Source organism: Centroberyx gerrardi, chromosome 18 (assembly GCF_048128805.1).
Source record: "Centroberyx gerrardi isolate f3 chromosome 18, fCenGer3.hap1.cur.20231027, whole genome shotgun sequence".
NCBI classification, from domain to species: Eukaryota; Metazoa; Chordata; class Actinopteri; order Beryciformes; family Berycidae; genus Centroberyx; species Centroberyx gerrardi.
In genome coordinates this window covers 1,509,391-1,653,569 of record NC_136014.1, presented here as the reverse complement: position 1 = coordinate 1,653,569, position 144,179 = coordinate 1,509,391, and the positions used below count along the sequence as shown (strand labels likewise).

Sequence of the window (144,179 nt, the reverse complement as noted above, 5' to 3'; positions counted from 1 at the left end):
ATTTACACCATATACATTTCACAAAAACACAGAAAAAGCAACCACTGAAAATGACGATTTATTGGCCTTTTTACCGCGTCATCGCCATTCTGATAAGCAGTGCAACGCAGACGGTGGGACTGTTTTGAAGGGAGCACCTGCTGGGGAAGCAGAACGGAGAAGGCCACTGAAGCATGCCCGATCGATTGCCGAAAGTTGCGGCAAGTCACCGGTAAGTCAGTAGGCCAAGGTTACCTTGTTTGTACAGCTACCTTATCAACTTTATTCGTTTAAAAATCCGTTAATTTAGTTGCTGGGTGCGCTAGCCAAACTCCTACCACTAAAAGGCTAGCTTAACAGTAGCGCCAGCCAAGCTTATGCAGAACTAACCCCAACTTGCTTGTCCATATACAGTATATTTTTTTAATGATTTAATGATTTGTTTAAATGATTTAAGTCGACCAGGGAGCTTTTTATGTGCAATAATGCATTGATAGCGGCGTCTGTCAATTTATCGGTAATATCAATCAATATCAAGCAACTAAAGCAGATTAATTAATTAGTTGATAGAATGTTATTTACTACAAATCTTTCGGGTCGAGTTGTGAATAATCAGATTTATGTATGGGTAACAACGACAAAGGAAGCCGTTTCAATGGAGTTCAGCGTAACGTTTTTGATGGCATTATTTAAACAGATAAAGCTTATTTAAAAAGGGAAAGCTAAGATCTGTTTCGACCTCACTCTGACCGTCACTACGGTCTAAATAGAATGATAGCCTTCGTTCCGCCTACTCTCGAGACCTTATGTAAACAAAGTCATGCCCATGAACCCCGGAGGCAGAACTTCCCGCACTATAAAAGCGGGGACAACTTCCGTCTCGCCCTCTTTGCCTTTCTCGCCTCAGAGACCAGGTACAGGTAGAACACTGATTACTCTTGTTAATCCATCGTTCGATTCATCACCCATGCGGTGCAGGTGCCTTGTGTCCCTGTGAATTGTGGTGGTTTGTTGCCTATATTGCTTTTGCTACATGGTAGTGATAAGCTAAGTTACATTGTTTTCTTTGTTAGCCAGAAGCTAGCTAGCATGCTAGCTTTGGCTCCACTGTGTTTGTGGTAATTCTGTTTCTTTCAGGTTATCCACCAGTGAAGGTGGAATATACTTTTCATTGCAAAGTTTGGTGAGTATTGTAGCCCTATTGTGCCCTATATCACTGTTCGCAGTTGGTGGGGTTTAGTGTGGGACCTGCTAGGTACGTGCGCGTACTGGTGCGGGCCATTTTCTTGTGTGGGCTTGATTTACCCTTTACTGCTGTTCGCAGTCAGTGGGGTTATGTTGTGGCCTTATCCTGCTTTGTCGGGGGCATCATGACTTCGCAGTGCTGTCGGTTTTGTCAGTCAACAATGGACCCCCGTGATGGGCACCGGGAATGCCCCTCATGCTTGGGGATGGCTCATCTGAGGGAGGATGTGGATAATCCCTGCAGTGCAGCTTGTGACCTGTCTAGGGAGGAGCGACTCCGCCGCGTTACCAGGGTTCGCAACTCTGTGCCTGAGCGTGGTAGGGAGAAGGAACGCTGTCCAGACAGGCCTTGTCATAAGCGCTCTCGCAAGTGCTCGCGTGACCGTTGTCATGATTCCCTTCACAGATCAAGCCGTGAGGAGGTGCTTGAAACTGCTAAACGCCCGACCCCTGCTCCAGCAGCGGAGGGTGGCAGCTCAGACATACAACTTCAGGTTCTGACTGCTATTCAGAGTTTATCTCAGAGGATGGACAGATTTGAGGCTCGTCATTCCTCCTCCTCATCGTCCCTAACCCCCGGCCAGGACTGTGTTCCTCTGCCTGGGCCTCAGTGCCATGCTGGGGAGGCCGCCACGGATGATGCTGATGTGCTGTCTCTTTTTGCTCCCCACTCTCTGTTTGATAGTGTACATCACTCAGAAGGGAGAAGCCACTGGGGGGATCCCCATTCAGATACTGCGGAGGTGGATGAGGAATCAGCGGTGGTGGGGGAGTCTTCCACAAATACTCTTATCGATAGAGTACTTAGTGCAGCAAAAATTGTCGGTCTGCAGCCCCCCATGCCTGACCCAGTTCCTGTGGTGTCTGGGAGGGCATATCTCAGACAAATTCCCCACCTTGCATTCCAGTGGCAGATGATTATGCTTCAATGCTGAGGACGGCATGGAGAAAACCATCTCAAAAGCCTCAATTCAACGCGGGCTGTAGACGGTTGGCTAATGCCCATTACCCAGTGGAAACTGGACTAGGCGACATGCCACCTGTAGAACAAGCAATAGCATCATGGACAGCGCTAGGGCCAGCCCGTGCTTCTGCTAATCCTCGCTGCCCCAGGAAAGAGTGTGCTAAAACCGACTGCCTGATTTCACGCTCGTTTAATGCTGCTGTACGTGCGGCTCGTATGGGTAACGCCTTGGCTCTCCTCCTGGCGGCCTTGCGAAAAACAATGAGCGTAGAGGATCAGGATTCCAAGGCTCTTATTGATTCCGCTTTGTCGGCTCACTCGCAACTGACACGTGACGTGGGGGAGGCTATGTCATCAGCTGTCTTAGGTCGTAGGCAAGTATGGCTGGCACAGACTTCTTTGCCAGATGCCATAAAAACTGAACTGATGAATCTGCCAGTCATGCCTGGTCAAGTTTTTCATCCAGGTTCTCAGGATGTGCTGGATAGGGCTGAGCGCTCTATTACTATGAGGGAAACTGTCCAACGGGCTTGCCGCAAGCCAGCCCCGGTCTTCAAACAGGGGTTTAGAGCACCTCACAAGCTACAGCAGTCTGTCTGGCCTAGACATGTTGGTGGGGGCCCCGCTGGGGTTCAGGAGCAGAGCTTTCGTGCCCACGGTCAAAATCCTGCCACAAACCCCCAGAGGAGGCCTCAGTTCCGAGGGGGTGTTCAACAGAGGAGCTCAGGCAGGGGTGCAGGCCGCAACGGCGGTCCTGCATAGGGGTCAAAGGCCGGCCGTCAAGTGTCCCTCCCAACTTTCTCAGAAGAAAACCAGTTGGGAGAGAGTTGTGTCGGACCCATGGGTTTTATCAACAGTAGCTCACGGGTACCGGCTGCAGTTTCGGCGGTGGCCCCCCCCCTTTCAGGGGTCCGTCCGACTATCGTCAAGGACCCACTACTAGAGCCCGTATTGGTGGAGGAAGTGCAGGGTCTACTGCAAAAAGGAGCCGTTTCAAAGGTGCCTCCCAGCGCACAGCGGACTGGGTTTTACTCCACCTATTTCATAGTTCCAAAAAAAGATGGTGGTCATCAGCCCGTTCTCGACCTCAGGCGCCTCAACCGATATCTAAAGGTTCTCCCATTCAAAATGATTCATACAAAAATAGTAATGCAGTCCATCAGTGCAGGGGAGTGCTTTACATCCCTCGATTTAAAGGATGCAAAAGGATCCACGTTCCGATTTGCTCAGAACACAGACCCTTTCTCCGCTTTGCTTTCCAGGGCCAAGTTTTCCAGTTTCAGGTTCTGCCATTCGGCCTGTCACTGGCACCGAGAATCTTTACTCGGGTGGTCTCGGCTGCCTTAGCCCCCCTTCAGTTACAGGGTCTCAAAATCCTGCCATATCTGGACGACTGGTTGATCTGTGCCCCCTCTCTAGATCAAGTAATCCGGGACATGGAGATGTTGCTGGCTCATGTTCAGTCCCTGGGGTTCACAGTGAACTGGAAGAAGAGCAATCTGCAGCCTCGGCAACAGGTAAACTTTCTTGGTCTCCGCTTCGATTCTGTGACAATGAATGTGTGTCTAACTCCTCAGAGGGTAGAAAGTTTGGCGAAAGCGTTACGTCACTTCTAACTAGGGAAGCTTGTGACTGCTCACAGGGTTCAGAAATTGCTGGGATTGATGGCAGCAGCATCGGTGGTGATTCCCTTGGGCCTGCTGAGGGCGCGTACCGTACAGCAATGGTTCAACTCCTTTCATCTCCATCCAAAAGAGGATAGGAGGATGAGGCTGCTCGTGACACGGTCCTGCATGCGGGCCCTGCTCCCCTGGAGGGACAGGGACTTCCTTCTCAGAGGAACCCCACTGGGGAACCTGCCTCACAGAAGGTCAATAATCACAACAGATTCGTCACTGACGGGCTGGGGAGCCGTCTGGGAGGGCAGGACAGTAAGGGGCATGTGGGAGCCCCCTTGGTCGTAAGAACATATAAATGTGCTCGAACTAAGGGCCGTTCATCTTTACTCTCAGGGTTTTTTTGCCATCCATACGTCACAAGCATGTGCTGGTGAGAACGGACAGCACCTCTGCAGTGTACCATATAAATCACCAGGGGGGAACAAAGTCACTACGCTGTCTCCAGGTGGCAAGGGAGCTACTGATATGGGCGTGGCCTCGACTGACTTCTCTGAGGGCAGTCCACATCCCGAGTGTAGCGAACAGGGCGGCCGACATTCTATCCAGGACAGGGCCTCTCCCGGGAGAGTGGCGGTTACACCCGGATGTAGTGACCCAAATCTGGGCTCGGTACGGGGTAGTCCAGGTCTATCTTTTTGCAACCAGGGAAACGACCCATTGCCTGGAATGGTACTCCCTCACGGGTCAGGGGGGCAGTTTGGGCCTAGATGCTCTGTCACAAGAATGGCCGACAGGCTTGTTATACGCTTTTCCCCCTCTCCCTCTGATTCCTCAAGTCCTCCGAAGGGTCAGGGAGGGTCATTACAGAGTTCTGCTGGTTGCTCCACGCTGGCCAGGGAGGCCGTGGTTTTCGGACCTGATTCAGCTGATACAGGGTCACCCGGGGAAACTGCCATCCCGAGCGGACCTTCTGTCGCAGGTAGACGGGCAGATTTGGCACCCAAACCCAACTGCCCTGTGCTTGTGGGTCTGGCCTCTGCAGAGTCCGTCTCTCAACAGTTAGACGAGACTGTCCGCAAGACATTGTGCAATGCTAGAGCTCCATCCACTCGAGCTAGTTACTCCCTAAGGTGGAGGATCTTTTCAGACTGGTATTTGGGCATGAATGTTGACCCAGTAGCCTGTTCTGTGCTGCTTGTCCTTCGCTTCCTGCAGTTTCAGTTGGACCAAGGCAAGGCAGCCAGTACAACTAGGGTTTATGCCTCAGCTATTTCAGCGTTTCATGGGGGGACCGATGGCCTGCCATTGGGTCGGCATCCTTTAGTGTGTCAGTTTCTGAAGGGTGCCCGTCGTTTGTGTCCAAGCCGTACCTTGCGGGCACCAAGCTGGGACTTGCCTCTTGTGTTAAAATCTCTCACCAAGGCCCCATATGAGCCTCTTGCTGACGCAGACTTGAAAGCTCTGTCTCTCAAGACAGCCTTTCTTTTGGCTCTCTGCTCTGCTAAACGGGTTGGAGAGCTGTGTTCTCTCTCTGTTAGTGATGATTGTTTACGGTGGAGGGCAGACGGCACAGGGGTGTCACTTTGGCCTAATCCTGCCTTCTTGCCAAAAGTACTTAAACCTCAGTCTACAAATCAGGTACTGGAGGTGGGTCAGTTTCAACCCTCTTCCTCCTCGCAGGCAGAGCGGGACGAGTTGCTCACCCTGTGTCCAGTTAGGACATTGCGTGCCTATGTGGCTCGTACTCAGCCTCTAAGGAGGTCTCATTCTCAGCTATTTGTCTGCTATGGAAAGGCAAAACTGGGGTTGCCGCTTTCTAAGCAGCGTTTGTCACATTGGTTGGTTGATGTCATTTCCCATGCTTACGCGGAACAGGGGTTTCTAGTTCCTACAGGGATACGAGCCCACTCAACCAGAAGTGTAGCTACTTCATGGGCTGCACTGAAGGGAGTTCCTTTGGGAGACATTTGTGCTGTAGCATCATGGTCTACACCATGTACGTTTGCAAGATTTTACAGAGTTGATGTGACCTGTTCAACACCAGTAAGCACTGCTGTTCTGATGTCTGTTGCCCAGCGAGGTTCGGACAATTAGATTCTTCTGTTCCTCGCGACCCTTTTGGTATGAGTCATCCTATTTAGACCGTAGTGACGGTCAGAGTGAGGTCGAAACAGATCGTAAGTTATGAATGTAACTATGGATCTGTGAGACCGAAGGATGACCGTCACTATCCTTGTCGCTCGGAACACTCTGAGGCGTTCAAGGTAAGCCGGAAGTTGTCCCCGCTTTTATAGTGCGGGAAGTTCCGCCTCCGGGGGTCATGGGCATGACTTTGTTTACATAAGGTCTCAAGAGTAGGCGGAACGAAGGCTATCATTCTATTTAGACCATAGTGACGGTCAGGTTCAGGTTCAGGTTCAGGTTACTTTATTTGTACCCGTAGGTAGATTTGGTTTGCAGTAGAGAGTCATCCATCTTGACACACATTTTAGAAACAACACAAACAGTAGACAAAAGTAGGCTCAAAGTTCCAATAATCACTAAATCACTAAAACTAAAAGATTAAATAAATAAATAAATAAATAAACATTGCCTCTATATCATCTGTGCAATGTTGCTACGACTTGTTAATCTGAGTGACGGCTGCTGGAACAAAGCTATTATACCGCTTTGTTCTGCACCTTCGGTCTCACAGATCCATAGTTACATTCATAACTTACGGTATGTTTTGCATCGGCCATCTACAGCTACTCTGGTATGTAAAACGTGACACTAACAATTGTAAAACACGGACGGCGTTTATGGAATATGATTTGGCCATATTATAGTGATTTGACCGTGGACCGTTAGAGAGAGAGAGAGAAGGTAGAGACTGCTATTGTAACCTCATGGCTATGATTTGACCACTGGACACATGGCCTCAAGTGTAAATTTGTTTTTGTCCAACAGTGTATAGAATAGCTATGACTTATGATTTTATAATTTAATCATATCTTGAATGTTACAGGACATGGTGAGGCGCCTCCATAATTCAGAGGAAAATCAAAGGCGTTTTAATCCATCCGAGAGGTATGAAATATTATAGGAAATCAAGAAGCTGGTTCTTGTACATTTTTATTGTACATGAGGGGCATCCCCAGATAATTTATTTCCATGCCAATGTCCTTTTCAGCTTCAGATCCCCACACAATGTGGCAGTTACAGCATCATTGGAGAAGTCAAAAAGAGCCTGGATGTTCCTGAGGTGCTCATGAAATGTAAGCTGGGTTCATAATTTGGGAATAGAAGTACATTTTGATGTTATTATAATTGTCCACTCTGGATGATAATGCACTACTTAAATTTAGAGAAAGCAGATGGAGTTGTAAGGTTTGGAGTGGTGAATCAATAGGCGTTATGCCCAACTTACTTCCGCATTCTGTTAAAACAGATTTACTAGTTTCCGGTTCAGTTTTACTGAAAGCTTGTTGTTGTAGCAGCTACATGTGGATATGGCGTTGTTTTATTCACGGCGTCTTCGGGAGCTGCCAAAGATGAGCATTTCCGATGTACATCATATATGATGTACATCATATGATATGATATGATATTTAACCTCCAAGACTCCAAAACTGGATAAAGAGTTTAAGCTTGTGAATTGGCCATACATTTTCTACAGTAATCCATTCTACAGTAATCCATTCCAGCAGGGCTGAGTGGGCTTTAGTTCCCCTTGTAGGGTAATGATATTGTAGTGAACCTGGTCAGACCAACTGTAGTGAAAATATCCAAATTTGTAGGCCATGCCTCTGGCTCACAAATCATATTCTCCAGACAGAAGAATGACAGAATGTTTGTTGGTACAGACCCAAGCACATCAGCATGATTTTTTTCAGTGAAATGAAAAGTATGATCCAAAAATTATTTCCACTAAAATCTTCTGTAATCGCATTATGATTCTTTTTTTTACCATATTGTTCAGCCCTACACATCATGGACCTTTAAGTCTTTTCTCAATTTTGTAACGTGATTACATGATAACAAAGTGCATTAAAATGTCTTTCACTAAATGGTAGTAAATGTAAAAATGTAATAATACATGGATTACTTTCGTTTGATTGAATGTAAAATATTGTGTTTGTGTGTTCCAGTAACAGAAATCACAAGGAAATACATGTGTAATTCTTTTTTCCCCTCTTTGCAGAGCTCCCAAAAATAAAACAAATGCTGCAGAGCTTGGAAGGAGGAAATGCCAGTGCTGCGGTTCTACCAAACAGCCCCTCATCTGTGCAATCTGTGAGCTTATTTTATTTATTAGACCACTGACTAGGGTAGAACACTTGACAAGAAATGACTGTTTTACTGTGGCTCCTTCTCACCTGAAGGTGGTGCTGTTTTTTTTTTTTTGCTGCTTATCACCTCATGTCTTAGAGAAACCTACGGAGCCCCTCTGGGGTCACATGGTAGAAAAAAAAACTCGATGTGTAAATCCGTGCAAACAAATTTGTAAACTGTGCGCATGGATTTCTAAACCGTGCCCTCGGATTCACAATCCGTGCTAACGGATTTGTAAACTGTGCGAACGGATTTAGTTCCGTTTGCACAGTTTACCTATATAACTAAGCAGCAGCACATTGAGCTAGCAGCACAGTGATTTTGGAACAGGCATGGTAGCCTACAGGTGTGTTCAATTGTGACATCATGTTTAGATTTACAGTTTTTGTCGATTTAGTAAGTTTATTCCATTTCTGTTTATTTAGTAGTTATTATTTTTCCCCGTTACAATAGGCTGTTTTCGAGTGTTTCAATGTTTATGTAGCCTAACATTATTAAACAGGCTAAATATTCCTGCGAATTTTGAATAGCCTCGCCATAGCCTACATGACAGCTAGACTGAAAAGGGAATAATTGAATGAGCCTGTCCCTTTTTAATACAAACCAAGTTTCATGAGAATGAGTGCCTTGGAGGTTATTTTGTTAGGGAGTCTCCGTCCATTCACTTGCAGTGGTTCAGACATGGAACTTGTCAGTTCCAAAATGCATGTCTGTGTGGATTTAACACATTTATGCTGTCATAACACCACACCATATAAACCTGGTCGTGAATTTGGTGTGTGTGCATACTATTTTTCATGGTTTTGTGATGCTGCAGTGTTATGAGAATGTTTAAAACTGTTATGAACAATAATTTCTCTTTCAAGAAATAAATACTGGTTTAGAGATTCATTGATAGGTGTTCAGTTAGTTGACGCAAGAGATGAAACAGATTGCATAGTTATACTTGTGCAGAGCTGTCAATGCTGCATTGCAGTTTGTGTTAACACAGTAAAAATGAAATGTTGCATTTACCAGTAGTTCATTTTCTTTTATTTTACAGAAATCTGGCCGAGAAGACTCAAAATCAACGGGCAGTTCTATTCTATACTTCTATTAATGAGTCACCCATGCCACAGACATCCACTCCTGTGAAAGGATGTCCTGCAAAGTACACAACCCCTGAAAAGGTTGTGAAGTTATCCTTCCTAGAATATGTATTGCACACCGACACCGAACTTGAGCAAGTCTGAAAACAATACTTTGAGTTGGCGAAGAAAGGTGAAGAGCGCAACTGCCAAATGTCGAAGGACCTCAGATGCCGGCTCATCCGAAACACCATGACCAGTATGATCGCAATCCTGAGGGCAACGGGGGATGGAGAATCGCACAGATACCCGTCAAAACCAGAAATCACAGCTAAGGCAAAGAGAATAGTACTGTACTACCCCATGCTGCAGGACCGAGGCATGAACAACAAGAATACATGGGTAAGTGAAATGCATCCAGTTGATGACCAAAGTGTTTCATGTTTGGCATTTTTAGTAGAGATTTGAAAGATTTACTTAAATTTGTCTTGTGCAGTTCACTGTGTACGCACAGCTATACAAAAGATTGCAAAATGTGAGATTCCCCCAAAAGACCATTCAAGATGGGAGACATTCAAAGAGGTAGGGCTGCAACTAACAATTATTTTCATTATCGATTAATCTGCCGATCATTTTCTCGATTAATCGATTAGTTGTTTGGTCCATAAAATGTCAGAAAAATGTTGATAACTGTTTCCCAAAGCCCAAGGTGACATCCTCAAATGTCTTTCTTTTTGTCCACAACCCAAAGATATTCAGTTTACTGTCATAGAGGACTAAAGAAACCAGAAAATATTCACATTGGAGAAGCTGAAATCATAGAATTTGGACATTTTTTCTTAAAAAATGACTCAAAACGATTAATCGAGTATCAAAATAGTTGGTGATTAATTTAATAGTTGACAACTAATTGATTATTCGACTAATCGTTGCAGCTCTACAAAGAGGCGCCGTCTTGAGCAGCCAAGTGACACAGATGAAATTGATTCAAGTGACATTCTAGATCAATCATTCTAGATCGCTCTTCAGAAGGGAGTAGCACCCCAGACTCGGGCAGTAATGAAAAAGGTGAGTTCCAACTTTGCATTTACAAATTTACCCTTGTGTGGTGTTCATATTTCTGTTACACTTGTGATGTTCACGAGTCTAATAAACCCACATTATTGGGTATTTAAACAGTTCTTGATATTTCACATTTTAAACATTTTGGTTTCCTTGCACTCATAAAATAAGATGTACCAAGTGTCAGTCAATGTGATATTGGCATATGTGCCTGGGGCGTCAAAACAGAATGAAGCTGAACCTGAAGCACTCAAAATCTAGTTTGCGGCAACCTTTTCTACTTCCTATAATCACTCATTCTTATCAAATAATGTCATGTATTTAACCCTTGTGCCTCACTAGGGACATTTTTGGCTTCTTATAATTTAAATTTTTCGATCATTTTGGCTGTGTTAATGCATACAGCATAAATTAAGAGTGTGATTTTTTTTTTCAGAATTTTGGAAGTTCAACCTCAGCTCCTATAATAAGTCTATAATAAACTGTGTAGCCAAAATACAGACACTCGGATCCTTACGGACAAAAATGTCCCCATTGAAACCCATTAAAACCGTAATTTTTGATCCCACGGCCATTACAACATAAAATCATGCATTCTATTATATCAGGCAGTCAATCTAAAGCCCTGGCTTCAAAATTGTAGTTTTTACTATTTTCCACCAGATCGAGCCATTTTCTCATGTTTGGCCTATGGGGCAAATACATGTTATTTTCCTGGTTTCTACAATTACAGTATAGGCTATTGAGCTTTGAAAGATGTGTGTGTGTTTGCTTTGGAAGGTTATATTTGATTGTAAACAACCTTCTAAAATGGCTTAGGTTCCAAAATACAGGAATGATCCTTGAAACAAAAGTGCATTATCCTGATAGAAGCAGACCTGCCAACCTGTACGCATTTTGCATAGCAGGTACGCATTTTGACATCAAAGTACGCTGGTACGATTTGTCACTCTAAATTACGCAAAAAGCTGGTGACGCCTGTGAGTGCAATTGTGCACGTGCAGTACTCAAGTCTAACAGCAAGAGGCAGCAGCGTCTAGCCTGCCGAAAAGCAAAAGAAGAAGAAGAGTTCGACCAATCATAGCGCCGGATTCATTCCCCCTGCCTTCACCCAAATATCAAGCGGAGATGATCATGATTGACAAATGCGTAATGTCTTTTCAAGAGATTGCAAATCGACAGCAACACAACATCGATTTTATCCGTTCCCCCTCCTCACTCCGGCTGGCTGGTTCCTCAAGTGAGGACAGTTTTTTTTTAACTCCTTTGCAAAGGTAAACGGACTGGGGGGGGGGGATGTGGAGAATTGAAATTGAGGAACTCTCAGTTGGCCAGGACACCCAAACCTTTATCCAAAGCCAGGGTAACCTAGAGCTGAAGCCATTCTTCAGAGATGTGAGGAAGTTCTTTTCATCTGCAGCTGACTACATGGTTTCCAAATTTCCATTTGGGGATGAGCTGCTTATGCATTCTGTTGTGGCAGACATAGCTAAGAGGCAATCTGTGAAATTCCGTTCTCTCCGGTTCTTTATCAGCCGCTTTCCTTCTATTCTGCCTGTAGAGGTCACTGTGGATCAAGTGGAAGATGAGTTCCGGATGTATCAAACCACCAGCTTTGAGGACAGCATCCTCAGCAAGCGCACTGATGAGGCCTGGCGAGACATTGGCATGTTGAAGAGGGGAGGCAAGGAGGTCTTCTCCAACCTTTCAGCAGTCATGCTTGGGATATTGGTTGTCTTCCATAGCAATGCTGATTGCGAGAGGGTTTTCAGTCTCGTTACCAAAAACAAGACCCAATACAGAGCCAGCCTGAGCATTGACATGAGCCTTGGTGACAAGAAAGGTGAGCATGGCTGCAAAGGGGACTGTCTGTCACATGGAAGGCTTCAGTGATGCTCTGCTCAGAAAGGCCAAGTCAGCAAGCTATGAGGCAATGCAGTCAAGAGCAAGTGCCACTGCAAGTAGAGGTGATGAATGATGCAAAATGGCATCTCAACTGTAGTTAAAAGAGGGGAGAGCTTCAAGGTCAAGGTGAACAGAACACAACGAAAATACACACAGAACTACATTTACAAAAAAAGACAGTTTAGCCAAAACCTGGGAAAAATATATAATAGTTAACTTGCTTGGTTATTCATTTATATAACACTTTTACATGTTCAAAAAATGTCTCAGCTCTGTATGTTCTGTTGAACGGCTTTCACTGGTACAGTCAAATACATGTAGCCTGGTAAGACCATCCTGATCACGTGACCTCACATTCTGTTTCGCTCCACAGATCAGTCTGGACTTCTAGCTGCCCACATCGATTTCCTGAAATTACAATGTAACCGGGCCAATCAGGGACTGTGTCGTAGTTGATGACGTAACCGGGCCAATCAGGGACTGCGTCGTAGTTGATGACGTGAAATACAGGCCGCCGCTGGCAAAACAGTAATGCCGTCTCCCGAAGCAACGAGAGTAAACAGCCATAAGTGCAGTTATTGCAGAAATAGACTCAATAACAACAATTAAACAAGAACAAGAGTATGCACTAGCGGAGTTTCTCGGCGTTTTCGCCGTTCTTCTGACTGGATTTGAATTTGGATTCGTTGATTGGCTGAAGGAGTTTGTCTGTCAAGGCAAGTACTCCCGCCCACTGAAATCGATGTGGGCGGCTAGAAGTCCAGACTGATCCGTGGAGCGAAACAGAATGTGAGGTCACGTGATCAGGATGGTCTTACCAGGCTAAAATACATGTGCTTAAAAGGGACATAACATGCCTTTTGTGATTTTCTGTTATTTATATACAGTTATGATGTTGGATGTCTATGTTAAAACATGGTCAAAGTTCCAAAACTTGAGGTGAACATATGTAAAAATGCTCCCTGCAAGTCATTCCAAAATGTAAATATCTGTCTTTTCATTAAAGGAATTCTTCTCAAGAATATATAATTGTATTGTTTTCTTCATAGCCGATTTATATGTTGAATAACTTGATGATATGGCGGTGAGTGGGGAAATGACCGTGTGCAAAGCGAAGTGGTGCGAAAGCATGTGAACTAAGCGTTACACTATTGTGGTACTCAAAATATTTTCCCAAGGTTGGCAGGTCTGTAGAAGGATGTCTGTGTTATGTGTTGAAGGAAAAAGAAGACCCCAAAGCCTACTTGAAGAAGCGCCCTCTCTCCTGTCCAGTCCTGATTGTGAGTTCGTCCAACTGCCTCCTGGCTGTGTGTGTGTGTGTGTGTGTGTGTGTGTGTGTGTGTGGTGGGGGTGTGTGCATCTTTGTAGGGGTATACTTGTGTGCCTACATGCAAGTGTATGTGATTGCATGACCATATGAGCCGAGAGCAAGTGGTTCTCATGGCATTAAAAAGAAAAAAAATCCCCCTAGCATTTAGTATACAGAAAATAATTCCATTTTTGTGTTTTGTTTTGTTTTTTTCATAAAAAACAACAGTGGCATTATGTAAACAAACTGGCATTTAAAGGGTTAAAATTCTGAAAAATGAATGATTATTTGGTAGTTATAATCAGGGCTGAAGTTGGTTAAAAGATTTAACTCAGTGAAAGTGGAAAATAATATTAATATATAATATTTTTATGGCAGTTTTTTGACACAGACATTTTTGTCCTTTAAGGAACTTTTTTAAAGTGAGGCACAAGGGTTTAATTATGTATGTTTGTGTCTACAGCTAACAAGCCTGCAGACATCGACAGTCCAGACACCGACAGTCCAGCAACCATGGCCAAGCACTACAGGACCCTACAGGCTTTGTATAAAAAAAAAAATCCAAACCACGAGTCTGTCTCTCAGCTCCTGGATTTGGAATTTGCAGCCAGAAGAGCATTCATTGATTCCGATTCCGTTTGCGAGGAGGACAGACATGAGAAAATTCTAGAGGCATATCCTTGTTTCAAGGACATTGGACATGTAAGTCATTATTGACTGGGCATAATTCAAAACATGGTACCACACAGAACAATGTTTTATATACCAATTTCCTCCTCCTAAGTGATGCATTCAAATGTCTGTATTGGTATACTGGATATTTCATAGGTGATGGGGGAGCTTCGACGCATTTTGGACAAGGATAACAGCCACTACATTGATGAACTGAAGGGAAGATGGCACGACTTCTGCCAGAAGGTGCAGTTTTTTGGTGTATGGAAAAAGATGCTCAAATCCCCAATGGGAATGGACAAAGGTAAGCAATGATGTTTTGATGTTATTAGTGATCAGGGTCAGGGTGGACATTAGGGCATGTTAATTGTCAAGTTCATGTGCTAGTGTCTTTTCTTGTCTTTCTTCTTTTTCATCTATGATGGCTATCTCATCGTTTGTTGAATGTTTCTGTTTTTAAAGCATTATATCTGTTGTATACCGTTGATCAGATTTGATCTCGTGCATTTTATATAAGTGTAAAAGTAATGAATCTTTTCCTCAACAGTTGAACAGGCTGTCGGGATCCTACGTGTGCTGCCATCACTGTTCCCCTTTACATCTGCTCCTCCGAAGAGGCGACGAGATGCGAGTGAGGCTCTGGTGCATGTCCTCGAGGTGAGCTGTGTAAAACGTTACAGGATAATTTCGACTGCAGTATTGGAAAAGTTATAGCTGAAGGTGCTGCTTCTAACTGCTCCCAATGTATTTCCTATTCACATACTGTATGTTCTAAGCCTTCAAAGACACCCAAAACATTTGTTTTTGGAAACAGGATTTTCACTGGTAAGATGTGTGTAGCTCTCAAAGTTACAGTATGTACAAAAAATGGACGCATTACATGGTTAGTAGCAGGTTTTATAGACCTAATGAAGACCTAGCAAGACTAGCCTAGCCTTGGCTAGCCCAACAAATCTAAATACATTCCTATAAATTCAAATACAGCGTGTTTAGCAACACAATTTTGTACAGCAGAGACACATTTTGCTATTCTTTAAGCCTATTGATTTCGAAAACATACGTTTTCAGTGTTTTGGAAGGCTTACAACGTATGTGAACAGGAAATGCATTGGGGACACTTACAAGCAGCAACTTCAGCTGTAACTTTCTCAGTACTGCACCTTTCGTCAGAATTTTGCTTTGGAAAGTTATATTTGATTGTAAACAACCTTCTAAAATGGCTTAGGTTCCAAAATACCGAAATGATCCTTGAAACAAAAGTGCATTATCCTGATAGAAGGATGTCTGTGTTATGTGTTTAAGGAAAAAGAAGACCCCAATGCCTACTTGAAGAAGCGCCCTCTCTCCTGTCCAGTCTTCCTTGTGAGTTCGTCCAACTGCCTCCTGGCTGTAGGAGATGTGCTGATAACTACGTTCCCAAAAGACAAGGTTACCGAGGGTGCTTTATACCTTATGGCCTACTATTATGCCCTACACCTTACGTACCCCAAGTGTGTAGCCACTCTGCTTTCAGTCATACAAATGTAGGTCCTCTTGGACACAATCCATGAGCGAGATCTCACACCATCTTACAAGAAGAGCATGGCCGATTGGAAAGCTTTTGTTGGCCAATAAAGCCAATGGTCAGATGTGGACTATAGGATAGATCTCTCTCTCTCGCTCTCTCTCTCTCTCTCACTCTCTCGCTCTCTCTCTCTCTCTCTCTCTCTCGCTCTCTCTCTCTCTCTCTCTGAGATTCTATTCTAGGCTACTAGACAATCCACGGTCATTGCCATTGATTCTTGGTTGGAATTTAGCCAAGTTAGCCCAACGTTAATGTTAGCCCAAAACCCTTAATTTGAATGTTACAATAATGAGCAATTTGTAGGTGTATTGAGGGACACATTGGTTAGATGTTCGGGTCCAACCTTAACCCACACACATATTTGGCATGTTCTGCTATGTTTTCATTATTTTATTACAGTTCCATACACACTGTGAGCCAAAACATATTGAAAAAAACTAATGCCAGTGCAAAATTGTATTCATTCTATGCAAATGTTGTGCATAACTTAAAAACAGACCTCTGTCCATGGGACTCTTGTTGTGTGGCGAGAGAGGATGGTTGGAGGGAGGGAGAGAGGGAGGGGTGAATGGTGCTCCAGTCATACACTGCTGTGAAGAAGTCTCCATGTAATGCACTGGTTTGTCAGAACTGTATGTTTACTCCTGCATTCCACAGAGCTAAAAAGTTAAAGGCATGGTTCCTTTTATGGAGAGAAAATAAAGCATTTGTTGGTTTAATGCAAGACTAGTTTTCATTTTTTCAATCTAGAACAGTATCACTATTGTAGAGCTTACAATAAGTTAAATACACTTGAATTGAAATGAAGAGGATGCCAGGCTGGAGAATTATGGCTTATTATGACACAAAAAGCACTTCCTAATACTAGTAACAAATGCTCAATATGAGTATTTCCAGCTAACTTCAAGACATATTTTATCTTAATCTTTATCTTAAATATCACTTTCTAATCTTATTTCAAGTAGGTGATGGTCTTAAATCTAGAACAGTGTCACTATTATAGAACTTAAAATAAGTTAAATACACTTGAAATGAAGAGGATGACATGAACGGTAAAAAAAACAAAAAGCTACTTTTGAGGGAAAAAATACTACTTCTGAGCATTACAGGCTTATTATGAGACACAACACTTCCTAATACTAGTAAAATATAGCTAAAAATGAGTTTTCCCAGCTAATTTCAAGATCTCTTTTATCTTGAAAGGCCTAAATATCAAATCTTATTTCAAGAAATCTTAACAAGTGAATTTTCACTTGTTCCATTGGCAGATTTTTTTACTTATTACAAGCAAAAAACATTTTTTTTTACTTATTTTTGAAGTGGCCTTTTTTCCAGTGTAATTCTGCACAGTCAGACTTTGTTGTCATCGATCTTATATTTATTACACCCTATCATGGTTGTATCGAAACATGAACCCAATATTATGTATTGCATCATATTGTGAGATAGGCAGATCGTCCCATCCCTAATTTCTTTTCCTTTTTTGTTCTTTTGGGAATATTGCGACCAAATTGCTAGATTTTGTGGCAGGTTTTCTCAATAATTCTGATTCAATTTGTAGTGTTTTATGTGTTTTGTGAAGTACAATTGTGGGGCAAAATCTCAATGGTCAAAATCAAACTGGTTTGATTTTGTCGGCACTCATGGGGCGGGCTCTCGTGACCACAACAGTCAACAGCCAATGAGATCTCAAGCGGAAGTACAATACACAAAGCAGGAAGTCTATAGCTCTTTTCTACAAACAGTGGAGAAGAATGACAGCCGTCACGGCTGTCATTCTTCTCCACAAACTTAACTGTGAAACTTTAACTTTAACTGCAAAAAGGAGAAAAATATTGAAAAATATTGAAGCAATCAAGCGAACATTTTTCAAGTGACTGAAACCATATTCATATGGATTTATGGCTCCACCTGTGTTCAGACAGTAAAAGTGAGTTGCTCAGACTTTCTAGATTAACACTGGTCTAGGTCAGAGCTCTGTTTGCTTTTAATCCCGGCTCTGTGTGCTGTCTACTCCCTGTCCATCTCTAAGATAATGGTTTGTTCCGCTGTCCCCTTTTTTCCAAAAGTCAACCTCATGATTCTTGTCTCCTCTTGTGTCTCGTCTAGACATGGGACGATATGAAAATTTCATGTCACGATTATCCTGGCCAAAATAATTGCGATTCATGATATTATCCTGATAATCATCAAAATATGCTTAAAATTCTTAAAATGGCACTAAAACATACTGGAATCACTTTACCTTACATTTTGTTAAGAAACAAATATTTTTATTGCATCATAGGACACGTCTGTTTTTTTGTGAACATCCTTTTTAGTGAAAAACAAACAAGGACAGATTCAGACTCTCGCCAACACCCAGCAGGTAATCACAATGAGAGAAAAAAATCCATTAATAAAAATAATCTACCTATCAACCTGATATCCAAACATTCACATGGTTCAATTAGTTATGTGTTGTAAATGCACAGTAAATGAATAACTTGTTTTGTTTTCAGATCACACAGACAGAGGTACAGCAAGGACAGCAGAATGAATGCAAAAAAACAAACAATCAAACAATCTTAAATAAGGTAATCATAAATTATAAGGTCCCCCTGCATAAATAAAGGATAAATAAATAAATAAAAAATAGCAACATTGTGTGAGTCTGTTCTTTAAATAAAATAAAATCAATAGGACTGTACGTTAGTGAGCTAGACAGCTTTTTCAAGTCACTCATGAGGATATTCACGCTCGTGACGATATTCACGATTATCCCGATAATGGAAATTCAGTGTTTTTAAATGATAAATAAATGATAAAATCTTATATCCTCCCATCCCTAGTCTCGTCACTCTTCCACAATGTGAACATGCTGAGGGGTGTGTGTGTGTGTGTGTGTGTGTGTGTGTGTGTGTGTGTGTGTGTGTGTGTGTGGGGGGGGGGGGGGGGGGGGGGGGGGTGATTGTCTCTGCCTCTCTTCCACTATGGGAACATTTTCAGAGTCCTGTTTTATTCAACAAAGAGTAAAAAAAAAAAAGGACTGTTTAGGCTTTCCAGGCAACCAGTGGGGTCAACATCCTCCAATCTCTTTCATCTTGCTGAACCTGTCTGGGTTGCTATTGTTGGACCAACACACATGCACACACACACACACACACACACACACACACAATGTACCCACTCCTTCCTGTGCAGTTTCCTTGCTGTCCCTCTCTCTTCTCCTGCCTTTCTTGGTGTGTTGCGCTTCCATTTTATTCTGCTCTCCATTCAGCTTTATGTTGTCTGTCCCTAAGGTCAGAACTGAATTAGGTTAAAGATGTTCTTGAATCCGATAACCATATTCGGCAAAGCATCGGACATGAATATTTTTTCATTCTGAATTTCTTCAACATTATTTGAATGTTTTAATAGTATGCCTGTAGTCATAGAAAAAACATATTCAACTGAAAATAACTTGACTGGCTTTTCTCATTGAACTCAGAAGAGAAGGGGGCGGGGTTTGTTTGTGTTCCTGTTTCCTGTGTCTGCTGGCGTCATACACACAGAGCCATAGAGACAGAGAGAGAGTTGCTTCTTTGTACACTTTTTGTTCGCTCTGGGAATAGTCGAATTATTTTGATTACTAATTTCACATTAGTGAGGCCAGTTTTTCTCTGTTTCTTGGAAGGGGTTGGGGGGGGGGGGGGTCATCCTGTTCCATAGAGTAGTTCAGTTTTTATGTAGGCCTACCGGTACACAATGAAGTCACCACTAAAGATTTGGCCTAAATTGTTCAATATGTGTATGGTATGATAGTTTGAATGAGCTAAAAAGGCCAAAAAGTCATTTTTGCCACAGACATTCTATTTAGAACGATTTAAATCTTGTTAGAGTTATAGTTATCTTTATAGTTATCGTTCTAGATGTGAATGGGCCTTTAAAATTGTACAAAGTGCCACTTATATAATAATAATAATGATAATAATAATACATTTATTTGTATAGCACTTTTCATACAGACTATGCAGCTCAAAGTGCTTTGACAGTTCAGCACAACCATATCACAAAAATGAATAGTTCGGCACAACCATATCACAACCATATCACAACCATATCACAATAATGAGTAATGAGTAAAAACAATACAATGAGTAAAAACAATAAAATGAGTAAAAACATTAAAAACAATAAAAACAATAGAAAAAAATAAATAAAAAAATAAAAACAATAAAATAATACAAAAGTTAAAAAAAAGAGTAGGAAAGAAGTATTAGTGATTGTATGCCAGGTTAAAAAGATATGTTTTCAGCTGTCGTTTAAAAGTGTCTACTGAGTCCATCTCTCTAACACCTTTAGGCAGGGAGTTCCACAATTTTGGCGCGTAGTGGATGAAGGAAGCTTCCCCAATTTTCTTTTGGGGAACCTTCGGTACTTTTAAAAGACCTGCCTCAGAGGACCTGAGGGCTCATGAGGGGACATAGGACACCAAGGACTCTAATATGTATGGGGGTGCTAAGCCATTAAGAGCCTTAAAAACAAGTAGAATAATTTTAAAATCAACTCTGAAAGACACAGGGAGCCAATGCAGTGCAGCCAGAACAGGGGTTATATGCTCTCTCTTCCTTGTTTTCATCAATAGTCTAGCTGCAGAGTTCTGAACCAGCTGTAGTTTCTCAATTGTCTCTTTGGGAAGGGCAGTAAAAAGAGCGTTACAGTAATCAAGTCTGCTTGATATAAAAGCATGAATTAGCCTCTCAGCATCCTGCTGGGTTAAAAAAAATCGTACCTTGGCTATATTTCTCAGGTGAAAAAACGCTGTCTTTGTCACCCTATTTATGTGGTGTTCAAAACTCATTGTATTATATCACTACAATGTAGAGGGCAGTACAGAACACGTATTATAATAAGGTGCGAAAGCAAAGAGGAGGCGAAACACTGCACTAGGTCAACCTAGTCTTGTTCATTTCAGTGTGACTAACATTTCAGACTAAACCACACCCATTTGCATGTCAAGTCCCACCTACTTCCGAAGTTTTCCGAATACAAATACAAAATGTAGCTGCCAAGCCTATGGGGCAAATGATTTGACAGTGAGAATATAAGCTTGATTTATTGTTTTGGAAAAACAAAGATAGAACATTTCTGTGACAGTCTTGCAACTGCAGGTGAAATGTTGCCTGACCATTTGAAAATCTGAAAATTTGTCCAGATGTTGGTGCTACTCAGCATGACCTAATGTGGTCTGACGCACTTTGGGGCCCCTTGCAAACGTGGATGTGAACTCTGGTTGCTCTAGCATTAAGTATTTAGGACGTCCTGTTTTCAAAATTCTGTGTCATAGCCATAAAATAGGACATTCACATATGCTGTGTACAAAATTTTGCAGAGATTGGATCAACTTTGCAAGAGAAGTAGCAAAAAAAAACAAAAAAAAAACGGTTTCCATAAAATTCAGAATGGAAAACTGTCAAGACTGAAATGAAAACTAATATGTGCAATTGATTTGTGTTGAGCCACAGAATCTGAGGGGGAAAAATGATTCTGGGCCTTACAGTTATTGGCCAAGATGTATAGTTAGTGGCATGCTGAACGTCTAGCTAGCATGTTCAGAGTTCACAGTCCAAAGGGAACACAAACATACATGTCCTCAAGGGTTTTAAATGGGCTATTAGCTGGGTTTACATTCCTGGTGTGATTGCACAGAGGCTTGTGAATGGCACCTTGTCATGGTGGCTTGGAGCTGCATGAGGAGAATCTGACTGGGAGAGAAGGAGAGTGGGGAAGGAGGGATGGAGAGCTTGTGGAAGAGGGTGGGAGGTGGATGGGTTGGAGGCGTAGAAGGTAGTTGTACGGAAGAGATGGAAAGGGAGGGATGGAAGAAGAGTCAGAGGGATGAATCAGTTACTTGGAAGTGAAGCAAAGTTGCAGTAGCAGTTGGAAGAGCAGGAGGGAGTGAGGGGCGGATGGATAACTTATTAGAAAGTAAGCTTTGGCTGTTGTTGTGGAAGTTAATGCAAATCCAGCTTTAGCTCAAGCACTGCGCTCAGGGTCAAATGTTGCTGATCATCAATAACAGCACAATGGCAAACACAAGCTTGTTTGTTTTGAGAGCAATTCTACTGTTCTATTGATCATGAGTCACAGTTTCCAGAGGTTTCACCATTTCCACTCCCAGTACAAACACATTGGCTGTGTTGGTGGGACATTCCAGCTTAAGTGCCCACATTTGAAGTCATTGCTCAGATGCTGGCTTCATGCTGCTTTAAGTATGTTTTCATTGTTTCTATCATCTTAAATGTAGATGGCTGCATTGCTCTGTGTTGTTATGTTTTAATTTTTAGTTTGCTACCCTTGGATCTGCTCACTTGAAAATAATGATGATGTTGCCACAAAAAACACATGGGCTACAGTGAGAAAATAAGCATTCACGTGGCAGATATTAGTTTTTGTCCAACAACATTATGGCTATGGTTAAATAAAGGTTAAATAAAATCAGTACATTTGCAAAAATACATTTTATGGGTCAAAAACTACTTATACTGTTTTATAGGTCAATATGCGTGTCGGTCAAATGTGAACGCTATAATCCAAGATTGTTTTAGAGATTAGGTGGTCCCTACCACATACTGCATACTTCTACATGCAGTGCTACATACAAGATATAGAAATTTAGCTCAGAGGAAGTATGTAGGGTTAAAAATATTTTAACAGTTACTTTCTTTTGATCCAAGAAGAGCGACTTTTGTCCTGACCTTGTGAATCATAGCCACTTGTTGTTTGTGTTGCTGTTAGTGGAATTTGTCTGGGTGGTAGACACATAGGGCCCAATTCAGACATTGTCTTAAGCTCTACACAGTGTGTTTCATTGGGTTTTTACACTCCGCCCCATCGATTCCAACCCTGGATTTACTGTGAGGATATGTGGCCTCCTGCAAGACAAGACCTGACTTGAGTTCATTGATAGGCTAATTTTCTCATGCACCCAAAACTCTGTAATATGTCTAGTACTCCCATCAGGTTCCTGATGTAAACCAAGAACTCCGCAAATGAATTGTGCTGTCATCAAAACTCTCTACGTCTATGAGAAACAAGAAAGCACATGCTCACGACATGATGGGATAGGTGGCAACGTGAACCAGGCGTGCGATGCAATGAGAAAAGTTTAAAAAGTTTAATATTTTTAAAATGAGGCACGAGAACCATTCACAAAAACATCATCAGACCTAATGTGCCTGGTCCATTCAGCATGCTTCAGCATGTGTAGTATCTTTGCTAATAAAAAGCTTGCTACCTCCCATATTGCCTCTGTTCATGATCTTGTCATTGTTTCAGGCATTCATCGATTCACAAAGATAATAATCCATGGACAGTGACGTCCCTAATTAGCACCAGGAGACCAGAGGTTTTTGGCACTGACACGCCCAAGCGCACTTGATCAGCCCAGTAACAAACTTCATATTGAACTTTGTTGAGCTACGTCCAATCAAGGAATGGAATGTCCACTGACTGCACAAAAACAGCTTTTTCGAATGGATAGAACGGTCTTTCCCATTCAAATTAACACTCCTGGATGGTCGGAGCGGCAGCCATTTTTATGTGTACCGTTCGATAATATAAAACCTCCTTGGTTCCCTTGGGCTAGCTTCCATATAAACCGACTTACGGCAAGTCGCAGAGGTGAGAGGTTTTTCAACAAGGACCAAGCAGTGGAAAACTTTCATCTTGCGCTATCTCCATCGCTTTACTGGTCAAAACTCTCACCATACTGCCCTGACTGCTGGTTTAGCTTATCCACTAACTTGGTAGCCACTGATGTAAGGTATATGTTGAGGCTACCAGCCACATCTTTCTTTCTTTCTTTCTTTCTTCACCTCTTTCTTTCTTTACCTCATACCTTATTCCCAGTGTCTAGGGTGATGTTACCGGTTTTAGTTTTCAACCTGTTACTGTAACCAAGCTGTTTGAGGGATTTCCATAGCTTACTTGAATCAACCTATATTCAGTTATTTTATCATTGTAATTGGTCTTTTTAGCTATGTTGATTAATCTTCCCACTTCATTTATCACCTTTGTAGTCACCCCAGCTCTGAGTGTCCCTGCTGATCCTAAACGTACTATATTGTTCATTCCTCTTCCTAATAGACTGAAGAATCACATCATTTATCCAGGGTTCTGTCCTCTGCTGTACTCTTACTGCTTTTACAGGGCCCAGTTTGTTTACAGCACCTAAAAACATGTGTTTAAAGATATTCCATTCTTGGTTGACATCATTACATTGCAACACAGTGTCCCACTTCAATTTACTGAGATAATAAAAGCTTCCTTGCTGCAATGTTTCATAGCCCTGATTTTAACCAAGTTACAACAGTTGAGCACATACAGTATTTCTTAATCTTCCTTGTACAGAAAACAATTGAATGATCACTCAACTCATAATTAATGACACCACAATCTGCAATCTTCTGCCTATCTAACCCTAAATCCAGGTCAATAGTAGTGTGTGAGGAGGAGGAAATACACGTAGGTTAGGGATAGTGGCAAAAATTAATTAAAGCCTTACAAACAGAAAGTTTAGGTTTCCAAACGTCCATATTAAAATCACCAGTAATAATCACTTCAGATTTCACAATGTCAATATACATGTACAAACTTATTCTAAAAGTTCATACAATTTCCTCTGATCTGGGGTTCTACTGGAGGTTCCAACAAGGACAGGCTTACTCTTTGGTAAAAAAATATATCTATCCAAACAGCTTAAATCTTTTTGAATTTAGATTTTTTAGTTAATTTTAATATTGATTTTTGCTAACAACATGGTAATCATTGGGAAAGCAGAATAGCCCTGCTGCATTGCTTTGACACAGAGGTCATGAGCGACTCCCTCTACCTCTTCTCCTCGTCTCATCCTGACTGTTGTACATTCTGATTTTTACGATTCTCAAAGCATTCCATTGAATAGTTATTATAGTTGTTATTGTTCATATATAGTTATAGTTGCCTTGTTCACGTTACTTTTTAGTTAGTTCCAACTGCTGAGTTTTCCCCCTGTTGCTAGCTACAGGCTAATAACTGTTGTAGTCCCCTTTCCCAAACAATTAGCATTTCGCTAGCAACAATCGATATAAAAACTAACTAAAGGACGAAAATTCACAAAGGTGATATTAGTGGATGTACTATATTTCATGAAACAAAATGTAGTGTAGCTAGTAAGCCTCTGTGTAGCACAGACTTTATTTTTGGTGTTTCTTTTTAACTCTGCTCATGCTCGACAATTAGGCAGAACAGGAATCACACACTGAATCATATAACTGAGATTATCCTGCTGACTAACCTCACAGGAACTCACACAATCCAATGTGAACTAATATGTATTAATATGGAACGTGCACTAATATGCACATCCCTCCATGTTACTCCGGGTAACATGTTACTCCAGCCCACATCTCTCCAGCCCACATCCCTCCATGTTACTCCATGTAACTCCATGTAACCTGTTACTCCAGCCCACATCCCTCCATGTAACTACAGGCAACATGTGACATGTTAATCTAGCCCACATCCCCCCATGTTACTCCCGGTAATATATTACTCCAGCCCACACCTCTCCATGTTACTCCAGGTAATATATCCCTCCAGCCCACATCTCTCCATGTTACTCCAGGTAATGTATCCCTCCAGCCCACATCTCTCTATGTTACTCAAGGTAACATGTTACTCTAGCCCGCATCCCTCTATGTTATTCTAGGTAATATTTTACTCCAGACCTAGGCCTTCCATGTTACTCCAGGTAACATGTTACTTCCATAAGATAAGATAAGATAAGATAAGATAAGATAAGATAAGATAAGATAAGATAAGATAGCACTTTATTGATCTCCTTGGGGAAATTCAGGTGCCACAGCAGCAATTGGCAGAACAATGCCAAGGAAGTCAAGTATGTGTCAAGTACAGGAAGGTAATAAGGGGCCAAGTTATTGTGCAGGTTGGATGGGGGGTACATCCTTTCATCCTGGTAACAGGTGAAACTGTTTGTACACAAACCAGGGTTTCCCGGTTTATTTGTGGCGCCCCGCCCCGTATTTTAGCCATATAAATGTGTATAAATGCCAAGATTTTGTTTACTATTTTTATTTATCACCATGTCAGTAAACAAAATAGAGGATACATACTGTAAATCAGTGTAGCTTAAATAAATATTGGAGATGAGGCTATCTATGGAGCTGCTGAGAAGCTTCTATTTGGCAACAGTACGCCTACACTATACACTACCTATTAGTACCCTATATGGTGCATTAATATTCCTCACGGTACAACTTGAGTTGACACTGCTGTTTCCTGCCAGTGTACTATCCAGTACACCACCACTCAGAATTGGCTGTTCGAGTTCCAGAGGGTTTCTTGTTACGCTGATGGTTTCATTGAAGCTTGGAAAGGCCAACTCCAACACTAATAGCAATTAAAAGCGAATGTTTTACCACAAAAAAGTTATTACATAGAATTTTAAACCATCATACATAGGATGGAAGGCAGGGAGACACCATGGACAGGTCATCAGTCCATCACAGGGTGAACACAGATAGACAGACAGACACTCACATTCATATGTATGGCCAATTAAGAGTTTCCAATCCACCAGGAAACCCGGGGGAACATGCAAACTCCACACAGAAAGGACTGGGAATCAAACCCACAAACTTGTGGCTATGAGGCCACATTGCTCACCACTATGACGCCCTGACATGCAACATATCTAAATAAAAGATGTACTGTATCTACTACTGCATTTTAGCAAAATGAACCTCTAGTCTGATGTTGTGACTTTTATAGAACATCACCTTACTTGTTTTGCCTCTGGCAAAAAGAGAGTGGGCAAAAATATTTGATAGGTGAAAATTCAAAGTATTTGAAATAAGGGGTAAACGCTTGCTTTTACTTCCCAGACAATTGAATAGCCTCAAAAGTGGAAACATCCTGTTTAGATTAGATTAGATAATATTAGATTAAATTTTAATGATCCTCATGGGCAAATTGTTTCATTGCAGCAGCAAATAGTAATAGGATAGAACAAAGAAGAAGAAGAAGAGTGCAAATGGTGGTTATATAAACTACACAACCGACAATTCCAACATTCAGACTTGTGAAATAGAAATGTGTGAATGAAAATGTGTGAAAAAGTCTGGATCTCAGCATTAACAGGAAGTGCAAAATAGTACATCAGTATAGCAGTACTATCAGTTTATTGAGGCAGAAAGACTATATGAAATTTGTGCTTCGTGGAAATTTAGATGGAGACTTATGGAAATTATACGATATCATATACTGTATATTAGGGCTGAACAATTAATCAAAATTTTATCGAAATCGCAATATGGCCTACTGCAATTTTCAAATCGCAGGAGGCGCAATATAATATAAGGCGAAATGTGTGTCAAAATACCATTTTAAATTAAATATTGTCGTGCTGCAGAGATGTCCTGGCCTACACATCATATTCTACAGACTACAGAAAACATCTTTGTTTGGTACAGATCCCCGCAAAAATCACACCATAATCATTTTAATGTTTTTCAGTGAAAATGAGAATAATGATGTAAAAATTATCATTCGCAAATCATATCGTAATTGCAATATCAGTCAAAATAATCGCAATTAGATATTTTTTCAAAATCGTTCAGCCCTACTATATATATAATATAACAGTGAGGGGAATATGAGAACCAAGCTTGTCTCAATTTTGAGACGAGCTAAATTCAACTAGACTTTTGCCCAGGTCAAACCTGAAGCAAGCAAGTAACAGCTTGTACTGACCTCTTTGACATCAGGGATGTGCAGTGCTTTGCCAAAAGTGTCTATTCAGTAAGCCAGTGAATCAGGTATGCAAAAAATATTTTACTTGACTGTTCTAAGAATACTCCTGCTGAAGATTTTTCAGGGTTTTTGGATAATGCTGTGGAAAACTGAGGTCGGGCAGAGCTAAAATTAGAGCAACTATTACTCTGCCCACGTAGAGAGCTGCGTAGTGCAGCTATACAGTGGTGCTAGACTGCACACACAGATATATATTTGGAAAAATATAGCAAATACAAGTGTGTGTGTGTGTGTGTTTTCCCATCGTCATGCCCAGACCATTGAGCTGTTGATTTTGGCTGCAGGAGTGTTACATGCTTTTCATCCTGTCAGGTCTATGGCGACCAGAGTTGCAGCTCAAATCTTTTCAAAATAAAATGCCTTCCAGCCATAGGGGTTAAAAATAAAGCCACGTGGTTGCAGTAATTACATGGATGGCACAATAATGGGTGAGAAGTGAGAATTTATTTATTTATTTATTTTTTTAATCATAAGGAGAATTTGAGAAGACTTGACCTGACCAGCTACCTGTCTTTTAGTTTGGGCTTCAGTCAGGTCACTTCCTCCTGGTAATCTGACATAGAAGACATAAAGGCGTCGTCTATGTTTCTCTCTCTCTTACACTCTTTCTCAGTTTCGCTCTGTCTCTATCTGTGTTTATGCCTCTCTCTGATTGAATGTGATATGCAGTAGTGGTAGAGTGGGAACAGAAGGAATTACACACACACACACACACATACACAGGTTGTGAACCAGATGCCTTACATGTGACGTCAAAAGCCACTTTCTGTGAGGAACAGCTTTTAGCAATCAGTGGTTTGTGTGCCCTGAAATAAAGGCACATAAAATTATGAATATGTATGTACTGTATGTATGTGTGTGTGTGGCCTGTGCCACTACTTACAGTAATAGGGATGTTAGTGTGGCTGCCTGGTACTGGAAAAAACTTGGTGTGGTGAAGAAGTTAGTTATAACACAAAAGTCTGATGCAAAAAGAGGTGGTGGTTTTTATTTTAAAAAAAATTAGGATACAAAAAATAAAGAAACATAAAGATGAAGTCCAGATATAACTAACAGACTCGGAGCATAAAATACCATTTACACAGGTAAATACAGGGTAGGCTATGCGATAGGAGGTATTGTAAGTATTCATAAAATGTATGATTGGAGAATAAGATTTTAAACACTACTATTATATCTGATGACTATTCAAAAGTAAAGCACTTAACACATAGTCACCCTCCTATGTGGGCATTTTAATTGCCACATCACTGTAGGCTTCAATGAGGGTACCTCCCTTATTCGTTGCCCTGGTCTCTCCATAAATACAGGTATGGGGCCACACACATTCTCTTTCACTGTAGCCAGCGCAACAAGCTGGTGAGACACCAACATCGCTGTAAGTATTACATAATGTTAAAGTCAGGAACATAGCCATGGATATGAAAATAATAAAACTGCAATATAATTCCACTAGGCCTACTAATAAAGTTACTATGTGAATTGGGCATGAGTGTGATCATAACACGACAAACAGAAAAAGAGGGCAGAAAGGGTTTTACAGCTGATAGTACAATAAATGCAAAGGACCCAGAATAATTGTATTGCTACATTCAGTTTATCTTGTTTTATTAGTTATAAACTGGCAAACTTTTCCATTATCTTAACAGAAAAACATACTGAGTGTTTGTAAAGTGATGATTCATACAGGCAATGTGAAGAGATTTAGATGGACTATATTGCCCTCAATATGATGAATGGCTGGGACAGACAATGTGACTGAACAGAGGCTATGAGAAATAGTTGAATAGAAATAGTTGAAAATAATGTCACATCCTGACTTTTGCCGAAGAGCCAGTGTCCTCAACTCAACATTTTTATGCTATATTGGAGCCAACGACTCCTTAAGCCAGAGTGTTTCTGTAACTGTTTCTGTAACTTCATCACGATCAGCTTTGCATTAGCCAAGTTGTCTGTTAGCTACTAACTAGCCAGTTAGCTTGCAGCTTTTCTTTGAATTTGTAGATTAACGCTAACGCTAGCTCATTGGCCTTTCCTTTGCTGTGGTATTTTAAGCTAGGTCTATATGAAGTGTCCTTTAATTAGCTAGCTAGCTAGCTAGTATGAATCCAATTGTCTGTACAACATTAATGAAGTCCAAACCAGATAATTTTGTTGTCTTCACTCTATTTCTTACATTTCTTTAATGGATTTTGCTACTTTCAAGCTGCTTTCCAGTTGTTTCCTGCCTACTTTCATCTGCTGGTTGAGTTAGCTACTTGCAGGGGGAAATAGAGAGCCTAAGTCCCTCCCCTTCCGGTGGACCACCATGGGACCTTATTTCGGAAAAAATATGTACGGTAGTCAACGGCGAGAGACAAATAATTGTTTAATCCCGTTTGAATTGTGCCATGAATTACACATATGATGTTTTGTCAATTTAAAAGATAATTTTGCAAGTCAAGAAAGTCGCAGTTTGTCGTAAAACTGTTGAACTATAAGACTGTAAAAATACGTAATTAGAAAGACTACACACACAAAAGTCGCGCAAGTGACGTAACTTCCTCTCTCCACAAGATACCCAGAGCCGCTGAAGCTAAGTCCCTCTCAGATAGCAGGAGTATTATACACAACCTGGAAGGTAGACAGTAAGAACGGATTTAAACTGGTTTAGGATAGTTTTAGTACAGTGGGGGCTAACGTTAACGATGCCTGTGTGTTTCGTATGTTTCCTTCCATGTTGGTGTTGGTGACGTATATTGTGCGAGACAAGAGATGTAGTTCACTGAGCGGTTTCACACAAAACTAAACGTTACTTTACTGTTTTACGACAAACTGTGACTTTCTTGACTTGCAAAATTATCTTTTAAATTAACAAAACATCATATGTGTAATTCATGGCACAATTCAAACGGGATCAAACAATTATTTGTCTCTCGGCGTTGACTACCGTACATATTTTTTCCAAAATAAGGTCCCATGGGGGACAGCGGAAGGGGAGGGACTTAGGCTCTCTATGCCAATGCATGATGATGTAATAACTACAGAAACACTCTGATTGGCTGAGGGAGTTGTGCTCCTATGTTGAGTTGAAGCCAGCGGCGACTTGGGAAATATGAACTGGGATCAAGCCGCTGACAATATTGGCAAAATTATAAATCAATGTGGCTTCAAAATGCTGCTTAAATGGTTTATTCTTACCAAGACAAATACAACCTCATGACATATTTGTTTTACAGTCATTGTGCTTCATGGAAGTGACATGTGACTTTCATGAGTATCCTAAGTTGGAAACAAGTGAGTGATTGTGGAGGATTCTCCCCATGTTTAGAGATAAGGGGTGAAGGATGGCTTTTGATTGTGGGCCGTTAGAGGCGCATTTTGTTGCACTTGAATAGTCCACTGGTGTTCAAATGGTAACCCAGGGGTCCCTGAGGGTGTTCTAGGGGGTCACTCTAATTGAATTCACTAGAAATTATCTATTGTAATCCCAGGTTTCACTCTCACCACTAGTATCTCCCCATGTTCACTGTAGTGTGCATGTGTACATGGGGAGTTATGGCACAGTTCTAAAACTCAATATGAAATCACAACAAAAATCTTCCCATATGGGTTCCTGGGATTAAATCTAATCAAATGGGGTCTAAGGTGGGTTTGTTTTGGGGTCTGTGGCATGAAAATGTTTGAGAACCATTGGAGTAGTTCATATGATCAGCGCAGACACACACACACACACACACACACACACACACCACACACACACACACACACACACACACACACACACACACACACATACACAGGATGCCTCAGAGTCATGCGTCATCAGCACAGGCATCCTGTTGGCACTCCCAGGGCGGAGGGTCAATACCACTGTCTATGGAATTGTGTGTGTGTGTGTGTGTGTGTGTGTGTGTGTGTGTGTGTGTCTCATAGTCAGAGACATACAGCAACAGACAGAATTATTAGAAGAACCGCATGAAGAATAGAGTTCACCACCTTTTTAGGCTGACATAAACCTTTGAGGTAAATTCATATCATAGTATCAAACTGATGTAATTTATGAGGATAGAACCTATAAATGGGGAAAGCATAAATAAATGCTTTTCTGAAAATATTGTTTTTTGTTCATATTGTTGATTTTTATCAATGGGAGGTCATAGTTTATCATTTTTATTTAACACATTTGGGTGGGCGCCCTAATATCTAGTTGCCTGTCAGAAAACCCTCACAGATGGCTCTACATCTTAGCCCCATGTTCCTCCTGTTCATTAAACATGTTTGGAGCAGATTTTCCCATGTTTCATAAAATCCTCACACATGCAGGGTTGCCCTCTCTCTTTCTGGAAATAATTTTTCAAAGGAAAAAGAATTTGGAGTATGAATCCAGTCTGTAACCACAGGAGAAACTGAGACATGACTACATTTTTCATGCATCCTATTGTTTTTGCCTTTGCTCATGCTTGGGTAAACACTGGGCAACATAGAAAGGGGTTTGGGAGATGGGACTGAGTGTGATATCTGTACACACACACATGCAAACATTCACACACACATACAGCAGCTGTGGTTATATAGCGTATTCTAATGATATCAGGCCACACACACTGGTTATGTTTCCATACCAGAGTAACCTGGCTACTGGTCATACCCTGGTTAAGGTCTCATTCAGGTTAATCTGTTTCTATGAACCTTTGATCCTCTGTGATTGAGTCTCACTGTTACCATGAATAAACCAGTTAACAGAATACCCCCCTCCCCCTTTGACTGAGCAATAGCTTACTTCTAATACAGGAGAAAGAAATCCCAGTAGTAATCTGTTTGATTTTGACGCTCCTGACAAATAACCTGATGTTACAGGGAATTCACATAATTAAGGTATGATCTTACCCAGGTTATTTTAACCCAATTATGAAAACCAGGTTACTTGAGTTAAGAAGTTTAGAAGAGAATTCTCAGTGTTCTCCGAATTCTCCATAGCCATTGACTCTGTTACTCTCTCTTGCAGTGCCACACTCCTCCGACCTGGATTTTTCTACTGTTCAACTACTGTTTTTAACTTATGAAAGTCTGATCCAACTAAAATCTTTATTCAAAAAATATCCCGATAATTAAACCAAATATATCAATGAAATCAACTAAATTCAACAAGTCAACAAATCAGTTTGAAACTTGCTGAATAAGCTAAATTGAACACATGGTTTAAAAAAACAGGGATAGTTTATTAAATTGTGAGCGTATGTTAATTTATTCAAATAAAAAAAGTAATGGTACGAATGAACCAAAATGAGATAATATGTCTTGTGCACTTGAATTAAGCAAAACGAGGACATGGGCTCATTCTCAGTTTGTGTTCTTGTGCATTGTGTTCTTCCATGATGCGTTTGATGTAATATCTAATCTCATGTAGCCACACCTGTGTGTTAAACTAAGTCAAGAGGACTTCTCGTCAGAATATGTTGGATAACGAGACCTTGCGGAGCCAGAGGCAGCCATTCAATTGGCTCCATTTTTGAAAACATACACCACAGAAACAGCACCTCCGGTTTGTTTTTCTGTCCAGATAGAAACAATTTTCTGTTTTTAGTTTAGCTACGCTAACGATAAAAACGGATGAAAACTTTGACTTAAGACTTGTTTCTGTTTCTGTATGGTCTTGACATCGAGTCGATGAAGCATTGACAGCTTCTTAGCTTTAATACTCTGCTCTAAAACAGCAACAAGTTCATGCCCCCTCTCTGGGGGTTGTAAAATGGCATTCTGGGAAATACGCAATCACTAACTGAAGTAGACAAGGCAGGTTGAGTGAAAGTGGGCACACCAAAAAAGTAAATTGCAACACCTCACATCACAAAAGCCCTGACCTCAACCCCATCGAACACCTTTGGGATGAATTGGAACGCCGACTGCAAGCCAGGCCAGACGGCCAACATCAGCGCCCGACCTCACTGATGCTCTTGTGGCTGAATGGAAGCAAATCCCTGCAGCAACATTTCGACATCTAGTGGAAAGCCTTCCCAGAAGAGTGGCAGCTGTTATAGCAGCAAAGGGGTGACCAATTCCACATTAATGCCCATGATTTTGGACTGAGATGTTCTAAGAGCAGATGTCCACTTACTTTTGGCCATAGTGTATGTAGAGAACATTCAGTGAAATTATATATTTCTTTTTCTCTTTCTGATAGTGAAAGCTGTCAACAGATGTGAAAATGCCAAACTTTCAGAGCATCGTGAGCCTCAGATGGATTTACCAGCTTATTGTGTGGCATCAAAGGCATCACATGTGGCCTTCCACACTGCTGCCAGCTGGTTCTGGTTTTAACATGACGTCACAATAAAAAAGTTGGTTGAAGGGCCATTTTTAGAGTTCAGCAGACACACACACACACACACACACACACACACACACACACACACACACAAACACACACTACCTACGCATTTTTGCCAAGTAAGCCATAGCACCACCCTATCCCTGTGGTGTGTGTGTGGTTGTATGTAAGTCACACACTGAGGTCTATGGATGTCTGAGAGAAGCAAACCAGCTACAACAGCTGTAAAACTGTTGTTGCCGCTCTCAATGCTCATTTCCACACTAAAAATAAGTCCAGCCACTGCAACACACGGATACAGAAAAAGTCCAGCCCAGTGAAATAACATTGCCCCTGGAAACTCAGATAGTCTCATTTCTTTTCTTTTTTTTTTTAATTCAACAGGCAGGGAGAGGCGGGGGTGGCCATTAGGGCAACAAGGTTAACCTACACCCAGTTAACTTTCACCTATATGCCCTTTTCTCAGTAGAAATTGTGAGAAGAGTCCTTGGACAGAGTCTGAAGCCAAACCACGCCAAGCCAAGTAGAAGCAGTCTGCTACTGAGAGACTGAAGAAGGAAGCAAAGACACTCCTCTTTTATGTGGAAACTTAAAAAAGCTGTCTTAAAAAGTGCGTTAAAAAAGCTGTCTAACCCTGTCTCTGGAACCAACTCCCTCTTACAATTAGGGAAGCTAATTCTGTAGATATCTTCAAATCCAAACTCAAAACCTATTTATTCTCACTGTCATACGACCTACCATAGCACCGTCTAGCTTGGGACCGACACAGTCTGTTCTACTTTAGCTTAAAACGTGTGTACATGGTGATATGTCTACCTGAGTATGTGTGTCTGTGTATGTTTTAAGTTTTTCTTGATTTTAGTGACATCTTTGGTTTAAAGCAGTCATTACTTTGGTGTTTTGCACTCCATGTACGCACTGACATAACATACTGCAATAATAAAGACACTGTGTAGACTGTGGCTTTTTATATTTCTTCTACCTTCTTATATTTTTTCCAATCCGCTGTTGCTTCTTATGTAAACATAAAACACATAATGTCCTGTGCAGCAGATAATTTTTCCCAGGAAAGAGGTACCGACTCATAGGTGTTTAGAACAGCAAATGTAAAAGCTTTCATTAACTAGCTATGGGTTGAATCAATATTGTATGGTATCAATTGGTGATAAAGAGAAAACTGACATTTGTTTATATGAAAAGGTTGCGGATTATTACTTTAAAGGATCTTGATGATCTTAAATCTTGATGACTTTGGCGACCCTTTGGGTCTCTAAGTAGTATGCTAGTGTTTTACATCACTGTCGCAAAGACGACCATTTGTTCTCCCCCTTTGCAGAGAGAATGAATGTATACAGAAGAGAGGATGTGAAATTGTTCTCGTGAAAACTGGATAATGGAACTGGAATAAACTTGTTTAAGAGTTGTCGAGTTATTTTTCCAACGCACAGTATGTATTCATCAGGAGCCACATTCAGGTCAGTCAATCAGTCAGTCAATCAGTCAGTGAAACGGCGCTCCCTCACCTCATACTGAGTGATGCTTGCTTGCCCGATGTTAGCATCACAATGTGTGTGTTTGTAACTGTAGTGGCTTATGGGTGACCAAAAATATTGCTGCCGGTGAATATTTTAGTAACTAGATTGAGCTAGCAAAGCAATTTTGCGGAACAGATGTGGAATTCATTATGTTTGGGCAATGCTAACTAATGGCGCATTTTGGCTAACAGGCTGCTATGATACTGAAAGACAGCTAACCTACTGTAGCGTAGCAAGAGAGTATGTGGTTATCCTGATTATTCCAGGATATTCTGGCACCAGTAACTGACTATACCAACAGTTGTACCTGCATACCTAGCAAGACGGCGTGGGACTGTACAGCATCTGTACTTATATTTGATCATGTACGAACAAGTACAGCAGTTCAAAGTGAGTCTTCTTTCTGTTTTGGTTGAGGCTCTATCTTTGTACTGTAAATCAATCCTGCAAATATTGCGGGAAATCATACCCTGGGACAAATAGAATAGAGCCACACAGAATTGACCAGTTTACACCACAATGGTCTCAGTTTTCTACAGTGATTACTATGCTAACAAGATTAATTTGAGAATGATATATTATGGTAAATATTCTACACGTAGGAGCTTTAAATCACGTCCTGTTGAGCCAAATGAGACCTTCTTGATGCCCATTAAAGAAAAGGCGGAAATATGCTTAACCACCCAAGGAAATCATCAGAAAGGTGATGCTGTGGCAGTTCAGGCCTTAACATAGATGAGGCAAACTAATAGAAATATTGTTCATGTATTGAGAAAAATACAAGTTAATGCATTATGTCCCACACGAGTGGTAATACAAAAAACATGGGAAAATGAATCAGATGCAGAGAGGTGAGATGGAGTGATACAATAAAGTATACTATATAAAAAAAGAGTACTCCTAATTATCAGGCCCCCGTTAATTTCTGACCCTGCAAAGTCTCGTCTTTCTCATCCTTCTCGCAGTGGAGTGAACTCTCCTTCAACTGACAGAAACCATTTTGCGATCATCAAGTCGACTTCTCATGGCACCTTTGGCACCGTGTTTAGCTTGTGGTTTCCCTCTGGGCGGTACAACACTTTAAAGCTCTGACACAGATGAAAATCCATGTGGAAGTCTGGCCCTGTTTGGGCTGCATCCATCCTTGACTGTGAAGAACGAAACCAACTGCTAAAACATTCATTTGAGACAAGTTGATCTTGATTAGATAAACTAAACTCCTGTTCTGGTAGTTTTCACCCCCTCACCCCGGGCGTCTGCCCTGTTCACATTAATATATGGTGAAGGTACTTTTCCTCACAAAAAGGGAGGAGGGCTTTTATTCAACAGTTTTAGTGGTGGTCTGTGCATTTTTACAGCTCCCTGATAAAAACGAGTTGTTAAATAAAAAAATAAATAAAAAGATGAATTAGCTATGGATGAAAGTTAGACACCCCCCCCCCCCCCCACCCCCATCCCCACCCCCCTCTCCGTCCTTTTCTCCCTCTCTCTCTCTCTCTCTAGCTCTCTCGGCCACATGTGGTCCTCAGGCTGCAGCTCAGTTCTCTCCAGACATGTGGTTTGATTTAGCGCTGTGGAAAGGTTAAATAGGAAACTTGGAGACGCGAAAAAGAGCTGTGTCCTTTCATATTATGAAATTTCACTGCGTCTCTCGGAAGCCTTTATCAGACCCATGCTACACTTTAGACCTGCATACTTCCAGAACCCTATCTCCCTCCTATATCTTGATCATGTCATGGTTTATGTGGTGTTCATAAGGCCTTGCCAGCATGAGCTGGACAGAGTTTAGCTCTATTTTGAGCACATGATGCAATCCTCCATAAACGTTACAATAGTTCCTCAACCTGACGCTGACACAATAGAAAAGACAGTGGACTGCTGCAATGGAATTTAGATTCTGTTCTATTCTCAACTATTCTAGACACATACACACACTTAACCCATAAGGTTACATTCCCAAAGAAGCAAATTTTGAGAGCAGAGCAATAGAAATCACCATTCATACCTACCTATTATCTTTACCCTAAGGTGTAGGCTTTTCAACTTTGGGGGAGACACACTCTGGATCAAACCCTGAGCAACAAATCACACTGACATACTATGAGCATAAGAGTGCAGGTATGAGTGAGAGTGAGGAGACTTATTGGTAAATGTGAAATACAGTACATTGCTAAACTGAACCCCTGATCTGAAGGGCAAATATTAATCAAAATATGAAACATGGCAGTCTAATTTACTGTCAAAATGCCTTTAAAGGCGTTAAGTTAGTTTCAAACAACTAGAAGGGCTCCATATTTTAAAAGGGGAAGGATATTTGTGCTTGTGACCAAAACCAATCCAAAATGTGCTTCAGTAAAACTCGTGTGCATCTAAAAAAAGAGTGAGCATCAGTGTGTTGAGCTTGACTGTAGCTCTACAGTGAAGGAACTGATCAATCGGGATGATGTAAAATGATGAGAAAATAGGGTCCAATTTGAAGATGGTTGGAATGGAAATGACTTGGAATTGTTGGAATGTTTTTTAACACTGTTGTGTTGCCTTTTTCTAGATCATGTAAAGTTTTTACCACGTGTTGAAAAACTACACGGAGCCATGGCTCAATTCATCATTCATTCATATCATTTAACCAACGTTGAAAGATTCAACCATGCATATGGGGCCAACAGACCACACAACTATAATGAAGACAAGAGAATGGCCAACTGGAATGAAACAGATCAGTCAGATAATTAAGAAAGAAAAATCTTTATTGGTTAAAATAGCTTTTCACAGATACAATTAATGAGTTTTTATTTTGCTATCATGCACTTACACACTGTACAACAGTGGATCCCCATGGATTGGCATCGTCTGACCAACTGCAACAAATGAATACTCCTGTTCTGTGAATGGAAGACATCTATCATCCAGCCCTTCAATGAAACCAGCAGTCAAACGAAAGCACTGTTTGAATGAATGCACTGTAGTGATTTCTGGGTTGTAAAATAAATTAGTAACATGTATATCAGAAAACACTTGCCACTTATTTTTGCATCATATTACACCCCTATCATCAAGATCTCAGTGCAAATACCATTGTAGCTGAAAAATCCATGAAAAATGTAAGTACCGACATACTATGATGCAAAATTGAAAAGAATTTAAAAAAAAAAAAAGAAAACAAAAATACAAATAAACATAAAAGGCCCAAATTGAGATTCATTCTAGTGTTTGGTAGTTGTGGAGCTACATTGGCATATACCTTTTTAATATAATTGACTAAATATTAGTCCAGATCTATAAGCAGTCTTCTAAAAACTCACATTTTTATTGTGACACAGTTAGCTTGATTTACAGTACTAAATATCTATTTCTCAAGCAGCAATGATTACATTGAGTTTGAAAAACAAAACAATACGAACAGAACAAAAAAATCATTCACTCAAATAGGTAAAACACAAATAATAATCATTCTACTGCCTTCCTCTATCACCCACAAAAGAAGAAAAAAGAGAACACACTCGTTTTTTGAATGGAAAAAAAGGCCTTTTTTTCTGGGACCCAGATAAAAGCAGATAAAAGGTTGCCGTGTGATTGGTCCTACAGCAGCCTGAAACCTCTACCCCTGCCCCTCCCCTACCCCCACCTCCACCCCCACCCCAGAAAAGACAAATAAAACCACAAAATGAAAACATAAACTGACACCACATAAATTCAAAGTTTATCAGGAAACAACAGTCCACAGTAAGTGAAAAAAGTTGAAAGATTCTTACTTTAAGAAAAAAATGCTATCTTATTTTACTGTCAATAAATATGCAGTTTTTTGGGGAGTGCCTTGACATCTTTTCTGTGAATAAGAGACAATGGATAGTAGTCAAATTTTACTCTTAGTGGTGGGTGTCCTGCAGATGCCAAGCAATAAATAAATACTTATTGAAACTGATATTGGGCATTCTCCTCAAAACCCTGTTTTACTATAAGTCATATGCAGAGGATGGTAATAGGAGGATCCAAGTGGTTAACACTTAACATAAAGTTGCTCTTTGTCTATGCAATGACACTGGAAAAAAAGAAAAGAAAAATGCCTCTGTTGTGACTATTCAGAAACTGAAATGTGATTATATATGGGAACTGGGATTAGATAGTTATGATGTAAGTGGAAATAGAAAAAGTTGTATAAATAATGCTGATTGACAGATAAATTCAGCTTTATTTCACAAGCACAAGAGCGACTCAATGCAAAGTGTGGCCAACAAGTCTATCGGAAACATATCGGAAATACATTGAAGTGCAATATTTCTAAACATGGAATGTTGTATCATTGAGTGTGTGTGTGTGTGTGTGTGTGCGTGTGTGTGTGAGTGTGTGTGTGTGTGTTGTGTGTGTGACTGTAATTTAACCTTGGCAACTCAAAACCAAATCAATCACTTTCACCAATGTGGCCCTCTGCTCTTAAACTGAAAATCAGGGAGTGTTTTAAGGACCGTTACTGTTAGAAAGACTCTTACACCATTCCTGTAGCTGTTGTTCTGTTCTGTTAAAGCTGGGTTAGCTCCACTAATAAATTTCAGTAAAGTTCATCAAAATAAAAACATTTTGTAGTACCTTCGACAGTGTTAAGTAACATTTTTAATGTCTCTTTTATCGACTAAGAGTCTCTAGGTTGAAGACAGTGATTGAGGTTAGCCCCGACTCCTCTATGAGAACTTTCCCCAAGTACTTCCTGATTCTCTGGCTGTGGCCACACCTCCTGTCAGCCAGGTGAGCAGGAGCTAGGTAGAGGCGGGAAGGGGAGGAAGCAGGGCTAGACGTCCAGGTCGTCTGGCCGGGCTCGGCTGCTTATGCGGCTGCTGGCCCGGCTACAAGGCCTAGCGTCCATCAGCGCCAGCGGCTGCAACTCGTGTCCCGCCGATGACGAGGACAATTTCTTGTGCTCGTGGGTATCATCGGGGAAGTCAAAGGCTTGTGCGTGGGAGTTTGAAATAGTGCTGCCTCCGCCATTCTGGCCGAGCCGGTTCTGCTCTGTGGAATAGTTGGCCCAGTTCTGCTCATTGGCTTGCTTGTTGTAATTACGGCACGAGCCGGTCCCCCGTTCCCCTGTGGCGAGCTTGTAGCCTGGCGGAGACATTGGTGAGAGCGGGGCAGTCGGGGAGGAGCAGCCGTTATAGTAAGCATACTTGGTGGTGGACAGATCTTTAGGAGTGGGGCTCAGGGTGCCTCCGCTGGGGTAGAGCGTTGGCTGCTGTTTGCCCTTCACACGGTCCTTGATCCTCTTAAAAAAGACGTAGAAGAGCTCGATGATATTGAGGAGCAGGGAGACCAGCGAGACCACCAGCATGAAAATGATAAAGACGGTCTTCTCTGTGGGACGAGACAAGAAACAGTCCACCCTGTGTGGGCAGGGTGACCTCTCACAGGTGTAGACCGCGGACAGGCTGAAGCCATACATGTACCACTGGATAACCAGGAAGCCCACCTCAAAGATAGACTTGAAGAAGATGCTGACGATGTAGGTTCTGAGAAGGGCGCCCTTCATTTTCACCTTGCCATGCTCCTCAAGCCCGTGCTTAAGCTTCTTCATCTCGATTTTCTTCAGCGGGATGTCCACATCACCTCCATCGTTTTGCACGGCTTTGAGCTCCTCTTCCTTCCTGTTCAGCTTCTGCTCCTTCCTCATTAGGTAGAAGACATGAGCCAGGTAGAGGAGGGTGGGCGTGGAGACGAAGATGATCTGGAGGACCCAGAAGCGAACATGGGAGATGGGGAAGGACTTGTCGTAGCAGACGTTCTCACAACCAGGCTGCTGGGTGTTGCATTTGAAGGCGGACTGCTCGTCTCCCCAGGCTGATTCCACAGCAGTACCCAAGACCAGGATCCTGAAGATGAAGAGGACCGACAGCCAGATCTTTCCTCCAGCGGTGGAGTAGGCCTGGACCTTGTCCAGCAGACGACCCAGAGCGCTCCAGTCACCCATTCTCAGGGAGCGTTAACTGGAGAAACAGGAGAAAGAAAAGGGAAATGTTGTTGGGACTTGAATATTGTTCGAAAAAACTGAAATAAATGTGTCGACAACATCATATCTGGTAAAGAAAAATGTAAGGAAAGAAGATGAGTGATCAGCAATCATCCAATCAATGTCAGAATGAAGTGACACTGTGGGCCTATTAGATAAAACATATTGGGTCAACTATATCTACACAGCTACTGTGTAATGTATGCTAATAAAATATACCCCAACCAGTAGTTTTAATTTTTGCAGGAAAGATAAACATCCTTGGTTTTCCTGTTAGGTGGTATTTTTGGCTACATAATGTGATAAAACACACTCGTTATTGGAGGAGACAGCATTACAACTGGAGATTTCATGACGCAAAACGCAAACTAATCCAATTACTGAGAGTGGGGAAAGAAAAACAGATTTTGGTCAATCTATGCAAGACTGTGCGTCTAGGAAGACTCCATTTCTTATGCCCACTTTAAAACAAGGCAAGGATATCAAAAGATGAAATGTTTTTTATTTCAAAAAAATGTACAAATCTGGCTCTAAATCTGGCTCATCAGGTAAAGAACACCTTGAACACTCTGCATGTTCATTAAAATGCTGCGGTAATAGTTATAAAAGTGTGTTGGATAAAAGTGGTATGAGAGGTTTAAGAAACACTGACATACACCAAGATTTTGAATCCCTTTCATCAGCAAGACTATAAAATCCTGCACCCGCGAGCTGGTTTTCATCAGCCCATTGTTTGTTAACAACTCCAATAAACAGAGAAGAATGCAGAAATAAAGGATGTGGAGGGAAAATTAAAGATATCAAATGCTATGTTTGTGAGTGTTTAAATGCATAGTTTTGGCCTTGTGTGGTGCTAAAAACATCTAAAAAGAAAGTAAATTGCTCTCTTGGTGCAAAACAGACCTCTCTCAATTCCAAGTACAGTCACTCACTTGGTTCACTTTCCCTGAAGAAGGCCACACTTCAGTCACATGAGTAGACTCTGTACTTTTCAATCGAGACTAAGGTGCAGACCAAACATTTTAGGAGTCACATTTGTTCTCAGACAAACAAAAGACGACACTGAAGTTTTCCCAAAACCTCCAGCTGGAGCAGCAGATATTGCCTTGAAGTCTACAAGGTCAAAGGGGAATAACTGCTAACTATGGGACTGTACAGCTGCTGGACCAGTTTAAAGAACATTGTATCCCAAAGTTTACACACATTAACAAGTCATTATAAGTTACAGTGGAGTCTTTAACTCCTACTCCCATTTCTCAATATTGTCATTGTCCGTAAACTGAAGAAAAATGAAGGGAGCCTCTAACTATCTATGTTTCACCTCCCTCCCAAATTTGACATTCAATTGCATGTCTTTGATCTTTGTAAGTACAAGTTCTCTATTGTTTTCCTTCTCTGTGAACCACGTAGAGTGAAGGGAGCTTGTGCATATTGTAAACTAAATAGATGAGGTATAGAAGACACAAAGCTGGTCCATCTGCAGAACGGGGGCTCCGTTGCGTCTGCTGGGCAGCAATGCAAAAGGCTTCAGCAAATGCTACAAGATTTATTGAACACCGTCCTTAGCCAAGCTGTTCAGAATAGGGTTGCTGGAAAAAAACAAAAGCCACTGCTGTGCGACTCTATACCCAATCTGATAAATGTGTGTGGTAGAAAAGTCACTGGAGCTAAATCTGGTCCGAAAATCTTGTGGTGAGCTTCTTTCCTTATTTACTTACAAAGAAGCAATGGAGAGCTGTAGAACAGTTGCTCTGGGTAAAAGCAGCCCATTAAATCGTCTGGGATCAGCTTAGTTCCTATCAACAGTTTAGTCTTGACCGAGGTGACAAAATATGAATTCAGCCCAGAGTCCAAAAGATCTGTATTTCATAGAACACTCAACAGATTACACCCTGGTTTCCCCAAAAGCATCTACTCACAGTAAAATCATGTTTGTTTAATTGACCTCCAATGGACCTGAGGCAAACTGATCTGTACTGATTTGTCTCTGTGCTTCAGTCTACACCAGTGGTTCTCAAATTGAGGTCCAGGGTCCCAATTAGAGACTGTATAAGAATGACTATTCTAATGCTAGGTTTCACTCTGGAGTGAAACCTAGCATTAAAATAGACTAAAATAGTATGCATACAGAGTAGACAATCCAGTACTGAATCAGCAACAACAAGAATTTTCCCTTCCCTCAGACAAAATCTTATCAAACTGATACTGAGTGACATGAAAATGTTTGAGAACCCCTGGTCTACGGCACTGTGCTCTTCCTCTGATTGTGAAAACCAGTGCCCCTGTTGGTCAAAACTAACCATGAGTGTCTCCCATACATGCAACATAGATGCATTAGTCTTATAAATGCACAAAATACAACTACCACTGCTGACATAACACACGCAATACAAGGAACTGGCACAAATTAAATAAACAGTGGTCCCTGGTTAGTTATATTCAGTACAGATATCAAACTTTGTGTTAGAGCAGTGGTTGTCAAAGTTGGGTCAGGGGACACCAGGGGTCCTCGAGAATGTCCCCAGTGGGTCCCCAGAAAAATGAGGAATAGTTTAATTTCACTATAATTGAATTCACTAGAAATTAGAGATTGTTTAAGAATGTCTGTTGTAATCCCAGGTTTCACTCTCATTACTATTATCTCACAATGAACAGTGTAGACAGTTCTAAAATTCAGTAGTCAGAACTCTCATATGTGTTCCTGGGATTAAATCTGATCAAATGGGGTCTGTGGTCTAATGAGGGTCTAATTTGGGGAGAGCTACCACAATATTAGAGTAGACCTTTAGGAAACATCTCATGAAGAAGAAAGAAAATCCTGTGTGAATGTAAAATATATATGAACACACTTTAATAGGCCTACCATGGAAATACAGAGAGCAGGCATTATCTCTGCCTTCCCTTGATAAGGCAGTTGCTATGTATAAGTAGGGACCTTCAGTCTAATCCACATGATACCAAACTAACAGCATGTGCCCTCACTTATCTTATAATAAACAACATACACTGTATCTTATGCCTGGAGACTATGTAGCCTATTCACTGTCATAGAAATCACCCTCAGTATGTAAATCTTCAACCTTCAAAAGAGTAAAAAAAAACTGAGGTATTGATCCAAAATCGATCACCGGGGAGAACTTTAACCCAAACGGGGGGAATGGAGATTTTGAATCAGACCCAGAAAGTCCCGCCAGTTTCTACATGAGTGAATTTGTCTGGTGGAAAATAACTAAGACAGAGCAGGAACAATAGACTGGCCCCCTCCAATACAATGACCCCCACATCAAATTTTAGCGACATTCACATAGAGAAGCTTTGAAATGTCACTGAAAACACTGATTAGTTGTTATTAATGAAAAGTCACATAAAAAAAAAACATTCCCAAACCACAGAGGTTCTTGTGCAGGTAAATTTACCTGGTTTTAAAAACATAAATCCTCTCCTTTGATTTCTAGTGCCATGAGGCTACTGGATAGTGAATAGTGATTTTTATTTGTTTTTTTACAGTGTAGTTATTGGGTTTTGGGACTTTCTGTTGAATATCAAAACCCAATATCTCCTTCATGGCCAGAAGATTTAAAAGTCCAGAGGACAGAGAGGAGTTGTACCACAAGAGTCATGTTGTAGGCTACCATAAAATAAAACCATCAGTATAATATATTCAAACGGAAAGGTTTGGATAGAAAAAAAACCATAATGTGCATATGATTTGGAGACGCTCAATTTCGCCTGGTTTGATCAATGAAGCGAAAATTAATTCCAATAAATGAAAAAGGCGCGTCTGTCTCCTTCACTGCCGTTTATCACATGTTGCTCTCAGTAGATTTAAGCCTCGGGTTATTTTCCTGGACCATACATTTAACGGGAAAAAGTTTAAGGCAGTCATTCAGTTAGAAGAAGAGAGGAAAAAAAAGAAAGCAGAGAAACAGACAAGGACGGAGTTTTCCTTGGATGAAGGGAAATCCTGGGCAAAAAAAACAGTTTCAGAGAAGTGGATAAATTCAGAAAATAGAACATTATGAGAAAACTAACAGTGTTCGTCTCCTCATTTACACTGTGTCCCGTTTGGGAGCGCACCAGAGTTTCTCGGGCTATTTCTAACAGGAGTGACGACAGTGGGGGGGGGGAAGTTTCTTCATCCAGACTCTTTCAAGAAAATAAAAGGTGAATTTCGTTCATAGCTTACCTGGAAAAGTTACAGAAAGCTAGAAGAGAGCCCGGAGGGACTTTCTCCGTCACTCCTTGAAATCTCAATCTCTGGCTGGCTTGAAATCCAAGTTTGGGACCAGGAGGGAAACTGATTCCAACTTGTCAAACTTCCCTTATAAGAGTCCCGTCAGAGAAGTTGGGAGTCACCTGATCCCCTACGTCAAGACTGGAGCTCATGTCTGCTGGATGGATGGAGAGAAAAGGCTCAAGTTTGTTAGAAAAACAACCACGGTGTGCGGGGAGCGTTATTATAGTGCGGGGATCACGCAGAATAGACGCAGCCTATGATTAGAGAAAATCATTTAAAACGCGAAAACAAAGATGGACAATGGATTCCCAGGCTTTTCTCAAGAACACGCATAGATATCTTACATTTAAATGATAGGCCAGGCATTTCGGCCTGCATTGGCTTTTGCCTGTTTTCCTCAAATTTTGTCATAGATATTAGTAATTTAAGAAACAGTTTACCTGAATTTATATTAGGCTATCAGATTATAATCGCATTAGCCGCAGAGATACATTTTTCCTACAATAATTATATTATCAGACAAGCACCAGAAAATTACATTCAATTTAATATTAACTGCCATTAACTGTACAGTTGACCCATAAAGTATTCAACCCCCTACATTTTTAAACACACGTGTTTATTACAGGCTATCATGTTCTGATTATAATTATTTGAATGTGCTCACTGTGTGATTGCGCTTATCATGCCTTATAGTGTCTTATCATGCTGTATGATGCCTTATAGTATCTTATGATGCCTTATAATTATGATTCCTTATACTGTCTTATGATGCCCTATAGTGTCTTATGATGTCTTATAATGTCTTATATTGCTCTTATGATGCCGTCTAGTGTCTTATTATGCATTACAATTCTGATTCCTTATACTGTTATGATGCCCTAGTGTCTTATTATGTCTTATAGTGCGCGTGATGCCTTATACTGCTCTTATAATGCCTAACGATGCATTATAATGTATACATTCCTCTGATAATGCCTTATGATGTCTAATGATGTCTTATAATGCCTTTTAATGCGCTCATGATCACGAGCTCAAGTGTAACCAAAACTTCTTGACGGTGAACCGATCCTCTGCATTAGAGCACCCGTTCTCACTGAGAAACCGCTCTAGTCTCCTGTATAGTCATCACCAAGTAAACAGCGCCACCCAGTGATGGAAATAATGTAGTAGTAGTAGTGTGTGAATGGGAAGATCCATAATGCAACATATACAGTGCATCTGCTGTGCCAGTGGTTTAACAAGATAATGTCTGGTGGACAACAGGTGGCATAGTGTTTAAGACGACAAGTCACAATACAACACACACACACACACACACACACGCACACACGCACACATACACACACACACACATACATACACACACAGAGGAAGAGGCTTCATTTTTAAATTTAACCTCCCCTACTACTCTTTGCAGTGTAGTGAAGAACGCTCAAGATAATGCAAAACAGGATAACACAAGAAAAGCTGTATATGACTTAGTCAAATAAACAATGTATATACGCTGCCCGTCAAAAGTTTGGACATACCAGATTTTTCTATATTTTCACTATTTTTGACATTAGAAAATAGTTAAAACATCAAAACTATGAAATAACACAAATGGAATTATGCAGTGACCAAAAAAAGTCAATCTATTCTTCTAAGTAGCGACCCTTTGCCTTGATGGAAAGGCAAAGGCTTTGGAAAGACATTCATTAATAGGCATCAACTTCACTATTTATATTTGTCTAAGAAACAATTTCAAGCATTAAAGCATAAGCCTTTAGATCAATTAAGATAATGAAAAACATAGTACATTCAATCAGGTGTCCCCAAACTTTTGATGGGCAGTGTATGTATGTATGTATGTATGTACTGTATATGTGTGAACGCTTTAGCAAAGAGTGATTTATGATTGCACTGAAAATGAATTCTACAAACTCAAATGTCAAATAAAATAAGTACAAAACTCTTGTGCCTTTTAAAGCACCAATATGTTGAAATGCCATCACTCCACTACCAACTTTCTTTACATTATGACATATTGATTTAAAGGTATTTTCTCTTTTTTGAAATTTGAGTTTTTAACATGAGGATAGACACTTTTTTGATGTCAGAGGCATTAACTTTACTCTGAGATATAATCAATGCAAAGCTATGTCAATATCTGGTCTTCAAACTCTTGAGCTGCCCACATTAAATTCAGAGCTGTAGATCATACATACTCCGGTGAAATATGGTCATACACTCACTGGCCAAAATAATTGGGACACCAGTTTTCCATAAAACATAAAAGAGCTGTCACATGTTTGTTAAGCAAAACCTGTTCTTAATGTGATTATCTACGCTGTTTTGTGACTTTCAATTCATGTGCAACTTTTAGATTATGGCTCAGTTTTTTGATGAGTATGACAATTAATCATAATTGACTGGTATTCATATTATTATCAAATAATAACTTGTACCTTGTACTTGTACTACAGTACTCATGTGTGTTGCTTTTATTGATTCACACCAAGTCAGTACAGTAACGTCAGTTCAGATATGTGTGACCCATATGTTGGTCCACAGGTAGGCAAATTTATCTGATTAGGTTGGGATAGACTAGGTAGGTGTGTGTGTGTGTGTGTGTGTGTGTGTGTGTGTGTGTTAGAGTGTTTCCGACACATGCGACATAAGACATAAATTGTAAGCTGAAATCAAACCCACAACAAGCTGACCAGCAATAAGGGCTGTCCTTGATAATATATTTTATTCAAAAGTTAATAGCTATGAAGCTGCCAATAGCCAATATTTTATGCTTATCTTTAAATGTGACAATTGTTATGCCATAAATTCCATGTATTCAGAGTTTTCCCCAGAAATGTATTCTTGTCAGGGTGAAAAAGCCTCTGAAACAGTATTTAGACCATCACAGGAGACTAAAACTCTTCACTGAAACCCAGACTAATGAAATTCTTTAAGGGTTAGCAGCTCTTTAAGGCAGGATGACCCACCCACCTATGGTAGGGTAAATTCTGGGATACATTAGGTCTAAATGAATAATTAATTTACATAAAACATTACTGAAAAATTAAATAGAATAAACAGGGAGGAACCTCCATCATATCAAAGGTGGTCATGGCCGATATTTAATAAAAGGCCAATATTGGCACCAGACATAATATTATATTCACTGCCGTGCAATTTCTTTCCTGTATTGTCAGTTATACAAACAAATATATTAAGAAGATGGTGTAGATGATAATAACAGAGAGCTCTTATTTTCTTAAAGATCCCGATTATAGGAATTCAAATTTCCCTCTAATTATATACAGTACATATATGATCAAAGACGTTTAATGAAGACATTGTTACATTTTGATTTATGTATTTATTTGCATTTTCAAAAAGCCATCCTTTTTTACAGGCAGTTTCAGACAGATATTCATGTTGTTGCTGATATGTTGTGTCCTGTCTAATGTTTTGTTACAGATTTTAGTCTATTGTTTTTCCAAGTCCTATATCGTAAGTTCCACGCATGGGTATTCATGGTGGTACTAGGCTGGGGTTCAAATACCTAACAGAAGTGTCTGTATGCGATAATAAGCACATCTAACATGGTTAAATTGCCTCATAGACATCACGTGCTTAACTACCAAGCCGACTTGGAAATGTTATTTCAGACCTTGTACATCTGTCTTCCTCTTTTGCCTCTCGCATTTGGCCAATTCAAAAAGAAAACCTAATAGCGCCCCCTGCATTTGGGCGGTTATAGTCACCCCTCTATGAACAAACTCGCCAGTTTCCTGGAAGTTCTGGGTACGAGATTGCTCAGCAGGTTTACCTCATTTATATTAGAGGAGCTGGTTTTGTTGGCCAATCAGGGTCCAATATTCTGAGGATTGAGTCTTCAAATTCATTCAATTGAACTAACTGAAATAAACTTTTAACTAAACATTTATTTGAAAATCATCATGGACAACAGCATTCTTATCCTGAGCCATAGTAGATTTGAAAACAAAATGATGAAAACTGTATACTATGGAGCCTTTAATACAATCAAGTGGGTATTAACTATATAAAAGCAGTATCAATTTGGCAAGAGCAAATGTTAAATTTTGAGAGGATGATAATTCACACATCAGCTGAAATATAAAATGTCATCAAGTCAAACCGTTATCATGTGTGCTTCTCTTTATTGACTAAGTCAATGCAGCTGTCATCATTGCAGATGTCCGCTACACTCTGAAGAGGAGGAGGAAGCGATGGAAAACCTCCATGGCGGCTGGTCACGTTGGCGCTTCTCGCCAGGTCGGACTGGTGCTGCTCTAAACTAACAAAATGCTCTCGAGTGAGCCGTTTCTTGGCTTCTTTACACCTGGCACACAGGAGGTAGATGATCTCAACGATGCTGAGGAGCACCGAAACACCGGCCACCACCAGCATGAAGATGATGAAGATGTTCTTCTCTGTGGGACGAGATATGAAACACTCAGCGCCGCTGGAGCGGGCACAAGGTGGACTCTGGGTACAGTGGAAGATGTCGTCCATGAAGATGGAGCCGAAGATGTAGAACTGGCCGACGCTGAATGCCACCTCCAGGAGGATCTTGAAGACCAGTTGGGTTATGTAGCTGCGGAGGAGGATGCCTTTGATCTTCACCTTCCCTCTGTCGTCTGTGTACTTGGGCTTCTTCAGGTACACTGTTCCTGCAGTTTGGTTCTGCAGCTGCTCCCTCATCCGCTTCTCTCTGTGGATGACGTGGATGGCGTGGCCCAGGTAGAACAGGGTCGGCGTCGACACAAAGATGATCTGGAGGACCCAGTAACGAACGTAGGATATGGGGAACTTCCAGTTATAGCAGGCGTGTTGGCATCCCGGCTCCTCATTGTTACAGTAGAAGTCGGAGTGTTCGTCTCCCCAGACGTTATCAGCAGCAGCACCCAGGACAAAGATCCTGAAGAGGAAGAGGACGCTCATCCATATCTTACCCACCACGGTAGAGTGAGACTGAACCTTGTCCAGCAGACCCGACAGGTAAGACCAGTCACCCATGGCTGGAAACTAACCTCTGAACTATATGAGAGAACACACAGACAACAAACTCACTGTTAGGTTTTGATAAGAGAAAAATGTGGTCAAGTTTTAGGGGAGAATTCCTGTACAGATAAAAATATACAGAGGAGAAATAAGAGAAATTGACTGTAAAACTTTAAATGGAAAAAAATGCAAATGTTTTAGTTGGACAAATTCCTTGGTCAGACTCAATCAGTGTTTGGGTTAAACTTTTAATTTCAAGTGACATTAGTACAAGGATGCAGTTATATATTTCAGGGCATCTGCAACTCTCGTCCACTTAAATTTCAGACATTATTAATGCCAATGAGAACGAAATATGAAGACTATATGATAGGGCTGATTTCTCATCAGGAGAACAACGCACCAGGTAACCACAGCATTATTAAGACCTATAAAACTGAATTTAAGACTTACAGAGCTTAGACAATATAATTATATAATAGACATTTTAGGGACTCAAAATAGTAGACAACTAAAAACGTATAGGAGAGAGTAACTTGGAATAGCTATTGATTTGTCTTTGAGAAACACTAAAATACGTAATATTCAATTTCTATTACTGACTTGCTGCACTACTGAGAAATAATAATACTAAAACAATGTCCTTAAATTAGTGTTTTCATTAGAGGTTATTGTCAAAATGTACTCGCCTGTTTGGGCTTCAGCATTGAAAGCACAGAAGAGGAAGAGTGCCAGTAAGTAGTAGACTTGAAATGCTGACCAGGATGAGACTTAAATACTGCTAACCTCTATGGGTTGGATCTGCCTGAGTCAGGCATCTACACTTCTGCCTGCAGCTCCCAGCTTCTCCTTTCACTCAGCCAATCTCCCGATGGTTCTTGGAAAGTTTCATCACACTCAGTTCCTGTTAAGAAAGGCTTGATGACCCTTATCACTAGATGTTCTCATCATAAGGCATGTAACATAAAAAAAAATTTTTTGCTTTACCTCCCACATTGACCGAGGGATATGTCACGCACACACACCGCACCCAAGTTGCTGTCACAAATACTCCCTATTCATGTGAAATAAGTTGTTTGAACAGATGTGTACTACTCTCTCGAAATGAAGACGTGAAAGAGTGCACGTCAAGTCCAAGACCGGGTGCAATTGAGTCAAGACCAATTCCTGAACAAATCAACTCAAAAAAGCATGCTGTGCATCTTTTAACAAACCATAGATATGCTGAGAAAAAGGCAGGTAAAACAAAACATTGAGTCCACATCCAATAGTGACGGAGAGCAAGAAAAGTCAGAGTCCAGAGAAAAGTGGACTCAGGTCCGGACTCAAGACCAAGTCCGGATCGAGTAGCTACTACAGCCTTTACATCATCAAATTGATGTATGTTGTATTGATAGCGTGTGGTATAGGAAGAATGCAGAAATGAAATTTAAATTTTTTTCATTTTGGTGGTTGCTTGTCTTATGATGATCACTGACTGGAAGTCATGATTTATTATGATGATTTGACTGTATTTTGACATTGTACATTGATGTGTGTTGTTGGTCTGCAACTTTTTCCCTTTGTCATGCTACTGCTTTCTTGGCCAGGTCTCCCCTGAAAAAGGGATTCTTAATGCCAGTGTGACTAACCTGGTGAAATAAAGGCTAAATTAAAGTTAGAAAATACTCCTTATTGTCTACAATGCCTCTTCCACACTGGTGTCACTTGCCACCATGACAGGCATACTGATTGAGGCTGTAGATCTAAATCCTGGGCCACCATAGATACTCTATCCCAATCACTCACGAAACCAGTATGAATGAGAGTAGGGCACTACTGGGAACTGTGGTCTCTCTACCAAGATGTGCCATTAGACAAATAAGACTAGTAGACTAATTACAGTAGAATATTAAATCTACCATAGTAGAACAACTAATCTACCATAACCCTAACCCTCCTCCTCCATATTGGACCTACTGAATCATCACCACATCACTTGAAAAGTAATTGAAAAGCATCTACAGGCTGACCGGGAATAGCTTGGAACCATCCACTATGGAACCTGGCAGTTTGTATTTGGTACTGCACTCTCTTGTAAATCCTAAACACTGCACTGTAAAGATACATTAGGGGGCGATCACACCGAGAAGCGTCGCCACAGGCGCAGCCGCGTCAAAAACGCCTCGGAAGACTGCGTCGGGCAAAACAGCTTGGTGCGCCTGTGGAGCAGGGCTGCGTGTGCGACCGGGTTAAAGACCGCTAATATCAGCTTTTCATGTGTGTTTGCCAGTGTCCCACCGTTCCCACCACATCAAACCACATCAAAACAGGAAGGAAAGCCCACCTTCTGCTTGATTTGATTGGCTGCCTGGCCCAAATGTGACATTGACGAGCGGTGTGACTCCGCGCCTTGCGCTGAAAAGTTGAGAATATTTTAACTTTTATGCGCGCCTAAAAACCGCCAGAAAGACGCTTCTCGGTGTGATCGCCCCCTTACTATGCAACAAGCACAGATCCTGTACAGACCCACGGCGTGTGTGTTCAATTAAATTCAATTATATGAATTGAAGCACTGCGACATGGTTATTGCTTAAATAATTCCACTAACGTTACTTAAACCTGCAATAAGCGATATCAAACCTTATAACCAATCCTGAAACTAACGTGTGCTATTTGGAGATTTCATTGAGACATATTGATATAAACCAATATCCACACATCGGGCCAGCTGTGTTGTTGTTTTCACCTCTTTTCTAAAGCTTGTTGTCAAAAGCCGGACCGACTCGAAGCTCCTCCCGACCCATTCAGTAGCTTTTCATTTTTTTAAAACTAGCTTGTCTCCTCCCTCGCTGTTTAAAAGCGGCTCTCACCCCCTCCCATTCCTGAAAAAATTTCTCCTAACGGCGGAATAGATGAAGCGAGCGAGTAAACTTGTTAAACTAGTAAACTTGCTACCTACGTCTTCACTTGTCACTGTGGGACATGTAACCTTCAGAGTGAGACTGGTAACCGGCGACACTTCTCTGTACGTTTAGCTTGGCTATTAGCCTTTATGCACAGTCCTTCACTAGGTTTGTCTTTAGGGGCCTCCGTAGTCCAGCAGCTTTGCTGTGCTTTATTTACAAATGTGTTGTGGTACCTGTCACCCTCTAGTGGTCGGAAAATCGCTTATCACAGCTTTAAATACCACAAGGTAATAGCGTTACCTACCGTTAACATTTGTAGGGCAGCAGAAAATGTATTATCGGGTTACTGTTTACAAACCCTGTTACTTACCCTGTTTGTTTGACATATCTTGACCTTAGGCCAGAGCTGTCATTTCTTGACATTATATATTTCAACACAGTGGTGATACTCATAGATGAATGACTGACAGTCTAGCCACAGCGGGGGGGAAGAGGGGGGTACCTGGGTGTGGAGAGTCTGTCAGTGGCAGGTTGCACAAGATCTGGGAGGAATCTGACGATTCTGCAATATAAACCTGCTGAGCTATAAGAGAGAAGCGAGAGAATCAAACTCAGAATACAGGAACTGGTTGAAGGAGGCAATACTCACTACTGAGGTAGGAATAGTTGCTATTCTATGAAGATTATAAAATATACTGTATGTCCAGAAAATATAATATCAGTTTATTTATCAGCTCAAAGGCAAGCAAGGCTAGTGTCAGTTCACTTTTTGTTTAGTTTAAAAAGTTTAAAGCGGTTTGAGGTAAAGGTTTTTTTTTTTTTTAAATACTTCTTTAAAATTATTTGTTTCTTTTTTCCACACAGAACAGGTGAGGAAGTTGCTAGAGATCATCTTGCATATATAATGATTCAGTGTCTAATAAAAATATGGAATTATTTACGTTATGCAGTTTTACATATAGCTTCCACAGGTTATTTTGAATAATTTTACATATTTATTTTGAAGGCATCCAATTGTATGTAAATGAATAAGCAAATAACTAAACATAATGAGATACATCCATACAATGAGATAAACAAATCAATCAAAATTAATGTCGAAAAGGTTTGTAATACCCAAAGTGTGAACATAATGATTGAGAATGAACATTATTTAACCATGGTAGAATATTTTATCAAACCCTGAAGGAATGCAGAAATGAAATTTATTGCCATTTTCAGTTTAATTTTCTAATATCCCATGATGGTCTAAATCCTGTTTCTGAGGCTTTTTTCTGCGCTGACCAGAATAAAATTTGGGGGAAACACTGAATACTTTTTGTTTTAGTATGAACATTTTTTAATTTAAAGATATTGAATATTGGCACAAAATTGGCTATGGTCAGTCCAGTAATATCAGTAGATTCAGATGTCTGAGCTGCAAGTTTATATCTCTTACTTACTGACATGACACCAACACCAAGTTAATTCTGTATCCATAGTTGTTTTCTTTGCTTGTTCAGGGTAAATATCTGATGGGAAAAGGGTTGCATGGGCAACAAGTTCTTACATTTTAGTGTAAAACTTCTATCAAAATTAATCTCCTGTTTCTCTTTCCTACTGTTGCTGCAGCCACACTGTCATCATGGGGGAGTGGTCGATCCTGGCCTCCTTGCTGGACAAGGTGCAGTCACACTCCACTGTGATAGGAAAGGTCTGGATGAGTGTTCTGTTTCTGTTCAGAGTCTTCATCCTGGCTGCTGGGTTAGACAAGGTATGGGGAGATGAACAAGGAAACATGGACTGTAACACCAAATCCCCCGGCTGCAGGAATGCCTGCTATGACAAATCCTTCCCCATGTCCCACCCACGCTTCTGGGTCCTCCAAATCCTCTTCGTCTCAACGCCGACGCTGATCTACCTGGGCCACGTCCTGCTCGTCATCCGCAGAGAAAACAAGCTGAGGAGTCGCCTGGAGAAGAAAATCGGTAAGAATGGGATGATGAAAGCTCCAAAGTATTCAGATGAACACGGCAAAGTTCAGCTCAAGGGCAGCTTGCTGGTCAGCTACATGGCCCAGCTGTTCTTCAAGATCCTGCTGGAGGTGGCGTTCATCGTGGGCCAATACTATCTCTACGGCTTCATCTTCATGCCTTCCAAGATCACGTTTAGCAACTACCCCTGCAAGGGCGAGGTACAGTGCTTCATAACCCGTCCCACAGAGAAAAGCATCTTCATCATCTTCATGCTGGTGGTGGCCTTCGTCTCTCTGCTCCTCAACATCGTGGAGGTGTTCTACCTGACGGTTTCGAAGATCAGGGAGAGGAAGAGGAGGAACAGTGGAACTCCCTCAACAGAGATGTACTGCCTGAGCAAATCAGCATACATGCCATGACAAGGCCACATTTTGTTGAAGGACAAGATATCACTTGTACATTAGTACTACTGATGAGAGGTCTTTAACCCTGAAATTAGGACATTACATCTATCTTGAGTCTGTCTTCAAGTGACTCCTGCACACATTCACAGTCCTTGCTTTCCTGAATGTTATCTATGTTAGACATAAACATCTACCTTGGATCACCTTATGTATTATTGTAATTTACTTTTTACTACCCTGACTGTGAAGCACTTTGTACCTTTGCCTTTGAAATAATTAAATGACCATTATCACAAAATAAGCCACAAGTAGTCCAGCATGACTCTCTGCAGTAATGTAGTTACAGTAATGTAGTAATGTTGCAGTAAAGAGAAATGTTGTTATGGCAAATGTTGTCGGCAGTTAATTTGTTTAGACATCAACAAAATGGACTGGATTTCTTGACTGCAGAATGACATGATTAGAAATAACAGACCTCAGAATGCCTTCATTGGCCAATCAGAAGTGAGTTTTCAACAAAACTGTAATGATGTAATTTACTTTTTTGTACCTTCCTGAACACTTGAAACATTTGCTTTTTAAATAAACTAATAAACTTAAGTTTATGTTGTTATTTTGCTTTGTCATTTTGATGAGCTGTTATATGGATGACCTAGAACAGTGATTCTCAACCTTTTTCATATGAAAAACCCCTAATTTAGTACACATTGGGACCAAGAACCACCATTTTGTCTCTCAGAGCCAAATCTGAGAATATTTTTATTGTTAGATATGATTTTGTCCATGACAATTCCATGACTATCTGTATTTTAGTTAGAGAGATAATAGTGGAACAATAATCAAAATAGTCATTCTTCTACATTCTCAAAATGCGTTAACTTCTTGTAAATTAAATAATAGTGAAGTTTAACAATTCATCAGGTTGCTGGGGACCCCTTGGAACCCCCTCAAGGAACACTGGTGGTCCCCAGACCCCACAATGAGAACCACTGACCCAGAAAGTGGAGTAGTGTAATGGTGATAATTTCAATGACTGAATCACTCTTTTTTGCACATGCTGGGAATGGCTATAGATGTCACTACTGTCTTTGTAAATTGTGTGATATAATGTGGCTGTGTGAAAAAAATCATGGAACATGAAACAAACATTATAGTGGTTGAATGTGTTATTCTACAGATTTAATGTAAGTTATATGATAAATACACTATGGCATAATATTGGATCTCATCTGAAACCATGACAACATAACCATATCATTGTGGTTTTATGCTGTTTTTATTGCCATAACACTGTTGAAACACAGTTGTGAAACAGCATTCAGATAACCAGTGCTGTTCCACTGCAAACTGGTAATAACGAGTTAGGTAGAAGAAGAGGAAATGGAAATCTGACTCAGACTTTCCGTCAACATGTATCACTGCTGTTGGGCAAAACCTCCTTTCCACCAGCTTTCTCTATACAGGGGGTTAATATATGGAATTCATTACCCACACATCTAAAAAATGATCATAATGGGGAACACTTTAAATACAAACTGAAACAGTTTCTGAACCAGTCATGCCGACATGTTGTCTTTCTCTCTCTTTCCTCGTTTCCTTTTTGTTAATACCATCTTTGGTAGTTTCGCAGTAGAGCACACACCCATAAAAAGGTGCAAACCAATGGTCCAAAGACAGAATAACACTGCAAAATCATCAGTGTTAATTTAACTCGCATAGTGTTAAAATTAACCCTATATATAATTGTCACTGGTTCCAAGTTAAAGTTACACTTTTGCTAGTGTTAATATTCAACGCTTTAATAGTGTTAAATTTCTAACACTGTGTTATTTTATGACACATTAAAGTGTATTTTTAACTCCAAATTGTGTTATTCCCTTTCACCAGGAGAGTTACTGCCTAACACTCAGTGTTATTTTATGACACATTAAAGTGTATTTTTAACTCCAAATTGTGTTATTCCCTTTCACCAGGAGAGTTACTGCCTAACACTCAGTGTTATTTTATGACACATTAAAGTGTATTTTTAACTCCAAATTGTGTTATTCCCTTTCACCAGGAGAGTTACTGTCTAACATTCAGTGTTATTTCATGTCTAAATCTAAAAAGTGTATTTTCTACACTACATTGAGCTATTCTCTTCCACTAGGAGTGCTATTTTAGACTTACAGCACAATTTCAATACATCTGAAGTGTTTACCACCATTTTAATGCATGCACTCCCACCATGAATGTTTTCATTAAATCTGAAAATGCTTCTAGACTCATTAAGACTACAGAAAACCGTAACAATATCACGTGATTCGCACAAGAGTTAACAGTGAGCAACTATAATAAATCATTCAAACAAACTATCACTTAACTTTTTTAAAAGAAAAATCTTCCAAGCACCATGGGGATTGGGCACAACTTAACAATGCACATTTACAAAGAAAAAAGTGGTACAATATATAGGCTCTCATTTTCACCATATGCAAAGGGCTTATACATTACAAGACTGTCCACTTTGATAACATCTTTCTCATCACTTTCAAACACTTGGTAGGCATGAAAATGCTCACTGAAATGGTCAACCACAAGCCAGTTCTCTGAGCCCCCCCCCCCCCCCCATTCGTGACATGTTCTTGAAGTAAACATTCTGGGCATCATCCTTTTCAATCAAACACAAATGACAGAAATATCGTCCACTAAAAGACTCTGTAAAACCCAGAATTGCATGCATCCCCAAATTGTCCCCAGTTATCTGACATGTAGTTATATGTTTTGATGTCATTAATCAGAGGCTGTAGAATTGGATCAAAGCCATATTTTTTCACATCTTCAGTATGAAACAACCAAATGAATGTTCATAACAGCAGAGTTAAAATTTGGTGGCAGATTTGAGGACAAAATAGAGAGCACCTATTTTGTGAACACCTTGTTTTGAACCCAGTGGGTTAGCGGTTTCAAAGTCGTCATAGTACATCTGAATTTGTAAAGCAATTTGTTGTTTGGAGAACAATGGATGTGTCTTAAAATAACTTCCATCACAGAAGTCGTCAAATCTGTCAGTTTTTGATACATGAGGTTTCCCAAGCAGTTTGCAAATATCAGAATTGCGGCACATAAATTTTGTTGTTTCCAAAATTGGAATGTAAATAAATCATAAGTACCTGTTTGTTTATTTCGGCTTGTATCAAATCGAACTCCTAACATTACTTCCACTGGCTCCACAATCCCCCATTTCTCATTGAAATATCTCATTCTTTTAGTTTCAGTATTAAAATCAACAAGTGGGTTTTCAAAATTCTCAAGTCTTTCTTCTAATGTAGATCTCAGGGATTAAAGCAAAAAAAAAACTTCTGACTGAACATTTTTTTTCAGGCCAAGTCATATTCCCCATCTACAATTTGTAAAACAAGTTACAGAGGAGGCCCCCACATTATGGCGTGTACACACTGTCCGGCTTTTTTTTTTTTTTTTTTAGAAAAGGTGGGTGCTGCGCCACCTTTTTAGAGTGGCCGCTTTTTTTCCGCCGTGCGGTCGCTTCCCATAGATTTTCATGTAAAAAAGGCGGAGGCAGCTGAGAAAAAGGCGGACAGTGTGTAGCCCTCGACGCCTGCTAAACAAGTAAAATTATGAGATTTCAGCACCACCCCACGCATAACCATTGCTGCTGTTCTCTAATGCAGCCATCAAGTTGTAAAAAGGCTTTAACCTACACTTTATTTAAATACTCAAGACCAATTTTAAGCGTTTAAAGGGAAGAAGATGCTTTTGAACAGCTTTTCTATTGCCAGTTTGCTTTTACGTAATTTCAATGCCGCTCTAGGCGCTGCACCAACTGCTTTTTTTTTAACCAAATGACCAATCACGACAAAGAGATGGATTATGTGCTAGGAAGCCGGTTCTGGGTTTTTTATGTAGCCTACATACAACGACGTGACAAAACCCTTCAAAACCCCTATGTCCCAATATAATGGCCACCCATTAAAAGTCTATCTGCATGTTATTTTCTTTTAATAATAACGTGTTATTCTCTTTCCATTATTCTTGAATTATGCTATGCATTGTGTGTGCTATCAGTTGATTATATTGTATAATGAAGACGGATAGGACGTCCTCACAGGCCAAGTGCTATAGGGATGAGGGGAAATTAGTGTGCGCATGGGATCATCTTTAGGCACAGCAGACAGTATTTCATGCTTAACTTGGGGATGCAGTCCAGTAGCAAGTTCTTCCAAATCACTGACAATTGTCGAAACAACACTATTTGCAATAACACTTCCTTGGAGTTTAGCAATAATTGAAGCGCAAATATTTTTTGTATTTTCTTGATAAAGACCTGATCCATTGTCCTCTAAACACTCAGCCTCTGGGCTCTGCCTGACACTTGTTTCACCAACTTCTGTAGTATCTTGGCGACTGTGAAAATTAGCTTGAAATGACTCATTTACCAATTTTGATGCATCACCACTTTCAGGAACATCCCTCTCATGAACACTAATTAGATGTTTCTTAAAACCTGAATATGTCAAACTGACGCCTACAACGATCTTGTGCACAAACTAACTTAAACCTGGTGCTTGGATAGAAACTGTGATCAATTCTTAAATGGGTTATCAAGGACTGGCAAGCCACATGTGCGCCTTGACAAATGAAACACTAACATTTTTTAAGCCTACTTGAAGAGTTTTGCCCGAAACTCATGAACTCGTGGAGACTCATCTGTTGTTGTAACATCGATGTTGTAGACTGTTGTCTGCACAAAAGTGTAGAGCTGGATCAGGGACTCATCGTAAGACAGGTTGAACACGTAGTGGGATTTAAACAGTTCATCAAAAGCACCCAAAGAGCTGGTTGTAGAAAGTGGGGTAAAAAGGGGATGTAGAAAGTATCAAACTTGTTCTGGGTTTGGCCAACAGCAAGGATGTATGGTTGTTTACCCTCTCTTTCATGCAGGTGTTCATCGATGCTGCAGCATGACTGAAAAACAGAACAATTACATTAAAACCTTTAAACCTTTCTTACCTATATGGTGGTATTTGCCAATCAAAGCGAGCATAATGGATCCTCAAAGTTTGACCGTCAACTCCCCCTGTCATGAGAACACGCACTTAATTTGTAAAGTTCTTGTTGTTTAATTAAAAAAAAAAAAAAAAAATCCATGTGTAAAAGACTTGCATTAAACAGGCCTGCACCAAGAAGCATACTGCCCTCTAGTGACCAATGCTGGTAATGCCAATATGAACTGTCATAAGAAAGAAAGCCACACTAGTAAAAAAAAAATATTCATACATTATGACATTCCTGACATTCAAATCTTGACACAAGGCAGATATACCTTCATTGATGAATTCCAAATAGGTAAAACCTGATTGTAATCTGATGTACTTCTTGGTACTCTGGTATTTCACCTTCAGCAACATGACGACATCTCACAGAAACTGCATGCACTAGAGAGCATAGCTGTTTAACTTTCACAGGTGCAAAGAGTTATCAACTGAATTTTAATATCAGCCAAGTGGCCAAAAATTTACAATAAAATGCTATTTTAAATCTATTGAAATATTGATTCTGAAAGAAATTATTAAATTCCCCAGTGACCTGCACTAATAGAGTGTTTGCACCTACGTCACGGTTTGGTCAGTAACCTGGATGCGCGCACTGGGATGTAAACAACAGAATGGATTGCACGCTGAATGTTCAATTTAAGCCGATTTTAGGATGTCTAAACCACGGAAAAGTTCAGGAAAACATGTGGAAGCTGCTAAATTTTACAGAGAAGGACTTAGTCAGCAGGAAAGGGCGCGATATTTTGAGAAACTAAGGTTAATAGGTGGTGAAGATCCGTACGAGATGGCTCCTTCGTCTTGGAATGACGACCCGACAATTCTGCCTTCTATTTCCTATCCCGATATAGTGAACTACCTCCTACCTAGAGGTTGTGCTGTTGTACTCTATATCAGCACGGCTGTGATTCGGTCGTAGGCAGGAGGCCGCAGGCCAAGTGCCGAAGATAATCACAGCACTCCCTCTCATGTGATATTGCTTAATTCTATTCTATTCTACACGCCATTTCACAATCGCGTTGTTACAGCAACAACGATCAGTTCTTTTGTAACAGGAGGAGGATTCTATTCACAAAAATCACCTTGTGTTCCCCAGAGCTGTGGTGATGGAATATGGGTGAAATCTATTGCACTAATCACTCAGGAATCCTATAAAAGAATTTCAGCACATTTAATATGCAAAAGTACATTTCATTCATTATTAATCGCTATAGTCAACTAACGTAAGCTACCTGCTATTTGATAGAGGCCCTCTAGTGGGAAAATGGGATGGAAATGCTACAAAGACGCATCTGATATAAAAAATCATGGTGGACAATCAGCCTTGGCAAAAAACATTTTAGAGAGCTGCAGGGGCGTTCGACATGTGAGGCTACTGCGTCCTGAGTTCCGCAGACAACTTTCATATTTACAGTTATTTTAGCATGTGATATACTCAAACTTATTCATATATTCTTTATATACTACTGTGTAAACTTCGGTGAAATAATTTAGGCGAAAGGAGAAAGTTTATGCACGGTAACCCATCCTCTAACAATGGCTAATCGTGATAAGCCCAAAAGCCTGAGGAGTGGCCAAGCTAGCGCTACGGCTAACGTTACTGCTAGCAAAGAGGCACCTGGAGAAGTTGATACACTTTCCCTGAGTTCTGTGGAGAAGATTATGACGGCAATTGAAACGTTGAGCACGAAGATGGATACTCAAACAGCCGCTCTCCGTCAAGAAATAGCCTCCATCTGCCAAGAACTACACACGACCGTTAGCTCACTACAGTCTGCTAGCTCGCAAAATACCAAGCGTATTGACGACCTGGAGCACTCTGCTACGGAGTGGAGCTCGTCGGTCATGGCCCTGGAAAGTACGGTGGAGCGCCTACAGTCAGATGTTTGTAGTTTGAAGGAAAAAGGCTTGGACCTGGAGGGCCGTAGCCACCGCCACCACAACATCCGCCTAGTTGGTATTGAGGAAGGCAAAGAAGGGAGTAACCCGCGGCAGTTTTGTGCGACTGCATTGAAGGAGATATTGGACCTCGAGGACATCCCACGTTTAGACCGCGGACATCGCTCACTGGCACCAAAACCCCAAGAAGGAGCGAAGCCCAGGCCGTTCATAATCCGAGTGCATCATGGAGACGTCAACGATCGCATCCTTCGCCTTTCGAGTCAGAAGATCCTACAAGGGAAAACGTGTGTACATCTTCCCCGATTTCGCACCAGAGGTAGCCAAGAAACGAGCTGCCTTTACAGATGTGAAGCGGCTTCTGAAAGACATCCCAGATGTCAAATTCGGCCTCCGCTTTCCAGCTAAACCCACGGATCACATTTCGGGGAGAGGAAAAATCCTTTGAGGATCCTAAACTGGCCATGTCCTACGTACAGGAGAACATTTTGCCACCACCGTGACCATGTACAGGTAATGGCTATTCAAGCCAAGGCAATAGCCTAATTTAAACTCTCCAACTAGTAGGATTATGCCCTAACATATGTCTGATACCTGATTAACTGTGGCGAAGCCAGTTTACTCTTATTGAAAATTCGTCTGGATTTGACATTTAAACAGATAGAAAAATTACTGTTGCTTGCCTGCTGTTTCACAACTGTTGAGTATTTGGAGGATTCCTATTGATAATTCGTCTGGATTTGACATTTAAATAGACGGAAAAATGACTCTTGCTTGCCTGCTGTTTTATAACTCTTGAGTATTTGGAGGCTTTATTTTCATAAGTGTGGTCTATGCATGGTGGCATCCACCAGGTGGAGCCAAACACTTATATGTTGCAGACCACTTGCCAATAACATGTCTATATGGGCTGAGGGCGTTTTTTTTAATTTTGCACTGCTTATTCATCTCTTTACTATTGTTGTCTGCTGAGCTTTGGGTTGATTAAGGTTTAGCTGAGACCCAAGCCAGTGAAGTTGGCTTTCTTGCCCTGGGGTTTATGCGCTTCATTTGGGGTAGTGCTGGAGGGTGGGGGGTAAGTATCTTGTTCTTGTTGAATGTTGTATTTTGGTTTTCTCCGTTTTATTTTTTTACTCCATCCACTTGTATTTGCATTTTCCTTTTTTGTTGTGTTATCCAGAGTCACAAAATCCACTTGATAATACACTTGATAGATACAATGTTGTGCCCATTTAATAACATTTAATTAGACAATTATGGCTGATTCAGGGATGCCCTCGAGCAGGAGTAGGCTGTCAACTAATTTTACTAATTGGAATGTAAAGGGACTAAATCATCCTATTAAACGTACTAGGGTACTTGCCCACCTTAAGCATTTAAAAATGGATATAGCCTTCCTCACGGAGACGCACATGCGTAGTTCAGACTATGTTAGTCTGAGGCGGGGTTGGGTTGGACAGATATTTCACTCACACTTTCAGTCAATACCATTTGCAGCGTCTGAAACAATTTCGGATCCTAATGGACGCTTTGTTATTGTTGTTGGAAGGCTCCATAACACACGTGATACTTGCCTGTGTCTATGCCCCAAACTGGGATGACTTTCAATTCATGAACAAATTTCTGTCGTCTATACCACACTTAGACTTCTACTGAAACTGCCTTGACCAGAGTTGTCAATGATCTACTAATTACTCTTGATTCTGACTTAACATCATTGCTGCTGCTTCTTGACTTGAGTGCAGCTTTTGACACCGTGGACCACAGCATACTTCTAAACCGCTTGGAGAAGCATATTGGTATCCAGGGGATGGTGCTTTCATGGTTTCATTCATATTTATCAAATAGAACTCAACGTGTAAGTTACAATAATACAATTTCTGAATTTTCTGAAGTAAAGTCTGGTGTACCCCAGGGATCGGTCCTTGGCCCTATGCTCTTTTCTATCTATATGCTTCCCCTTGGTGACATAATTTGCAAATACAGTGTTAATTTTCATTGCTACGCTGACGACACACAGCTATATGTACCTGTAAAGCCAAATGACCTTTCCCAACTCCTAAATTTAGAGGCATGTCTATCAGAAATAAAAAAATGGATGGGTTTAAACTTTTTGCTGTTAAATGCTGATAAAACAGAGCTATTAGCTATTAGACCAGCCAAATATGGGCATTTGTTTGCGAATTTGAGTGTTAACATAGATGGCTGTATTATCTCTGAAAGCTCAACCATCAAAAACCTTGGAATGATTTTTGATTCTCGTCTGACATTCCAGTCTCATATCAAGGCTATTACCAAGACAGCATTTTTTCATCTTCGTAATATTGCTAAAATCCGACCTATTCTATCATTGCGTGATGCTGAAACTGTAATCCATGCATTTGTATCTTCCAGACTTGATTATTGTAATGCTCTTCTCTCTGGTCTTCCTAGTTGTGCTACTAGAAGTCTTCAGCTTGTTCAGAATGCTGCAGCTAGAATCTTGACAAAGACTAAAAAATTTGATCATATAACACCCATTCTGGCCTCTCTTCACTGGTTACCAGTGCAAGCTAGAGCTTTTTTTTTTTTTTAAGGTTCTTCTTTTAACTTATAAGGCTTTGCATGGACTTGCACCACCGTACTTATCTGAGCTAATTATACAATATATACCGGCACGCCCTCTTCGCTCTCTCAATGCTGGTCTCCTGGTCATTCCCTCAGCTAACAAAAAATCAGTTGGCTTCAGAGCATTTGCCTACCGCGCCCCTTATCTGTGGAATGGACTTCCATTACATGTTAAAGAGCAAGCTCAGTCGAAATATTTAAATCAAGACTGAAAACCCACCTCTATTCGCTTCATTATAGCCTACCCTAGAATTACAACTTCAGTCGGGTCTATCACCTTTTTAAACATCCTTTTAATGTTGTTGTTTTTACTGTGGTTGTTTTACTTTAATATTCAAACATCCTTTTAACATTGATGTTTTCAATGTGGTTGTTTTATTTTAACTATTTCATTTTTTTATTTTTTTTTGCTGTATGTTTTGTCCTATGTATTTTTTTTTTTTTAATTGTAAAGTGTATTGGGACCATGCTTCATGGTGATTCTGCACTTAAATAAAATTGATTGATTGATTGATTGATAGACACCCACCAGCTGATCTTATCTGGGGACTTTAACTGTGTGATTAACCCTTTATTAGACAAATCTTCTAATAGAACGACTACTAAATCAAAAACATCTGAATGCATAAAGTTTGTTGGAGTCATGTGCGATGTCTGACCCATGGCGATTTCTGTACCCGACTAAGAGGGAATATTCTTTCTTTTCACCCATCCACCATACTTTTTCACGCATAGATTATTTTTTCCTTGACAAAACCTTACTTCCTTTGGTACAGTCGTGTACTTACAATAGTATAGTGATTTCTGCTCATGCCCCTTTAACACTGGAATTGGCCTTTCCCAACCATAGGCCCAATAGAACCCACTGGAGACTTAACTCACTCCTCTTGTCTGATGAGTGTTTGTTACCTTCATTAATACACATATAGACATATTTTTGGAAACTAACTCAAATAGTGAAACCTCCCCGTCTCTACTTTGGGAGACCCTTAAAGCCTATCTGAGGGGTCAGATTATCTCCTATAATACCTCTGTCCACAAATCACGGATAGCCAGACAAATACAACTATCGAAGCTCATCTCAGATGCAGATAGAGTTTATGCTACTGCCCCAACCCTGGAGCTGCATAAAGAACGGATGATGCATCAGGCAGAGTTCGACATGCTTTCAACTGGGCAAGCAGAACGTGCTCTTCTTAAGGCTAAGCACATATCTTATGAACAGGGAGAGAAGCCAAGTAGAGCTCTTGCACATAGTCTGAGACATACACTTGCCACTCATGTCATTGACCAAATTAATTCAGAAACAGGCTTACTAATGGACCCCTTGGATATTAATAAACAATTCCATGACTTTTATTCTAATCTATATACTTCTGAACATCCAACTGATCTGGGTTTAATGGATACATTTTTTGAAAATCTAGAAATTCCCACTGTTAATGGAGACTCTAGAGAATCCCTAGATAACCCTATTACCTTAGATGAAATAAAAAATGCTATTACGTCTATGCAAAGTGGCAAGAGTCCAGAGTTTAAGAAATTTTCCCCAAAACTGAGTCCTCTACTTGAAACTGTATTTGACGATAGTTTAGATTCATCGAACCTCCCTCCAACCCTTCGTCAGGCGTCAATATCCCTACTTTTGAAAAAAGGCAAGGATCCTCTTAATTGCTCCTCCTACTGTCCGATAAGTCTCCTTAATGTCGATGTTAAGATACTGGCTAAAGTGCTGGCTCTCCGCCTTGAGTCTATTTTGCCTACTATTATTTCCTCAGACCAAACGGGCTTTATTAAGAATAGACATTCTTTTTTTAATGTCAGGGGTGCATTTAATATCCTTTACACTTCATCTTTGTCACAGCGTCCAGAGGTACTTCTGTCCTTGGACGCTGAGAAAGCCTTTGATCGTGTGGAATGGGGCTACCTGTTTTATGTTCTCCGGCGTTTTGGTTTCGGTGACACTTTTATCTCTGGGTCAGACTGTTATATACCTCCCCTTTGGCCTCAGTTATAACAAATGACACACACTCATCATATTTTCCTCTTCAGCGAGGGACAAGACAGGGGTGCCCACTATCCCCATTGCTTTGCTATAAACTCAACCTTGAGAAAAGTGAGCTCTTACCCATTACCACTGCTGCCAGCCAAATTCCTTTTCATTCGCTACCATTTAAAATAACATATAATAAATTGAGTTATCTTGGTATATCTATTACAAAATCTCACTCTCAACTGTTAAAGGACAATTTTACTCCACTCCTGGATCGTACCCGACAGGATCTTGTTCGCTGGTCCACTATGCCCTTATCACTAGTGGGACGGATTAATACAATTAAAATGAGCATTCTTCCAAAGTTTTTATATTTATTTCAGTGCATTCCATACTTCCTTACAAAAGCCATCTTTAAAAAGCTTGACATCCTCATTTCATCATTTATTTGGAATAATAAAACTGCTCAGTGGCCAGCAGATCAGACTGTGGTTGTACTGGTCAGCTTCCAGGTGTGAATGTGTGTGTGAATGTGATCAGGGCGTTCCTGAAAAAGAGAGCATTGCTCTCAGTGAAACTCCCCTGAATAAATAAAGGTGAAAAAAAAAAAAAAAAAAAAAAACAGCTCGGATCCGGAAATTATTTTTACAAAGGCCAAAGCTGCATGGTGGAATGGCTTTACCGAACTTTCAAATATATTACTGGGCGGCAAATATCAAAAGCTTATTGTATTGGTTATGTGATACATCCACCTTTGATACTCCTGCTTGGTTACAAATTGAATCTAGTTCTTGCACTCGTATTTCGCTCTCTGCTCTTTTGTGTTCATCAATCCCCTTGCACACCCCCCAAGCCTGTCAGAACCCTGTGGTTTTACATTCCTTGAAAATTTGGTCCCAATTTAGTCTCCATGTCTACTTATGCCCCGATTGCAGCCAACCACCTGTTCCCAGCTTCCCTCATAGACAATGCATTCGATCAGTGGTTCAAAAAGGGAGTTCTGAACATTAGGCTCTTGTACAAGGAAGACATTTTTATGTCATTTGACCAAATTAAGAATGAGTTTGCTCTACTAGCACATAACTTCTTTCGCTACTTACAAATCAGACACTTTATACGAAGTCAGTTTACTCAATTTCCTTCCCTGCCACCAAAAACATCTCTTGATTTAATCCTAGAAACCAAACCAGAGGTTAAGGGGATAATATCCAGGCTTTATACAGCTATATTTGATATGGAAGACTCGTCGCTCTCCATGATAAAGGAATACTGGGAAAATGATTTGGAAACTGACATATCAGAAGATCAGTGGTCTAAAATGCTTAAAAGCATTCACTCTTCCATCTATTTGTGCGAAGCATGGTCTTATTCAATTTAAGATTGTACACCGGCTTCATATGTCTAAGGTCAAGCTCTCAAAAATTTTCCCTGGGATTAGTCCTACCTGTGACAGATGCAAGCAAGCTCCTGCCAGCCTTAATCACACATTTTGTGTCATGTCCCAACCTTACAGCATTCTGGTCCTCTATATTTGAAGTCTATTCAGAGATCGCAGGTCGTACAATTGAACCGTGCCCTTTTCTTGGACTTTTTGGTGTATCATCAGAGGATCTTACCCTGACAAAAGCACAATTGAACAGCATGGCCTACTCAGCCCTTTTGGCAAGGCGTCTCATTCTTTTGAACTGGAAGAGTGATCGCCCCCCCTCCTTTGGCAGGTGGATTTGCGAGGTCATGCATGTTCTCAAAATAGAAAAGATAAGGTACACACTGCAGGGATCCACTGTGAAATTTGATGTAGTCTGGCAGCCTTTTATTTCCTACGTGGAACGTTTAACTATGCCTCTTACCTCTTGAAAATGGGTATTGCTTTGTACATGCAAACTACTCTGTGAACTGGTGTTTTTTTTGTTGTTACTATTGTTGTTTGTTTGCTTGTTTTGTTTATTTAGTTTCTTCCCCATTCATTATGTCTATGTCATCCCTGCTGTGTCTGTACACTGTCTATGCATGAAAAATTCAATAAAAAACACATTGACTAAAAAAAACAAAAACATTTTAAACATGTTCCAAAGGGTTGTAGGGTGGCACGTATTAATCATTGCATAAAGGACCATGACTTACTTATGGTCACATGTGTAAGTATTGCATTTGAGACTGTTTTTTAAGTTAGTGTATTGTCATCCTTATCATTGTGCATGATCATAGTGACAGCTTGAAAATCACAGTTTGAGTGAATCAAACTCATTTCTGCTTTTTTAAGCAGAAATGAGCTAATTTCTGCTTTTTTTAAGTTCTTTTAGTTAGCTGGAAACCTATTCCTCATGTATTACTCAAGGAGCTGCATCTATTTGATAATATAACATATAAGAAGTTACAGCCTATCCTATAATAATAATAATAATAATAATATTAACAATAATAATGCATTTTATCTGCACTTTTCATTCACAGTGAATCTCAAAGTTCTATAGAGTTAAAAACAACACGAAAACAACAAAAGAAAATCACTAAACAAAAGTTAACAAGAAAAAGCCTTCCTGAAGAAAAAGGTTTTTAGGTCTGTCTTAAAAGAGTTCAAGGTCTTTGGTGCCCATATTGGTTAGGGAGGCTGTTCCCAGGCGTGTGCAGCCGAGCAGAAAGCCCAATCCCCCATGGTGTGGAGCTTGGTACTGAGGGCCCAGAGGAGCAAACGGTTGCTAGATCTGAGAGTGTGGATGGAGGTTTGTGGGGTAATCAGTTCCTTGAGGTAGGGAGGCGCATGTCCATTTATGCATAGGTAAGTAGCAGGACTTTGTAGTCAACCCTGAAAGAGACAGGGAGCCAGTGCAGTAAAAACAAAATTGGTGTTGTGTTCATGTTCTCACACTCTCATCAGGATCCTGGCAGTGCTGTTCTGAATATACTGGAGCTTCTGGATGATCCTGCCAGGGATCCCTGTGAGGAATGTCTTGCAGTAGTCCAGCCATGAGAAGATGAAGGCATGGACAACCTTCTCTGCATCTGATAGGGTACGGTAGCACCGGCCCGAGTACAGGCATTCCGGCCTGGTGCCGGACCATTTTACGATCCCGTTGTTACAGCAACAACAATCGGTTCTTTTCTAACAGGAGGAGGATTCTATTCACAAAAGTCGCCTCATGTTCCCCAGAGCTGCGGTGATGGAATATGGGTGCAATCTACTGCACTAATCACTGAGGAATCCTATGAAAGAATGTCAGCACATTAATAATACAAAAGTACATTTAATTCATTATTAATCACTATAGTCAACTATGTATGTTACAATGTAAGCTACCTGCTATTTGATAGAGGCCCTCTAGTGGGCAAATGGCCTGGAAATGCTACAAAGATGTATCCGATACAAAAAATCATGGTGGAAAACAAAGTCGTTTTGCGAGTCTCTAAACCCTGTTGCCCTGCGAAGAACCTTCTTGCTATGCGTTGATTCAATAGTATCTCCCTGTGCAGTTATTTTTACTACTTCATTTGAATGCAATGTTCTAGGAGTTGATTAGTGAGATTACCATGGTGATGTACCCTGCTTAAAAATCAGAAACTCCAGGTTAAACCTGAAGTTAACCTGCAAACCCCATAATCTAACTTTGTAATATACCCCTCTAGCCCTCATCCTACCGACTAGGGTACCCGCAAACCCCAGAGGTATACTTTTTGTCATATCTCACAGGTGCTTTATTCTATCATTCCAATTTTTCATGACTGTCAATCAATTTGTTCCTAATGACTTCATATCAGTGTTTTTTGTTTCTGTTTTAATTAGTGCTTTTTAAAAATACCAATGTATTGGGGTCCTGGGGGACCCCAGTCAAAAGCACCCAATTCTGCCTATGCAGTTTTAATAGATGGAACTATTTATTGAGTTCATGTTTGCCATGGGTCCTAATTTAAAGTATCACACACTATCGGGGGGGGTAGGGGCACTCTGTCAGTCATTTTGAAGGAGACAGACACAGATGCAGCAGACACAGATTTCTTCATGTGCTCTGTCGACGACCCTAAATACTGCTCTTCCTAAGGTAAGATGATGTTCAAAGTCAGAAATACAATACATAATTTAATTAACTGTAACTTTCCTAAAATAATAATAATCAGTTTTTTTTCAGATGACATTAATTACATAACTAATAATGTTTTGAGAAGAAATAAGTTAACATTTTGCTATGATGGTTGTTTCTTACAGTAGTTTATTCTTGGGGTCCCCAGACCCCAGTCGGTAGTCCTTGTATGCACCAGCGGACTCGGGGGGGGGGGGGGGGGGGGGGGGGGGGATGGGGGGGCTGCCCTTCACATGGGAAAAAAATTATTGAGTGCCCTCTAGGGTGCCCCTTCATGCAATAAATTATGATGATGTGCCCTCTAGAGCAAGAAAATTTGATAACGTGTCTTAATGAGTGCCCTTCTAGTGGAGAAAACGTGATGCAGTGCCCTATAAGGTGCCCTTACAATGGTCTAAACTTGACGTTCCCTATGGGTGCCCTTCCAATGGAAAAGGGTGCTGTTATGAAGTGCCCTCTATGCCGCCCCTACATGACAGTGTCCCAAAGGGTGCCCTTTCCAGTAGAGAAAATGGGATGCAGTGCTGTATAGGGTACTCCTACAGGTGAGAAAACATGATGAAGTGCCCAATTAGGTGCTCCTCTAATGGAGAAGTGCCCCTCCAGTGGATAAAATGTGATGCAGTGCTGTAAAGGGTGTCCCTACATGCGTGAGAATGTGGGGAAGTTTCCTAATGGATGCCCCTCCAGTGGAGAAAATGTGATGTGGTGCCATATAGGTGCCCTTACAATGGGATAAACTTGAGGTTCCCTACAGGTGCCTTTCTGATGAAAAACTCATGAAGTGCCCTCTTAGATGCCCTTCCAAGTGAGAAAACACGATGAAGTGCCCTTGCAATGGAGAGAAAAAAATCCCAGTGAAGAAAATGAGATGCAACTGTTTACATTTTGGGATTATGGAGTTGATAGCTTTTTTGTTATTTTGAAGGTGATAATGGTTAGTGGTAATAGACTATAGCCTATGTGAGTGCAGTGTGAGTTTTATTCACCATTTCATTTTTCATCCCTAACGAAAAATCACTATATTCTTTTTGGCACAGTGTGTTTGTGATAGCCTACTCAGCAGTGAGTTTATAGTGACCTTGTGGCATAGCCTATAATCTCTTACAGTGGGCTATTACTTAATGCTTTTCTGTGGCATGATATTTTTTTGCGCGATAATAGACTATATTCAAGTTGTAAAGTAACCTTCTAAGATGTAGTTACTGTGTTTTACTTCGGAGGTGTTTGTAAAATAAACATTTTAAAGGTTTATAGTTCCCTGTGTGTTTTTATCATAGAGGTGTGGTTATACTTTTAATCTGGATTGCCTAATAACATAATGTTAATCTTAATCAAGGATGAAGACTATTTCATCATACATGATGCATCATAGCTTTTTGCGCGCTGGTGGGGCCCCATGTCGTGCAGTAGGTGCCCTTTTTATTTTTTCGCCCCTGCCCTTCAAACAGCCTGAGTCCGCCACTGCTTGTATGTTAAATATGTTGGTAGGATGAGGGCTAGTGACCGTAAATAAAAAGAGAAAAAGGAAACGAACATGTGTCCCTTGCTTGGTGCCTGGTTGTACGACCAGGTCACATCCCAAGGGTTGCTCAGTAACTTGAAATACTTCCTAAGCAGACCTTTGTCACCATGGCAATGTCTCTACAGCTCGCAAAACAGATGTCAATATTAGCTTTACACAATAACATTAGCTACAGATTCCAGTGACACTTCAGATGACTATGGTTATGGTTATGATGGTTGTTTATAGTGCAACATTTCCCACAGGTCCTTAGCTTATTTGTGGCAGTGACATGCTGGGATTAGAGTCAAGTACCACAAAAGAGGTGTGTGCATGCAATGCAATCTCATTTTATCTGTCAGTGAATACAGGAAATACTGCAGTGATAAACTGTTTCACCATTTATAACAGAAACTTTGAGATCTCACTACAGGGAAAGGAGCATCCACAGATGAAAAGTGTAAACTTGCTGTTCCTGTTTGTTAATACTAGTGCAGTGCCCATTCGCGCCGCTGCTGCACAGAGCGCTGTTCGCCCCGCCCCGCTGCTGCACAGAGCCCTGTTCACTTGTTTATTCAAAGTTTATTAATATTGAACGTGTCGCGTGTCCAAATCGCACCAAATCCGACACTGCACTTCCTTGGGTCCCCAGCAATACACCCGCCAAGTGTGAAGTCAATCGGACGAATGGTTCTCGAGATATGCGACGGACACACAGACAGACAGAGATTCCTTGCTTTATAGTATGATGATGATGTATTTTTTTAAGCCATCGTCCAGCTACTAATGTAGACAACCAAACATCTGACAAGAGTAGCAGTTTCTTGTCATGAAGGCACATGAAGGTAATCCAGGTGTCAGAAGGAGCTGACGCCTACTGCCTTTCTGATCTGTTCAAATGTCAGCCAGAATGTCATCGACCATGGCGCCTGCAAATGGAAATGATAAAACAGTCAGTTGTTTGAATTCAATTATTTCTAATTCAATTGATCTTACTGAGTTATCTGTAACACATTCTAGATATTGGCCTTCATTGAGAACTTTATTTGACCACGTGACTGAAAGGTTACAAGAAAGATGACAGGAATGTGCAATACCATTCTCATCCATGTTGGCAGGAATCCTTTGTAGAGTGAAGTGAACCCCTCTCCTCTGATAGACTGGACCAAGCAATCAATAGATGACTTGTAGAGTCGGCCGCTGGGAAGATAAGTAGTGGTTTATTAGCGACATAAGATCAGGGCCGGATTCAGAGGTAAAGTGTAAAGTTATGCAGGTCTTACACAGATTGAGATCTGCACATTTGAACAATTCCGATTCAGACGACTATTCAGTGCAGAGGAAACAGAAAAAAAAGCATATCCAAGGCACTCTTCTCACACAAATATTTAAAAAGCCTATTTTAATGGCTAATGCATGGCATAAACATTAAAAACCTGCACCAACGTGTTGCGGTACATGATGGCCTTCCTCAGGGTTCCAACTGTGGAGGTGCAACAAATCATCTGAACTGTGACACATGATTGGTTTCTTGAGACACGAGTGGCCACATGATTGGTCTATAGACAACATCAGCTTCCCATAAGGGATATTTCACATAAATACATACAGTATTCCAAATATTTAACACCGAGTTCATTCAATGGGGAAAAAAGTTAAATGTTCGCGTGAGTTTCCTCCCACAGTGACTGATATGCAAGTCAGGTGAATTGAAGACTCTAAATTGCCTGTAGGCGTTGTGTGTAGTAGGGCATATGATTTATAGTATGTATATGGGAGTCACGTGAGGTGACAGGCGAAGATGGCACGCTAGACGCCAAATCGGCTCCCCGCATTTCATGATTTGCTCTAAATGTACCCAGTGGACACAGACTTAATTGTCGGACTTTGTTAACATATTGTTAAAACTCTCGGGAATGACTAAAACCAACCGAATTACCAGAAGCAGTAAGAAGAAAATAGACTCAAACGTGTTTGGTTTAGCTGGTAACATGGCGACCCGTACGCCCAAATTGGCCTATACCACCGAGCAACAACAGGTGGACGAGGACGAGTTGGCAGACACTCCTAAATGGGCCAGAAACATCGCTTCACAGCTCAAACAAATCAGAGAAGATTTTGGAACGAAAATGGACAGCATGGCTGAGTCAATCACCAGTCTCAATAAAGATACTAGAGCTATGCTTAACAGATTAGGCAACGCGGAACGCCAAATTGGGGAGCCGGAGGACAAGGTAGAGAGCTCCACCACTGAGCTATCCCAAACTACCAAGCAGATCCAGACTCTACAGCATAAAATGGATGACATGGAGAACAGAAGCCGCCGTAACAACTTAAGGCTTGTGGGGCTGAAAGAAGGTATTGAGGCGGGTGATATCTATACTGTGTTGGACAAGATCCTATGCTACATACTAGACCGACCAAGCGACCAGCCGCCCCCAGAGATAGATTGTGCATATCGCACACTGAGACCAATGCCAAATCCTGACCAGCCTCCCCGTCCCATCATCCTACGTCTACTGCGGTGGAGAGACAAGCAAGACATCATCAGAGCACCCACTAAAAAACAGCTAGCCTGGGATGGTCAGCGCTTCTCAGTATATCAGGATTTTTCTGCAGAGGAGTCGAGGAGGCCCAATACAACAACGTGAAGAAGCTGCTTCACAAAGCTGGGGTACAGTTCGGTATCGTTTACCCAGGGACCCTCATCGTCACCATCAACGGGGAGAAGCTCACCTACACCTCGCCCAAGGATGCAGAAAAGGACCTGAAAAAGCACCTCCCAAAGTTTTTCTGAATGACATGGAGAAGGCTGTCTCCGCGGTGTTACAGAGCACCTAACACACTGCCACAGGTTGGATATTGAAAACAACACTTACTTATGCCTTACTGGCTCTATTTTTTTTTTTTTTTTTGCGCACTCCCTATAGCTACAATGCCTTGCATTAATATAAATTGACATTTTAAACTGCCTATACAGGGAGACAATTTACGGTTACTTTATAATCATTGAGGAGAATCTCACTAGAGTTCTACTGGATTCATATAACTAGAGGAAGCCGGATTCTAGTTGTATTTTCGCCGCATCATCGCGGATATGGGAATTTCTATCCCAGTAACTGGCTTTTTTGCCAGATTAGGCCAGTTGGCCGTTGTGTTTATGTTTCTGTCTTTGAACTTTTTTCACCCTTGGTTAAATAGTGTTTATATGTTTCCCCCTCCTTCCCCTGATGCAAGGGTGACACCCTCTCTGAGCTCATTTTCATATGCCTACTCCTGCAGCGGGCTCTGGGAGCGCGTGCCCCGGGTGGCGCCTTATCACCTGTCTGGCATCGGCCTCAGTGGCTACTTGTGGGGCCGTGCTGGGGCGCTCCCCGGGGGCGCACTGTACTATCAGCATCTTGATCCATACATTGCGGTTCTTATTGGATGGATACACGATTGAATAGAATTACTTTGGTTAGCCTGAATGTAAACGGCATTCAGAATCCAATCAAAAGATATAAGATTTTGGTGTATTTAAAATCTCTTGATTGTGATATTGCCATGCTGCAGGAGACTCATCTGAACTCTACAGAATCTAAAAAGCTAAGACAGGAGAATACCTGCCCTACCCATCGGGCAGGTATTCTCCTCTCCTGGTGGTAAAGGAAGCAGAGGTGTTAGTATCCTAATTTCTAAAAATATGCCTTTTAAACCCTCCAGTGTACACTATGACCATGATGGAAGATATGTAATTGTTTCGGGCTGCTTACAAAATGAAAAGCTGACACTTGTGAACTTGTATGCTCCAAATACGCTACAGTCTAAGTTTTTTGCCTCTCTGTGCCCAATGATATCTCAGTCTATGGAAGGTCCTCTCATTATAGGTGGAGATTTTAATTCTGTTTGTGACCCTGTATTGGATCGATCCAGTCCCCCCCTCCCCTCAAACAGATATCCATAGCCATGAGGGAGTTCCAATCTCAGTTTGCTGTAACAGATGTGTGGCGTTTGGTCAATCCAGATGCTCGAGAGTACTCTTTTTATTCTGGGGCACATAACTCCTACTCTAGGATAGATTACATCATGATGTCGTCAAACTTGGTTCAAAATGTTCTTGAGATCAAGATGAATAGCATTGTTGTAAGTGACCACGCTGCAGTTTCTGTCACATTTTTCCCCTTGGCCAACCCCTGCAAATCTAGACAGTGGCGACTCAATACATCACTTCTTAAAAATGATAAATTTATCTCTCTCATAAGAAATCAAATTTTGGAATTTTTTGTGTTAAATGTAAATTCTGTATTATGTGTGGCTACAGTCTGGGAGGCCTTTAAGGCTACCTGCAGGGGCTGGTTTATCAGCTTCTCCTCAGCGGAGAAAAGAAAGCGTGGTGAGGTAAAATCTGAATTAAACATTAAACTCAAGAGATTAGAGGAGCAGCACATGCTGGATCCATCCAATTTAGATCTGAGGAACTCACTCCTCACCACTAGGGCAGACTTGCAGAGGCTCATACATGAGGAGACAGCATTTGCTCTTTTCCGTTTGCGCAGATTGTATTTTGAAACTGGAGACAAGGCAGGGAGGATGCTAGCTCATAGATTAAAGCAAATAGAAAATAGACAGACAATTCCAGCAATTAGAGACGAGAATGGTATGTTACAATGTGATGCAGCTATAATTAATCAATCTTTTAAAAATTATTACTCCAAACTCTATGGTACAGTAAATAATGCAAATGAAGCTGAATTGGACAGTTTCTTTGAAGGCTTTAGCCTTAGCCTAGAGTCAGTTCGGTTGATAGGGATGTGCTTGATGCCCCTGTTACACAGGCTGAGATTGAGATTGCAATCATGAAGATGGCTTCGGGAAAAACTCCAGGGGACGACGGCCTGGCAATCGAATTCTACAAGTGTTTTAAAGAGCAGCTTTCTCCATATTTACTGTTGTTATTTAATGAAATATTGGAATCTGAATCCATGCCTCCCTCTATGTGCAGGGCCATTATCTCTTTGTTGCCAAAACCAGGTAAAGATCCAGTTCTGATGGGTAACCACCGTTCTTTAAGTTTGTTAAATTGTGATTATAAGATCCTGGCTAAGATCCTGGCACTCCGTTTGGAGAAGGTAGTCCCATCTATAGTGCATCTAGACCAAGTAGGTTTCATCCCAGGTCGTCTGTCCTCGAATAATATGCGGAGGGTTTTCCAGATTATGCTAGAAGCTAGTTCCAGTAAGTCTCCAGTCATTGCAGCATCATTAGATGCTAAAAAAGCCTTTGACCAGATAGAATGGCCCTATTTATTTTATACGTTTAAAAAATTTGGTTTTGGTCCCAAGTTCATTAGCTGGGTAAAAGCTCTTTATAGTGCCCCATTTTCCTCTGTTAGAACTAATGGATTAGTCTCAAAACCCTTCTCTATACAACGAGGCGTTAGGCAGGGTTGTCCAGTAGGGCTGCAACTAACAACTATTTTGATAGTCGAATAATCTATCGATTATTGAAACGAATAATCGACTATTCGGATTATGAATTGCACAATTACTCAATGGTTCTTATTTAGCTATCAGCTTTTAAATTTAGCTTGAGGTTGTTTTAGGCATGTGCTAACTAACAATAAAGACAATAAAGATGAATACTTCATTCAAAAATACATCCTTTAATGAACTTTGCTGCTGATACAAAAGATAAATAAAAATTCCAATATCCATTTTTTCTGTAAAAATTTAAAACCAATCAAAGCATATTTCTGGCATCAATACAACATACATTTTAAATTTATAGTGCGGCAGCTGCAGTACAAAAAATGTATTACTGGACTATCATATTAGGCCAACAGTGACAGACAACAACCCAACAACTGGCAGTGTATGGTACAGAACAAGGGTCAAATGATTACAGGATAATTTCTTGAAACCCTTCACCATCAACCATGGACAGTGGTCTCATATCCTGCATGGACCAGCATGGTTAGGATTGATTCAGTGATGGCAGTCGCTTGCTGGGGAGTACAAGTCTGCTTCCTTTGAAGAAAGCCATCCATGCTAGCTTTACTGGCAAGGCTCCTCTTCGGACTGCATTTGATATAAAAAGACATATTTGTCAGGCAAAAGGGTAACATTACTCTTTTAAACTCCAATACTCCGTTAAAAAAAAAGTCTACATTCATTCAAGCCATATTTTTTGTTCTTGATTCTAGAATCCTGTGTAGATATTGAAATGCACATTGAAATGCGTTCTAAATAAATGTTGCCCCTCTATATGTCCAGTTTCACGATAAATGGAGAACCAAAAGTCAAGTTCGAACGAGATCAAACAAACCCATAAGTCGTTCGAATTAATTCGAATGCAACCCACATTGGGCATGCACGCATAGACAGGAGTTGTAGAATTTTTTGCGATTTAGAAAGTATCAAATTCTCCGGTGTTCTCTAAACTTGTGCACTCGGCAGCAACACATTCTCCGTAAACGTCGCCATGATGCAACGTTTAAGATTGTAAAGTTAAGGGCACATTTGGAATGTGAACTGGATCGTTGTGAATAATAGGTTATTATTTGCTACTGTATGTTCAACGCCATTAACAATTCATTGATGAAGAGAAAATGTATTTCAAAATAGAAAACGTTACAGCTCATAACGTGAAGTAACATGACTTTTAACATCAACATTAGCTAGCTAGCTAACAAGCAAACTAGCTTACCGAGACGAGTCTTCATCATCCAGAACGTGCCTCCTCTTCAGATGGTCCCGCATAACTGATGTGCTCCCATGCCAAGCAAGGTCAGCTTTGCAAATGTTGCAGTTCACAACCTTTTTGGCCAAGTTAAGAGTGAAATGCTCCCACACTTTGGAGGTTTTTGGTCGTGAAGGTGTTGCCATTTTGCCATATTGTTCACTCCAGTAAGCACCTGTCGCTGCCCCATCGGTACTGCGCATGTGCAACTCTCAACAGAGATGGTAAGGTAGCGAGATGGCTCACTCTTTAGCTACTTCCATCATCAGCTCCGGAAAAAACGATGTTTAATTCAGCTCCACAGCGTGAAAAACACACGCGATGACGTCACCAACTAATAATCGACAATTACATTCGTTGGCAACTAATTTGGTCATCGATTTTCGTCGACTACGTCGATTATTCGTTGCACCCCTATTGTCCAGTCAGCCCCCTACTCTTCATCGTCGCCCTCGAACCATTAGCATGTGCAATCCGTTCTAGTGGTGACATACACGGTGTGAACTTCCATGGACACGATTTTAAATTGAATATGTATGTTGATGATGTTTTGCTCACCTTAAGCAAGCCAGCATCCTCTATACCCGCAGTTCTTAATTTGGTTAATTTATTTGGCAGTTTTTCTGGATACAAGATCAATTGGAACAAGAGTGAGGCAATGCCACTTAACTCTCACTCATTTAAATCTGATCTAATGGGCACCCCTTTTATTTGGAAAACAAATGGAATGAAGTATTTGGGAATCAACATCATATCTCCTATTACTAAAATCTTCAGCCTTAATGGCCCTGGCATCCTCCAGTCCATCAAGGATGACATCAACAGATGGATAGCCTTACCACTGTCTCTATGGGGTAGAGCAGAAATATTGAAAATGAATGTTCTACCAAGACTTACTCATATCATTGCATCTATTCCTCTTAAATTTCCTCAAAACTGGTTCAGAGACATCAAATTCCTTTTTATTCGATTCCTTTGGAATAACAAAAAGCCCAGAATCGCTTACAAGAAATTAATTATACCCAGATCTAGGGGTGGTCTAGGAGTCCCAGATGTATTTCAGTATTATCTTTCATACAATGCAAAGTATCCATTGACTTGGGCCTACAAGCCCAACTCTCTGGTAGGCAGCTGGGAATGGCTGGAGAAGCGCATCATATCTGGAAATAATAAAATATCCTTGGCATCATTGTGGTACTGTCCAAGACCACCATCTCTATTGGACAACACTATTATTAGGTTTTCATGCTCTATTGTGAAGCAGCTGCACAGGAGATTTAGCATCGAGGGGCTTTCTCTTCCATCCTGTCCCATCTGGTGTAACCCCATCCTTTCAGCTGGAGGATGTACTTTAAGTAACAAAACTTGGCAGAGGCTTGGCATTACAACAGTCGGACAGATCTTTAGCGATAAAATCTTACCATTTCAACAACTTAAAAATCAGTTTGGCCTTTTAGATTCTTTCTTTTTAACATATGCACAACTATCGTCTGTTATAAATAGGAAATGTAAAGAGGGAGCTGTGCCTGCCTCATGCTCGGAGTGGGATCAGCTTTTTAAAAAGGCAACCTCGTCAAGAGGTGTGGTCTCAAATATTTATAGCTTAATGTTTAGGGCTGCCCCTAATGCATATTCTTCTGTTCAGCTGGCTTGGGAGCATGACCTTAATATATCCTTGACTGCTTCTCAGTAGAATACAATTTGGAGGTCGGCTTTGAGCTCTTCTAAATGTGTGAGATTTAGGATTATACAATACAAGATTCTGAGCAGAGCATATATTACCCCTGTTAGATTATCCAAGATGGACGACAAACACCAAGGCTTATGCTGGCACAATTGTGGCAATCGAGGTTCATTACTCCACCTGCTTTGGGACTGTCCAGCTGTTAAAACACTCTGGTTAGAAGTTACATCCCTAATGTCAGAGTTTTTTAATGTTAATTTCCCTGTATGTCCCATAGCATGCCTGCTGGGCCTAAAACCTAGTGTTGGAGTCACTGTTGACTGGCTCTGGACATTGGGTTGCTTGTCTACTAAAAGACTAATTCTTTTAAACTGGAAGGAACGTAAGCCAGCCTGCTTCTCTAGGGATTCGTGGCTGGAGGAATACCTGGACTTGCTGAATATGGAACGGGCAGCCTGCCTGTTAAAAGACTTTGACAAGGGCCTGGAGGACCACTGGGACACTGTCCGCAAGTTCCTTGTTTGACCATATAGTAAATAGTAATTGATTACACTCGCCCTAGCAATTAAGACTTGTTAAGTAACACAACCCCTCTTTCCCTTCTCCTCTCATTTGTTTTTTTGTTTTTTTTCTCTTGCTTTGTGTGGCCTGTAGTAAAACCCTTGCTTATTCTGTGACCACTTTCTATATCTCAGGTACCTGCCTTCGCTTGAGAAGGCTTGTATAAAGAATGTATAAGAAAGAAAAGCCTGTCGAATGCTGTTGCGGGCTCTGGGTGTCACCCTTGCATCCCCCCCCCCCCCCCCCCCAAGTTATCTTTATTTCTGTTTTGTTATGCAGTGTTGTCTTTTGTATTACCTTGTCTATTGTGTGTTTTGTTTAATGATGAAAACGAACAATAAAACTCTTAATATAAAAAAAAAATATATAGTATGTATATGAATTATGCATATGACTATTGGATGTAGCCTACATGATGTAGTATGGTATATGACATGTCACACGATTGTATGCAAAGCCCTTTGAGACTTGACTGTGATAAAGGACTATATAAATAAACAAGACTAGACTTTGAGACAGATGTTTAACACATCATGAAAGTAATTCCTCTATAGGAAGAGAGGTATGTAAGCCTTGCACATCCATTTGCTATACAGCACTAGGGGGCGCTACCTTACGTCTAGTGTCTAATCAAGCAAGTGCCATCTGCAGGCCAGTCTGTATTACCACCATAGCTGCAAGCTATGACAGATAACTTAATCCACATCGCCATCAGCTGACCCTAAAGGTTACTACCACAGTCATTTCAGACATAAGCAGTTCAACACCAATTTCAACAATCCTTCAATTATCAACAAACCAAAATCAAGATGCTAGCCATAATTGCTTCCTAGGATTAAAGGTCCCGTTTCGTGTAAAACTGGATTTCCCTTGCCTCTTTGATTATAAAGGAGTTGGATGTGCTATCTAAACATTGTGAAAGTATCAAAACGCACGGTAGCCAACTAAATCCACACAATCCATATTAGACAGCCGAGCCTCTAAACGAGCCGTTTGGACTTCCTTTGTGGCGTCACAAAGGTTCGCTCATTATCATTTTTGTAAGAAATAATAGGCTAACAAAGTGTTTTTTTCAAAGCGGTTGAGTGGTTGTCATTGTTTATTACCGGAGAGTTTTCCCTGCCTCTCGCTGTCTGCAGCTGCCGACTCTGTGGTGTCTCACGTTTCACTCTTGAAACGGTTAGCCAATCAGACCAGAGGGGTCGTTAATATTAATAAGTCTTAAAGGCACAGTAACAGAAACAGCCTATTCTTGGTAAGACTCAGAGAGATGCTGGAAAATAAACGTGTAAAAATGGATTGAGAGTGTTTTTGGTGCATGACACCACACAAACAGCTTTGAATGGACCTCAAGAGATAAAATAAAACACTGGGAAGTGTAGAATATGGGACCTTTAAAAAATGTGATGTAATGGTAATCTTGAGGATTACCACATGAACAAGTGCACTTTATCTTGTGATCAAGTAACCTCACCTGCCATTAACGTCCCTGGGCTGATTCATGATTCTGGTTTTGATGACATCAGCAGGAGTTCCCATGGTGGCCGCTACCAAACCTGAACATGTGCTGGATACGGCAGGAACATTTAATGAAGTTGATTTACTGAAATCCTATTTGTTGGTCTTTTATACTAGATCATTCCTTCAGAATTAACACTGATAGATAAAGAAACACCACAATATAATTAATTTGCTGAATGCAATAATGTAGTTAAAAAATGATTGACACGATAGCCACTATAATCAGTATCTTTATCTTACCTTGCTAAACCATGACAAAGGCTGTTGTCTTGTAGTGAGGTATTCCTCAGTAGAAAGTGCTTCACAGTGTCATATGTTGTGAGATCTGATTAAAAAAACTAAAGTGAGAAATTTTGAGCAGGATTTTACTGTAATCCCATTTTACATGTTTCCATTTACGCTTGAATCTTGTTATACCTCCTAGATTGACCAGGGCAGCTCTCTGTACATTGGGTACCCATCCAGCCCACAGTCCCCGGATTCCTCCCTCTGAGAATATCTTCATGAACGCATGGTACACTCCATGCACTCTGCAATGGACAGTTCAATTTTCTCTCATATATTTGGAGTATGACAAAAATACTGTACATGACAATTTTAAACACACACACAGGCCCGCTAAGAACTGACATGCACTACAGAGAGAAACAGTTATAAAGAGAAAATGTGTCAGAAATATGCATGCATGTGCACACACATACAAACCGTGGTGGTTTGCCCTCCAGCCTACGTCTTCCCTCCATTTGCATCTGGACCTTGACCAGGTCAGTAGGACTGGCCAGGAACTGCCCCAGAGCCCCAGCCAACATACCCCCGATTACTGCCTTCCTGTGGGGTATTTACAAAATACACTAGATCAAAGCCATTTATAAAAAAAATTTAAAAAAAAAAAAGAAACTGCCAATTTTTACTTCCTGGAATTAAATTGCATTTTTCAAAAAGTTGCTCACCAGCTGGAATTTTAGGATGCACTATTTGCACTATTTCTTATACACAGACAAACATGGGCATATGTGCACAAGTGTCTGCACACACATGCCCATATGTAACAGGGCCCAACTGTTGACACTAAAATTGATACTTGAGGCTTGTGAGGACCAGTACCATACCAGCATGTCTCTTTGGGAAGTGTCCCAGTAATTTGGCTTGAGAAGTGATCAGAATCATTTTTATTTGCCAAGGCAAAGGTACAGTTACAAACACAATGTCAATATAAATTTAACTCCCTAGCTGCGAGCACCGAGTTAGAAGATTCCCTATCTACCTACACAGACAGGATTACAATTTTGGAGAGTACCTGTGACCGAAAGTGTCTGCAGCTCAGAAACCATAAGTGCTAGAGCAACTATATTTGGCAGGTGGGCTCCTAAGTCATAAACTTAAAAGACATGGGCTAACACAAAATTAGCCACAACTACTCGAATGCATGTCCAATTTTCAATTTTGTTTGTCTGTATGTCTACCTTGTCTTCCTTTCGTAATGTTTACTGGTGACTTGGATTATGCTGCACAAGCTGTTCAGAGTGAATTTATGGTCATGTTTTGCCTTTTTGGAACTCTAAAGAATAAAGCTCCAGCCACTTCAGTTGTTTTGGAGAAGGCTGACATGGAGCTGCACTAACTAACTTGCTCTATGTTATGTGGACATACAAACTTCATCAGTATTTTGACTGACATGAGGGTGCGTAGATGACCAAATTTTCATTTTTGGGTGAACTATTCCTTTAAGTCCATGTCACTGGAGCATGCTACTGCCAGAATTAAATAATGTGCTAATGCACCCTGACTGGCTGTGGCTTGCTAAAGTGGCAAATTTTTTGTTGTAACAGACAGGGATGAGAAGAGCAGCATACAGGAACCAGAAGGGGAGGAGCCTTCCGCCCAAAACTGGCAGAGGCCTTATCCCATCGGCTCTTAGGGGTGTGCGATATGACCTCAAATTAATATCACAGCATTTTCCTCTGTCTGGACGGTATTGGTATTATATCACGGTATTCAAAATATAATATTTCATTTTAATATTAATGAATATTAAGTTAATATTTGATAATAAAATAAATACATGTGTTTTATCTTTATAATACCAAACACAGTGACACGACAGACAATATTATGCATCTTAAATGCTTTTATTGTGCAAATGTTTTCTTTCTCCCAAAGTCGCCAGATTTGTCGCTGGTATAAATGCCTTATATTTTAATTAATTTATCACAGTATCCATGGTATTGCAAAATCCATATCATGGCAGAACGTCATACCGGTGTTGACTATAACACCGGTATACCACCCACCCCTAACGGCTCAACTTCCAAATCAGACTAATGCTGCATTCCATTGGAAGTCGGAAGTCAATAGTTCCGAGTTGGAATTACTGACTTCCGATCTAAATGTGTTCCAGTGAGTCTTCACTGGACCCAACAGCCTTTGCCAGTTAACGAGCTATCTGACAATGCTCTAGTAATGTTAGCAGGCTAGTTCATACTAGCAAAGACTTCTATCTAGTAAGAAGCACAAGTCAACTGAATTACGTTACAACTGGAAACTACAATGTTGTTACAACACATTTTCATAACATAAAAACTACATAGCAAGTAAAATCAAGTATAAATTGATGCTGTGACATCAGGTGTGTTTATGTCGGAGATCTCGGGCGGAATTAATCTTGCCCAAATTTCTGACTTGAACGACCGTTCTGTTGCACTTTTCCGTGTTGGAAGTCGTTTTTCTCCGAGTTCTGAGTACAATGGAATGCAGCATAATATGCTACAGATAATCTGTGTCTCTTTTGGATAGGCTTTGTGACATCCCCAGCCAATGGGAAAACCTTGTGGATTGAAAACAACTGGCTGACCGGCCAATAGGAATGCATTCAGGGTAGGGCTGGGTATCAGTACTCGATACCTTTAAGGTATCGACCGAAATAACCCAGTACCAAGTAGTATCGAAACTTCTCCAGTCAAACGATACCTGCATTCGATACTTTTTGTACACAGATCTAGAAAAAAACGACCATTTGTATGGTTTTGCTCGCAGCCAATCACCACAAGCGTTCTTCGATTTAATGCGACGTGTGATTGGCCCACTACCGCAGCAGCTACAACCCTGTGGTGAAGTCGAGCGCGGTGTATGTGACGGAGTTGGCAGTTCAGCGTGCCGAGATGCCACCAAAACGTTAAAAAAAAAAAAGGTATCGAATGAAGTACTCTATTGGTATCGGTATCGTAATTTTTTAAACGATATCCAGCCCTAATTCAGGGTGGGATAAACCAACTGCAGCTTTAGCTGGTTTGTGTGAGAGGGAGGTGACAGTAGCAAAATGGCACAAAATAAATGTATTCCTTACGTTAGAGCTCCACTACCAGTGTCGTGTTGCCATCAGTGCTGTGCCAACGTGGCGTTCTCCCTGCTCCACAGAGCGCTGACTTGACTTTTGAATGGATACACCAGAGTTTCCGTTATCTGGTAATTACCGTTTTTTACCGGGAAAATCTGTTGAAGTCCGACATATTTAAATCTCTCCGGTCATAATGTCCAGTGAAAATAATTCCCTCTAAGCACAATTTGAATTGTATTAAAATAGGCTAAAATTAAATTTCCACATATCCTTCTATTAAAAAAATGACGGGGATCTCTCTCTCTCTCTTACAGTGGCACCTATAGTCGCAAGCCTTCTGGATTTCGTGGCCACAATCTTTGCTTACATAGGCACCTTCTACAGACTGGAGAGCCGCAGCCGCGGGTCTGCCATAAGCGAAATATCTTCCTCCTCATTTCAGTCTCTCCGCCTGTAGCCTCAGGGCTCGTATTGTTGGTGTGTGGACTGTCCGACTCTTACGATGGTCAATCTGTTACTATGCAGATGTTCATTCATAATTTTAAGGGACACATAGAAGTGTTGCCAGGTTCTTAGCGACAAAACCCTCCCAGTGCCAATTAAACCCAACCCATAAACAGCCCAATGATCAACGAACTTAGTCCAAACCAATAACAAAACTCCACAATATAACCCTGACAAACTTTATAAACAGCGTTTTAAGTCCTACAGCATTTATAACATTTCCAAGTACATTAAAAACCGCGAACCTGGCAACATGAGGAATGCGAGCTTTGTTGACAAACTAAGCTAGTAGTTCTGCTTGTCACCCTACCTTTATGAGCTTCAAAACTATATTTAGCATTTGAATTTCACAATAATCTTTACACAGAATGAAAGCCAAGGCTTTATTTTATTAAAATCTGATGAAACCCCAAAACAGCCAAAAATCAATCTTTTCTCATAAAATCACGTTTATCCACAAATGCGCCGTTGCGACTTCCGACTGAAAATGATAGAACGCGTCACATATTTGACCGGAATTTCTCCCATTTGTCCGGGACATTGAAATCTTCCAGGACACGTGGACCGGCACCAATTTTCTCTGGGATAGAAACTCTGGGATACACCAGAAAATAATCAATTCTACTTTATTTCAATGGAGGGAGAACACGTGCGTCAGCCATTGAGAATTGAACTTTAGCTTGGACGCAGCCATCGGACGCAACGCGAGCAGTGGAGCATCTTTCAGTGCTGGTAAAGGAATCATTCCTTCAATGGCTGATGGCTGATGGCAATGCCTGATGCCCAATGGCTGTAGTGGAGCAGGGCTGTTAAAGTAAGAATTTTGACAATACTGATGTCAAAATATATAGGCTATATCAGTGATGTAAATAGGTTTTCAATGTAGTGAGTCCCCGGGACACACAGGTGGTATTTGAGTGGGTCCCGGGGAAATTGAGTGGGTCCCCAATAAAATTTGTGTTTTTTGACAAATTGTAGTGTTAAACTCGTGTTTGATGTTATATGGTTATAATTATGGTTATATTCATGTATGCTGACTTAATTTTACCTACTCCTACTTATATATTTGATTGCAATGTTACTCTAGTATATCTTTAATTGTACGTACATTTTTTGTTTTTATTTCACACTTGCTTTGGCAATGTAAACATATGTTTCCCATGCCAATAAAGCCCCTTTGAATTGAGAGAGAGAGAGAGAGAGAGAGAGAGAGAGACAGACACGCAGGGGGGCTGTGTGTGCCCAGCAGCCTGTGTGACACAGAGCTTCAGGAGAAAGCGAGGAGCATAAAACATTGTGCTTTTTTCCACGCATGAAAAAAAACCAACTGAGCCCGACATACAGTTGTAACAGTCGCAAATATGCCTACTATGCTTTTGGAACATTGTTTGGTTGCAGTAACAGATTAAGTCACTGGGTGGCGCTTTTTTACTGAGACTGAGTTACAGCAACAGGTTGAGTAGGCTACTACCAGCTACTCCCAGTCTACCCAATACTGACGTCGTCTCGCTCTGTCATGCTATCCAAGAGTAGCGTTAGCCTACTTCCCTAAAGCTAACAAGCACAAAGCTAATGTAAGCTAAGACACGACCAAGCGCGTTACAGTCTCGGGTCCCGTCGGGTTCGGGTCGCAGACCTCTAATGTGTAGTAAATGGCCATCCACAATGATATGAATCGATTTGAAGAAACATAGTGGCTGACAAACAGACATGTCAATCATGGCTTTTTCCCCCCGAATAATAACGAGCAACTTCGGGTAGAAGAAATACCTGTTTCCATCGCATTAGCCTATCTGTGCTTTACCGAATAACGGATTCGGGTACATCCCTACCTGCATTAGTTTGTTGGCCAGCAATATGTTTGATCTTTTTCTTTGGTGGCATTTTAAAACGTTTTCCTTTCACTCATTGAGACTGAACAAAACGGGAGATATGCGCGAGATATATGCGCAGACGGTGAGAAAATCACGGCCGGTGGATTATTTTTTTTCAACACGGCACGTCCCCTGGACGGTAAAGCATCATCGGGTACCAAGTTTGTAGCCTTGTTGAAAAGAAATCTGTGCGGCGAAAGTAGCATTGGATGTAGGCCCGGCAAGGGCATTAAGTCTCTCCCGCGATGATTGAGACTATTTTCTAGGAAAAAATAGGGTGCATCCCCTGGACGCGTCGATAGTGAGTTTACTGCGTCCTTTCAGATTTTAACGCGTCAGAGACGCAGGACGCGCACCTATTTACATCACTGCTATATACTGTATAAGTCAGTCATATAACTGTCATGAAGGAAAAAAATAGCTCAGTCAGAAGCCTGAACTGTGTGTACTGGGATATTGGACCTTTCTTCAAGAAATAAAGCCTCCAGTTCTTTGAGGAATGAAGGAGGTGGAAATTAGAGGTCTGCACAGGGCGGATCTGATCTGGTCCTCCATGAGTGTGATCAACTGCGGAACAACAATGAAAATAGGGTTCTTGACCAGGGACATTTTCTTGGCCACTAACGGAGCAAACTGATGAATCAAGCTCTTGCCGAATCCCGTCGAATTTAAGGTTAAACCATCATCTCCTCTAAGAAAATCCTTCAGAACCGACTTCTATTAGTTTTGAAGGATTTTATGTTGTCCATTTCAGACAAAACTGATTCCAAAGCTAACTGCCCGGTAGCGCTGATTGGCCGCTCACATTCTGAGCGGAGCTGAAACCCATTCCAGTGGCTCAGGGCCAGACAGATCTTGTGCACAATGTAAATGTGTGAGAGTCCGGCTGGACCTGCAGACATTATCGGACATGATGCATGCAGGCCTACAAATATTTTAGTTAGTTATCAAATTTTAAAATATCCACAGCAAAACAATACCAAGAGTAAGCATAACACCAAAGAAATGCATAGTTAAAGCTATGCTACCCTTGTCCCTCCCGTCTCTCCCAGTGTTTGACCTAGGATAACAGCAAAGCTAAGCCAACGTGGTACATGAAACAACTGCTGATGTTTAGTCTCCATATAGGTCTAACAGATGACATAAATTTGCAACATTAAATAAATACGTATACTCTATGACAAAATAAAAAACACGTCCGGTTTCAATATTTAATTCACCAATATGAAAATCGCGTAACTCCACAAAAACAAAACGCACAGTGTTGATTTTGTAGCATATGCTGCAAAGTTGTAATGTCCTGGCTCTTGTATAACACGAATACGAATCTGTGCCATAAACGTAGCCCTGCTGCAATCAATCCGGTTCTCCCCTACTTCCCATAAACGTTCAATGACGTTTACATCTGGTGATTGGGCCGGCCATTGAAGGACTTCGACTTCATCCTGCTGTTCATGAAACCAGCAGTGTGTATGAGGACATTATCATCTTGGAATATGGAATCATGAGGAAATGCTGTTTGCACCTATTTGGTCATATCATATCATATTCCTTGTCCATAACAGAGTATGCAGATCAATCATCAGACCTAAGGACTCCCAGTAGATGGCTGCCATACCAGTATAAATCCACCACCATGTTTAACAGTTGGCAACAGTTGCCAAAAAAATCCCAATCAAACATGTTGAGATGGCAATAAAGTATTGTACTTTAGACATTGTGGGTTGAAGTCTGTCTTTGGCTTTCTCCAAACGTAAACCTGTCTGAATGGAGGAAAAAGCCCGAAAGACTCATCTGACCAGATTTTTCCATTACTCAGGGCTTCAGGTTCAGGTTTAATGCTCCTTATACCAGGCTATGCATCTTTGTGCATTGGCCTTGGATACGAGTGGTTTGTGAATGGCACCCCTATCATAAATACCAACAGTATTTGAACCAACAGTGTTGGCTCCCACATTTAACAATTGTGCAGTTTTTGTGATCAATATGCTATGACTGTTTTGCCACTGTGGATCTCTGTTAGTTGCCTCATGTGGTTTTGAAAACTCTTTTAAAGCTGACACATACTGCTAATCAGGCCCGGCGTTGCGTGCAGGCCAGACCGGGCGATGGCCACCTGATTTACATCTCTGCTGTTTTATTGAAATCTTTCAGGAGTGACTTTTTTAATGCTATAATATATACTATGATATTTAAATCCAAAAATTAAATCAAATACAAGTCACAGAGGCAATTTGTGATTGACGTAAATTTAGACCTGTCACTTTTGAGTTTTCAATGAAGTTGGTGGGTAGAGTTAGGTAAATAGTGTTGACCGACCACATTCGAACCTATTAGTACTAGTAGCTGAGATCCTGTAATTCTAACCTTTTAATCCAAAATGGACATCAGGAATTGGTTAGCAAAAACTGTAAGACTAAATCAACTAGTGCTGCAGCTTTATTAGGATCAACCAGGAGTGGCATGGAAGGTGAGAAGACTATTTTCATGTTCATCTTGTTGCTCAGTGATGTAGTCAGCGTGGTTGGACAAGTGTAGGGCCTAAGCAATGGTTTTTGGTGTGTATTTGTGCACCTTTATGCAATGCTGCTGTTCTTGCTGTTGCTTATTTGTGCAGTGATGGCACCAGATTTGGCCTGGTGCCATCACTGCAGCTAATTGGTTAATTGTCAGTACAGTTATAGTCCTTTTTTATGTGGCGTTTCCATTATTTTGTCCAGCCCCTGTACTTTCACAATACTACTCACATCCATATGTGATAACAGTATACAACAAACATCAGCTTTCTCACCAGAGAGGGAAACTGTTGTCGTCAGACCGGCCAAGCACAGACTCCCTTAGCTGCTCATACGCCAACATTCGCCCTCCTGAGTACACTGGACAACACACACACACACAAGTTATTATACACACTATTCAGTGTAACAGCACACCGTAACTGTAGTAGCCAAACAAAGGGAATGATTGGAGAAAATGAAATGGTAGTACACGCCTTACATCAATCAGGGATGTGATGAGGGCAAACACCCAAACACACATAGATAAGAATGGCGATGACACAGCAAAAAGGCCACGCCTACAAAGTGCGGTACAAGTGCGAAATCCTATTAAATTTCTATCAGCAAAACAATAAATCAACATTTTCTGCGGTTGCCTTTTCTGTGTTATAATAATTTATGTGAAATGTATATGGTATTTTTTTTTTTTATGATAATGCAGTTCTTTGATAACTGTGAAAAGGTAACGACAAATTATTTACACCATATACATTTCACATTTCAGAACACAGAAAATGTAGATTTTTTGTTTTGCCCATAGAAATAGAGCGGTTGGTGCATATCACTTGTACCACACTTAACACACACACAAATAGCAGTGGAAAGGCAAGAAAACAAGGATTGACGATAGAAATTTTGGAATGGTGGGCGTGAAACCCCAGAAGTGAAAATGTACATCCCTGAGACTCCATGTAGCCTTGTAGCATCATTAATGAGAGCTCGGAGGCTAGCCCTGAGATCATCTCGTCATGGTGAATACCAGCTAATTTAGCAAAGCAACTGATGTTAATGTTAACATGCAACTAGTAGCCACTGCTAACACTAGCTCCTTAAATATGTTAGCTAGTGTGCTAATCAGATGTGTTATCAACAAGACAGTGATAATTAGTTGACATGATGCTATGGTTATTTAGCTAACAGGCTGACATCTAAACACAAAATGAATCAGATGCATCAGTGATGAAATGATCAGCTCCCAGTCAACAAGACTAAGAGAAAAGGAGTCTGAATTTTGTGGATTTGAGAGCCTGCAATCTAAGTCCCTGCAGCACACTTTCACCCACATGACCAAAAGTGGTGAACAGAGTAGGGATGGGTCATGATTTTCGAATTTTCGAATAGTTCATGCGACTATTGTCTTGTCTTAAAAAGTATATTTTCATAGCTTGCTAGTAGCGAATAGCTATGGCTTGATTAGCCCCGAACCAGTCCTTTTAACGTTAAAACGAGAGAAGGACCGGTTCGGGGCTAATCAAGCCATAGCTATTTAGCCGGACTAGGTAGCTGGCTTAGCTAGCTAGCTCTATGCTAACGTCCGCCTAGCTTGATAGTTAGCCTGGCTAGCTAACGTCAATATGGCTAGCCTAGTTCGCACCGTCCGTGCGGGGGAGTGATCTTCGAAGAATGGTCGAATAGTTCCCAGTGAATATCGAATAGTACTTTTGCTTGAAATGCCCATCCCTAGAACAGAGTGAGCGAGTGAGTGAGCGACTGAATGACAATGCGTTTTAGCCCCTGCTGTCGCGGGGCTAAAAACAGCACAGGACCTCCAATATTGCCACCAGAGTGTGTGTTACATCACCTGAAAGCCCTCTATAAAGCCAAAAAGTGAAGACCTGAACAGGGCAAGCCGTGACATAATTTAGTCTGGTAAACTCTGTCTTTTTAAGAGAACATACAAATGTCTAGTGCTTTTTTTTGTACTGTCCTTCTCCCTGATAAAAACTGAGACAGAACTTTGTCGGAGATTTTAAGTTTTTTGCCTTTTCATATAGAGAACACAAAGGATTAAAAGGCTTGATGCACATCTTTGATCCGTTTGCTTTACTGATATTCTAACCCTATACCAAGGAACATTATATGTTATATTTACATGATAAGCCCAGATGCAGTAGCCTGGCCTCAGCCCTCCGAAGCACCTGTGTTTACATTTGTTTTTCCTCAGAATCGTTCGCTTGTTTCTGCATGTTAACCATACATACTTTGTTTGGTAGGACTGGTCGCCTCCTCGTCGAAGGGGATGATCACTGGGATGTTCTTGCATTTTGATTGGATTATTCAATTGTGGGCAGAGTGTTAGATGATGACGTAATCAGTCAGCGCAAAGTCTGAAGTCGAGAAAAAGCAATGACGGATGAAAATGTAAACACTGATCTTGCAATTGAAGCAGTTATCAAGAAACTGAATTCTATACCTGCACTGAAACCCAAGCAGTATACGCTTTTAAAAGCATTTGCTGGGGGACAAGATTTGTGGTCTTGCCAACGGGCTTCGGTAAAAGACAAATTTATCAACTAGCCCCTCTAGTACATGAAGAGATGGGTAGCAATAGGTCAATTGTTATGATAGTTTCCCCCCTCGTAGCACTTATGGAGGACCGCGTAAAGGATGCGAACAAGCTTGGAATAACAGCACTGCAAAGGGTGTGGGGTCAGTTAGTGGACGATATTTTGAATGGACATTGTTCACTCGTGTTTGGGAGCCCTCTTTGGGAGCCCATCTAATAGATGATGAAGGATAAGTGGAGACAGATGCTGCATTCCAAGACGTACAGGAACAGACTGTGTATCACAGTGGATGAGGTCCACGTTACATATAAATGGTAAATACATATTTTCTTGTTTTGCAGTGATATATTAACATCACTGCACTATTGCATTATTTGCAATAGCATTATTGCATTAAATGATTTTATAATAATATAATTTATAATTCCACAGAGCCAACAGAAATGTTTGTTTTGATTAGCGGTATCCATCATGTTTTGAAATGTGAGGCGAGCGGCACTCTGAAGTAATGTCATCACCTTCCTTGCCTTTTTGGGCAATCCAATCGCTGCCAATGCACCCACCTCTGTATTGACATCAGATAAAGGCCCTAGATCGACAATTCCAGCAGACCTACGGAGTGCCAAAAAATTAAAACGAACAAAAACAAACAAGCTACACCAAGAAATGCCGAATGTAAACACAGGAGGGCTGGGGTCAGGCTACAGATGCAGCACTCTATACTCTGAGTTTCTTTCATCATGTCGACCTGCATGTTTCCAAACATTCCATCCAACTGTCAAACGAATATTAGTCAAACTTTTGAAATGTTGCAAAAAATAAAATTTGAATTTGGTGTGTTTCAATCAGCTGGGTTGAAGATGAAAACAAAGAAATGCAAATGGAAATATTTGAATGCAGTGGTTCCCAACCATGTGCCATCATGACCCAAGAATGACGACCTAGGCTTGGCATGATCCGAATTCACTGATTAATTCCAGGACGTCCAAAGCTACTTATGTGAACTGTTGTGCAATGAAACTGAACCAGTCACGCCAAGCCTACATCCTTATTAATTCAACAAATGCCTTTCCAACACCATTTATCACATAATTTATTCGACAATTTGCCAAATTTCCATTCATTTCTTCGAATTCAATATGATGTGATTCCCAAAAATATACTTGGATGGAAATCCAGCTAGTGTGTCTGAAGGTAGTGGGTTCCACCTATGTGTCTGTAGATAGCTGGTGTGACCCCCTGCCACAGTTTAAGGGCTCCCTCCTCCCTGACGATCCCTACTGCGGTCCGCACCATCCCACGATACGGAACTGTGACACCACTGGCTGCCTCTCCCTGGATTTGCAGACGAGTCTTGGTCAGGTCCAGAGGAAATGTCACTAGAGGAAGGAGGGAGGGAGGTGAGGGATATTTTAGATAGATAGATAGAGATCAGCAAAAATAATAATGGTGAAAGTGAAATGACTACAAGAGTCATTCTTATACATTCTCTAATTGGGATCATTTCTAGTGAATTACGTGAAAGTGAAATTAAATGATTCCTCATTTTGCTGTGGGACCCCCTGGAACCCCTTCAAGGTCTGTTGGAACCCTCTTAAAGCAATATTCGACTTAGTTTAAACATAGGGGTTATTTGGCACTTGACCACCATGAAAACCAGAATATAAACTAATCACCAAGATTGGATGCAGCTGGACGAGTTTGTAGCGTTCGGATTTCTACTTCCCATTCATTTGAATGAGGCCACGAAAATAGCCAGAAAACTGACATTTAACACGTTTGTGAACATATTCAACAACAGATCCCACTTTTAAGACAACAATGCAGTCCTGGGTCCTTCATCATTTTGCATTTCTATTCTTGCTTTACACTAAAATTAGTATTTAAAAATAAAAGTAGATCCGGTCTCCCAAACATGAACTATCTCTCCTAAATGGCATCCTTCCGCTATGTTCTCTTCTATCAATAAAAATGCTATTTGGTGAAATCATATTCTAAAACTTTGGACCCACACTCAGTTGAAAATCACAGTAGTGGGATCTGTTGTTGAATCGCTTCATAAACATGTTAAATGTCAGTTTTCAGGCTATTTTCATGGCCTCATTCAAATGAATGGGAAGTAAAAATCCGAACGCTATAAACTCGTCCCAGCTGCATCCGATTTTGGTGATTAGTTATAAGTGATTATGGTTTTCATGGCGGTCAAGTGCCAAATAACCCCCATGTTAAAACTAAGTGGAATATTAATTTAAGGGGGTTCCAACAGATCTTGAAGAATAACCTTCAAATCAGCAGCAGATAAGAAAGACCTAATTTTGGCAATGCTTGTCAACTGAAAACAACTCTCTTTACTCGATCATCAAAGCAGAGTTTGGAAGAAGGTTAATGGAGTTTTGTGGGCCAAATAGCATAATCTCAGATTTGTTGTCATTGAGTTGTAGAACCTTCTGGGACATCCAGTACTTGATATCTGACAGGCACTCCTTAAGATAAGATAAGATAGCACTTTATTAATCCCCTTGGAGAAATTCAGGTGCCACAGCAGCAACTGGCAGAACAGTACCAAGGAAAAACAAGTACAAAGAAGATAATAAAAGAGAAGAGGTACTAAGATAAAAAAAAAATAGAGGTAATGTACATAATATAAGAACTATAGAGACAGTGCAAAAATGCAAATAAATACAAATCATAATGATAATAATAATAATAAATACGTGTCCGTATATATATACTGTATATACATAATTAATGGTCAGGAGTTTAGTTATTAGTGCCGGTGAAGGAAAGGGAGGGGGGGCTCTGAGGGGCTAGGGTCCAGGTCCAAGTCCTTGTGTGGGGTGTGGGGTGTGTGTGTGTGTGTGTGTGTAAGGGGGGGGGGGGCTGCTCCTCATCATCCTCAGCTCGTCGTAGAGAGGGTGAGAGGGTTTCTCCAGGATGGCATTGATCTTTCCCCTCATCCTCCTCTCTGCCACTACCTCCAGACTGTCCAGTTTGAGTCCAACAACAGAGCTGGCCTTCCTCACCAGCTTGTTAAAAGACCACTTTGCCGACTTTCAACCATATCTCTATCTATCCGAAATCGGGATATAGTGTGAAAAACAACAACAGGTTTTTTTTAATGTTCTCTGTGTCTCTGAGGCGCAGCTTCAAAATCTGTTGTACTTCCGTGAACCAGTGATGTCATTGGTTCTCGGAAGAACAACAGATTTTGAAGCTGCGCCGGCTCGCATGGCTGTTACTCATTTTTGTATGCCCGCATCCACGGACAGTCGGATCGAGAGCCATACGAGCCAGCAAAACTCCGCCGGGTGATCACCCGGCGGAGTTTCTGCCGGCAAATGAACGGGGAGCTCTCGGTGCTGGCAACATGGAGGGAAGGTAAACATTGTTCATTTGCATATACTACCGACATTGTAATGATACAAAGCTGGTTGAAAATCGGCAAAGTGTTCCTTTAAGTCTCTTTGTTTCCCCTGCTTTGATGCTGCCTCCCCACCACACCACAGCAAAGAACAGTGCACTGGCTACTACAGACTGGTAGAACATCTGCAGCAGCCTGTTGCACACGTTGAAGGACCTGAGTCTCCTCAGGAAGTACAGCCTGCTCTGTTCTTTCCTGTAGAGGGCCTCAGTGTTGTCCGACCAGTCCAGTTTCTTATTGAGCTGCACTCCTAGGAGTGATAGGAGTTCACCATCTCCACCTCCTTCCCCTGGATGGTGACGGGGTTTGGGGGCCTCCTGCTCCTTCTGAAGTCCACCACCAGCTCCTTGGTCTTCGTGATGTTGAGCTGGAGGTGGTTGTTGTCACACCAACCTACAAAGCTCTCTACCAGCTCTCTGTATTCCTCCTCCTTGTCCTCCGTGATGCAGCCGACAATGGAGGAGTCGTCAGAGAACTTCTGTAGGTGGCATGATCCAGAGTTGAAGCGGAAGTCCGAGGTGTAGAGGGTGAAAAGAAATGGTGACAGTACAGTTCCTTGGGGTGCACCAGTGTTGCCCACCACCACATCTGACAGGCTGCCCTGCAGCCGGACGTACTGCGGCCTGCCGGTGAGATAGTCCGTAATCCCGTCCACGAGGTTGTGGTCTACCTACATCTCAGAGAGCTTCTCTGCCAGCAGGAGGGGCCAGCGGTGTTGAAGGCACTGGAGAAGTCAAAGAACATGATTCTCACAGCGCCCCCTGGCCTCTCCAGGTGCGAGTAAGCCCTGTGGAGCAGGTAGAGCAGGGGGTCCAGGGAGCCGACCACCAGGGGCCTGAGGTGCTGCAGAACCAGTCTCTCAAAGGTCTTCATGACGTGTGAGGTCAGAGCGACTGGCTTGTCAGCCTGTAAGGCTGTCAGGGCTAACTGTGCGCTCACACCAGAAGCGTCATGAGCGCCGCTGGGCGCTCTGGTCGCTGGCTGCTCACTGGCTGCTCGCTGCCAGCCCTCAGCAGTCGTCGCTAGGGGGCAGGGCGTTCAAGCAGCGCTGCAGACATCAAGTTCGGTTGTGGCCAATATATCAAGTTTGTAGTAGAGCTATTCGGCAGGCCTGCCGTGAACTGTGACAAGCATGATCAAATAAACAAACTTTCACGTTTTCCTGCAAAATATACCTAGTCAGTATTTCATAAAATAATGCTTCTGGCATTTGTATTTAAGCTAGTAGCACAGAAAGTTTAATTTTACTACTTCTACACTGTACAGTAGGCCTAATCAGGCTTACCAGAAATCCCTACTATCTCTGACACCTTCTTCCATGCATCATTTTTTTTTTGTTTATGTCTCTATAAACGAACAAGGACGGGTCATACAGCTCCGGGAAACCGGGCACCGCAACAATCAGTTTCTCCTCCATTGTCAGTATGGAACAAATATTTGCTAGGAACTTCAGTAGCCTACATAGGGAGACGTTTACAGCGGGAAGAAAATCAAATCCTGATCTGCAATTGGTTGCTGCTTCAGCGCGTCGCTGCTAATTTGCATAAAGTTCACCTCAGCTCAACTTCAACTCGTCGCTCTGGTTGCTGGCATCACGTCGCTCGTTGCTGCCACGGCGTCGGACGCCTCTCGTCGCCAGCTCCCATTGAAAATGAATGACTGCCAGCCGCTTTTGTAGCTCATGACGCTTTTGGTGTGAGCGCACAGTAAGGATTTAAGGTACAAAAATGTGTTTGTCGTCTGCATTGCAGTGAATATTAACATTATACACTCACTGGCCAAAATAATTGGAACACCAGCTTTCCATAAAACATAAAAGAGCTGACACGTTTGTTAAGAAAAACACCCCCTGTTAATATGATTATCTACGCTGTTTTGTGACTTTCAGTTCATGTGCAACTGCTAGATAAATGGCTTGGTTTTTTGATGAGCATGACAATCCTACTACTATAATTGGCGCTGCGTCTGTCTGTCTGTCTGTCTGTCTGTCTGGAGTTGCAAGGCACACCATTGTTCCGATCGCCTCCAAAATTTGCCAAAACACTGTTCAGGGGTCTGGCATAAGTTTGGTCACACCAAAAAAAAAATGTTGCAGATTTCTAACCTAGACACTGACTATACTGTACCGTAGTTTTATTTCATGGAGGTCCGCCCCCCCATAGGGGAGCTCTGCTCCTATTGGTTTACCCCGCTGCCGAAGCAGCACCAATGACGGTCTGCCCCATAGGAGAGCTCTGCTCCTATTGGTTTACATGACTGAAGATCAAATGTATGAATGTCAGCGCGAGCCAGGACAAAGGACAAAGTCCTAAAATGCCCAAAAAGAAGCGACCATCACTCTCGGATTGCGAGGCCAAGCGCAAGAAATTGGCTCGAGCTAGCGAAACTCCAGACGAGTCAGGTAAGAATTCTGAACCCCAACCGGGACAAAATTTAAATGTAAGAACATAATGTTTTCACCTTGCTAACGTAGCCTAACATTTACACACAAGTTAGCTGGCAACGTTGTGTGTGAGTGGATGGAGGGAGGGCGAGGGAGCTCTAGAATTGCCACAGTTATCCAAGTAACGTTAGAGCAATCAAAGGAACCATAACTGATTTAATGAGCCATTCGCAGTTTCACTGTACCAGCCGTGTGTACTTAGACTTGCATGGCTTAATCTTTGAGACAAGCATATGCTACTGGCAGGATCAACCAGGTAGCCTCTTCCCTTTGGCCGCTGGGACGGAGCGCTCCGACACCCGCACAGACCACGCATCTGGGCCCCGCCGTGGACTCGGGACAATGGCTACCGGGGGCGGCGGAGCAAGGCTTAGTGATAGAGGGGTCCGATGCGTCGCTTGGGTTTTCCCCAAAGAAATGGCCCGTGGTGAGCCCAGGGGCGGGCTTGGTAGAGGGTAAGAGAAACAACGTTTGCTGGGAAAGCCCGCCGCAGCTAGGCGTCCAGCACCAGGGAGGGTGAGGGACCCCGCGACGGGCTCCGTGGTAATAATAATAATAATAATAAACTTTATTTATATAGCACTTTTCTTAACAATGTTACAAAGTGCTTTACAAAAGAAAATAAAACCGGACAAGGCAGATAAAATGAGAATAAGGCCAAAGGGCTTGAGCACCGAGGAAGTAAGGACAATAAAATGAATAAGATCAAATAAATAGAAGCAGTAGAAACAGTATAAAATAGAAACAAGAACATATATCAAACATTTCCAAAGGCTTTCACAAAAATAAATGTTTTAAGAAGAGATTTAAAAGAAGCTAGAGAGTTAGTGTGTCTGAGTTCGGTAGGCAGAGAGTTCCATAGAGTGGGGGCTCTAATAGCAAAAGCCCGATCACCCTTTGTCACAAACTGTGACCTGGGAGTAACCAGCAGGGCTCCATCCGCGGATCTTAATGGTCGAGAGGGCATATACCAAGTCAATAAATCAGAAATGTATTTCGGAGCAAGGCCATTTAAGGCCTTAAAAGTAAGCAATAAAATTTTTAAATCAATTTGAAAACTAACAGGGAGCCAGTGTAGGGAGGCGAGCACAGGGGTGATGTGCTCATGCCTCCTTGTCCCAGTAATGAGTCGAGCAGCAGCGTTTTGTACCAACTGGAGACGGTGGAGGGAGCCCTGGCTGATACCCGAGTAAAGTGCATTGCAATAATCGAGCCGAGAATAGATAAAAGCATGTACGACTTTTTGTAGATCAGCAACTGATAAAAATGACCTAATTTTAGAGATTATCCTGAGCTGGAAGAAACATGACTGAACAACATTTTTGACTTGATCATCAAAACAGAGGTTAGCATCAAATATTACCCCTAGATTCCTAGCAGCCTGCGTAATATTATTTGACAGATTAGCACTAAAAGAGCTGATGGATTTTGGGGGACCGAACAGAATGACCTCAGATTTATCATCATTAAATTTAAGGAAATTTTGGGACATCCAGGATTTAATATCAGAGAGGCAAATTATGAGATTAGCTAGGCTGCTAGGATCTGTGGGTTTTAACGGCAAGTATAACTGAGTGTCATCAGCATAACAATGGTAGAACACGTCATGATTTAGAATAACCTGGCTAAGAGGCAGCATGTATATAGAAAACAGAAGGGGGCCAAGAACTGAGCCTTGAGGGACTCCACAACTCAAGTGAGCCGTCGAGGAAGTAGAGTTACCCAGAGTGACAGAAAAAGTTCTGTTGGAGAGGTATGTGCGTAGTAAGCTAAGAGCCGAGCCCTTGATGCCAACCCAGGACTCCAGGCGATGTAAGAGGATAGTGTGATCAACTGTGTCGAAGGCGGCACTTAAATCTAAAAGAACTAAAATCGAGCAGTCGCCTCTGTCTGCAGTTAGTAGTAGGTCATTAGTAACCTTAACAAGTGCTGTCTTGGTACTATGAAGTGCTCTAAAACCAGACTGGAAACTGTTAAAAACACTATTATTATTCATAAATGATATCAGTTGGGATGAAATGACTTATGGCATGCTTAAAACTGTCTGGAAAAGTACCAGAGGTCAGGGAATTATTACAAATTTGTAAAATAACAGGGCTAACAGTGGAAAAGACCTCCTTGAGCAGCTTAGTGGGGACGATATCTAAGAAGCAGGAGGATGGGTTCATGTGGGAGACTGTACTCTCTAACACTGAAATTGTGATGGGTTGGAACTGGGAAAAGGAGGCAGAATTAAGATGGGGAATAGAAAGAATGCAAAGGTCGGGCTGGATTTGGGACCTGATATTCTCCACTTTTTTTTACAAAATGAGCGAGAAATTTTTCTGGGAGCTCAACATCGGGTGCAGGAGAAGAAGTGGAGGGACCATTAATGACCGAATCAATTACCCTGAAGAGGACTTTAGGATTATGGTTATTTCTAGATATCAGTTCAGAAAAGTAAGCCGATCTCGCCTCCTTAACTGCTATCTGGTATAATGACATTTGGTTTTTAAGGGTGTTATGTGCTATTTCGGACTTGTTGACCATCCATTGTCGTTCAGATTTTCTGCAGAGACTTTTAAGAGCTCGAGTGTGATCGTTCAACCAGGGGAGGTTATTTGATTTTTGTTTCCTTGTTTTAAACGATGCAATTTGGTCGAGGATTGATAGGCACTGATTGTTAAATGAATTTAACAGTGCATCTGGATTGAGAGGAGATGTAGTGACATTAATGGATGTATTAAAAGCATCACTGAATTTACCTGTAAGCAATAAAATATTGCACTGGACTACTGGGGCAGACGGGCCGTCTCGATCTCGCTACTGGCAGGTCGGCGACAGAGGAACGTGGAGGACGCCCTCCACGCATGCCCTCTGCGCCATAGAGGCGAACCCACAAGCCGGAGGGCCGTCCGCCCGAACACCGGCGCTAGGCCGGAAGGATCAGGGGGAAGAGGTCAGGGGTGAGTTAGGGGGAAAAGTTAGAAACACCCGAAGGGCGCTTTGTGCTAGTTAATCACAATTGACTGGTAATCATATTATCAAATAATAACAATTTGTGAATCAAATGCTGATATTTTGCCAATAATAACTGAGTATACTCTCCAGCTAATTTAGGATAAAACTAGCAAACACTTTGGTCCCCAGTGACTGGAGTTCTGCTGGAGACCTCTGCTCCAGTGAGAAGTGAAAAACTGAACTAAAAAAAGATCATTGAAATTGAGCATGAAATGTTTGTGACTCATGTCATGTGCAAGTGTTGGATTATGACCCAATTATTATCTTTTTTGTTGTTTAGTTGCTCACTACACTCTTCAACGGCCAAAGACTTTCTGTATTAGCTGAAGATTGTACTCAATTATCACTGACATAATAGCAACCTTTGACTGTCAGTTATGATTAATTGTCATACTCATCAAAAAACCAAGCCATAATCTAAAAATTGCACATGAATTGAAAGTCACAAAAAAGCGTAGATAATCAGATTAAGAACAGGGGGTGCAGGTTTTGCTTAGCAAACATGTTACAGCTCTTTCATGTTTTTGGGAAAACTGGTGTTGCAATTATTTTGGCCAGTGGGTATAATATAGTGGGTATAGTTATGATCGTCCCTTTACTGTGACACAAAACAGGATTCACTGCTTGTCATCGGCTCATTGACATAACATTTATATGCCACCCATAGGCCGAAGTCATATCTGTGAGCTGATGGGCTTCTTGGCATTTCTGATCTAGTTGCAACAGCAGCAGCACACATCTGACATGGACCCATGCTGTGAACATTGACCCCATGACCCTTCCTAGCTGTCCACGCAACACACTGATGTGTAGAGAGGGCAGGCACATACACACCCAATCTCTCACACATACACACACACATGCACAAGAAAACATATTGTATGGGAATAAAATCGTGCATTTTATTGCATTGTGCCTGTATAGTGGCTTGGTCAGTCAGTGATCACGTCATTCCTTCTGAAAGACTGATAAAGCCATTTCACATTTTAGTTACTTAGGTTTTTACCTGACTGCCTGGTCACGAGTAAACATCATGACATGACATGTAAACAACAAAATAAAAATTTAGCCATAAGGAAATAAATGTTACATTCAAACTTATTTTCAGTGTGCCTAGCTGATGATTTGCCTAAGCTGGATCTGAGTTTTGTTTGCATGAAAATTACAGTATGTCACCAATAGTCCATTCCCATGCCTGTTTTATACATTTGCAAACTCTGCCATCTCTGCATCTGCCATTGTACAAAACTGTAAGACTCAACTGGTGGCCTATCTAGAAACATAGCTAATTTGAGTTAAATGTGACCCACAACAGGTAAGTAAATGCCCTTACTATGAAACTGTTAGTAGGCTGTGTGGCATATGAATTTCTGGGGAAGATCAACAATGACATCTGAGCTTCTGCTTTGTTTATATCACTTATGAATGTAATTGTTTTACACATTTTGTTCAGATAGAATGATGTAAAGCAGTATGCATATTCTAGCAAGTACTGTATGAACCATCTGTGTTGGCAGCTGGATACAAAAATGACTTTGTCAAGGTAAGGAAACTTCAGAAAAAAAACCCCAAAGAGTTCATGTGATATGAGTTCTCCAGCTGACAATTCAGACTTAATTCGCTGAGTTCAATGGTTCTGCCAGCCAGAAAGTGAATAAGACTTCTGGTCTGATCTTTGCGTGCAAAAAAATGTATATTCATCTGTGCACTACCTTATTGGTTTTAACAATTAAATTAAAAGAGATTAGGAGAAATATGTTTTCAAATGTTTAAACTATTGTGCTTTTATTCTGAAGGCTGAACGCCAAAACCGGACACTGCCAAAACGGAAGCAAATGTTTTCACTGATGAAGTTTGCAAAATGTGTTTTGCACAGTTGCAAATGGTTATTCACAACTACGAAATTATTAACTTTGCAGATTGTGTTGCAAATTTACAGCACACGGTGCACACATGCATTTTGCTCTTAAATTTTACAGATTGAGTACACAATTATATTTGAAGAAAATGATAAAATGTGAAATTGGTGCCCGGTCCACCATGTTACAGCAAGTGATTATTTGCTTGGATGCATAACCCCATAACACGCCCAATTAACCGCCCACAAACAAGACCGTAAGAAGAAGTTTACGAGGAGCACTTGAAGGCAGCATATTTACCGTGTTTCCCATATGTCTTGAACGCAGCATCAAGTGCCCATTCTCCCTAATATTGTGCCTCATTACTGCAGTTTGACAGTATTATTCATTCAACATTCCTGAGAGACTGGCAGGTTAACTTGCGAGTCGAGAAAGAGGCTCACAAAAACCTCTTCAGTTTAGTTTAGCTTACCTATCTCAGCTACAGCTGCTGCACATGCCGAGAGAGTAAATTTGGAGACGAGTCCACCTGCAGTCTCCTCCTTGTGCGTTAGTCCCATTTCAGAAATGGACAGATTTCTTTAACCGGCAGCGGTCCGACAACACCAACACGCCTGGTGAAGCCTGGGTCAGTGGGTGAGTAGCAGCGCGAGGAATTTGTTTAAACTTTAAACCACAGACCTTTAGCCGTGGAGCTGTTGACGCCAGTTGTAGTTTTGGAGTACAAGGGCCGTGTTAAACTACATGTCCCATCAAAAGAGGCATTAGGCTACCTGCTCGTGCTGCATTCACGTAATATATGACAGACGGTGATACGTTTAGTCAGCTATCAAGTGTCTGCTGACAACTATGTTTGCTAACTTTTGTTGCACTAGATATACTTCCATGATTGCTACATTATAATGAGCGTTGCTTGTTGTCGTCTTCTTCTTCTTCTTCTTCTTCTTCTTCTTCTTCTTCTTCTTCTTCTTCTTCTTCTCTTCTTCTCAGTAGGCCTACCGCCACCTACTGAACTGGAGTGTAAACCAGAGAGCGAATCTAAACCCTTTCCGTTTCCCTCAAAAAACTAAAAAGTGCATGTGATGAACTCACATGCACTTGCATAACCCTTGCTATGAAATCTTAATATTTATCTAATTGATTCCCCTTTCCCTCAGATTTCTTCCTCAGTCTCGTTTTCATGTGTGCACACTTTATTAGGCTATAACATGCCCCACTGTCTCCATCTCCTGGCAAAAATCATATTTCCGTGTCATGTTTCCCATTCATAAATAGTGTTTTGTTCAGTACACTGTGCCTTTTTTGTAATCTTGTATAAATCGTCTCTTCCCTTCTGTTTTGCGCCTATGTGTAGCATTAATAAACTTTCACTTTTTACATTCAGCTCTCTATCTGTCTATTTCTTTTATTTATCTTTGGGCTACATTGGACTATATATATATGGATACCTCTACACTCGGTACAATGTTTTTCTATGAGAATAATTATTCTAATCATTTTTTTTGAAAGCTCCCCTTTTCTGATTTACCGAGTGCATTGTTGTGCTTTTTTTGTGTAAAATAAATGTTTTAGTCAATATTTGAGTACTGTGGATTTGTTAAAATGATGCGTTTATTCTGGGGGAAAAAAATCCATATTGAGCCAATATGGCATGCAATATGGCACGGATGGAATGTTATGCGTCTGAAATTTATTCAAGCTGGCTATAGTGACTCAAGTCACAGGCAATTGTCACACAGTTGAACTAAAGTCATTCTTAAAATGCCCTTCAGACACTCATAATCCACCAATGTGCATGTGGACCTCTACAAGCATAACCTACATCATCTCCGCCCGGATTTATCGAGATAATTCTCTTGGAATGATGAGCTCATTATTTCAGAATTATGAGATCTGTTATGAGATATTTTCTCAGAATGTGATAGCCTATCATCACTGGTGAATATTCTTCATTAATTGTAGCCTATAATAATTACCCTACTATAATTATTACAATATAAATAGAATTATTATTATTCATTAATATTGTAATTGTTGTACCTGCAATTGTTGTACCTGTACAACTGTCTAAAAAATGATTTCCCCGGCCACAACTCTTAAAATGCCATGGCATTTTTTTATTTTATTTTTTTCGATTTTCTGTAGTTGACATTGCAATGTTTAATTTGCTGTAAACTAGCCAAATGTATTATCACTTGTGACAATACAAATTATTGTGTGTTAAATGGGAAAAGGCTGTCCAGGAGCAACCAAAGTCTGCAGAAAACAGACTATAATCATGGCGTCTTGTCGGCTTCAAACGAGAACATTTGAACACCGGTGTCTGCCCAGTATCCCAATGTGACGTGAACGCAGCAGCAAATCGGCACAGTTTTTTTTTTTTTTTTTTTACAAACTACAGGCTCCGCCTGTTGGTCAGTGCCCCCGTCCTGCTGTCAGGAGCTCATCAGCTCCAGATCCCTGCTGGGTTACCATGGACTTGCTCACTCTCATACTGGCCCTCATTGTTGTGGTTATTTCTACACATCTTTTGTTTGGTGGAAATCACCCCAACTCTCCACCTTGCATAAGAGGATGGATACCTTGGTTTGGTGCTGCCTTCCAGTTTGGAAAAGCTCCCTTGACATTTATTTCTCAAGCTAGAGATAAGGTAAGTGATTTTACCATTGGACATTGCCCAATATAGCTACAGTCATCATCTTTGCGTTCGTTCATTAGGTATGGCAAGGTGTTTAACCCAACTGAGTCCAATTTGCACATATTCTGATCTTGTGAAAGATCAAGCACAAATCGTCAGAATCTAAAAAGGGACATAAATTCTCTGTAAGCTCTAATGTGCCCCCTAAGACATACAGACATGTATTGACACCCATGGGTGGCTTGTTTCTAGGTTGGCCCTATGAGATGAGATGCTGTTTTTGAGCCACATAGCTGCAGGGAACTGGATTACAGATTTTCGTCAAACTTTTTATGTCATTCTCAGTGTTAGTTGTTGGTTTTTATTTTTCAATAAAAAAAAAAAAAAATGTTTTGGCTGAAGTTCTAATGTGTTATTACCTAGCAAAGTGTCACTGTTAATAAAAATGCACATGTAAAATAATTCTCAGTAGTTGGAAATGTTCATTCATTGTTTATATACTCTACATATATGGATAATTTGTGTCCCTAGTATTCATTTCTAGGTAGGTTTCTTGTAACCATTATTATTAGCCTATTATTATTACTTACTGACTTACTTCGCTCAGTTTTGGAGGCAGTTTCACAGTTTCACTTTATTTTTTTCCCCCTTTTCCCATATACTCAAGTTTTTACTTTTTATTGTAAATTTCAGATGACTAAAATATTTTTTCATGTCTTGCTTTTAGTTACCTATGGTAAACAATAAACGTATTGGCCTACATGCTATATAAATATCCTCTCTCTCTCTCCTACAACTACATGCCATGGTGTGATCAGGAGTCAAGTTCACCTCATCAATTAGTAATGAACTCTGTGGCCTCAGATTCGCAGCATTGAAGACCTTGTCTGTCTGTCTGTCTGTCTGTGTGTCTGTCTATTAAACACACTACCCTCCATGCACATGGTCATGTATTATCAGCTGTCTAATACTTTATCATCTGTCTGCAGATTGGAGTTTGACTTCTACAAACATTCTCGGAGGCAGAGCTTCACTGGAGGTAGAAATAATGTCATTGGTTGAGTTAAACGTCAGTGGGCGGAGCCATAGAACCACAGTTTTTCTGTCTGAGTAACATTAGACTGAAGTCCACTGAAAAAAAACAAGGGGTAGAGGAGGTAGCTGATACTATGAAGCCAAACTGCTACAAACTGAAAAAAAAAAAATCATCTAGCCATACTAAGTTGTCTAGGTCAGTAGTTCTCAATGTGGGGTCCGGGGACCACCAGGGGTCCCTGAGGGGGTCCCCAGCAAATTGATGAATTGTTCAACTTTTACAAGAAGTTAACACAATTAGAGAATGTAGAATGACTATTTTGGTCATAGTTTCACTATTATCTCTCTACCTACAATACAGATAGTCATGGAATTCTGGACAAAATCATATCTAACAATAAAAAATATTCCAAGAGAGTCCGAGAGACAAAATCTCATGAAATGGGGGTCTGTGGCCCTAATGTGTAGGCCTACTAAATTAGGGGTCTTTGATATGAAAAAGATTGAGAATCACAGTTAGCCTAGCTGATCTTCCAATTTCAAACTGCCATACTAGCCTACAGCTATCTAGGTAAGCTAGTTAGCTGGCCTGCTGACCTTCCAAGATCACATATGCCACGGTCATGAATGAATGATAAACAAAGTCATTGCCATTTATATTGACCAGTGTTCCTTCTTCGCTATTGAAGCTAGCTAGTTAACTAGCTTACTTGCGCTCCAAAACTGTGGATATTTTGCTCAGTCCACTGAGGTTTAACTCAACCTATGAGATTATTTCTGTCTTCAGAGCAGCTCTGCCTGCGAGAAATGTCTATTCTGTCCGCCACATAGTAATGGGGCTCGACTCCCAAATTTCTCGATTCCAACTTGGATTCTAATTGTGGGACTCGCTCTAAGTGACTCCTCAACTCCTACATATTAAACCATAGGAAGCTACATTTGAGACTATTGTGTATGAAAGGCTAAACCATAACTCATTCATGAATAGCCTAAAGCTAATTTTTACCTACCTACCTTTCACCTACCTAAGATTTACCATTGCCAGGCTTCACTTATTTTATCAGAGTTGATTTCCTCGGCTGAAGGCGTCACGTACCTTTCACTGAATGTTCTGTTTATTTCTACTCTATTAATCTTTAGCATTGTGTTTCTGTCTTTAAATGTTAGTGTGTGTGTGTTTTCATATGTATGCATTGATTACATAACACTAGCTGCTTGCAGGTGCTACAAAATGAGAAACGGCATGTGGAAGTCCATGTGGAAGGACATGCTTTATGGCTGTAGAGCATTCCACCTCTGTGGTTTACTGCCTATATATCAGTCTGTATCAACTAACCCTTTTGTCATAACCCCAGAGGATAACCCAGTACAGTTGATACCAAGCCTGCTTGTTCCTGTTCAGCACATTGCTAAACAAAAAAGCTGATGTTGCCAGAAAATAGCACATTCAGTCGATGAAAAGCAGGCAACAGGGCAGATTATGTCTCAGTAAACCTCATTCCTGCCATTGAGTCTCTAGACAGACAAGTGTTGTTGTCGACTTGTCTCCAGTGTGGCCCAGATGAACTGGACTGTGTGATTCAGAGCCACAGGAGATCTGAGCCTGGAATAGCCACACTGCATGGCTACACACACAGTCAGAGACATGTGCATGAAAGTGCATGAGAAAGTTTATTGATTTGTTTATTTATCTCTTCATGAATTCATTTTATTATATATATATTTTCTCCCATTACGTCCTTATTTATTTTTGGCTTATTGTTTTTGGTTCATTTCTGCTGATCGTGAGTACAGTGGAGGCAGAAAAAGCTAAAAGGAAAAATGATTGAACCAGTCAAATAAATCATATCTGGAACACTGGACAAAACAAACAAGAACCAGAAGTTGTTCAAATCGTTATCTGGCCCTAAATAGAGAATACAAATTGGCAGACTATCTCTTCTCTGTCAGAGATAAAAAGCAGAGACTCATTCTTACCAAGTACAGGCTCAGTGACCACCAATTGCCAGTAGAGAACAGAAGGCACAAAAAAGATGGCTACCCACTGAGGAGTGCATATGTAGTCACAACATGACAGGAGGTAGAGACAGAGATGCACTTACTCCTCAAATGTGAAATATATGCAGTATTAAGACAGTCATGTCATTTTATGATAGAATTATAACAGAAATACCTGAATACACTAACCCAGCTCCACCACTGAAGAGATACTGATACACACACACACACACACACGCACATCAACACATACTGGAATATTGTTCATGCCAATAAAAAAAATGGAGAGGGAGAGAGAGAGAGCTGGTCAGTGTCCCAGTGGTGAAGTCACATTGAGGGCTAGCCAGTCAGACAAAAATGAATAAGTGCTCATATTCATTTAAATATATCCAGTTTCCAATTTCATTATAAAATTAGATGAAACCTTAACGACCCCCGTGGTGAAATTGGCACATTGCAATAGGATACTGCAAAAAAGAATAGAAATAAGAATAGAGCAAATATAGTGATATAAACATATACAGCCAATAAATTCAAAACTAGAACATATTAAATAGAAATGTATGAATGTGTAAATAATATGTGAATTTACCGCATACAGGATATGCAAAATGTGCAAAATATTTACATTAAAAGTCTACAGAAGGCCATCCATATGTACATTAAGTGTCAGACACGTAAGTGTCATGACAGCACAGTTATGCCACAATTACTGGTGACACATTATACAATCATCTGTTATATTTTTATCACACACAATCTTTTTGTTTATTTGTCATGATTAAATGGCAGATATGTTTGTGTATTTCAGTGATGTTCCCTGTGTTGCAGTATGGTCCAGTGTTCACGGTGGTGGCGGCAGGGAAGCGTCTAACCTTCGTCAATCTGCATGAAGACTTTAGAACATTTTTTCTGTCCAAAGATGTGGACTTTGAACAGGCTGTCCAGGAGCCCGTCCACAACACAGGTCAGAGCTGGAGAGCAACCTTGATGTTTTAGTCGGGTCAGGGTTCCCACCTTGGCCCTGATGTAAAATTCCATGACTTTTCCATGACTTTCCATAACTATGTTGGAGCACTTTCATGACCTAATCCACCACCATCTAATGCAATGAATTTGTGAAACAAGTGCATTCTGGTATATTCCTGTGGGCTCACCAGTGCCAAGGCGAAGGGTAGGGTTTGGGTGCAATGCCTGTTCAGCAAAGTGCAGAGGTGGAGTAAAGTTAGGCGTTTAGCTAGTGCACAATCAGATGTGTCTACAACTAAACAGTGATGACTACTAGCTGACCAGATACTATGGTTAGCTTGGTAACAAGCTGACATTATCTAAACACAAAAACAATCAGATGGATCAGTGGGGAAATTATCACAAAGCTCTCATAACTTCACCATGTTTATTCAGTTCTGTTGAGAAAGCAAAGTTGTACATTTCGAAACACGATCAGCTATTGTCCAAGAGCTGTTAACCGCCAACATGGTTGCCAGGGGGTCCATTACTTCACTTGAAAGCCCTCTATTATATTGAACATGGAGTTTTTTACTTTTGATACTTTAAACATTTAATATCAAAAACTTGCGGGTGCTGTCTTTTATAAGTCTATCTCAGTAGAGTGTTTTACCTTAAATACTTTTTGTCTATCTTCCACAATTGTGTTTCCTGTGTGTGTGTGTGTGTGTGCGTGTGTGTGTGTGTGTGTGTGTGTCTGGACCACTTGTGTTCAATGAGAATATGGGTGATTTTAAAAAGAAAAGTAATTGTGCACACAATGCTCCAATAAACCACCTTTATACATTATTTACATAGACACTATGAGCTCACTCAGGTTTATAAATCATTAATAGAGCATCAGTTTACATACGAAGTACACTCTGTATTGTAAGCTCACTAGGACTGAGTACCTGTGCACTTAAAGAGATAACTATACTATTTGTAGTGAATTTACTTTGACAGAGGCAGTACTTCCATATTATATTAACTTGATAATAATAGCAACTTCATTTATAATCAAGCTTGTTCTCTGTATGAGGTCCCTTATGTATCATATGCCAGCAAGTTGGCGACTAAGAGTGCTTCTGACTATTCCTTGTGTGTGTGCAGCATCCATCAGTAAGGACAGCTTCTACAGGTTCCACCCAGCATGTAACACCCTGATCAAAGGCAGGCTGACCCCAGGAAATGTGGCCAAGCTAGTCAACCACCTCTCTGAAGAATTCAACTACCATCTGGAACTGCTGGGGCCACAAGGCGAGGGAGGACTCAGTGAATTGGTTAGGTAAGACACACACCCAAATTCATCCATGCCAACACACACACACACAATGCCATGAATTAGACAGAACACACCCAAGCACAGTACTAACAAACTGGATCTGCTAAACTGGAGTAACGAGACTGCTTATGTCATATGTCAAAATCTAGTGTATTTGCATAATATGTATGATAAACCTCCATGGCATCAATCCATCACCATTTCCCAGTGTACTAATTGTATAATGGTGTCATTGTTATCACTGTAACTTCAACTTGCATAACACTTGGAATATCTTACAGCTCAGGTTGTCATCTCCTCTCCATTTTTCTTTTTGTTATCTTTTATGTACCTTTCTGTACTTTGCTTGCTTTCCCTTTTCTCTCCCTTATCATTTTTCACTTTCCTTTTCCCTTCACCACATTTCCGTTGTCTTCCTCCTCTCCTCTCCTCTCCTCTCCTCTCCTCTCCTCTCCTCTCCTCTCTCAGAGGAGTGATGTACCCAGCAGTGATGAGTAACCTCTTGGGAAAGAACAACTCTCCAGGAAGTCCCTTCACCATGGAGCAGTTTAAGGAAAACTTTGCCATCTATGATGAGGGATTTGAGTATGGATCCCAGCTACCCGATATATTCCTCAGGTGTGCAGGCTCCTCCAAACCACAACCTCATGAGTGTATTTTTAATTTTTTATTTGTAAATCTTATATTCAGACTTTAATTTTAAATACCATCTAAGTGACAGTAGACATTTGCAAAACAGCTGGCTCAAGGTGAGGGGCAGAGTTAGACTTGCTAACTGTTTTCAGGCATATTGGAGATCCAACTCAGGCTTTCAGGTGATGTAATGCCAACTCAACAATGGCCGAGAACAGCTGATTGCATTTCTAAACTTGTGACTTAAGCTGTCTTAACAGTATGGAATAGACATGGATAATTTCTGTGCTGAGTTTGACTGGAAACTGACCATTTTGCCACTGATACATATGGTCAATTTTGTGTTTAGATAATGTCAGCTTGTTAGCTAGCTAATCGTAGCATCTGGTCATCATCACTGTCTTGTAAACACATCTTATTTGCACATTAGCTATGTAGTAGAAGCTAGTGTTGGTAGTGGCTAGTAGTCGCAGGTTAACATTAGTATTAGTTGGTTTTCTAAATTATCCTGCTGGCTAGTTAGCTAGCTAACAAAGCCAAAAACCAATTGCTTGTTCAGGTTAACTGAGCTACAACTTGGAATGTTTTGGAGTAGAGACAGGGCTAAAGAGCTTACTACTGTGTCACAGTAACCTCAATTTGGAAACAGTTAAGACTATTCACATTTACTTAGTACGTTACTGAATGGATCTACAGCCACACCACAGTAATCTTTTTCAGGCTCTTTTTTCTAGTCTGGTTGTTATATATTTAGTCATTATATGTGCACAGGTAATGGACCTCCAAGATGACACCAGCCGGATTGCGAAATTTGTGACACAACTGCAAAGCCTCTATAGAGTTAGGGCAGGCAGAAGAAGAAAAAATATCTTTGTGTTTGCCTGTTCTTCGCTTGTTTTCATGGTTGTACTGTCAAGTATGATTCTGTTGTTTTGTTCTTATTCAGGGAGTGGGCCAGTTCTAAGCGCTGGTTGCTGTCCTTGTTGAGGGATATGGTAAACAGAGGAGAGGAGGATAGCTCTACTGAGAACGGCAACAGAGTAAGGCCTGGCTTCAGACCCCAACCATTAAAACCTTCTCTCTCTTTTTCTATTTGTCTCTCAGATAGGGCAGATACAGACTTCCTGTCCACTGATTGATGCTGGGTCAGTGTAAATTTCATAGTACGATTATCTTGGCCAAAATTATCTCGATATATGATATTATCCCAATTATTATTAATGAGATTAAAACATTACTGTATATTCTTCAATTACTTAAAAACGAATTTATCATAACCATCATTTTTTTGTTTAAACACATTTTAATGTAAGATATATGTAAAATATTAGACTTTTTTCTTAAAAAACAAAATGATAAAATGCTGGTTTAGCTTATAAAAACTGTAAGGACAGTTTTAAACAACACATAAAAATCCACATAACAGCATCTTAAATAAATGAAGTCAAATGATTCTCAAAAAAAGTACTTCTCTTACACCTGTATAGATCACCATGCATTTCGCTGTCATGATGTACGGTATGATTCTCTGTAATTGGTCAATGCCCAAATATAGTATGTTTTTTGTATCAAAAAATGTCATGTCAGGGCTGCAAATCTATTTAAGATTGGAAGATAATACTCCCACTCCTTTCTGTGGCGATTCTAACCTTTTATTTGGATTGAAGAGGCCCTGAAGTTAGAATTCAGAAAGGTACATTGAGCTAGAGGGTGAGGTCAGATACACCTAACTTTTCCTCAGATAGTTCATGTTTTTCCTGTTGTTTCAAACAATACTATACGTTTTGTCATTGTATGAACACACAGGCTTCACATAAATCAAACTCTGTGTCAGAGCTGATAAGCAAGGAAAATGATTCAAGCAATATTTTGGAAATATGATAACCTAGTTATAATATGCTCATAATTTGTCTCTGTCTGCAGACGTTACTGCAGCACCTGATCACCACAATAACAGATAAGTTTCTGCCCAACTACGGATTACTGATGTTATGGGCCTCGCTAGCCAACGCCATCCCTGTGAGTGAATACGTTTAGGCATTTTTAAGTGTATTTATTCTTACATATACCTTAACTTTATGAACCATTTGAATCTTAGTTCTGAAGTTTAGTTAATTTTCATAACAGAATTTGCAAATATAAAGAGATCCCAGCTACTTTACCCATATACAGTATATATTTGTTATCTACATTTGTTTTACCCTTATACTTATGTAACATCCCCAATTGTAAAATGTCTTTTCTCCAGCTAAAACAGAATTAAGTTGACTGACTGATTTATTTTTTTTATTTTTTTCAGATCACATTCTGGGCTATAGCCTTCATTTTGGACACTCCCCAGACCTATCAGAAAGCAATGGAGGAAATCACAGTGGCACTCAAAGGCCAAGGTAGGGTAAACCCCTGCATCAACTCCAGTATTACCTTTACATTACTTTTTGGTCTTTTACTGAGGCTCACACCAGAGCAGTTTAAAGGATCATTTTGATTGATTGTGTTTTTACTTCACTATAGAGTTTGACATAGCTTCAGTTTGCAGAGAGTGCTGCTGTCCAGTACACACATACGGGGACAACAGTTGAACCCAACAAGCGATTAAAACATCCTTTCAATACAATAACACTCACACTGCGATGGGAATGCCACGCCATTGAATTTGACAGATGTTTGTGTGACATAACAAAGCTTTGTATGTGGTAATCACATGGTAGACTGAGGCATGTGTCTGAGCTCATGCTTCAACACGTTATGCTTTGGAAGATGGAGACAGTATCGTGAGTACTGCTTCAAGCGTAACATTTGTAGTGCTGCTATCTAAACAGGAATGCTATGTGGTCCATCCATGGTAAATCAGAGCACAATGGGATTCTCAGTCAGGTCAATACTATAAAACACCAGCAGATGTCAGTACATGACTGCAAAATACTACAAACTTGGCAAATAATTGTATCTTCTGTCTAGATTATCAACCTTAGTTGAGAATATTTTTAGACAAGGTATCTTACTACACTGGCAAATAATTTTGCTGGTTCACAAAATTTTACATATTTTCAGGAGTACCTTGTTTCAAGATGTTTGCTTGAAACAAGGTAAAGTGCCTTGAAAGTTTCTTGTTTTAAAATGTAATTCCTTGTATGATTATTTCATAAAATAAGTCAGTACTGACATGAATCCAGTAAATATATTGAAATTAGCAAAATAATCTGCCAATGTGGCAATTGACTAAAACGTCTGCATACAAGATAACATTTCATACCAAGCTTGTCATGTTTTGCAATGTAGACAGCAAGTTTTTTAAGCTTCCACTGGTCTTATTTGTAAACAGGGAGGATCCATGTTTAGATCCATCAGCTCTAGTGTTGTCTAGTGTTGATGAAACATGGGGGCATGATGCATCTCACCACTGTGCTTCCAGCATTTTACACTAAGGTCAAAACAAGGTAACATATTTGTTACTGATTGGCCCGAGTGGGACTGCATCATTGGTGGAGGACAACATGTTTACTGATGCCTTGTTCATTAATGTGTGTGTGTGTGTGTGTGTATGTGTGTGTGTGTGTGTGTGTGTGTATGTGTGTGTGTGTGTCAGATCCATGCAGCACACGGGTCACTCTTGAGGACCTACAGCAGATGCCTTATGTCAAATGGTGCATCCTGGAGGCCATCCGCCTCCGAGCCCCAGGAGCCATCACACGCAGGGTGGTCCGACCACTCAAGATACAGGTGTGTGTGTGTGTGTGTGTGTGTGTGTCTCTTTATGGTATCCTAAAACCCATCACTGACACATCCCTCTGCAGCAACCATTTCACCTGCTGTGACTGGTTGTAGTTATACTGCTGGATCCGACTGTATCACTGATCTGGCTGCTACAGCGGTCAGAGAGGTTTTACCAATTCATCTAAGTCTGTACAAATACATTTTATGCTGGAATAGGTTATGGTCACTCAAGATATTTTGCCCAACTTAAATTCTGCTGTCGGTATGGTCAATGGTGGGAAATCTTCTCCACACAGGAATGACAAATCCAAACTTAACAGTGAAATCCAGAAGTGTCTCCTAAACAGCAGTGAGTGAGCGCTCCGTCCAGAGAGATCTTTTGCCTCTCTGCTCCCTTTGGTATCCCTTGGTATAAGCATCACAGACAGCCCGGGTTGGTCCAAACAGGACATACAGGTCTATCAGGTATATTAATCATGTATCAGACCTTAGCTGTACACATCAGAGGTATGGGTATGCTTGTATATAATAGCCTGCATATCTGGCAGGCTTGGACAAAAAGGGTCAAACTATTTGCAAAATTCTGCTCAGCTTCTGCTATTCATTTTTGGTAAGAAAATAACAGGTAATTGTAATAAATTAACAGGTGATTATAATCAAATGACAGCCAAGACATGATAAAAGTAGGCCACAGAAGGAAGCTGTTACAATTCCTTATTTAATATTCTTGTGAAGTATGGAATGGGGGAGTTCATGTATCGATTTGTGCGTGTCCTTGGAAGGTGGAGTTTATGGTGATTTCTGGTTTGTGAGGGATAGCTTTGTAATGTTACAAGACTATCATTAAATTAATAAAATGTGATAACTTACCAACAGTAGCCTAATATAGAGCGATTAAAACCAATCGGTCCAAAAATCCATGAGTAGCTCGATGTAGCGATGGAGATAGCGCAAGACGCCAGTTTTCCACTGCTTGGTCCTTGCTGCAAAACCTCTCACCTCTGCGACTTGCCGTACGTCGGTTTATATGAAAGGTAGCCCAACGGTACCAAGGAGGTTTTATATTATCAAAAGGTACACATAACAGTGGCCGCCGCTCCGACCACCCAGGAGCGTTGATTTGAATGGGAAAGACCGTTCTATCCATTCAATTTCTGTGGGGCTGTCTATGGAACCTGTTTTAAATTCTCATGTTACAGAGACCTGACCTGATTGGCTGGTTTGGCTCAGAGAAGGTGGGCCAATTTGTTTATATGTAGGATTCAAACCCAAGCAGCAAGGACCATGGGGAGAGATGGTCTTTGAGAGCCCTGTAATATGTTTCAGTTTAAGTCATGGTTTATTTTTGATAAGTGTAAATAAATCACTAATTTTTCCTGAGAAGCTCTTGTCTTGGCCTGAACCAATCTGTCTCCACCACTCTACCCCACGTCCTACCTTGCAACAGTGTGTGTGTGTGTGTGTGTGTGTGTGTGTGTGTGCGCTTGTGTATATTTCAGAACTATATCATCCCTCCAGGAGATCTATTGATGGTGTCTCCTTACTGGGCCCATAGGAACCCCCAGTACTTCCCAGAACCAGAGGAGTTCAAACCAGTATGTACTGCTCTTTCTACTGCTATGTCTCTCAATACAATAAAAATAAACAATAAATAAATAATCAGAACAATAAAAACACAGCTTCCGCTCAAGTGTTGTACCCTCCCGCGCCCGTGACGCCCGCCCCAAAAGACTTGGCTTGCATTTGCAGTCCTCGGTGAGCTACGCAGCTGATAGCTAACTGATAACTAACTACTGAAGGCGTGCGAAAATGGCAGGTACAGTGGCTCTAATAGCGGGCAACAGTTGCGAGGACAAAGGTAGGTGTGAGGACGGCTGCTTTGTTCACCTGGGAGCTAGCTAGCATTAGCATATCTGGGTGCTTTAGCCTTCTAGCTAACCAATAGTCACCAATAATAAGTGGCTTGTATATGCCATTACTGGAATATGTTCGCTAGCCTCAATAGAAACATTTTCTACATATTTTCTGATTGTCTCATTATTTCGTTATTGTGCTCAAGGTTAGCCTTTGTTACAGCTAACGCCTCTGTGCAGCTTGTGGAAAAAACAATTCTCCAATTTCCAATTTGTTTCTGCTTGCTTATCAGCAAAAAATATACATTGGAAAATATAACTTGAGACTTTTTTTTACTAACTGGTGGGGTGTTCTGGTAAATTCGGCATGTATAATCTGCCAAACAGCTTGCATTTTAATAAAATCTCAACTTTTATATTCGGTTCATGTCTGCTGGGAAAAACTGCTAAAAACAAGAATAAGAGTCTAACAGCCCCGTGACATTGAATTTTGTGGAAGTGTATTTCATTCTGTCAATGTTGAAGGAGACTTAAAGGTTTAATAGCTGAAAGGGAAAACGTAAACTTAAATAGACCTAAAGAAAGAAAGTGAATTCTGCTACATCACCACACTGCCATCTTGGTAGGAAAAATAACTGGTGATTATAATAAATTAACAGGTGATTATAATCAAATGACAGCCAATGAACTGTATATATTGCACCATATTAGTAGGAAATGCATGGGATTACTATGAATAATGCTAATTTACCTGAAATAGGTCAATCATTGAAATCCATTAAGTGTTAACTCAATTAACTCAATTTAAACCAAACTGTTAAACTAAGGAAATCCCGGGATTAAACTGGAACCTAAACTTAATGTTAAATAGAAAGAAATCTTGGAAAGAAACAACTTACCTGTTGAGTTCAATTACTTACCTGTGAGCGAGGACTGATCCAGCTGTGTATATGTTTAAATGTTTCATTTCTATGTCAACATTTTTCTTACTTCATTAAAGAAGTTTATAACATAAATCCATGGTCTTTCTGTTCACTTTTCCTTTAGTGGCATGCTATCCATTTTCAATTGTCCCAAAGACAAAAAAGTAGCGGTAACACTTTACTTGAAGTACATTGTAATGTATTACCTGCAGATTAGAAGCCGTTTTGGAGCATACCGTACAGATAAACTTTTCTTGTAATGTAATCTTCAGACAAACATCACAAAATTACATTTAACTTAATATATCATTAACTATAGATGACCCATAAAATATTCAACCCCCTACTATTTTTGCACATTGCTTATTACATAATGCTCTGATTAAAATAATTATCATGCACAATGTGCTTGTAAAATGCTTGTGATGCCTTAAAATGCCTTATGAGCTACCAAAGTAGTTGTAGTACCTTTCCTAGTTTCATTTGTATACAACTTGTTTTTCTAAAGCATCCCTGCCCTCTCTGTCTTCCTACAGGAACGATGGGAGAAAGCAGACTTGGTCAAGAATGTCTTCCTGGAGGGTTTTGTGGCATTTGGAGGAGGCAAGAACCAATGCCCAGGAAGGTGAGAACAACACAACACATATAAACATTTAGGGAATCTTGCATTTTACTAACCAATGACATATATTTGTGGGGCAATTTCAGCCTAGGTTTCTCTCTATATGTGTCAACCACTAAGTGGCAATGTGAGCTTTGGCTAGAATTATTAACATTACTCCAGGTCAGCTCAGCCTGGAACAAGGCTTCACCTCCAGTTATTCTGTCCACTGTGTTATACAATAACACCACTACTGGATCCAGCTGGCTAGCGAAAATGTGCAATTTAAACATATCGGATATAGGGTCAACATATTCATTATATTTTGAACGCAGAAATTTCTAGCTGAGCTAAGGATGAGGCAAGTGGAGAGGGATAGGGATTTGTGTTGTCACGATAAGCAAAATTTCAATACTAGTTCAAAACTGTATTACAAAAGATTGAATTCAAAACTTAATTTTGTAAATGTTTGATACTTAAACCAAATGTGTTCTGCAAGGTGAAATTCCATTTCAAATGCTACTCCAAGAGGGCATATACAGTACGTGTGGACGGAATAGTTAAAAGAATAAGAGGGAGGATTGTAATGGTTAAAAGTAGTAGTAAGTAGTAAACAGAAGAGGGACTGGAACTGACAGAGGGTCTGTGGATTGCAGCAGTCCAACAGCTAAAAACATTCAACAGCCTCAAACACTCCACCATGTCTTGAACTGGATCCCAATTCACCCAAACTGATTGGCAAAGTAGTCATAGGAGTCAAATATGGAACTATTTCACTTATTTAACTTACAAAGACACCCAACCGACATCAAAAAGTTGCTACAGTGCTCAATGTGGAAGCACAACTTAAAGTAAAGTGCAGTGGTTGTTCTGTAACATTGCGTGATGTTTTTTCTTGTTTGCTGTAGTATCGTAGTAGTATCACATTTTTAGATATTAAACTAAGTATTATTGATGTCAAAATTGTAGTATTGTGACAACACTACTGGAGATAGGGATGAGTGAAAGCTAGAGATGGAGATGGAGATTGAGATGAATCTCTCCAAATTATAATAGTTTCACAGATAGTTTTGTAAAGGTAGACATTGAATGAAGTTAGTGAAATATGTCAACATTCAAACACACAACCAATATCCATTTCCACTGAGCAGCTACACCGGAGAAGTTTGAGGTTCAGTGACTTGCTTAAAGGATAAGGCTGGTGTTTTTTAATGCATTTCTTAGGATCTCAACAAATCCTATGAAAATAACAAAATCAGCAATTTGTTTGCTAACAAGTCTCGTCCATGCAGCCGATGCCCAATAAAGCCATGTCTCAGTAGCCATAGAACTCCATTGTACTAAAAAAATTATTAAAAACACGTCAAAGAGCCATGCCGTTGCTCTGGGCAGCATATTTCATCATTGCGATGCACCAGCCTACTTTTTCCTCAAACAACTTAATAAGCCGGCTGTAGACACGTTTTCGATCAGGAAAGTAGTTCCGTAGCACCGAAAATAGTCCCCGTCGTAATGCAGAATTTGTTCCCATTTGAATTTGATTTGGTAATAACTACAATAGCCTGACTTTTCATGGTAACAGTTAGCGATTTTTAAAATTGAAACTATGTCTTTGTGAGTTGTATTTCAAGGTTTTTAGCTTACAATTGGAGCCAATGACTTCCGGTTTGAAGGCTAAAAAGGGTACGTGGGAAGTCGGAAAGTAATGGGAGTAGAGCAAACGCATTGTTGATTTTGTTATTTTCGTAGGATTTGTTGACGATAAGAAATGTATTTAAAAACACTAGCCGTATCCTTTAAGGGCATCTCAACAGTAGCTGTTGAAGGCGGGGAGCGCATTATTCACTCTTTTCCCAGCTGGTCCAGGTTTCGGGATTCAAACCAGTAATCCTTTAATGGCAAGCCTGCTTCTCTAACCTCTAGGCTACACCCTCCATCCACCCCCCATGTGTGTTTCCTTTGTAGGTGGACAGATGGACTAGGTCTCCATACTAGTCTGTGTGGGGAGCAAAGCAAAGTGTTGAATGGACACCAAAGTTCTTTGATGGTTTAAAACCCTGTTGGGATGGCAGCTCTGAAGAGTGAGCTCATGTGTTTGACTGTGCTTGTCATTAACAGGTGGTACGCAATAGTGGAGCTTCACATGTTTGTAGCCATGATCTTCTACAAGTACAACTTCACCCTCCGGAAGCCGCTGCCCAAACCTGTAAGTTGAATAACAGATCTGATACCATTCTTGAATTCTGTCCTCGGAGGCTTACCTCCAAGTAACTCTTATGTTGGGGATGAATTAAGTATTTATCATAACATACACATGAGGGATTTAAGTATGAAAAAGATTTAATCAGTGAAAAAGTAGCGGTCTTCAACAGGCAAGAGCAGCCGCTGAAGAGTGAGCTAGTCTCAACAATGTGAAGAATGAAAATACAATTAAGAGAAATAGAAGGAGCAAAAGTGCATATTAGTCTTAGGCTAGGGTATGCATTATCTCAAGGACATGTACTTTGTAACATGAGTTATTAAAAGTGTCATACATTGCATAAATTAGCTGTCTTAGTGTTATCTTGTTCCAGCTGAGGCTAGCACTAATAGTACTGTGCAAGTGCCAACAAGATACTATATACAGTGTTTCCATGAACTCAGCAGTCGTAATCATCAGTTATGTGACTTTAAGTACTTGCCTTTGCATGATCCTGTACAGAGGTATCATAGTAACTTAGTGTTATCTTTAAAGAATCCCCCCTTTTATACTAGTTTGTACAGACTATAACACTTTCACATGTGCAGAGTACCATACCATTGACCCCTGGATATTAGACATGTGGTGATAAAGCAGTGTCTTAATATAGCAACACATACAACAGGAGGAAATCCACATCAAGGGAATAGTAGGCCTAAACCACATTACAAAGAACAATGGGCCTCATTCACAAAACGTGCGTACGATCAGATTTGATCTTAAAGTGTACTTACGAACGTTTTCACGAACATTTCGGCATTCATCATTTTTTTTCTTACCTGAATTTGTTCTTTGGTACGATCAAAATCTACGTGTGTTTGGAAACATGCGTGGGGGCATTACGCATGAAGTGGTTTCTACTTAGAATGCCTTATTCTTTAAGCGAAATCTATTAAAGCAGTTCCAGACCTCATATTAACAACAAAATGTGTTTCCATTTGTAAGCCTGGTGATAATAACCATATTAACAAAGCTATAGGCCGATATGAACAAATTCATAGGCAATTCTATTCAATTGTAAACATAAGTGATTAAAGTGATTAATTATTATCGTATATATATAATCATACATATTATTATATTATTTATTGATCAATAAAGTTCTATCTTATCATACCACAGGAGAAACAGACTGCGCATCAAAGCACAGTCTCCAAATGCATTTCCCTATTTAAATCGCAAACAATAACACACCATAAACATTCAATTAATTTGTGACGCCAACCTAAACCTCCTACATGTGGTTTCCCCTGTCCAGCAGGGAGCCGCGACTCGTTGGTGCTGCAGAACAGTAGGGTGGTCGTGCATCTTGAGCAGGTGCTGCTGGAGACGCACGGCACATATTGGACTGAATGGAAGTTAAATTAACCAGAGTCTCAAGACCAACTAGTTTTTCTCTAGGTGATAGAGGTTCTGCCTTGACCACATTGCTAAAGCCACACCTGATAAACCTTCAGACCCCCAGCAGAGATCATATAATTATCATATGCGCACTCGCTCCGCTGCTTGGACACCGCAGGAAGAAAGCTCCTGTCAACAGCTACAGTCAAAACCAACAGTATTATTATATAGTCTAAAGTCTGAGCTTACCATCAGATGGAGATGCTGCTTGAATTAAACCAGTGTCCAACTCCGCTGATGACTGGACACCTGACAGCAGTCTCCATATTATTCCCCCGCCTGTAGCTAATAAACTGCATCTATTTGGAATTAGACTAACCCTAACCTAACTTAAGTCAAAGCGTTTCTTTTTCATTTAATTCAAGGTGTGTGTTTCTGATTATGCAGCATTGACAGCATCAGTGATTACTTGCCATGTTTTTTTTTTCTCAGTTGCTGTCACTCCACCGCTTACACTTTTAAAAAGTTCACTCCCGACAACAACACTTCTATTTCAGAGTTTGAATTTTTCTTCTTGGGTCTGTTTGCCATTCTCCACCACTCCAGTAATGCTTTCCATTTGCGCACGACCCTTCAGACAGCAGACCTTTTATGGAGTTGCCAGGGCGTCTACCTATGCTAATCAGCATCAACAGGCACGCACATCCAATTAAGGAACAAGTGGCTTTCATCATCAGATACACCTGGAATACGCAAAAATCGAGACTCTGCGCATGCTTCATGAATCCCACGTTGGTTTTGCGTAGGCATGTTTCTTAAGAACAAAAGTAAGAACAATTTAAGAAAAGTTTTGTGAATGAGGCCCATTATCTTTAGTCCATTCCATAAACCCCCATCCCCCCAGTCAAACATCTCATCATCTTTCCTTGGAAATTGCATAATGTATGTGGTTACCTTCTGTCTTCGTCTAGTACACAGGCCAGATTATCCCTAACCTTCTGCAAATAGGGAGGGTGTAATGGATGTATGCATGAGGTATCATGGTCCATTCGTCAGTGAACTTAATGAGTTGTGGTATACCACAAAAATCATGTGGATTCCTACATGTCATAGTCAGGGTTTCCGCTGATCCTGAAAAAGTGTAATATATATATTTATATATATATATTTATTTATTTTTTTCAAAATATAAGGCTTTTAATAGTATTAAAATGCTTGAAATATGACTTTTCAGAAGTCTGAAATTTGTTTTTTAGGCATACTGAGCAGGATTTTCCCCTTTGAAATAGCATAAACTCATCCAAAAATGATCCTACTCAGTCATTGCTTATGGCCCATTGGTAGTGTGTGACAGTGTGTGTGTCTGCAGAGACCCTGCCTTCTGCCTGGATTTTCTTATTTCTGAATGTTCGAGACATTTCTGGGCGTCAACCTTTTGGCAGCGGGTGTGTTCGCATGCAACCAAAACCACTGCTGATACGTTTTATATCTAAAACCCACGGTGGCTACGGTAGCGGTCCCGAACTCTAATACAGAGTAACTGGAGTTCTGGTCAGAGCTAGTGTGTGTCGTGAGCTGGCAGCTAGCTACCGTTGTTAGCGTAGCTAGTAGAAAAGATGATAGTTAAGCTAACCGGCACCTACCTGTCTATCAGAAAACAGGCCAACTCTGCGTCGCTTTTCATCCCCATCCTCTCCTTCAATACTCGCCAATGGGTGAAAACCAACCCCAGATTTATTCTAGTTTTAGAATGTACCTTGTCTGCTTGACGTTTCTCCTCGCTGTACTTTTTTTTACAGTTTTTTACCATTCTGGCAAACGCAGGGAGGAGGGTTCAACTTTCAAAGTTGTGTTTACAAGCCACAACCAGCAAAATCCTACTCAGTATGCCTTTAATCAAAGTTGTTTTATTTGCCCAAACTTAACCGTTAGCCAACCTTTAGCTGAAATACTAAATGGATTTTTGTGAAATTAAGCCAAGCGATGTGTGTTGATGCTTACTACAACATATTTCCAAATCAAATATGCCTTTTAGATTGCTGTTAGATTGACGTCAGCTTTAGCTCCCTATATGATCTGACAGTGATGTCACAGAGACAATGTGATAACAAAAGACAGATTTTTGTTAGGTACAGCATTTGCCTCACAGTTTTGACTGAATTGCAGCAGCAAGTTCGTTATTTGTCTTTCTTTCCATAGTTGTGCCTCGTTGTCCATCATGCTAATGCTGGCTCAGCCTAGCTGCCAAAATTATGACAGTTGTCTCAGGTGAATGACGTAAGACGCTGCCATTTTTAATTTCTATTCGAATACTAGTCACATGTAGGCCGCATGCCTCGGGATCCATGTGGTCCAGATTGGAATTGAAAACTGTGACTCCATGCAGCTGTTTGCTGTTCACACTGATTAAAAAACATCAGATTTGTGTCACGTCAGGGGAAAAAAATCACTTTGTAGCCAAAGTCTTGGATCACACACACCGGGAATCTACAGGAAACCAGCCCGTGGTTAAATGCCATGGAAAATTTGGTAAAGCAAATAGATGTACGCTTAGATTAATAATTATGTGGAAACACTGTGTACAACAGAGACTAAAGCAAAATCTGCATACTACAAATGAATGGTCAAAATACTTCTGTTTGAGGGTGCAATCACACCTGCAGTTTTTCTTTGGTTCAAACCATAAAGGAAAAGCTTACTTTGTTGCTGACTTCAGCTAAGCAGGATGGACTTGTCTGTGCCCTTCTCCTCTGGTGCTCATACCAGCTGAAAATGACAGTTCAGACTGCAGTTTGCCCTCACTTGTTATGCTATAAGCATGAGGAACTGCTGGCTATCAGATGTCAACATCTATGTCCTTATACCCATAAAACCTTGCATTTTGGGGTAATTTCCTGTATTAGGTTTGGACTATATTCTCACTATTAATGAACCGCACCGCAATGTGGTTAGAGGAGGACCAAGGCCCATGTCTCAGTGCAGTTATTTGGTGCCACCAGAGTTCAAATGGCATTGTTCTCAAACAAATCGAACTAAATGCTCCAGAGTTTGAATAAACCCCTCCAACCTTGCTTGGTGTGAATGCACTCAGAGTTGTCTGCTCTCTATCTCAGTCATTATTTCTCTCTCTTCTCAGAGTCCTCTCCACCTTGTCGGTACCCAGCAGCCAGAAGGCCCCTGCACTGTGCATTACCGTCATCGATAGAACAATCACCCTGCAACTTCGCTGTGCAGCTTTCACAGCTGTAGTTCTGCATAGAGCTGGACTTGTGCCTGGCTCAACTGAACAATGTATTTCCAACCTAAACTAAGCCTGGGGAGTAATTCGCTTTTTATGTCACAAAATCACAAATAACATGAATAGCCTGTGCCTGACCCAAACCTAAGATTAAATTCAGGAAATTCAGGCTGACCCAGACAAGTCCATGGTTTCTAGACAGATCTCACGGAGCTGGACAATGAATGTGAAAGTGTAGTTCTTTGTGGGTAAACTCACCTCAAGATCAGAGAATGACATCCTCTCAGTGCCTTTACCATGTTCGACAAGGTTTATGTGGTACTCTAAACACAATGGAGTCCGGAAATTAGCTCTCCAGTGCCCCGATGTTGTTTGATTGGGCCAACAATGGAGGGTTTGCCTCTGCATATGTCTGCTCATAGGCTAAGTTTGATGGTGTTACGTGAATCTGTTCAGAAGTTACAGTATATGTCTGTATGTATTTTGTGAGAACCCACGCCCCCCTTTAGCCAATTGATGTGAAAAGTTAATCACTGCTTCCTTGCTTCCTTAAATATCCTGCTAACAAACAGATGGAATGGGGTGAAAACATAACCCACATCCAACTCATGCAACAAAACATGTAAGATTGAATTTAAGTCCAAATCTATAATTGCAATTTGGTGCCCCTTGGTGAAAAACTGTTGCCCCAGTTGTGTGTCTGTTGATGTTTTGTTGATGTGATGTAATTTAAGCTGTAAGACATTTGCTCATGTTGGTGCTGTTCATAAATACTTAAGTAAAACAGTGTTGTAAATTATGACGGAGTATGAAAGTGGCAAAAACATAATTTTCCATGTACAAGTCTAATTCTTAACGATTCTTTGCAAATATGTCAAAAATATATATCTGCAAATCAATTCTGGATTCAGGCTTTATGGACAAATGCATTGGTCCAATGGCTTTTTAAATATGCTGTTATATACCATCATGTAATCTTAAGTATCCTGTAGGAAGCAGAGATCACTCTACCTCATGCTTAGTCATCAGTTTTCTGTCTGCAGGAGATTAAAGCTGCACTATCTCAATAAAGATATTTTTGCACCACTTGGAGTTTTCTTTTATGTGTTGCCTTTGTGTTTTTAGGTGGTCATATTTAAAGCAAATTTTATAAATCCAATCAAACTGAGAAAGATAAGATAGCAGAAAAGGAAGACAATGACAATGAAAAATGGCAATAAACAATGGCCAGTCAAAATAATAAGTAGGAATGATGATATCAGACAGATATCATTTCAAGTAAAGAAATAAAATAAATAATAGCATTGTCAGTCAAGTGTGTTTATTTGTCATATATACAGGGTAAAGGGGTAAAGTGCAATGAAATGCTTGTATAATGGGTCCTGGAACATATAATGCACATAGAGATACAGACTATAAAGAATCCAATTAAAATAGAAAAACAGTTATAGCGGATAAGTTAAAGCGGAAAATTAAAAAAAAGCATAAGAACACTAGCTGCTAGTACAGTAGGTTGTGATAAATAGTTGTAAGAACAAAACTAAAATTGGTAATGATAATAATGATGGTAATGATAAGTAATCTAAATAAACCAAGATTGTATAAGCAATGAACGTAATGATTGATTGAGATACAAATAATTGCAAAAAGATGACTTAACATGGCAGATGTAGCATAAGAGGAAAAAGAGAGTTACAACAAAGAAAGCACATTTACTCAGCATCACCCAGGACTCGAACTCACAACCACAATATCAGCACTGACCGCCACAATATATTTTTTTTCCACTCCTTAATTGTAGAACTGCGTGTAGCACATTGATTCGCTCAGCCCCTAATTGCTCTGCGCACTCTCTCTCGCTATCTTTCTCTATCTCGCTCTCTCTCTCTCTGTCGCTCACTCTCTCTCTGTCGCTCACTCTGTCGCTCGCTCGCTCACCAGGGGCAGTGAGAATTTGACTTGCACTTGCAGATAAATGATTGGTTAAAAAGGAAAACAACCAATGCTTTGAGGTTGTCCGCCCGAACAGAGCCAACTATTTTGTCTCGTCTTTACTCGTCAGGGCATAATGAACAGAGATTTCATCATAATTTTTGTTGTCAATATTTTTTTCATTGACGTTGTCGTTACAATTTAGTCATGAAATAAAATGACGTCAACGAATACTTATTGTCAAAATTTTCGTTGACAAAATTAACAGTGAATAATACCCAAACCTACTAATTATATTCACTTGGATTCAATGTGGCAGTGTGTGTTGTATATGGGTTATATAATTAACAATTGTTAACATTTTAAAAAGTGAAATGATTGAAAGGTTCAATTTGAATCTCATAGCCGTTTGAGGTATTGCTCACCAGAGCAGGCAATGGTGTCTGATCCACACCTTCCCCCTCGCCAGGTAGGTCTGTAGACCTGGCTTGCAGAAGGGGTTTGCTCTTCTGCTGGTCTCCTACGTTCCATCTGCGGACAGTGAGGTGGTGGAGTGGGTGGAGGAGGGACAACTGTGCCGCTACTTGGCACATGGCTGGACCCCTGGCTCTCTTTTTTAGATGACCAATGTGGAAGAATTGTGTATATATATGCTGTGCACCGCCAGACCTGTAGGTGTCACTGCAGGCTGGTTGTATGTAAGATTCTACTTCCTCTATAAGCTCCACCCCCCGAGCAAGTATAAATACTGATCGGTGTCTAGCGTCCGGTGAGAGAGATTCATTTGATTGCCACGGCAATGGTCTTCTCCCGTGCACGTAAATAAAGCATAATCAACAGCAGTCCACTGAGCGGTTCTTGAAGGGTTCCACGACACCTTCCTCCTCACTCTCATCATCCGAGTCCCCAAAGAAATGACTATAAAGTGGGTTGGAAAAATAACCATACTCAGCTGTCAACATAATGTTATCTTGATTTGCAGACTCCCTTATTAATAATTCCATAAATGTTTTCACTGGCCAAAGAACTCAAGTTGTAAACTAGTGTAATTGGTAGAGAATGCTGTGGCGATCCTGTGGTGGTTGTGTTAAGAATATTCCGCATGCAGAGTTCTGCCTTTACAAGTGCATTACCATTATCTGGAGAGCCTCTGACAGAACAGAGAGACTGTCTCCGTAACATTATGCTGGTATATACCATACTAGTCCATGCCCGGGGATGCGCGCGCCACAACTACGTGCAGACTTCCAGGGATGCGCGCGCCACAACTCCGCGCAGATAACCGGGGATGTGCGCGCCACAACTCCGCGCAGAAAAAGGCGCATAAACAGCATAAATTTGGGGAAATGGAAAAATCAGCTCCGTCAGTCCCTGCCTATGCCAATGCTCAATGCCCATGTGCAGTTTGAGATTGATTGGCCAACCTGTTGAGGAGCAAAATGGATGCGGACAGAGAGACAGACAGACGGACGGACGGACAGAGTATTCCTCATTCTATAGTAGGATGAGAAAAATTTACTATTGAGTAGCTGCAAAAGAATGCATGTTACTATATATTATAAGAAATAATTATAACCTAATTGTAATTTCTTTGTCTGGAGGCTGATGAGTATCATAAACTCAAATTTTGCAAACCTAAGTAAAGGATAGGTCTAGTGTTATATATTCTATATTTTATTTTGTCAACAAATCCAATCAAAAGACCACAACCAACAATGTGTTAGGCTGTCTGTCAATACTTTCTGACTAAACGCATTCCCCAATTACCCACATAACCTGATTTCTCTGAGAAACCAGGTAATTGACTGACCTTTTCACTCAGTTACAGCTGGCTTTTCCTGTGTGGTTGTTGTCAGGTTTGTCATAACATAACACTGAATGACGCTGTTGTGAAACTAAAGGTCAAAAAGTTCATGTAGAATATAAAGAAAAATATACGTATACTAACATCGGCTTTCTTTTTCTCTTCAGTCGAATTTCCTCCTCTTCCTCTTCAGACTGTAGATCTGATGTGTTGCACGTCAGAGATTTCTTCAACTGTTGTCGTGCCTCGAAGTACTGATCTAAAAATGAAATGTGTCAAACTTCACTTGAGTTTCAAATTAACAGTATAAAAAAACCAGAATTATAGACAACAGAACAGAACAAAGTTGATTAAAAGGATCTTTTTCAAATTACATAACAAGGCAAATATATTTTGATATTTGCTTACAATAGCCATTTCTTATTAGAATATGTTTTGAGAATTAGCATACCATATGATTTAATAACTCTGACATCATATGTTTTCCAGTCAGGTCCAGGCTCCTCTGCATTTTTCACTGCCCTGTCCACTCTTTCGTTACTTATGTAATTTGGCCAATAGGCGACACCGTGGCTGCACCAGTTTTGTGGCACCACTGCTACCGTTTTGTTGATCAGGAATCGATTAAGTGGAACATCCTTAATTGAGAAGGAAAGAAACAAACAGCACCATCAATCACAGAAATATAACTTTCTGTTCCAAGAAGTTCTGAAACAATTAAGTGATGAGTCAAATGCCTTCTATGGCCAACATTATTAATCAATAATTGCTGTGGCAGCTAGAGTACCAACAAAAGGAAAGGTCCAATTTATCTGATTAGTCTTAGGCGTACCATGATGATTAAGCTCCTCTTATCTGAAACAATTTACTTATTTCTATTCTCTGACAAAACTGACAATATTTAAATTATTTCCTAACATATTAACATTCTGAAGAGGTTTGTATGTCTCTTCTGGCACTTGAATCTACACTTGAATGTTTGATAAATAAGGGCCAATGTTTTAGTAGTTCATTTGGGTTTGAAAACATTAGGCAGGGTCCAAAATTAACTTTTTGGCTTACCTGCCAAGGTGGCTGGTAGATGAAAAAATTTTGTTTTTAATTGCAATTTGCTATTATTACTATTTAGCATGTCATCTTGGTCTCATATGCGATTCTCAATCAATATTATAGTAGTGTGCAGTAATAATAGTAGTAACATTAACTGTATGCAGAAATATTAATTCAACTGTTTCAACACTAAAGTGTAACACATTTGAATTACATTACATTTGACGCTTTTCCTTTGCATTAACACAACACACACTACAAAACATGACCCCCTCCTTAAACTCCAGCCATGTTCTTGGAGCTGCGTTTACATGGAGCCTTTTAATCAGAATAGTAGCCCAATCAGAATAAAAATCCCTCATATAAACGCCTCAATCAGAATAAACTGTCCCGATCCGAATGAAATTTCATTCCGTTTGAGAGGGGTGGTATAACCCTTTCATAATCCGGTTTCTTTATCTCGCCTCTTTCTGCACATGCTCGCGCATTTAACGTAAGTAACGTCAATTTCGTTACCCCTTTTTTTCCCGGAAGGATTCAAATGGATGTGCTTGTTATAGAGAGCCTAAGTCCCTCCCCTTCCGGTGGACCACCATGGGACCTTATTTCGGAAAAAATATGTACGGTAGTCAACGGCGAGAGACAAATAATTGTTTGATCCCGTTTGAATTGTGCCATGAATTACACATATGATGTTTTGTCAATTTAAATGATAATTTTGCAAGTCAAGAAAGTCGCAGTTTGTCGTAAAACTGTTGAACTATAAGACTGTAAAAATACGTAATTAGAAAGACTACACACCCAAAAGTCGCACAAGTGACGTAACTTCCTCTCTCCACAAGCTACCCAGAGCCGCTGAAGCTAAGTCCCTCTCAGATAGCAGGAGTATTATACACAACCTGGAAGGTAGACAGTAAGAATGGATTTAAACTGGTTTAGGATAGTTTTAGTACAGTGGGGGCTAACGTTAACGTGATGCCTGTGTGTTTCGTATGTTTCCTTCCATGTTGGTGTTGGTGACGTATATTGTGCGAGACGAGAGATGTAGTTCACTGAGCGGTTTCACACAAAACTAAACGTTACTGTACTGTTTTACAACAAACTGCGACTTTCTTGACTTGCAAAATTATCTTTTAAATTGACAAAACATCATATGTGTAAGTCATGGCACAATTCAAACGGGATCAAACAATTATTTGTCTCTCGCCGTTGACTACCGTACATATTTTTTCCGAAATAAGGTCCCATGGGGGACAGCGGAAGGGGAGGGACTTAGGCTCTCTATTAACCCCGGGGCGCTCGGGCTTGATGTAGGCGGCGCAGCTCGTTTTTATATCAAGTCCTGACTCCGCCTCTCCGGGCCAGTTTCGGTTTACAGCGGTGAAAATTACAAATGGACCCAATCATTGTGGGGGCAAAACAAAAACGTCTTTTTCTGACACTTATGGAGTCGTATGTTTTGATAAAACTGTTGCTTCATCAGAAAGAACAGCAGTAAAGAAATAACCGACGCAGGTCCATCTTTTAAAAACGTAAGCCCATGTTAGTGTGCTGGATTCGGTGTTTTGCGCATGTCAGAAACTTTTATTATACTGTAGAGCATATCTTGAGTATATCTGATGTTTGTGAAATTGTGTGGATATTCAGATAGTTAGAGTTGAATGGGTAAGTGAAGAACAAAGACTTCTCTGAAAATTCTTTGTATACTACATACACTCCATTCTACAATGTTATGTATGCGACAAATGTCATTTCCAATGACAAAAACATTATCCCCGGTTGAAACTTTAACAGTCCACTTGTCACAGGCCATCTCACCATACAGTGCTTTCACTGACAGTCCACCTACAATTGGCCCAACAAAGTGTTGCTTTTTAAAAGAGGTACCATTTACAGGAGCATCAGTAATTCTCATCTCTGACAATCGACGGATAATTTGAGCAAGGGGAAAGTCTGGTTTTCTGACTAGCTTTTTCAGCTTGTGCAGGTAACTTTCATAGGGAAATGCAGAAAATGAGTCAAGGCAACCATGTCGTTGTACTTCATCTGCCAGATGGACCAAACCATGTACATTATAAACAATTTGATCTTTGCCATATATTTCACCAAAGTGACTAACAAAAGATCTAAGTAAAGTGTGAGCATACTGTGTGTGGCAGGATAGTCTAGGACAGGGGTTCTCAACCTTTTGTAACTTAAGGCCCACTTCTGATTGTTAAAAAATTTCCGAGGACCACCTTCCCAAATAAATGAGAAAAAAAACATGACAAAAAAAGGAGAAAAAATAAACTGGGCTGTAAATATGTGTTATGCCACTGTCAGCTGTAATGACCAAAATAAATATTCTGCTTACCCTCAGTGAGACACTTGGGCTTGCTTCTGGGAAATAATGAGATCAAGTCATGGTGGGATGGGTGAGAGGCGTACGCAGAGTAGCATTCAAAGTTGCTTTCAGTTTGTTCCTTGCCTTTGATTTCACAATGGAAAACCCTGACTCACATAAATAGGTGGTGGTGAAAGGCAACAGAAATTTGATTGCCCGTTTTGACAGAGAGGAATATTGACTGGCAGCCAGTATCCAGAATGAAGCAAGGTCAACTTGTGTGAGCTGAAGCTTCAGGCTGCTGTCTGCTGATAGTTCCATCAGTTCATTTTCCAACACAGTGGACAGAGCTATGTCTTCTGAAGCAGGATCCACAGAGAAAGGGTCCAAAATCCAAAGGTTTCCATGTCATGGGTCCTCTGGGAAGTAGTCTGCAAACTTTCGTGACAACTGAGTCAAATGCTGGGTTATAGCACTGGATATGTTGACATGAGGAGAGGCTTCCAAAGTTTCACTTAGGAGTGAAAACATGTCAAATCGTCCCTCCTTGACTCTTCTGTTCCAAAGAATAAGTTTTTTCTTGAAGCCCTCAATTTTGTCTGAAACCAGAAACACTGTGCTGTTTCTGCCTTGCATTGATATATTGAGCTGATTTAACTGGTCAAATATATCTGATAAGTAGGCCAGTTTTGTACAAAAGTTACCATCAGTGTAATGCTCAGCAAGAGGGGAGTGCTGCTCTTCCAGAAATGTGTGCACTTCTTTTCTCAGTTCAAAAAGGCGATTAAGCACACGTCCTCTTGAAAGCCACCTTACTTCACTGTGGTACAAGAGCTGCAAATGATCTGCATCAAGTCTTTCACACAGAGCAGCAAAACACCTTGAGTTGAGTGCATTTTTCTTAATATACCATATTTCCTCTAATAGTGGCCAGTAGTCAATTAAAAGCCGGGTCTCCGATAATGGCCGGGGCCGTGGTCGACACGAACAAATAAAGGCCGGCCTCAAATACAGGCCGGGGAAAAAAACAAAGGAAACAAGACTAGGTCAAAACCTAGTATATGGCTGGACCGTGTCCGTCTCCTCTCTCCGCCGCTGTCCTCTCCACCGCCCGGACACCAGGTGTCCGGGTGGACTGAGCTCGCGCATATGCATCGAAATAAACGGCGATATGATATAACTGTATAGATTCTATTCTTAGCTTCAGTTAGCTTCAGCTTGCATGCAAACAACGGTGGATACCGGTAGACTCCTGGTGCCTGTTTGTAACTGTAGTTTGTAGTAACGTACAAGTGCCACAAGTTGGCTCGCTCGGCCAGCGGAAGTCTCTGGAGCATGCTGTCGTCGATTACCGTAATTATCGTAATGCATTGCAGTAACAAAAAAACGTCTACCTAACGTACCCCAAAAGAAGCAGATCAGAAAACAAGGAGGCTTCGTACTAAAATATGAGCAAATATACTTATCAAACAGAGGGAATTAGAAATAAAGGCCTGTCTCTAAAATAAGCCTGCTTCCAATAAAGGCCTGGTACCCTCTGCAGTTGAGGTAAATAAAGGCCCAGGCCAATATTAGAGGAATTACGGTAGTTAACAGTTTTCACAGCCACGTTCATGACTTCATGCAGTTCTGGTGACATCTGCTTTGTTGCTAGACTTTCCCTATGTAAGAAACAGTGCGTCCACTTGGCGTCTGGCGCCCTCTCTTTGATCTGTTTGACAACACCACGATGTATTCCTGTCATTGATGCAGCGCCGTCTGTGCAAACACCTGTACAGTATTTCCAATCAAGACCTTTTTCGGTGAAGTAATCATCAAGGCAGCGCATTACATTATCTGCCGTTGTTCTCGTGGGAAGCTCTTTGCAAAACAGTAGACCCTCGTGAAGATTACTGTCCCTGCAGTATCTTACAAAAACTAACAATAAAGCGGCATTGCTAACGTCAGTCGACTCGTCCAGCTGTATGGCAATGTATGAGCTTGCCTTTTTTTTTTGCCTGCTCACGGTGTCATTGGAGAGTGGTATTGACTGAATTTTGGTTGCAGCTGCCTCCCCCAGTAACTCTCGGCCCATATCCACAGCGCTAGGCAAAATAAGCTCCTCTGCGATCGTAAAGGGTTTCTTGCTACGAGCTACACGAGCAGCAACCATATAGCTAGCTTTCAAAGTGGCTTTTGACTGAGTTGTTAATGTTGTGATGACTTTCTGTTGTGCCTGCAGCCCGTCCCTTTTCCTTAGGAAATATTCTTTTGGCTTCCCAACACATCCCGGGTGCTTTGTGTTTAAGTGTCTCTGGAGCTTCGATGGTTTTAGTGCCTCATTTGACAGGATTTCACCACATTCAACACACTGTGCTTTCGGCTCAGCATCACTGCCTGCCATTATGAATCCAAATGTAATGTATTCAGGGTCATATTTCCTCACCACACGCTTTGGAGCTTTTACTGGCACAGGGTTGTCTCCCACGTCACTTTTTCGTTTCAAAAACCCTATCCATTTTGTGTCACTGCATCCGAGGGAACGTAGCTAGCTAGCTAACAGTGGCAAAACACGTTTGTCTCTACCTGATGATGTGTCGTGATTGGCGTGGTGATATTCAAACGTAACTGGTCATTGAAATTATGCATTTTAATTTGACGTTTTTTATTTATGTGAATTCTTGAGCACATTTAGATATAAAAATAACTAGCTTTGTAAATTACAAAAAAAAAATGTAATTTTAATCTAACCATTTGGCAGTACCACTGCCTCCGTGGCCCACTAGATGGCGCTGTGAGGCCCACCAGTGGGCCGCGGCCCACTGAGAATGGCTGGTCTAAGACTTACTAAAATAGCAATACCAGAGAAGAGTAGCATGAAATTGCTGTACATATTTCTGTCCAGAAAGGTACCTAGCATTGCAGGTCCTGTGTACAGCAGAAACTGCTTTAATTCAGTGGCCTTCCAACGATCTAACTCCCTCAGCGATCTGGGCTTTCGGGCAAACTCCACAGGAATATAGGGATGTATTTCTAACAGTTTTGCCGACATTCTTTCTGCTATGTTTGCAGGTACTCGGAAATTCAGAGGACCCCTGAGCCAGATGTGTAGCATTCGCCTAACAACACCTAAACAAACCAAATGCATATAATCTAGAGGAAATTGTGAAACCATGCCAACACTGCTGCCATGAAATGGATGTGGCCCCTCATGATGATGACTCTCATCAACCATGTTTTCAAATGATTCGTCTGTCCTCAGAGCATAGTCTGTACATGGGTATGTCATGCGTCTGTTAATGTATTTTACAGGCTGCGCACATTTGTCACAACCATGGTAGCCATTGTGGTTCTTTGTGTTTTTAACAAAGGACCTGGCTGGTGTGTCACAAATGACTGTGTCCAGCTTGAGCTTCAATTTCTTACCCTCTAAATCAAAACCTTTTTCAAGCTGTTGTAACTCAGTAACAAAATCTCCAAGGAACTCTTTTGCTGAGCTGGGTTTCTTTGGTCCACAGAACAAACCTATCACTACTGGTTCTTTCATGGGAACACTCAGTAGCAGACCAAGAATGGGCCACAGTTACAGACTAGAGCTCTTGAACAAAGGAAGTCCATCTGTTTATTTGCAACTTCAAAGTGAAACTGTCTGCCAGTGTATGTACGTACTTAGACAGCGTATTTCTAAGTGATGTCAGAATACCAAAATAGTGGTACTGTCCCCCAGCCCTTTCCAGAATTGAGTATTTTGTCTTAGTCCTAAGGAGCGTCCTAGCATCCTTTGGAAGATCAGGATGGCAAATGCAAAGTATGCCCAATAGTGCTGTCAAAGCAACCAAAGAAATGCCAAAGTGTATGGCCCAGTTGGAAATGCTGTCAAAGAGTGAAAATGTCTCAGAGTTCATCATCAGAATGTTCTGAATCAGATGTCTGAATCTGCCCATCACAGCCGCCAACCACAAAACCCTCAGATATGTCTGCATCTACTTCCATGCCACCTTCCTCTTCACTAAAGACTACTCCAGTTGCAATGTCTGAATAAGTTGGATTGTCTGAGCAATTTAGACTTTCTTCAAAAAACTCTCCACTGACATCTCCAAGGTCCCTCCCTGTTGTCATTTGAAAGTCAGTCAAATTTGTGCAGTCATCCCTAATTTGTTTAAGTCGTTTATCTACGTCTACATGGGTCCTCCGTCTTAAGGTGGAGCTGGAGACAGGCACAGTCTTTCTATTCATTTTATCTAAAAGAAATATTTCAGAAACACAAAAGACAGATTGCAACCAGTGAGGTGTGGAAAAGTGACCATCATTTGTAATGTGTTTTCAAAAATAAATATATACATGTGAATAGGCAATGTGCCATGATAATATTTTGTCATGGTTTAGTATCAAGATGTATTATAACAAGCACAAAACCTGCCCAGGATCTTTGGATAGCCCTACATAACAATCTTATACACTGTCCATCACATCACCTTCCCTAAGTTGGTGAGCGAGCGAGCGATCAATTAGCAAGTGTCTGGCCACAGCTCCTGATTAAGATCTGAGAAAAATAGTGTCTGGCCACAGCTCCTGATTGAGATTTGAGAAAAGAAAACCTACATTTTAACAAACAGGTTAACGAAGAAAAAAAAAACATCATTAATTTAATTTAATTTCTAATCAATTTAATTTCTTTACATTGCTTGTAAGTATAATACATTTCTCATTACGTTTGCAGAGGTGATATAATAAACCAATAAAACATGGCATGAAATAGGGCTGGATATCGCCACTGGTCTCAAGATTCGATTTGATTACGATTCACAATTTCAATTAATTTTGATTCAATTCTTGATTCAGCTACATAAGATAAATACTAATATTGCATAAAATGCTTCTCAATTCATACTGGGAACTTAAATTTCTTCTACCTTCAACGAGTGAGCAACACTGTTGTTTCCTTGAATATAAAATTGTGTAAAGTGCAAATTATAGGCAACAACATTGTAAACACATTTCCCAGTTATAAAAATAATGATCAAGGATGTTTTTTTCTTGGGCAAATGCAAAAAGCCTAAAACATGACACATCTATGTTTTTAGGCCTACATGTGCAAAACAGTTGAGCAAGAATAATAAAAGACCTGCAACACTTGCCAAGGCATCAACATTATGCATATTTTAAAAAATAAATGCTATCCCATACAGCTGCGCATGAATTTTCAGTACCAGCTGCTTCAACTAAGTACAGCACACTTAAATGATCAGTGTGAGCACAAGCGGCAGAAAATGAAAGTCCACTCACTAATTCATCTGCACTGTTTGTCTTTGCGTTTTTTGTTTACAAGACATCATTTCACTACTGCATCAAATATCAACTACTCCTGCTTTCTTTGTAAATATCACTATATATTCAAAACCAAACACATATTTTGTTATACAGAGCTGGGAATATGTAACAGTTTGAAACATGCGGACATGAGCCAAGGTCCTGGACAGGGTTTGTGCTTCTTTTGACAAAAAACATGAACTGATAGTTCTTGGGCACATTTTAATTGGATCAGGGCTCTACGCTTACATTTATTGTTAGAAAATGTGGGGACACAGTTATTTTTTTAAGTAATAATGTTAAAACATCTGTTTTTTTAAAGAAACATTTAACATTAAACATACAGTGTGTATAAGACACAGGGCAAAATTGACTTAACTAGAAGATTACTAAAGAATATTTAAACATAAGATGTACTTGGGACCTAAAATGGACAGGAATGCACTTAATCTTTACTCAGGCGGCAGGAAAGGATGAGAAACAGGCAGACCCCAAATCAGACCGGCGCCTCTTGTGAATGAGCTGTAATCTGCAATAGAACACAGATGTATAATGTATAACGTTAATGTATCTTAATATGATTTAATTATCTGAAAGAAATTGTGGACATTTACCTATTTTAAGCCCCATTCCGATCAACATTACAGGGGGAGGTGGAGAATATATTCAAAGTGCTGCTCGGTTATTTAACTCATCTTTCCGGATGGGATTTTAACCATCGGGAAATTACAGGATCAGGGTTTGTGCTTCTTTTGACAAAAAACATGGACTGATAGTTCTTGGGCACATTTTAATTGGATCAGGGCTCTACGCTTACATTTATTGTTAGAAAATGTGGGGGCACAATTATTTTTTTAAGTAATAATGTTAATACATCTGTTTTTTTAAAGAAACATTTAACATTAAGCATACAGTATGTATAAGACACAGGGCAAAACAAAAAAATTACAGGTAATAGACACGGACATTCAGCAGGACGAAGCCAAAAGCCTCCACACTGGAGCGCGGAAGAGTTGAAGGTGAGGCAAAGACAATGAGGGAGGTGAATTTGAGTCAAAAATCGTCCTCCTTCTCAGAGTCATAACTCAGTCAAATCTTAATACACAAACATGAAACACCTATCTTTCAGTATCTTTCAGTGCAGTATCTTTCAGTGCAGGGGCGGAAATTATGGGGGGGGACAGGGGGGTCCGGACCCCCCCTTCCTGGGACTAACAGAGAGTTGTCCCCCTCAATATATCATTGTAAACATAACTATATAATTTTAAATAATATAATAATATGCATTGAAAGCACATGTGCTAATTATAGACGCAAAACAATGCGTTTTTAAGTTTCGAAAGATTGCGTCCCCCCCTCATACGCCTCACAGTGGTTTGGTCCACTGCCTACCTGCCTCCCTGAACCCCCACACACACATTAGCCCTCGGTACGAGTGTCTGTGGAGGATCTCTGGAAGTGTGTCAGTGGTGGCTGACCTCCAGTAAGAAGCTACTTTGCAAAGGTTAACTTAAAACAAAGGATGTGTCAGACATTTTTCTTTACTTCTACCACTCAATAGAATAAAACACATTCACAATTGTAACCAGACTACATTTTGTTGGCTCCATTACCTCGCGGTTGAATCTTGTGCGTCAACGTGTTGGTACGGAGCAGCCGCGTCTCCTAATGCATGTACGTGTATGGAGGCAGGAGGTCTATCCACAATTAAAATCATCATAACTCACTGAATTTTCGACCGATTTTCAAGCGGTTTGGTTTGTTACAAATGCCAGACATGTATTTATGATACAGGATACTTGGTTAAATTAAAATGCGGGTTTTCATACCAAAATACTTTATTTTTTGTAGATGTAACAGTAATATTTCTATAATATATTTAAGATTAACTTACCCTACGTAATTAGGTTCTAAGTATATTATTTTTTTCTTACTGCATGTAAAATGGCTGCCACTATGTTATTTTGTTCATAATTTTGGAAATAAATGAAGACTTAATTAATAAAAAAGACATAATTACAACACTTAACTAACTTAACAACATTATGTTAAAATATAAGTAAGTTTCTGGCAGGCTTCATAGCGTTCTGGACTTTTACACATTGACAGCAAAACATTAGAGATCTGCTTTTTCGGGAAAACTAAATCTAATTAGGCATATATTAGCTTTAGTTCAGTTAATGGGTGTTGCATCTCACCTACTACTGTAAATAACCTGCATGCTGTGTGTGTGTGTGTGTGTGTGTGTGTGTGTGTGTGTGTCTATTTGTCAGCCAGTCAGTTAAAATGGCAGAGAAAAGAAAAACAGACATCCGATCATTTTTCAGTGCACCGAAACGCCAAGTAGAAAGACCCCAGTAATATCAAAGGCAATTTGATAAAATCTTCATAAGAAAGGAATGAAGTGCTTATGGAAATGTTTCATAATGGACCTCTATATACATTTAATACAACAGTACTTTTGGCGGCACCTTTGGTGTCCCCTTCAGGAATTGCTCTTGAGAAATTTTTCTGTTTATTGTCCCCCCCAACAGTGAAATGAAATATCCGCCCTTGTTTCAGTGTGATTAAACTTCCCGAGGATGACATCTCCGATGTAAATCGCCAACTTACGTCCATAAATCCGCTTAGAAAAGAGAGAAAAAAGATGCTTCAGAACTTGCCTGAGAATCATGACATTTTTAAGTTTTCTTCAGTGCCAAAGTAATCCAGTGATAGTTGTCTGTACATCCATGGCTACATTGCAAACAGGAACTGCTAATAGCTTATTCGGCATACTTTCAATGGAATCAATTTGCCAAAACGTAAATAAATATCGGCTAAAAACGGGGCTCAAACGAGTATACCAGAACCTGCCCGTAATGTTAGCTGACATTACAACCCCATTTGATGAGCTTTTATGGGGTCTTGCTCTCCCGATGGTAATAATTAATAATGTTAAAATCACCCCACCTCCCAGACAGTAATAAATCCCGTCCAAATGGGGCTTTATTAACTTTTAACTCAAATCTACGTTAGCTAATGCTAATGTGCTAATGCTAACGTGAGCTAACTTGGCTTGCCACAATCGCACATTTCAGCAGCAAACAAAGCATAACTACGTTATCTATGACCGGTATAATTTTACTGGCTAGGCAACTGTACAAATAAAGCATATTTTGACAGCATAGTTTACTTAACCGTGTTCGTGTCCCCAGAGACGTGCCACTCTTCCACTCCAAGTGCTCTCTGTGAGAAGAGAACGTTAAAGAGAACCGTCAGCGACCAGTATGAACCGGTATGAACTGGGAAAAAAAAGCGCGTTTGATGTGCGAATCCGCCTGGTGTCGCAGTGAGTCCGCTGTTTGACGGTGCGCTGTCTGAAGGCGGGCCATATCCTGTGCGCATGGCCGAAATGAGTGAGACAGTACGGCGGATCTGCCGACTTGAGGGCGGATCCGCCCCTGAGTCTACTGCTATCTGGGAATTACGGTGACTTTTCTAGAAAGTTTACCCATTCTCTCAGTTCGTGAATGCTGTGCTGCTAGCGAAAGTTCATAGTTTGACCTACATTACATTCCATTCATTTACTTTATCCAAAGCGACTTACAACACTAGAAATGGGGACCAATCCACTCCAAATGGCCTGAAACGTGCTCCTAAACACTTTCTGGGGGAACGATTTTGCCCTTGACACTTATTGAAATTTTTAAAATTCTAAATCTACCAGGGTTACGGATACGTAATTTTTAACGGAGACACTTTCTCATAACTCCCGAACCGTGAGTTATGAGACGGCCACCAAATTTGGTGTGGGTGATCGTTTCTTCCAACTGCCCATGTGTCAACATTTTTATATCTCCGGAACGGAAGGTCGTAGCCGTTCGGGACCAAGACCAGCGTGTCCGGGGTACATGAACCCCCCCCCCCCCCCAGGAGTTGGTTTCAAGTCGCTTTCACTTACTGTTCAGGGGTTATGAATTTTAACCTATTTTTTGAACAGATACGTAATTTTTAACAGAGACACTTTCTCATAACTCCCGAACCGTAAGTGGTACAGCCACCAGATTTGGTGTGCGTGATCGTCTCTTCCCACTGCCCATGTGTGCCAAGTTTGGCGCCCCTAGTGTCTTCCTTTGATATAGCTGCCATAGACTCCCATTCAAAAAAAGTTTAGAATATTTCACGGTTTCAACATTTTTTATATCTCGGGAACGAGATATAAAAAAGTCTGTATCACTTACCGTTCAGGAGTTATACAATTAAGTCCAAGATGGCGGCCCCCAGCTGCTAGACTCCCGAACCAACAACACATCTCTCCTCGGACATAAAACT

At 40.7% G+C, this 144,179-nt stretch overlaps 5 protein-coding genes across 5 annotated transcripts; 2 read left to right on the top strand and 3 right to left on the bottom strand.

Annotated features, from left to right (window-relative positions):
* Positions 1-39,549: 39,549 nt before the first annotated feature.
* Positions 39,550-45,655, bottom strand: gja1b (gap junction protein alpha 1b). The gene is made up of 2 exons (XM_071910739.2): positions 45,559-45,655; positions 39,550-41,349 (listed from the first exon to the last, which is right to left on the bottom strand). Exon 2 carries the CDS (start codon positions 41,331-41,333, stop codon positions 40,164-40,166), a length of 1,170 nt encoding a protein of 389 aa, XP_071766840.1. The 5' UTR covers positions 41,334-41,349; positions 45,559-45,655; the 3' UTR covers positions 39,550-40,163.
* A 3,177-nt stretch (positions 45,656-48,832) lies between these two features.
* LOC139920686 (gap junction Cx32.2 protein-like) lies at positions 48,833-50,653 on the bottom strand. The gene has a single exon (XM_071910740.2). The coding sequence runs from the start codon at positions 50,629-50,631 to the stop codon at positions 49,756-49,758; it is 876 nt and encodes a 291-aa protein (XP_071766841.1). The 5' UTR covers positions 50,632-50,653; the 3' UTR covers positions 48,833-49,755.
* Positions 50,654-54,055: 3,402 nt separating this feature from the next.
* Positions 54,056-56,463, top strand: LOC139920687 (gap junction Cx32.2 protein-like). The gene is made up of 2 exons (XM_071910741.2): positions 54,056-54,160; positions 55,116-56,463. Exon 2 carries the CDS (start codon positions 55,129-55,131, stop codon positions 55,876-55,878), a length of 750 nt encoding a protein of 249 aa, XP_071766842.1. The 5' UTR covers positions 54,056-54,160; positions 55,116-55,128; the 3' UTR covers positions 55,879-56,463.
* Positions 56,464-73,418: 16,955 nt separating this feature from the next.
* slc25a27 (solute carrier family 25 member 27) lies at positions 73,419-105,794 on the bottom strand. Its single transcript, XM_071899458.2, has 9 exons — positions 105,452-105,794; positions 95,465-95,635; positions 91,983-92,067; positions 84,185-84,307; positions 83,897-84,009; positions 83,720-83,804; positions 83,433-83,525; positions 74,091-74,193; positions 73,419-73,922 (listed from the first exon to the last, which is right to left on the bottom strand). Exons 1-9 carry the CDS (start codon positions 105,537-105,539, stop codon positions 73,851-73,853), a joined length of 933 nt encoding a protein of 310 aa, XP_071755559.1. The 5' UTR covers positions 105,540-105,794; the 3' UTR covers positions 73,419-73,850.
* A 1,658-nt stretch (positions 105,795-107,452) lies between these two features.
* Positions 107,453-128,432, top strand: cyp39a1 (cytochrome P450, family 39, subfamily A, polypeptide 1). Its single transcript, XM_071899462.1, has 12 exons — positions 107,453-107,629; positions 111,482-111,617; positions 112,751-112,925; positions 113,391-113,540; positions 114,502-114,595; positions 115,479-115,574; positions 115,855-115,945; positions 117,145-117,278; positions 118,772-118,867; positions 120,585-120,673; positions 122,768-122,855; positions 127,366-128,432. The coding sequence occupies exons 1-12, from the start codon at positions 107,453-107,455 to the stop codon at positions 127,432-127,434; spliced, it is 1,395 nt and encodes a 464-aa protein (XP_071755563.1). The 3' UTR covers positions 127,435-128,432.
* Positions 128,433-144,179: the final 15,747 nt, after the last annotated feature.

Bases quoted from the DNA above. Each gene is read 5' to 3' on its own strand.
- gja1b (XM_071910739.2), bottom strand. From the start codon at position 41,333: ATGGGTGACTGGAGCGCTCTGGGTCGTCTGCTGGACAAGGTCCAGGCC.
- LOC139920687 (XM_071910741.2), top strand. From the start codon at position 55,129: ATGGGGGAGTGGTCGATCCTGGCCTCCTTGCTGGACAAGGTGCAGTCA.
- slc25a27 (XM_071899458.2), bottom strand. From the start codon at position 105,539: ATGGGACTAACGCACAAGGAGGAGACTGCAGGTGGACTCGTCTCCAAA. The intron at 95,636-105,451 runs GTAAGCTAAACT...TCCTTCCTCTAG, and splicing joins AGCAGCTGTAGCTGAGATAG to TGACATTTCCTCTGGACCTG. The intron at 84,308-91,982 runs GTGAGAAAGCTG...AATACCCCACAG, and splicing joins GACAACAGTTTCCCTCTCTG to GAAGGCAGTAATCGGGGGTA.
- cyp39a1 (XM_071899462.1), top strand. From the start codon at position 107,453: ATGGACTTGCTCACTCTCATACTGGCCCTCATTGTTGTGGTTATTTCT. The intron at 111,618-112,750 runs GTCAGAGCTGGA...GTGTGTGTGCAG, and splicing joins GGAGCCCGTCCACAACACAG to CATCCATCAGTAAGGACAGC. The intron at 115,575-115,854 runs GTGAGTGAATAC...TATTTTTTTCAG, and splicing joins CGCTAGCCAACGCCATCCCT to ATCACATTCTGGGCTATAGC.
- LOC139920686 (XM_071910740.2), bottom strand. From the start codon at position 50,631: ATGGGTGACTGGTCTTACCTGTCGGGTCTGCTGGACAAGGTTCAGTCT.